The sequence below is a fragment of the Salvelinus sp. IW2-2015 genome, linkage group LG4q.1:29, assembly GCF_002910315.2.
Source record: "Salvelinus sp. IW2-2015 linkage group LG4q.1:29, ASM291031v2, whole genome shotgun sequence".
Taxonomy (NCBI): Eukaryota; Metazoa; Chordata; class Actinopteri; order Salmoniformes; family Salmonidae; genus Salvelinus; species Salvelinus sp. IW2-2015.
This window is the reverse complement of record NC_036842.1, coordinates 65,099,129-65,243,307: the sequence shown is the minus strand read 5'-3', so window position 1 is coordinate 65,243,307 and position 144,179 is coordinate 65,099,129. Positions and strand designations below refer to the sequence as shown.

The following is a 144,179-nucleotide window of genomic DNA, read 5'->3' as shown; positions in this document are numbered from 1 at the left end:
CATGCATCTACACCTACATTTAAATGCGTCTACAGGCGTTATATTCAAATAGCAGCATGCATTCTACAAACGGTGGAATAGGCGAAATTTGACAATACCACAACAACTGATGGCAGTAGCTAACCTCTGTAGCTAGCCAGCATGCAAGCAAGGCTAAAGGGATTGCAAACAGGTTAGCATAACTCTAGCCAAACAATCTTTTCCTAAATATTAGCTAGAAGGCTAGCATTTATGAGTCCAGCAAACACGTTCCTTACACGCTAGGAAAATATTTCCTCCAAAGTTATAATTAAAAGGTGCCTCTTGGTCCCAAAACACACGTTTGAGACATGTGGGAGTAGTGCTGATGATGTCGCCCACTGTACGAGCTTTCGGTAGCCTGATTGCGTCCGTACTAAGGAGAAATCCGCACAGCTCTGTACACAATCCGACCACAAATCGACTTGTGCGTCTAAACCAGTCTTTTCAATGCGATCTTCGTTTTCTGATTGAAGAAGTCACATGTAAGTGTCAAGTGTAAACATGACCTCCGGAACTCGAAGCCAGTTCCACTGCTTTTTTTTATTTATTCCCCTCTAACCAGGAACTGATTTAGTGGATGCAATTAATTATCAGGTAAAACCAGCAGGCTCCGGACGTTGTAGGGTAAGAGTTGAATAACCCTGGCCTAAAGTCTGCCAAGCCATGTGGGAACCTCCAGCCAGATAGAGTAGAGAAGCATGGCAGTGATAGTCCTGCCAAGTGCACGTTGTGTTATCGGTCTGTGGCCAATGAGTGACAATTCATTGAACAAACACCATAAAACAGAAAGATAAACTTGACTTACGTGTCATAAATGGCAATCACCGTAAAGAGAATGTGGCCTGAATATATCTCACAAACATGATTTGGCTTTGACCCAAATAATGACAAGACAAGGTGTTGTTAGGGAATGGTGAGTATGGACTAAGGACCTTGTATGTCACTCAAGATGTTTCAGAAGTTCCATAGTAGTAGCCAAGAGGCAGCCCTCAGTATTAGCTTCCTGGCATTGGTGTTCTAGTATGTAAACTACAGTAACATAGCTTACCATGTTCGACTACTTTGGTGGAAAAATTCAGTTTTACAGTGAGACTTGAGCAGTTGGAACTGTGGGTCTCATCAGGGTTGGAAGAGTAGATGAAGGATGCAGCCTCATCCCCTTCCTCTATCCCAACTAGAATGAACCTGCCACATAGCAGAATCACTAGTATGGAGAAACATATAGGCACCAGGGTCATGGTCCAAGCTTTCCTTTTCTGTTCACTAGAAATAGTCTGTATCCCTCCAAGCCCAGAGCCCAAAAAGCCCAAAAATATGGCTATGAAAATCATCAACAACATAGTTCATGTCCAGCGCTCATCGGTGCCCTTCTTGCACACGGCCTGAGCTTCTTTATTTTCTTTCTGCGTTTCCTCTCCATCTTTAAAGTCCAGTGTGTTGATCCTTCAGCCAGGCAACTAATCGGGGATCCATTTTCACACACAGAGGAGATCCACAGAGGCAGATGAGGACGGTGGTTGTGTAGTCTAGGGAGTTCCCCTGCAGATCTTTTCTTCAAATACCTGGAATGAAATGGAAGACACATTGTCATATTAACAGGACATAATAAAATCTAATGCACACATATGCTTCAGAAACTTCATGCTTTCCGTTCCCCAATCAAATCAATCTATACTGAACAAAAATATAAACGCAACATGTAAAGTGTTGGTTTCATGTTTCATGAGCTGAAATAAAAGATCCCAGCAATTGTCCGTACTCACAAAAAAAAGCTTATTTCTCTCAAATTTTGGGCATAAATTTGTTAACATCCCTCTTAGTGAGCATTTTTCCTTCGCCAAAATAATCCATCCACCTGACAGGTGTGGCAAGTCAAGAAGCTGATTAAACAGCATAAAAACGAAATAGAAATGTTTTTCTAAAACTTTAAATAAATACAAGTAAAATGGATCTGAAAACTAAACTGAAACTAATAGAAATAAAAACGAATATATAAAGGGAGTGGCTGCGGTTCCGTATTTTCTGGAAACTCAATTTGCCTGGCTAAAGATTTATGCGCATGTGCAGGATCTTTTTTTCCTTAGCTGCTGCGGACGTAGCTGTTGCTCAGTACTCAGCTGCTGCTTTGCACTCCTTGATCGGTGATGAATGCCTTTGTCTGGTGTAGCCTACAAATTTAATGTTATACACAAAAGGACATGGTCGACATGTTTGAACTATTGCATTCCATGCCTCAGTAGGCTATTAAGCAGAAGCGTGATTTCATGTTATTTTATCAGGTGGGGAGTTGAGGCGTTCGCATGCTTCCCAGCCGAAAAAGTTCGGTAGAGTTCGTGCATATATTATGACGATATTTTGTGGTGTTTTGGACTTCATTGTTTTTTATGGTAGTTCGGGCACACAACATTATCCCATCCCTAAAAATCTACTGTTTTTCTGCAAACTCACAGGTCCTGTGATTAGTGGTGGGTAGTTGACTCCAACAGAATTGATTCCTCTATTCCTTGCCCGTCGACTCCCATTCTGGATGTCAAGATAGCGGAATTTTTACAACGGCGGAAACTATTCTCCGTAGACTACTTGAAGAAAACAAACTCTTGCGTCTTTCACAGCAAAGAAAGAGCAAGCTAGCTAGCGAGCGAGGTACACAAAAAAAATTAGCAAACTAGAATGCTATTTGGCCCTAAACAGAGAGTACACGGTGGCAGAATAGCTGACCACTGTGATTGAACCAAAATTACTTTAACTATTTGCGCATCGTTACAACACTGTATACAGACATAATGTAACATTTGAAATGTCTCTATTCCTTTGGAACATTTGTGAGTGTAATGTTTACTGTTCATTTATATTGTTTATTTCACTTTTGTTTATTGTCCATTAAACTTGCTTTGGCAACATAAACATATGTTTCCCATGCCAATAAAGCCCCTTAAATTTAAATTGAGATGGGAGGGGCACAGCTAAGCATACTGTAGGTAGGCATGTCGGCAGACAGAACTGTGCATCGGTAATCAAAAGATGTAGGCTATCGCAATGCTGTATTTTGCAATTTCTTGGCTTGCAATGTCACTAAAGTAGGGGCTATCAATTAGTAGGCTGAGCTATTCTACACAACAGACCAAAGACCAAGACACACACTAGCGTTTTTTCACAGTGAAGAGAAAGAGGAGCAGGCGAGGGAGAAAATCGGGGCAGGCAGAGACAGAACCGGTACGCATAGGCTTTGTAATCTGTATCTAGCAATGACCCGTAAATTCACAAAAAGTATATATTAGTCTAACAATGAGTATGGCTGCTATTCTTCATAATGCCAGTAAATTGAAGTTGAACATAGCCAAAGAATAATTTTTATTAAGCCTAAATGTGCAATAAATAGTATTGCCTATATCTTATTTAATGAAACCCTGGCTGGCTGTTGACGAGCGGATAAGAGTGTAAAAGGTTGCGTCAATCAAATCTGGTATCAGGATAAAATGTGATTCAGAGTCACCGAATATACACTGCTCAAAAAAATAAAGGGAACACTTAAACAACACAATGTAACTCCAAGTCAATCACACTTCTGTGAAATCAAACTGTCCACTTAGGAAGCAACACTGATTGACAATAAATTTCACATGCTGTTGTGCAAATGGAATAGACAAAAGGTGGANATGCTCCTGAGCTCAATTTCAAGTCTCATAGCAAAGGTTCTGAAACCATATTTTCATAAGTAATCTGTTTTTTACTTTTCATACATTTGCAAACATTTCAACAAAAAAAAAACTGTTTCACTTTGTCATTATGGGGTATTGTGTGTAGAGTGATGAGGGAAATGTATTTAATCCATTTTAGAAAAAGGCTGTAACATAAAAAAGTCAAGGGGTCTGAAAACTTTCCAAATGCACTGTATGCTGCATGACACACACAGAGTTGAACAAAAAAAAGTGTCTACTTACAGAAACATGCACATAAATGACAACAATACAAATGTCATTAATAGGCACTTCATGTGACGAAGAGATGCTATTCAAATTGAGTTACCATTACGTCAACAGGTGACCAAGTGAACTATGTGGGGTGGGGGGACACACCACTGCACTTGACTGTGTGCAACAATTTACAAAACAAATAAACAGCAGTAGGACCGACAGTGTAGATGGAGCATAATGTAACATTATAGAAATACCAAAAGAGAGACTGAGGTCAGCTGATACGGCTGTTGAATTTCCAGTATCTTTAAAAAAAAATGTACCTCAAAATACCAGCGCTTCTCACCGCAAATTACTTAAAAGTACATATGACCACATCATACCAATTGCTTACAATGGTTGTTCTGGTTGGTGTACAAAAAGGTAAACACAAAAGTATCTAACAAGAGCAGTTTTAATGAAGACATAAAACCTACAGCCTGTCAACACAATAACTAAAAGAGGTATAATTATTTCTTTTTTTTAACACACAATTTCTTTTTGAAGCCCTTCAAAACACTTGAATGACCCCTCAAAATGAAGTGCTAGAAACTGGAAACAATCAGTTAAATGTGATCAGGTTCTTGATCCATCCCTTGAATATAATTAAAATAAGTGCATTCACAGGCTATAACAAGGTACGCTAAAAATAAAACTTTGAAGTATTGAAGATAATTATTTGAAAGAACAATGTAAAATACGTCATCACAACACTCCAAATTTGTTTTTAAGCATATTTTATGGCAATTATTCTTGACTTTTAAAAGACTTGACAATAGAGAACAAGTGCCAGATTTAATTTGGTCTCTCCCAATTGTCTGTGAGCTCTGACTGGCAAAGCATCCACAATATCACAAATGTTGTCAATCTACTAACTATACGGTTTGGTCAATGACAATTATGGAAAAAAATACAATAAAAACATGACATGCCTAAATTACTTTCCAACAAATTGGAAAGACATTTGATATAACAAACTAAATGAATAMTGAGCCATCAACCAGTTCTCTCCATCAGTTAGTGATCTATTGGATCGATTCTCCATCAGTTTGTTAAATTAMACATCCCTTGACGTGTATCCTTCATTACAACAGGGCCGTCCATCTCAGACTGTGTAGCAGGACCAGGAAAGTGCAGAGACAGGACAGGGCTCGATCCGAGTAAGTCCCCACAATGACAACTATGCAAAAGCACTGGCTCATCTTTCCTTATTTAGAGTTTCCAGTCAACCTCCCATAGTCTTTTAAGATCACAGTTAAAAAAGAATCCCAAAATGAATAGAAACAACTCCTACATTAACAGGTTATAAAAACTGAATCCTGGCAAGAAAAATACTTAATTTTCAAATCATGAAAGCAACTGGTCAGAATACAATAATATTGGATATACTAGACTTCTAAACCAAAATTAAATAAATAAATGTTTATTTTGGCATTCATTAAACAGGTTTCCATCCAACCTCCTATTTTTTTTATTTTTTTTTTAAGTCACGACGGGCCTGATGGAAACCGCACATTTTCCAGTAAACTTTCCAAATGTCGACAAAACAATATGCTACACAAGGTGGGATATTTTTGTGTCAGTAAAATTAATTATCAGAGAAATGTAGGTGGAAATGCTTTTATGCGCAAATAGTGATAGAATAACCATCATATCGAAGTAAACTTGGAGTCACGTGATGACATGTATGGTCCTCCCACTACAACTCGGGAAACCATGCAGTTTATTAGGCTACAGATGAAATAAATTATGATGAACTTCACAGGGTGGTGAAAGTGCAAGGTGATGAGCTTGAATCTCCTTTCCAATAAATATTGAGGGTCTTATTCTGGTGACATGATGACCATAATAATCTCATCATATAGGCTATACCTGCACTGTATCTGCGAGCTGTTGGCTAGAGCGCAAGGGTCAGTACCAGAATGGGCACATCCGCTATATAACGCAACATTTTTTGTGACAAAACAATCTGAGTTGAAAATGCGATGGAAACCCATTTAASTTATATTTTKTAATATGGGAATTTAACCGMCAAAGTTATTTTTATGTACACTACGTCATCAAGCAAAGCCTTTCATCCGCAACAAGTTAATTTCCCGGAAACACATCTCTGGTGGGAAAATGTGCATATTGTTTTTATTCWATTTTTTTGAATATTCACAAGAAAATCTGTAGTCAATTGGATGGAAACCTTGCTTCTGACATACTTGTGTTTTAGCACAAAGTATAAATTTTTTTCTTCCGTATCTCAGGATATATTCACTACATGACCAATAGTATGTGGACACCCCTTCAAATTAGTGGATTCGGCCATTTCAGCCACACCCATTGCTGACAGGTGTATAAAATCAAGCACACAGACATATAATCTGGGAGTAGAATGGCCCGTACTGAAGCGCTAAATTACTTACAATKKGGCACTGTCATAAGATGCCACCTTTCCAACAAGTCAGTACATCAAATTTCTGCTCTGCTAGAGCTKCCCCGGTCAAMTGTAAGTGCTGCTATTGTGATGTGAAAACTTCTAGGAGCAACAACGGCTCAGCTGCGAAGTGGTAAGCCACACAAKCTTATAGAACGGGACCGCATAGCGCGTAAAAATCGTCCGTCCTCAGTTGCAACACTCACTAGAGTTCCAAACTGCCTCTGGAAGCAACGTCAGCACAATAAYTGTTAGTCAGGAGCTTCATGAAATGGGTTTCCATGGCCAAGCAGCCACACCAGCCTAAGATCACCATGCACAATGCCAAGCGTTGGCTGGAGTGGTGTAAAGCTCGCCGCAATTGGACTCTGGAGCAGTGGAACCACATTCTCTGGAGTGATGAATCACGCTTCACCATCTCGCAGTCTAACGGACAAATCTGGGTTTGGTGGATGCCAGGAGAACACTAGCTGCCCCAATGCATAGTGCCAACTGTAAAGTTTGGTGGAGGAGAAATAATGGTCTGGGATGTTTTTCATGGTTCGGGCTAGGCCTCTTAGTTCTAGTGAAGGGAAATCTTAATGCTACAGCATACAATGATATTCTAGACGATTCGGTGCTTCCAACTTTGTGGCAACAGTTTGGGGAAGGTCCTTTCCTGTTGATTTTGATGATTTTGGAATGAGATGTTCGACGAGCAGGTGTCCACATTCTTTTGGTCATGTAGTGTATCTCCACCAAAGCACTGTTCTTGTAACATCAATTCACAGCAAATAATCAAGAACGAGTGCAGGAACAGCATTTTAACACCCCTTCCTAAAACTTAATTCCTAGAATTTTGTTCAACAGATCCGTTTAGATGGGCAGCTTCAAGTGACCATTTCTACGGAAACAATATAATCATGACAACAATAAATAAATGTGAGACACACAAGGACAGGAAAGAAACATTAGGGAATAGGAATCTAGGAAAAAAGGGTGAAATATGAGGATGTTTTTCTTGCTGCCTCAGTGGCACTATGGCCTAGGAGCTGAATTGCTGTTCCAGGCAGCTGCTGGTAAGTCCCTGCTTGTGGTCTCAATGAGACACACAACATTATGAGTTTCAACATTGCAACCCACATAACTATTACTCAGCCATTGTATTGTTGTTGGTAGCGGCGGTTGAGCTCACGCAGCTCTTTCTCCCGAGCACGACGAGCCTTGTTGGACTTAGTGGAGCGGCTGGAGCGTGTGGACTGGGCAGACTTGGTACTGTGACAGCGTGATGAGGCCCTCTTCAGGAGGTTTTGGGAGATAGAGCGCTGCAGGTTCTTCATGGAGGATGACGCGGCCATGCTGACGATCCAGGGGTGCTTCAGAGCCTGGCCTGCTGTTAACCTCTCACTGGGGTCAACAGTCAGCACACGGTCGATGAAGTCCTTTGCCAGGTTGGACACACTGGGCCATGGCTGAGCAGGAAGAAAGAAAGAGGTTTAAATGTTGAGAAACTGCACATTTCTATGCACTAGGGGGGGTGGTCGAATCAAAGTAATTAATTAGCAGAGAGAGTCAWTTTCTCTAGCACACTGGTTGTTACCAGTTCAATTTTGGGGCATGGCTATAATGAACAATACACACAAGAGGGCAGCAGAGTGTAAAGCAGCTACAGTTTAATATTGCTGTACTGTAAGGCTCTGTAAACCTACAGGCTACATGTTAATAGCACAGTAGTAACTTCACAATGTGAACTTAAAGGCCAATTCTTTTTTTGTAGTGTAACATACGGCAACGAGATATTGAGTACAATTTCTGAACCCTAGGATCCAAGGAAAAAGACATGGCCAAGCATGTCTTTCGCTCGTTCAAAGTGCTGTCCAATGATAAAGGACAGGGGGTGATTTGCCCTCAGACTACAGCATAAACATTAGGCCTTTATAAAGGAAGAATAGCTACACCCATGTATGTTACCCCCACTGAGAAGCTGAGCCAGTCTGATTCAGAGTATAAGAAAGGCCCCAAYGCACGCACACATTGAGCATACTGTGGTTGCTTCCAGGATCTCCCGCCTTAAGCTACGTCACAAAGTCACGTAGGGGGGTCGTGTTGAACATTCAGAGATGACATGAGTATTACGCCCAGTCGAGAAACACAGACACATGTTTTTTATTAAAATGAAACCTAACACATAATTAACTGTCTGCAATGCATCCAGAATGAATTTAACATTAAAAAAAAACAACTAAAAGAAATGTAACTTTCGTTTTGATTCTCTGCTGGGATTCAGGTGTTCAACTCTTTTGGCATTATTGGGTAGCTTTCTAACTGTGAGGAATCTTTCTTTACTACAGTGGAGTGACTAAGTGCACTCAAGTGCCCTACTGTACACTTGTTTCTACCTCAGTCAGATGTTACTAGGGCTGTTGCAGTGACCATATTACTGCTACACAAGTCACGACCGCAGTAAAATTCCAAGTGACCGTTGAGTCACGGTAATCTCACTTTATGCACTCTTAGACATGCGTTGGTAGTACTCAACTCACTAACAATCATCAGGACGCTAATGGCCTGGTACTCGGGACTCTATTGTCCCTCTAACCATTATGACGTCAATGCAAATTCAATCMAAAATCACATCAAACACTTATCATCAAAACAGTATGTGGTTTTAAAACTTACCTGTGACTGATCAATTTGAGGAAAGTTAAACAATCGGTTGAAACAGTAGAAAACATGATCTTTGTGGATGTTTCAAAGCCCAACAACACTTTTAAGGTGAGGATTAATTCAAAAACACCCATATGCATATTACAGCCTGTGCATATTAGAGCTTATGCATAGGTCTATATATGAGYCCAAGCACCCCCCAAAAAACTGAATTTAAAATAATGATTGTGCCTACACAATACATAGCCTAGCGCATATTATACATTGCAGAAAAACCACCAAAAAAACCCGAAGATGTCTTTGGTACATAATTACAAWTAGTGTCCAATTGGTGAATTTGTATTTGATTTTGAATAGGGATTGTTTTTACATTTTCATAATTAATAGGCTGACATTACCTGTAGCTACAGAATCTCTCACCACGGTGATTTTCCATCTCCTCCCCTCTCTCCTTCATTCCTTTCTCGAGCACGCAGTGAGAGGGGCTGTCGACAGTTAATTAAATGTTTCGTTGTGAAAACATGTTACTATTGATGTGCCCGAACAGGCTTCACTTGGTTTCCCAAATTAAGCATCGGGTAGCTGCAGGAACAGGATTGTAGAGCTCATGCTATAGAGAGTTTGGGAAGAATGTCACCTTTCACGTAGTGAGAGGCTGCATGCTCCTCAAATAGTGGTTAATGTGTGGARTGAAATAATCGGAGTAGCCTACCCCGGCATCAGTGAAAAACGAACCTGCGGGTAAGTGGCCTCCATTCGCTATTCGAGTGCATACAGACATCTTTTTTCCCATGCCCATTTGATAATGGACCATTATAAATCGAAACAAATTTGACATATTAGTAAAGACAGATTAAATTGAGAATAGTCTGATGGGTGAAAATATGATCGATCACTTGATGAGATTAGCGTGTGCAGCCTGAMGCAAGGAACAGAGTAMGTTTTTTTTTTACTTTCTCAAATCAATAGCCTATAGTCGCATCATGCAGCCCATATATTTTGATTTATAAGACATTGTAAGTTTTGTACCATTCACAACTAAAGTTGCCAAACAGATTTAGAGTTAACATATAGGACCTGTTTCAAATGATCACTTTTACACTCAACATAGTCACTTCATAAGTGCACTCGTTCCGGAATTGGGAAAAATATCCCTTCTATTTTATTTAGCTATAGTAAGAAGTATATAATGGTGTGGGATTTAGAGCATATATTGTTTGCAAAAAGAAGTAGCCTACAGCATGGTGCATAGCCAGATAACATACATTAGGGCAAATGTTCATCTGAAATACATTTTTGTCATWTCATGTTTCTTTAGACMGGACTAAAATAAATKGACTTATTGTGATGGTGTATATTCAATTGATATATTCTACTTTTTTAAATGTAGATGWTCCAAAGGCTCGCATCAGCAGCTTGTATGCGTGGGGGCCTGGAGATGCTAAACGTGTTTGTTAATTACCAGAAGACCGGCAGTCTTTTGCATGACAATAACCAGCTAAGAAAATGTCATGACCGCCACAGCCCWAGATGTTACACCTCCTGAACTGTAAACTGCTGCATTTCCAATCACCCAGCAGGCACACAATATACATATTTTTAGACCCACAGATAAATCTCATATGAGCTTAATATACATGACACATATAGCTCACAGATATTACATCCCCAAACCGACATGATGCTGAAGGCATTTCTGATAATTACCATAATGTCCAATACTCCAAAACAAACTACTCAAATATTTGTTTTAAAATCTACAGTGCCTTCAGAAAGTATTCATACTCCTTGACTTATTCCATTTTGTTGCGTTACAGCCTGAATTCAAATATATTTTATTCTTGCCCATCAACAAACAATACTCAATGGCAAATTGAAAACATGTTTTTAGAAATGTTTGTAAATCTACTGAAAATTAAATAGAGATCTAATTTAATATACAGTACCAGTCAAAAGTTGACACGCCTACTCATTATCAGGGTTTTTCTTTATTTTTACTATTTTCTACATTGTAGAATAATGAAGACATCAAAACTATGAAATAAAACATTTGGAATCATTTAGTAACCAAAAAAGTGTTAAACAAATGAAAATATATTTKAKATTTGAGATTCTTCAAAGTAGCCACCCTTTGCCTTGATGACAGCTTTGCACACTCTTGGCATTCTCTCAAACAGCTTCATAAGGTAGTCACCTGGAATGCATTTCAAGGTGTGCCTTGTTAAAAGTTCATTTGTGGAATTTCTTTCCTTCTTAATGCATTTGAGCCAATCAGTTCTGTTGWGACAAGGTAGGGGTGGTATACAGAAGATGGTCTTTTACCAAATAGGGCTAAGTCCATATTATGGCAAGAACAGCTCAAATAAGCAAAGAGAAACGACAGTCCATCGTTACTTTAAAACATGAAGGTCATTCAATGCGGAAAATCAAGAACTTTGAAAGTTTCTTCAAGTGCAGTCGCAAAAACCATCAAGCGCTATGATGAAACTGGCTCTCATGAGGACCGTGACAGGAAAGGAAGACCCAAAGTTACCTCTGCTGTAGAGGATAAGTTCATTAGAGTTAACTGCACCTCAGATTGCAGCCCAAATAAATGCTTCACAGAGTTCAAGTAACAAACACATCTCAACGTGAACTGTTCAGAGGAGACTGCGTCAATCAGGCCTTCATGGTCGAATTGCTGCAAAGAAACCACATTTGGTTTGATGAGTTCAAATTTGAGGTTTTTGGTTMCAACCGCCGTGTCTTTGTGAGACGCAGAGTAGGTGAACGGATGATCTCCGCATGTGTGGTTCCCACCGTGAAGCACGGAGGAGGTGTGATGGCGTGTAAGGGCTATTTGACCAATAACGAGAGGGATGGAGTGCTGCATCAGATGACCTGGCCTCCACAATCACCTGACCTCAACCCGATTGAGATGGTTTGGGATGAGTTGAACCGCAGTGAAGGAAAAGCAGCCAACAAGTCCTCAGCATATGTGGGAACTCCTTCAAGACTGTTGGAAAAGCATTCCTCATGAAACTGGTTGAGAGAATGCCAAGAGTGTTCAAAGCCGTCATCAAGGCAAAGGGTGGCTACTTCGAAGAATTTCAAGTATAAAATATATTTTAATTTGTTTAACACTTTTTTTGGTTACTACATGATTCCATATGTGTTATTTCATAGTTTATGTCTGCACTATTATTCTACAATGCAGAAAATAGTAAAAAGGAAAGAAAAACCCTTGAATGAGTAGGTGTGTCCAAACTTTTGACTTGTACTGTAAGTATTCACACCTCTGAGTCAATACAGTGATTATAGCTGTGTCTTTCTTTGCACACCTGGATTGTACATTTCYATTTGCACATTTATTTATTTTTTATGATTCAAGCTCTGTCAAGTTGGTTGTTGACGATTGCTAGACAGCCATTTTCAAGTTTTGCCATAGATTTCCAAGCCAAAACTTTAACTAGGCCCCCAGGAACAATCAATGTTGTCTTGGTAAGCAACTCCGGTGTACATTTGGCCTTGTGTTTTAGGTTATTGTCCTGCTGAAAGGTGAATTTGTCTCCCAGTGTCTGTTGGAAAGCAGACTAAACCAGGTTTTCCTCTAGGATTTTGCCTGTGCTTAGCTCTATTCTGTTTCTTCTTATCCTAAAAAAACTCCCCAGTCCTTGCAGATGACAAGCATACCCATAACATGATGCAGCCACCACCATGCTTGAAAATATGAAGAGTGGTACTCAGTGATGTGTTGTGTTCGCCCCAAACATAACGCTTTATACTCTGGACAAAGTTCATTTCTTTGCCACATTTTTTTCAGTTTTACTTTAGTGCCTTATTGCAAACAGGATGAATGTTTTGGAATATGTTCTATTTTGTACAGGCTTCCTTCTTTTCACTCAGTCAATTAAGTATGTATTGGGGAGTAACTACAATGTTGTTGATCCATCCTCAATTTTCTCCTATCACAGCCATTAAACTCTGCAACAGTTTTAAAGTCACCATTGGCCTCATGATGAAATCCCTGAGCGCTTTCCTTTCTCTTAGGCATCTGAGTTAGGAAGGACCCCTGTATCTTTGGGGTGAATGGGTGTAATGATACACCGTCCGAAGTGTAATTATTAACTTCATCGTGCTCAAAAGGATATTCAATGTCTGCTTTTTTTAAACCATCTACYAATAGGTGAMCTTTCTGAGGAATTGGAAAACCTTAGTATTTTGAATGAATTTGTAAACATTTCTAAAAACATAATTCCACTTTGACATTATGGGGTATTGTGTGTAGGCCAGTGACACAAAATCTCAATTTAATCCATTTTAAATTCAGTCTGTAACACAAAAAAAATATGGAAAAAGTCAAGGGGTGAGAATACCTTCTAATGGCCATGTATGTACCAGTACATCGACTGGTATTGGTACCCTCTTCATCACTCACTAATATGTGGTGTGTGTCAGTGTATGTACTGTCCAAGTAAAATTGTCCAAGTAAAATATCCCCATGAGTATATCATATAACGTTATCAACACGTCAAAGGAGGACTGTTCGATAGGGGATTGTAGAATTATTGAGAAGTAGAGAGGACAACAAATTAGTAAGAAACAGAAAAGAAATGGACGAAGGGGGTGTAACGTCATAGATGCTTACCTCCCCAGAAAAGCTGTACTTCCCCTTGAGGATCTGACGGTAGAGGCGCATGCGGTTGTCATCCTCAAAGGGCATGGTTCCACTCAGCAGAATGTAGGAGATGACCCCTAGAGCCCACATATCCACAGCATTGGTGTATGGCTTTCGTACCAGGATCTCTGGGGCAATGTACTCTGGTGTCCCACAAGTGGTCTTCATCAAGCACTCATCACCCTTCTTACGAGTGCTGGCCAGCCCAAAGTCAGTGACCATAATCTTAGAGTCCGCACCGGGGTGATAGTAGAGCAGGTTYTCAGGCTTGAGGTCACGGTGGGTGATGCCAAGTGTATGTAGATACTTGACCCCGTCCAGTACCATCTGTAGGACACGTGTAGCATCACGCTCTGTGAAAGAACCACGGGCGATGATACGGTCAAAAAGCTCTCCCCCTGTAGCCAGCTCCATCACCATGTATACTCTCTCAGCTGTCTCAAACACCTCCATCAGCTGGATAATGTTGGTGTGGCGTACACGCCGCAGGACACACAGCTCTGACTCACATACCTCACGTCCCTCTCTGTAGCGCGTCTCTATCATCTTGATGGCATAGGGCTGCCGCGTGCTCTTATGCTCCACTCGCACCACCCGGCTGAAGCTACCTCGGCCTATCAGCGCCTTAATGTCATATTTGGCTGTGACCCGTGGGTCAAACTTAGCTCTGTACTTGGCTACCTTGTTTCTGCGTGGGTCAGAGGCCTCTGGTTGGCCTGTATTTGTGGGTGCCTGGGCGGCTGAGAATGCTGCCTGGGGCGGGGRAGAGCCTGTTTTCTCCCCTCTCATTTTACTCCCACTGCCGTCGCCTCGGATGAAATGTTTGTAGATGTCGGTCTGGAGGGGATCCACCTTTTTGACCAAGTCTAGCTGGACATCTCCAGGTGGCTCAGGGAGGACCTTGCTCGTCCTGCACCCCATCACATCACAATCCTGTCCCACTGGGACCAGCAGGACATCCTCATCGCCCACGCAACATCCAAGCACTGAAAAGCATCAAGCCACAGGAGGCAGCCAATGTTCTTGAGGAAATGCTGCAGTGGCCCACTGAACCAATCACTGTGGCAGACCACTCAGAAAACAGACTTCACTACACTGTAGTAGACTGATGAAATGGGGCAATTCTGAAAGAAAGAATACAGAGTAAACAATTATACATTTGAAATAAATCTTTGTCCAATACCAAGTTCAACAGCAAAAAAATGTGCATCCTGAAAAATTAGAGCCATTGACTGATTTGACTAAACATTGCCCAGTAGCATTTAGGCCTATTTGCTGTGGCAATGTATCACGTTCTACCTAAACTGACAACCGTTGACTAAAACAAAATAAAATCAAGAATTATGTTCGTAGAATCAACACTGAGCTGTCTGGTAAAAGATCTAGAATCGGGCCTACCAAGATTGCCTATAAAAATAATCGGCATGTGTTGACATACCGCTAAATAACGGTTCACCCATCCCACCAACTACCCCCCAGATCCATATCCATTTACGCTTTAGGCCTGGATACATCGTATACTGACCTTGTAAACGAGGAAAATAGCGGTATTGGCAACAGCCGCCATGTATCAAATATATAATGTATGCACAATTGAGAAAATTATACAATGTTGTCATAAGCTGCACAATGTATCATTTGGTGGATGTAACCAGCAAAATGACTTTGTCGGCCATGATGATTGTAACAAACCTAAATGCCGATAGTAGCCTAGCATTCCTCTATATCATGAACTAAAAGTATAGGCCTAAAAGTTGTTTGAATGTTTATAGTTGGGATTTGAAACAATTTGCCAGATAAAGATAGTGAAGTTCCAAGCCATTATAAGTACATTTATCTTGATCGAGTAGATTTAAGATTTAAAAAATACATTTATACCTTGTATGAGTAGATTTAATCGTATTATATACCCTGAAGCATCAAAACAACATAAAATCTCACCTTATATCAAAGTGAGCTATTTAGCAAGTTAGCTAGCAACATACGACAGCGGGAGTTACAAGGCAGAAGTTCACAACTTGCCAAAGCCAACCTCCTCCTCACCCCACTCTCAGCTGTTGTCTCAGTTTTTTTGGTTCGGATTTTTCAAAGTTGAATCCAGATGATAAAACGGCACACTGCTCCCTTATGGCTCTGATAACGTTTCAAGTAAATTGCAACTAGTTGATGGCTTCATTTTGCGCGTAAAGCAACAACACCGTGGCAAAAAAAGCAGATAGAAGCGCTCGGTCGTTYGCTTCATAAAACGGTGTTCTTGAGTGGGACCACCTTTTTTCCTGCAAACTTCTTTGTTGGAACGACCTCCTCGTCGGCTTGTTTCTACCCCAGAAAATCCTCACGAGTACGTCGTGAGGTCACTTCCTGGATACAAAGAAAAGTACCGTACCAAAGCATATATTTTGTTCATCTAAAATATTACAAGAAAACTGTCAAAAGTGTGGAAAATACATGACACGTTGAAATCGCTCTTGAATTACAGTGTAGGGCAGACCTACCTGAAGTTATTGTCCTGCTAACAAACTCTGTCATAATATTTTTTCATTATTAGGCTAATCAATTAAGTGTTGATGTGGGTAATTCTATGTATTTCAGAATTTTGTTTTCTCTTGATGCTGCAAGGTCTATATCAAATGTAGGCTACTTGAAATGTGATCTGGTGTAAAGACCTAAAGCCTAAACCTCAGAATGTTGCTCAATAAAACCAGCATAGGTTAGCTACATTTTGATKTGGCATATAAATCGCAATTGTAAACTAATAAACGTTACTCTGCTTTTTAATTTTACCATACAGATCCACGGGATGGCGCTATATGCATGTGATATAGATTAGTCCAGTGGTTGCCAAACTGTGGGGCGCTCGGGGTGGGAGGGGGCGCATTTTTGTTTTTTTATTTATTTAACCTTTATTTAACCAGGTAGGCTAGTTGAGAACAAGTTCTCATTTGCAACTGCGACCTGGCCAATATAAAGCATAGCAATTCGACACATACAACAACACAGAGTTACACATGGAATAAACAAAACATACAGTCAATAATACAGTAAAAAAACAAGTCTATAAAGAGATGTAAAAAKATATATACAAGGGACACGACAGGACAAAGTTTGAAGGAACTCAGTCCGGCTTGAAACATACTTTTGAAAAGTTGTGTAAAATGTGTAGAAGTCCAGGAAATAAKCTTTAAACCTGCAAAACAAGAAGGGTGTGAACAGTTTGTGTTACGAACAGCGCTTGTGCCCATAGAAATAGACATGGGCACGCTCAGGGGTGCACAAGATGTTCCCCAATGCTGGAAGGGGGCCCGAGTTAAAATGTTTGGGAACTCCTGGATTAGACCACTATTTCTCACCGTTTTCCTTATGATTTTGGCAACTACCCCTTTATCTGTTGTATTCCTATTACATTTTGGGGCGGAAATTCAMATTTTTCATATTTTACGCTTCTTGCTGAGCTTGTGCTCAGCTGGCTACATGGGTGACTTTTGAATTACAGATAAACAATTCCACCAAACAGGGCAAGGCAATGAAAAGCCTATGGTTTTTATAGGGTCAATGAATGTTATGAATTGTGTTGGATTAGTTGTAAACGATTGCCACTGACATGCCTCCTGCCCCTGCAGCGAGGACCTCAATACGACAGCTGCACATATACACAGGCAATGAGCAGAGCAACAGGCCCAACCCCCGCTAATACACCCACCCAAGTCCCATCCTGCGACCTAAGAGGTCTGTATCAGATGCTCAACATGCTCTGCACACACCTACTGTAATGGTCTGAGCCTAAACCACACGAAAACAACACTATGGAACACAAATCCTTTCCTATCTCACCCTGGAATATACAAGGTCTGAGGTCATCTGCCTTTGGCCTAAAGAACAGGAACTTAGACTTCATCAAATAAATTGGAAATACAGACATTGTCAACCCACAAAAAAATATGGTATAGAGGAGACGGATCCACTGATTGCCCTCTAGGTTACAGAGTGCTGGTAGTCCCATCCACCAAACTACCAGGTGTGAAACAGGGAAGAGACTCAGGGGGTATGCTAATTTGATATAGAGCAGACCTAACCCAMTCTATTAAATTATTCAAAAAAGGAACATTTTACATCTGTTTAGAAATTAATAAGGACATTATCTCTATAGAGAGAAAAATGTCCTCAAGTGTGCTACCTACAGTGCATTCGGAAAGTATTCAGACCCCTTGACTTTTTCCACAATTTGTTACGTTACAGCCTTATTATAAAAGTGATTAAATACACATTTTCCCTCATCAATCTACACACGATATCCCATAATGACAAAGCGAAAACAGTTTTTTTTTTGCAAATCTATAAAAAAWWWAAAACAGAAATACCTTATTTACATAAGTATTCAGGCCCTTTGCTGTGAGACTTGAAATTGAGCTCAGGTGCATCCTGTTCTCATGGATCCTCCTTGATATGTTTCTACAACTTGATTGGAGTCCACCTGTGGTAAATTCAATTGATTGGACATCATTTGGAAAGGCACACACCTGTCTATATACGGTCCCACAGTTGACAGTGCATGTCAGAGCAAAAACCAAGCCATGAGCTCGAAGGAATTGTCCGTAGAGCTCAGAGACAGGATTGTGTTGAGGCACAGATCTGGGTAAGGGTACCAAAATTGTCTGCAGCATTGAAGGTCCAAGAACATACTGGTCTCCATCATTCTTAAATGGAAGAAGTTTGGAACCACCAAGACCCTTCTAGAGCTGGACGCACGGCCAAACTGAGCAATCTGGGGAGATGGGCCTTGTTCATGGAGGTGACCAAGAACCCGATGGTCACTCTGACAGAGTTCTTCTGTGGAGATGGGAAAACCTTCCAGAAGGACAACCATCTCTGCAGCACTTCACCAATCAGGCCTTTATGCCAGACGGAATCCACTCGTCAGTAAAAGGCACATGAAGGCCCGCTTGGAGTTTGCCAAAAGGCACCTAAAGACTCTCAGATCATGAGAAACAAGATTCTCTGGTTAGATGAAACCAAGATTTAACTTTTTGGCCTGAATGCCAAGCGGACTGGAGGACACCTGGCACCATCCCTATGGTGAAGCATGGTGGTGGCAGCATCATGCTGTGGGGATTTTTTTCAGCGGCAGGTACTAGGAGACAAGTCAGGGTCGAGGGAAAGATGAACRGAGCAAAGTTTCATCCCTGATGAAAACCTGCTCAGGCCCTTCAGAACAAGTCTCTGAATGTCCTTGAGTGGCCCAGCCAGAGCCCGGACTTGAACCTGATCGAACATCTCTGGAACGACCTGAAAATAGCTGTGCAGTGACGCTCCCCATCCAACCTGACAAAGCTTGAGAGGATCTGCAGAGAATAATGGGAGAAACTCCCCAAATACAGGAGCACCAAGCTTGTAGCGTCAACCTAAGGAGACTCGAGGCTGTAATTGCTGCCAAAGGTGCTTCAACAAAGTACTGAGTGAAGGGTCTGTATTCTTATGGAAACGTAATACTTATTTGTAATAATTTTGCAACAATTTCTAAAAACTTGTTTTTGCTTTGTCATTATTGGGTATTGTGTGTAGTTTGGTGAGGGGAAGAAAAACTAYCTAAAATGTATAAAAAAYAAAGGCTGTAACTTAACAAAATGTGAAAAAGTCAAGGGGTCTGAATACTTTCCGAATGCATTGTATATCCACCCCAATATAATCCCGTACTTTAACGATGACCACTTCTCCATCCTAGAGGGAGGGATCAACCATTTCCAGGCCCAGGGACATGTACTTGTCTGAGGTGACATAAATGCCAGAACTGGACAAGAACCTGACACTCTCAGCACACAGGGGGACAAACTCCTGGAGGTGACAGCATTCCATCCCAAATATGCCGCCCTAGACACAACTATGACAAAACAACCAACAAAAATGGGTCTCAACTCCTGCAGCACTGTACACAGTCAATGGTAGGCTTCAAGGGGACTCTTACGGTAGGTACACCTACAGCTCATCCCTTGGCAGTAGTACCATCGATTACTTTAGTCTCTCTGAGCGTTCAGTCAGCCCACTGACACCCCTATCAGATCACAGACTACTTGAACGGAGCAATACTCAATCAGGCATCAAAGCCAAAGGAAATGCATAATATTATGCTATGTTAAGGATGGAATGAAAGTAGTGTAGAAAACTTTAAACTTTAAACAATTGGGCAACAATTTCTAATCCCCTTTAGACAACTTCCTGGACTAAACATTTCACTGTAATAGTGAAGGTTTAAACTTGTCAGTAGAAAACYTTAACAGTATATTTGACCTCTCAGCTTCCCTATCAAATCTAAACATTTCAAGCAGACAACCTAAGAAAATTAACAACATTGACAAATGGTTTAAAGAATGCAAAAACCTAAGAAAGAAATTGAGAAACCTACCCATGTAACGTAGACGCTGGGAGTCGAGAAGCAGGTAAGTTTAATATAACTGTCACGATCGTGTGGAGGATTGACGGACCAAAACGCAGCATTAGGAAAATAAGCCATCTTCCTTTTTATTATGAAGAAGGAGAACCAAAAACAAAACACTATTACAAAACAAACGACCGTGAAGCTAATAAACGTTGTGCACATACATACAGGCTACAAACGTTCTACATAGACAATTACCCACATCAAACGAAAGCCTATGGCTACCTTAAATAGGGCTCCCAATCAGAGACAACAGAAATCAGCTGTCTCTAATTGGGAACCCATTCAGGCAACCATAGACTCTCCTAGACAACTTACACCCAACATAGACACAGCTAGACACATACACTCAACACAAACCCATACACTACACCCAACACCCCCTTTACCATATAACCACCCAAAACCGATAAAACACAAACATTCCCCATGTCACACCCTGACCTAACTAAAATAATAAAGAAAACAAAGAATACNGTAACGTAGACGCTGGGAGTCGAGAAGCAGGTAAGTTTAATATAACAACGAACATGGAATGATACAACGTAGGAGTAGCGTCTAGACATGAACAAACAGAAACAATACTGCCTGGGGAAGGAACCTAAGGAAGTGCCAGATAAAGGGAAGTAATGGAGAACAGATGTGCTTGATGAAGTGCAGGTGTGCATAATGATGAATGCCAGGTGTGCATAATGATGAATGCCAGGTGCGCGTAATGACGATTTCCAGGACCGGTGGTTAGGAAACTGGTGACGTTGAACGCCGGAGGTGAGGAGCGGGAGTAGACGTGACAATACACCCCCCCCCCCCGACAGATGCGCTGCTCCAGCTGCAAGACGACGCTGGCTAGAGGGATGGCCCCGAGAACGAGGAGTAGGTCGGTCTGGGCGGCGAAGATGGAAATCACAGATGATTTTGGGAGCCAGAATGTTGTCCACCGCAACACAACACCGCTCCTCTCGGCCGTACCCCTTCCAGTCCACCAGGTCCACCCACGACGTCGGGAGTCCAGTAGGGSTCTGACGGCATAGGCGSGAGTCCCATCTACGTCAAGGGGGGGCAGATGGGTGTCGTGGGGGACAGCATCAGCCAGGGGAACAGGAACCGCCGGCCTGAGAAGGGAGCCATGAAAAGAAGGTGAGATACGGTAATCACTGGGAAGCTGTAACCTATAAGTCACCTCATTGACCCACCGGAGAACCTTGAACGGCCCCACAAACGGAGTGAGAGGTTCCCGTTAGAGAGCCAGATGCGATCCCCAGGATAGAACACTGGAGTCTCACTGCGGTGGCAGTCTGCCTGCTCCTTCTGACGGTGGACAATGCGCTGGAGTCTGACCTGAGCCCCGCTCCACACTTCTGCGCGCTTGAACCACTCATAAACCGCAGGAGCATCGGTCTGGCCTGGGGACCACGGAGCCAGAGCCGGCGGAAACCCAGAACACACTTGTAGGGAGTCAGCCCGGTGGAGGAGTGGCATAACGAATTCTGGGCGTACTCTGCCCATGGAAGGAATCAGGCCCACTCTCCCTGCCGGTCCTAGCAGTGACTCCTCAGGAACCTCTCCAGCTCCTGGTTCATCCTCTCCACCTGCCCGTTGGACTGAGGCCTATACCCAGAAGTGAGGCTGACGTGACCCCAAGCTTTTCCATAAAGGCTCTCCATACCCGTGATGTGAATTGGTGCACACGGTCGGAGACGATGTTCTTCGGAAGGCCATAATGCCAGAAGACGTTTGACATGTTTCTACTGACTGTTATGGAACTTTTGGACATTKCGTCACGTTATAGTGGACGCGCTTTGTGACTTTGGAATTGTTTCCCAAACGCGCTAACCAAAGTAGCTAATTGGACATAAATAACGGACATTATCGAACAAATCAAGCATTTATTGTGGACCTGGGATTCCTAGGACTGCATTCTGATGAAGTTCATCAAAGGTAAGGAAACATTTATCATGTAATTTCTGGTTTCTGTTGACCCCAACATGGCGGCTAATTTGGCTATTGTTCTGAGCTCCGTCTCAGATTATTGCATGATTTGCTTTTTTAAAAAGTTTTTTTGAAATCTGACACAGCGGTTGCATTAAGGAGAGGTATATCTATAATTCCATGTGTATAACTTGTATTATCATCTACATTTATGATGAGTATTTCTGTTGAAACGATGTGGCTATGCAAAATCACTTGATGTTTTTGGAACTAGTGAATGTAACGCGCCAATGTAAACTCAGATGTTTTGATATAAATATGAACTTTATCAAACAAAACATGCATGTATTGTGTAACATGAAGTCCTATGAGTGTCATCTGATGAAGATAATCAAAGGTTAGTGATTAATTTTATCTCTATTTCTGCTTTTTCTGACTGCTATCTTTCGCTGGAAAATGGCTGTGCTTATTGTGGTTTGGTGGTGACCTAACATAATTGTTTGTAGTGCTTTCGCTGACAAGCATATTTGAAATCGGACACTTTGGTGGGATTAACAACAAGAWTACCTTTAAAATGATATAAGACACATGTACAGTATGTTTGAGGAATTTTAATTTCTGTTGTTTGAATTTGGCGCCCTGCACTTTCACTGGCTGTTGACATATCGATCCCGGTAGCGGGATTGCAGCCATAAGAAGTTATACAAATTGATGGAAATAGGTGTTGGGAGAAAAACATACGACATTATAAAATCCATGTACACAAACAAGTGTGCGGTTAAAATTGGCAACAGAAAATACACACATTTCTTTCYACAGGGCCCTGGGGTGAGACAGGGATGCAGCTTGAGCTCCACCCTCTTCAACATATATATCAACACATTGTTGATGGCACTAGAACAGTCTGCAGCACCCATCCTCAACCCTACTAGAATCTGAAATCCAATGTCTACTGTTTGCTGATGATCTGGTGCTTCTGTCCCCAACCAAGGAGGGYCTACAGCAGCACCTGCAGTGCCTTGCAAAAGTAGTCATCCCCTTTGCATTTCTCCTATTTCATTGCATTACAACCTGTCATTTAAATTGATTTTKATTTGGATTTCATGKAATGGATATACACAAAATAGTCCAAATTGGTGAAGTGAAATGAAAAAAATAACTTGTTTAAAAAAATTCWAARAATGACAAAYGGAAAAGTGGTGCGTGCATATGTATTCACCCCCTTTGCTAAGAAGCTCCTAAATAAGATCTGGTGCAACCAATTACCTTCAGAAGTCACATAATTAGTTAAATAAAGTCCTCCTGTGTGCAATCTAAGTGTCACATGATCTGYCACATGATCTCAGTGTATATATACACCTGTTCTGAAAGAACCCAGAGTCTGCAACACCACCAAGCAAGCGGCACCATGAAGACCTAGGAACTCGCCAAACAGGTCAGGGACAAAGTTGTGGAGAAGTACAGATCAGGGTTGGGTTATAAAAAAATATCCAAAACTGTGAACATCCCACTGAGCACCATTAAATCCATTATTAAAAAATGGAAAGAATATGGCATCACAACAAACCTGCCAAGAGAGGGCCGCCCACCAAAACTCACGGACCAGGCAAGGAGGGCATTAATCAGAGAGGCAACAAAGAGACCAATGATAACTCTGAAGGAGCTGCAAAGCTCTACAGCGTAGATTGGAGTATCTGTCCATAGGACCACTTTAAGCCGTACACTCCACAGAGCTGCGCTTTACAGAAGAGTGGCCAGAAAAAAGCCATTGTTTAAAGAAAAAAATAAGCAAACACGTTTGGTGTTCGCCAAAAGGCATATGGGAGACTCCCCAAACATATGGAAGAAGGTACTCTGGTCAGACGAGACTACAATTGAGCTTTTTGGCCATCAAGGAAAATGCTATGTCTGGCGCAAACCCAACACCTCTCATCACCCCAAGAACACTATCCACACAGTGAAGCATGKTGGTGGCAGCATCATGCTGTGGGGATGTTTTTCATTGGCAGGGACTGGGAAACTGGTCAGAATTGAAGGAATGATGRATGGTGCTAAATACAGGGACATTCTTGAGGGAAACCTGTTTCAGTCTTCAAGCGATTTCAGACTGGGACGAAGGTTCACCTTCCAGCAGGRCAATGACCCTAAGCATACTGCTAAWGCAACACTCAAGTGATTTAAGGGGAAACATTTAAATGTCTTGGAATGGCCTAGTCAAAGCCCAGACCTCAATCCAATTGAGAATTTCTGGTACGACTTACGTTTGGTGTACACCAGCGGAACCCATCCAACTTGAAGGAGCTGGAGCAGTTTTGCCTTGAAGAATGGGCAAAAATCCCAGTGGCTAGATGTGCCAAGCTTATAGAGATATACCCCAAGAGACTTGCAGCTGTAATTGCTGCAAAAGGTGGCTCTACAAAGTATTGACTTTGGGGGGGTGAATAGTTATGCACACTCAAGTTTCTTGTTTTTTTGTCTTATTTCTTGTTTGTTTCACAATCAAAAATATTTTGCATCTTCAAAGTGGTATGCATGTTGTGTAAATCAAATGATACAAACCCCCCAAAAATCMATTTTAATTCCAGGTTGTAAGGCAACAAAATAGGAAAAATGCACGCCACTGTAGATCTTCTGCACATATTCTGTCAGACCTGGGCCCTGAACGTAAATCTCAGTAAGACAAAAAATWATTGTGTTCCAAAAAAGGTCCAGTTGCCAGGACCACAATTACAAATTMCATCTAGACAACAGAACCTTAGASCACACAAAAAACAATACCTACACTACCGGTCGAAAGTTTTAGAACACTTACTCAAGGGTTTTTCTTTATTTGTACTATTTTCTACATTGTAGAATAATAGTGAAGACATCAAAACTATGAAATAACATATATGGAATCCTGTAGTAACCAAAAAAAGTGTTAAACAAATCCAAATATATTTTATATTTGAGATTCTTCAAAGTGGCCACCCTTTGCCTTGATGACAGCTTTGCACACTCTTGGCAWTCTCTCAACCAGCTTCATGAGGTAGTCACCTGGAACGCATTTAAATTAACAGGTGTGCCTTGTTAAAAGTTCATATAATTTGTGAACTTTCACAAAGCTGTGAATGATCTGAGAGACAAGGCAAGGAAGACCTTCTACTCCATCAAAAGGAACATAAAATCGACATACCAATTAGGTAAAAATTCTGGTTATGAGGTCTGGGGTCCGCTCACCAACCAAGAATTCACAAAATGGAACACCAAATTGAGACTCTGCATGCAGAATTCTGCAAAAATATCCTCTGTGTACAACGTAAAACACCAAATAATGCATGCAGAGGAGAATTAGGCCGATACCCGCTAATTATCAAAATCCAGAAAATAGCTGTTAAATTCTACAACCACCTAAAAGGAAGCGATTCCCAAACCTTCCATAACAAAGCTACAGAGAGATGAACCTGGAAAAGAGTCCCCTAAGCAAGCTGGTCCTGGGGTTCTGTTCACAAACACAAACAGACCCCACAGAGYCCCAGGACAGCAACACAATTAGACACAACCAAATCATGAGAAAACAAAACGATAATTACTTGACACATTGGAAAACACCCAGAGCAAACGAGAATGCTATTTGGCCCTAAACAGAGAGTACACAGTGGAAGAATACCTGACCACTGTGACTGACCCAAAATGAAGGAAACTTTGGCCATGTACAGACTCAGTGAGCACAGCCTTGCTATTGCCATAGGCAGACCTGGCTCTCAAGAGAAGACAGGCTATGTGTACCCTGCCCACAAAATGAGGTGGAWACTGAGCTGCCCTTCTTAACCTTTTGCCAAATGTATGACCATATTAGAGACACATATTTCCCTCAAACTCGCATATCTATTGGGTGAAATGTCACAGTGTGCCATCACAGCAGCAAGATTTGTGACCTGTTGCCACATGAAAAGGTCAACCAGTGAAGAMCAAACACCATTGTAAATACAACCCATATTTATGTTTATTTATTTTCCCTTTTGTACTTTAACTATTTGCACATCATTACAACACTGCACATAGCCATAATATGGCATTTGAAATGTCTCAATTCCTTTGGGACATTTGTGAGTGTAATGTTTATTGTTCATTTTTTATTGTTTATTTCACTTTTGTTTATTATCTATTTCACTTGCTTTGGCACTGTAAACATATGTTTCCCATGCCAATAAAGCCATTTGAATTGAAGAGAGAAGAGAGAGAGAWGATTTACCAGACCACACGTGTGCCTAATAGTTTACCCTGTTTTTACCCTGCTGTTCCTCAGGTTAACAGCTGTCTTTTTGGCCTGGTCCTGCAGTGCAGATGTGGTCAGAGACCTGAATAATAGATGGAAGGTTAACAGTTAAACATTTCTGATTGAGTACTCTTCTGTCTGCCTGATAAAGATTCTTTGCTCAATCCCTTCAAAAGTATTGACACTCATGTTCTCTCTCCTGCATATCAATGTCCACCACATTCTCCCCTGTCTTAGTCTGTCTATACCCTCCCTCTTCAAACTCCAAAAAGATAAATATCATCTGTTAAATCCGAATTTTCTGACTGCTGTGAATTATTTATCAACATGGAGAGAGAAGCAGCTCTATTAAAAGTTCTACTGACTGTTTCTCTCTCRCTCAATTATTCTCATGATGATCATTCTTACTCTGTGTATCTATCTGTCTCTTGGCAGATGGACAGCACTACAAACATAATGAATCAGAGTTGGTAGATTTGGTACACTGACTTTTGTTAGATCCCCTAAACTCATTGTGGTTTCTGTGGTTCTATTTCTGMTCGACAATCTAATTTCCTGTCCCGTCCAATAGCACTGGGGACTTCCCTAGCAAAGCAGGCTGAAGAACAGAGGAACATTATTTGGCTGATTGCTCTTCTGCCCTGATTTAAACTTCCATAACGATCAAGGACACAGAACTGAGATTGAATGGAAACCATTCTCTGTGAATGTTTTAGTTCATTCCTCTCTCAGCAATAGTGAGGGGTCCAAGGCAGAACACTAAAAAAACAGTAGTATATTTTAACATCATTTCAAGAAATAATGTTAAGAATTGAATGCCTGTTATGCATTTTATTGATTACCACTTCARGAGCTTATTCTCCACTACCCACTGCTCATTTTGTGTTCCAGCATAAACACTTAAAGATTGTTCTTAGCTTGCAAAGTGCTACTTGAACTGTTATGTAATATTGTGAACAATCCTTTTCTAAGCCATTCTCTGTAAGTACCTTATCTTTTGAGAAGTTCTCTTTATACAAATATTAAACCTATTAAAGCAGAACGAATGTCCCTGAAGACAGGCTGTTAAACATAAAAAATCTAGCATCCAAATTTGCCCAAGTACATGCATTCAACGTTGTATATCTCGTGGAAGGATGAATTAGTATGAATAAATGTAAAATATATCAATCATTATTTGAATATGTTGGTAACCCGTTGTATAAAAGTGATAATGCCTTCGAAGGCGGTGTTTGGAGGATATATTTGCATGGTTTCGTCTCAAGCCTAACAACACTCATGACAATATATCCTCCAAACACTAGCTTCTCAGGCATTATCACTTATGTGACCATGTTAAAAATGTATACTAGATATAAGTATGGTATAATGCTCTCTAACTGTTATTTTGTGTCCCACTGAGTGTATACGCTTTACAGAGTGTAAAAGGACATTTTCTCTGTAGAATTGTCAATATTAAAGTTTTAAGATGAACAACCGTAATCATTGTAATCGTTGCTAAAGAGCTGACCAATTTTGTTTATGTAGAGATCATAATACAGTGAGCCAAATAAACAAACACAATAACAGTAACACAATATTCGTCAGGTACAGATTTGAAGAAAAAATTGCCACAGAGGAAGAAATCTAATCAAATCAAATTGTATTGGTCGTATACACATATTTAACTGATGTTATTGCGGGTGTAGCGAAATCAGTGTGTACAGGCAATGGATTTTCCATGTCATAGACATTGTGTATATGACTCTGTGCATTCCTATCATCCCTCCTCAGCACCCTCCTCCACACACACCTCTCTCCCGCTGTTCGATCGATTATTAATCACTGTTTCTCCGAGTGCAGAGCAATTGCAAGCGCACTGCTGCCTCGCATGATTTCCACTGGGACTCTTTCAGGGACCATTCCCATCTCAGTTGGAAATTAGAATATGATTACAGAGAGAAATTAATCACAGCTATATACATGCTACACACACACACACACACACACACACAAACACAAGCATGCATGCACGAGCACCCACACACATAGCATCCTATAGGGCAGGCAGTGTAACCCCTCATGGGCTCTTGTGATTGGTGTTTTATGGCGATCATAAAAACACTGCTATAAATCCCTCTGGACAAATCTCTGGACATTATGCAGTGGGATAAGTTACATTGACTCATGCTAATCTATACTCAGATATCAAGAACAATTCAGAATCATTAAATAATAACTAAGACTCAAATGCTCTTTTACTGTCATGTTGTTTTTTATATTTCAATTTCCATTAAAGATAGATATATGGAGAGAACGTAAGATGGGAAAAACAAGAAAAGTCGAACTGCTCATCCAGTCACTGGATCCTCCAAGGAACCAATCTCATGTTGAAATGTCATGTTTCAAGTGCACCATGCCATGCAATGGTCTTATGACATTTTGAAAAGAGACAATATCATAACATGCAGAAACAGGGGGAGGGTGAGCAGAAAATGGGATGAACGGGACTTCCAGCCCCTACATACCCCTGTTTTTTGTGTGTCTGGATCCAACAGAGAAAGAAGTCCCTAGGGAGGAAGTGAGGCCATAGGGTTAGAGAATATTGATTTGAATAGAGTGGCACCCTACATGCAGACCAGAGGGAAGGAGAACGTAACAAACAACTCTTCTGCTTCAATTCAATGTAAGGGCAGTCAGTGTTTTGTTGGGGGGAAAGATATGGGCAGGGTCAAAACTCTCAATAACCAACTACATTATGTTTTCTGTGGCTGACAAAACAAGGATTTATGCTGCACATTGCCCTTTGCAGGTACAAACAGACAAGATAATTGTGCAGATTGCCTCTTGCAGACTGGAAATCTCTGGTGTTATTATTGGAGATTTTGAGAGTTTGATTGATTTGAAACAATTAGTTAAAGGTCAAACAATCACTCGACCAATACCCTTTCTATCAAATTTATATTCAACACAATTACTGGCAGAACAAAAACAAAAATCTCTTGACTTGTTCAYTGGATCAATTCACCACGGGTGACTGGGACATGTGAAAGCATAGCATCCAGACTGTTTACCAGCCCATCCAACCCTGTGTTTTAGTGTCGGATCAGGATGTATTCTAATATGGGAGAGAGGACAAAGACTGAATAGTGTTTGTGTGTTATGTATCATTGTGCGCAGTACTGTACAATGGCCCAGTAATCATCTCAAATACATCCCTATTGAGCACACAATATGAATCATTTCATCTCAATACTCCAAGGCTATGCCACTTGTATCAGCAATGCTTTTCCTGTMTTTTCAAGGTCAGTCCACACACTGAGCCACCCATCTCCTTCTCCTCCTCTTTTATTACTTAGTCATCTGTCCTCTTGACACGTACACAATATATACAAAACTATGTGGACACCCCTTCAAATTAGTGGATTCGGCTATTTCAGCCACAGCAGTTGCTGACAGGTGTATAAAATCGAGCACACAGCCATGCAATCTCCATAGACAAACTTTGACAGTAGAATGGCCTTACTGAAGAGCTCAGTGACTTTCAACATGGCACCGTCATAGTGTTKTTATTGTGAAGTGGAAACGTCTAGGAGCAACAACAGCTCAGCCATGAAGTGTTAGGCCACACAAGCTCACAGAAAGGGACCGCCGAGTGCTGAAGCGCGTAGTGCATAAAAATCGTCTGTCCTTGGTTGCAACACTCACTACCGAGTTCCAAACTGCCTCTGGAAGCAAAGTTCATCAGGAGCTTCATGAAATGGGTGAGCAGCCGCACACAAGCTTAAGATCACCATGCTCAATGCCAAGCGTCAGCTAGAGTGGGGTAAAGCTCACCGCCATTGGACTCTGGAGCAGTGGAAACGCAATCTCTGGAGTGATGAATCACGCTTCACCATCTGGCAGTCCGACGGATGAATATGAGTTTGGCGGATGCCGGGAGAACGCTACCTGCCCCAATGCATAGTGCCAAGTGTAAAGTTTGGTGGAGTAGAAATTATGGTCTGGGGCTGTTTTTCATGGGTTGGGCTAGGCCTCTTAGTTCCAGTGAAAGGAAATCGTAACACTACAGCATACAATGACATTCTAGACGATTCTGTGCTTCCAACTTTGTGGCAACAGTTTGGGGAAGGMCCTTTCCTGTTTCAGCATGACAATGCCCCCGTGCACAAAGCCAGGTCCATGCAGAAATGGTTTGTTGAGATCAGTGTGGAAGAACTTGACTGGCCTGCACAGAGCTGTCATGACTGTCCACGAGAATCCAAATATCACCCGCAGAGGGGTTGAGGAAAGAACTAGTGGATTAACAACTCACGTCCTGTTGTAAATGAAAGGAAAAAGCGATTCATGTCTCYCTCTCCAAGATTCACCAAAGGAATGTTCTTTGTTGCAATATACTTTTCCCGACAAAACTCTAACACGTTCAAAAGCACATACTGCAAAAATATTTCTATAGAATGTGGGGAATGGTTAGAGGCAATCTATAGAACACTAATGTMATTTTGTTTGTTATTTTGTGAAGTCATTAAAAATGTTACAAAGGAAATATTGTAACTTGAAAAGTATATCCACCATGCGTTGTGCAWGTAATATGACAAATGATAAAAGTGTTTTTGTTAAGAGAGGGATGTGATTTGAGAAGCAAAAAGAGATAGTTGTTTTACATAGCTTTGCACAGTGACAAGTCACGCCCCCGAGTGAGGTCAGAGAGCAGGTCAGCCTGACGGAACCACCCCTTTCGAACAAACTGTAAAAATGATGGGTTAAGAAATTAACATTCCAGACCAGAAAGACGTGAAGCTGCAGCTGCACGTTTAAAGTGGTTTGAACTTTGAATCTCAACACGAGGTAGATACGATAAACTCACCTCCCGGACAATCACTGGTACGGCTGATTAGCTTTCCAAAGTAAAGTATCTTCGAAAGCTAATTTAAATAGGACCATTTTGTTACTCTGCTCAAACCATCGTATTACGCTACTCTCATCACCCCACTGGGAACCATCGACACGGCTGGCTAGCCTATCTTCAAAGAAGCATCTTCAAGAGTGAATAGAAGGAAAGTCAACTCTGTAGTTCGGTTCAGGACTACACGGCAAGTCACCGGATACCGGACAACTACAGAGAAGGATAACAGTAGAAGACGTGTCGGAACCATTTYGGACAATCAGAGCCTTACAAGCGTGCTGCGAAAAGGCCCAACTCCCTTTCCTAGGTTGCCTTGTCCACCGAGAGAGGCATTTCACGTAAATACATTCATGATTTCTTACTCAGAACGGGCGGCGGTTTGTGTGCAAAGTATATGGTTACTGCAAGTAAGAGTAGTTTCTGAATGTACCAATGTTAAGTGTCTCCGTCCTTTTCTCCCTCCCTCTCCATCTCTTTTGTAACAAGCAGCCATGTTGTTGTCATTTCGCTAGGGACTGTTTTTAACATATTAAGTCTCCAGTCAATAACTGGTGCAGAGTGTGTATRTTTATCCTGTGTTCCCATTTAATTAGCTAGTAAATAAATAATTAACCCAATATGTGAAGTACTGATTCATAAGTAAGGCTCAGGTTTTTGCAGATGCAAGGTTACGACTGTTCAGAATGATGATATGATACGAGGTTGTAATTGATAAGYTGACTGTTTATAGATGTGATAGGTAAAGACCTTTTAGAGTTTTATTCGGGAGATGGTAACTCTTTAAAGAACCGCTCTCATGGTGCCCCAGATCCTAATGAGCTAATTGTTACATGATTAATTTAGTTAATTAGATAAATAACAGTCTTCAGATGAATGTTAAAGACAAGTCATGACAGAGCCCTGACCTCAAAACCCCATTGAACACCTTTTGGATGAATTGGAATGCCGACTGCGAGCAAGGCCTAATCGCCCAACATCAGTGCTCAACTTCACTAATGCTATTGTGGTTGAATGGAAGCAAGTCCCCTCAGCAATGTTCCAACATCTAGTGGAAAGCATTCCCAGAAGAGTGGAGGCTGTTATAGTAGCAAAGGGGGGACTTAATGTTAGATGAGCAGGTGTCCACACACTTTTGGTCATGTAGTGTACCTTCTGTTCTCTCTCTTTCTGCCCCCCCAATCTCTCTCTGCTTTGCATTCTCCATTCCTCTTCTCAATCTCCATCTGCATGATCTCTCCTTTCCTATCCCCTCTCCTTTCAGACAATGACTTGAGACCTTGTATACAAAAGGGAGAGGAAAGGAAAAATGTATCAAMATTCTCTCTGTGTTGCTCTCAGACTTATAGACTGCTGAAATGAGGGAAATGCTGAAAGTAAACTCGTCAGCCCCTTGGGCACAGTTTTAATAAGCAAGTGTGTGCTTGTTTTCTTTGGAGCTGGTAGGGGCAATATCAGGATTTCCTGAGWGATAAATCACCTATTGTCTTCCTGAATTTATTAAGTGAACATTGAGAGGGATTTTCAAGCAACAGTAATCCATCATAGGGGATTACCTCTTGGAGAATGCAATAGACGTGCTTTACATGGTGTGAAAACTACAGTTACTGTATAGCAAATCCTTGACAATGTGTGCAAAAGTGAGCTTTGTCGAGAGAACATACATCTCTCCTGTTTGGGTGGGTCCGTGTTACTCTGTCTGAATTGATTTGAAAAACAAAGACATCTTTTAACAACTGTTATTTCAATGCAATTTTCATAGAATGGATATATTTCAGGCAGACACAGCACCCACATGAGAGCTATACTGTACACCACATGAAATTAATATTGGTGGCACCACCGCTAGTTAATTTAGGCAGGGTTGCTACTTCTCCAGTTATACATTTGTAATGACCTGGTGGGTCTAATCAGTTGCTATGGATTCAAATGCAATTTTAACATAAGTGACATACAGTAAGAGAAAGTATTCACGCCCCTTTACTTTTTCCACATTTTGTTGTGTTACATCCTTAATTTWAAATKGATTAAATTGAGATTTTGTGTCACTGATCTACACACAATACCCCATAATGTCAAAGTGGAATTTTGTTTGTAGAAAATGTTTGACAATAATAACAAATAAAAGTTGAAATGTCTTGAGTCAATAAGTATCCAACCTCTTTGCTATGGCAAGCCTAAATACGTTAATGAGTAAAAATGTGGTTATCAAATCTCATAATAAGTTGCATGGACTCATTCCTTGTTAAATAATAGTGGTTAGCATGATTTTTGTATTACTACCCCATCTCTGTACACCACACATACAATTATCTGTCAGGTCCCTCAAACGAGTTGTAACRACTGTCCTCGCTGACAGACGGAGAGGACCAAAACGCAGAGTGGTTAGTGTTCATTATTTAATGAAAGTCAACAAAACACTTCAAAATACAAAACAACCAACAAACGTGACAAAACCGAAACAGTCCTGTGTGGCACAAACACTGACACAGGAACAAACACCCACAAAACACACGTSAAACCSCGGCTGCCTTAGTATGATTCTCAATCAGGGACAACGATTGACAGCTGCCTCTGATTGAGAATCATACCAGGCCGAACACAAAATCCCAACATAGAAAATCACACATAGACAAACCCACCCAACTCACGCCCTGACCAACTAAATAAATACAAGACAAACGAAAACAGGTCAGGAACGTGACACGAGTACTGAATTTCAAGCACAGATTCAACCACACGGACCAGGGAGGTATTTCAATGCCTCGCAAAGAAGGGCACCTATTGGTAGATGTGTAAAAAAATTAATTAAAAAAAAGCAGACACTGAATATCCCTTTCAGCATGGTGAAGTTATAAATTACACTTTGGATGATGTATCAAATGTTTTTATATATATATATTTGTTTACCTTTATGTAACTAGGCAAGTCAGTTAAGAACAAATTCTATTAACACAGACGGCCTACACCGACCAAACCCGGACGATGCTGGGCCAATTGTGCGCCGCCCCGTGGGACTTCCAATCAGTGCCGGTTGTGATACAGCCTGGATACGAACCAGGGTGTCTGTAGTGACGCCTCTTGCACTGAGATGCAGTGCCTTAGAACCGCTGCACCACTCGGGAGCCCCAAAATAAATTTGGAAGACCCATTTGCGACCAAGCTTTAACTTCCTGACTGATGTCTTGAGATGTTGCTTCAATATATCCACATCATTTTTCATCCTCATGATGCCATCTATTTTGTAAAGTGCACCAGTCCCTCCTGCAGCAAAGCACCCCCACAACATGATGCTGCCACCCCGTGCTTCACGAATGGGATGKTGTTCTTCGGCTTGCARGCATCCCCCTTTTTCCTCCAAACATAACGATGGTCATTACGGCCAAACAGTTCTATTTTTGTTTCATCAGACCAGAGAACATTTCTCCAAAAAGTACGATCTTTGTCCCCATGTGCAGTTGCTAACCGTAGTCTGGCTTTTTTATGCCGGTTTTGGAACAGTGGCTTCTTCCTTGCTGAGTGACCTTTCAGGTTATGTCGATATAGGACTCATTTTACTGTGATATAGATACTTTTGTACCTGTTTCCTCCAGCATCTTCACAGGTCTTGCTGTTGTTCTGGATGATTTGCACTTTTCGCACTAAAGTATGTTCATCTCTACCGCTCTTCCTGAGCGGTAGGACGGCTGCGTGGTCCAATGATGTTTATACTTGCATACTATTGTTTGTACAGATGAACGAGGTACCTTCAGGCGTTTGGAAATTGCTCCCAAGGATGAACCAGACTTGTGGAGGTCTACAATTCTTTTTCTGAGGTCTTGGCTGATTTCTTTTGATTTTCCCATGATGTCAAGCAAAGAGGCACTGAGTTTGAAGGTAGGCCTTGAAATACATCCACAGGTACACCGCCAATTGACTCAAATTATGTCAATTAGCCTATCAGAAGCTTCTAAAATCATCACATCATTTTCTGGAATTTTCCAAGCTGTTTAAAGGCACAGTCAACTTAATGTATGTAAACTTGTGACCCACCAGTCTGTCTGTAAACAATTGTTTTAAAATTCCTTGTGTCATGCACAAAGTAGATGTCCTAACCGACTGCCAAAACTATAGTTTATTAACAAGAAATTTGTGGAGTGTGAAAAACGGAGTTGTTAAGTGACTCCAACCTAAGTGTATGTAAACTTCCGACTTCAACTGTATGTAAATTAGATATTTCTGTATTTCATTTTCAATGAATTTGCACAAAAAAAWCACTTTGTAATTATGGGGTATTTTTGTAAATGGGTGGCAAAAAAAATATTTGTAATCCATTTTGAATTCAGGATGTAACACAACAAAATAATACTTTCTGAATGCACTGTAATTGTAAAATACCACTTGTTATGTAAAATAGTAGAAATKAGCAATTATTTGTTTTAGGGTATGGTTATCACGACTCAGGATATGACCCAGATGGCAGACACTGGAGGCGGATTGTACAGTTCTCAATAATTTATTATTCACCACGTGAAGGGAATCTTGGGAGAGGTGAGTGCTGAGGGGGGGAAGCCAGGAGGCTGTAACCCCAGAAATGAGCAAACCCCAGGAAAYGTTGCAGCTGCACTCTGGATGTGGCTTGAGGCCAATCCACAACTGCTCTCACCTTGTCTGGATCTATCTGCATAAGTCCTGCAGCGATGACGTATCCTAGGAAGGAGATGGTGGAGCAATGGAATTCACACTTCTCAGCTTTAACGAAAAACTGGTCTCGGACGTGGAGGACGTGTTCTTAAGCTGAAMGGGAAAAGACAAGGATGTCGTCGGGGTAGACAAACACGAACCGGTTCAGCATGTCCCGGAGCACATCGTTGACCAGGGCCTGGAACACCGCGGGAGTGTTGGTCAGTCCGAATGGTATAACTAAGTACTCATAGTGCCCGCTAGCCATGTTAATGGCTGTTTTCCACTCATTTCCCTCCCGKATACGAACCAGATGGTAGGCTTTTTTATATCATTAAGGCCCCTGTAGTCGATACACGGGTGTAGGGTTTTGTCCTTCTTCTCCACAAAGAATAACCCTGCACCAGCAAGAGAGGCCAATGGACAAATACTCCCTGCAGCGAGCGAGTTCTCAATGTACTCCTCCATAGTCTTGGTCCCCGGACCCGACAGGGAGTAAAGCAGCCCCCGAGGGCGTGTAGTGCCCGGAAGAAGATCAATGGCGCAGTAGTAGGGTCGATGCGGAGGGAGAGACATAGCGCGGGCCTTGTTGAAGACTTCCCAGAGGTACAGGTACTCTGCGGGAATGGCGAAGAGAGCCGAGGCTTCTCTCAAGCCTACAGGAATATGTCCCGGGGCAGGCTGGGCCGACTTAAGACAATGAGCATGGCAGAACAGGCTCCAACCCATGATAGAACCAGTAGCCCAGTCGATCAGGGGATTGTGCTTCTGGAGCCATGAATATCCCAAAACCACGGGTACATGGGAGATTCTATGAGCAGGAACTGCATACACTCACTGTGATTTCCTGATACTCGTAGGTCGATCGGAATTGTAGTGAGTGTGACTCTGCCAATAGAGCACCCWTCCAGTGCTCTGACGTCCATGGGAATGGAGAAGGTTTGAGTGGAGATGYCCAGCTCCGACACCAAKGTAGCATCAATGAGCACCCGGAGTGATTAGGCCTTCTCACCCCACAACAGGGTGGCATGGAGAGGGGTGCGAGTAATGGGAGATTGGAAAATCCCTGTACGGCTCACCAGAGTACTGTAGTCCCACAATGCAGACAGTTTCTGGTGTTCAGTCTGCGTAAACATTCATCCGGAGAAAATCAAGCCCTTCCMAGTAGCTTGTGCTCAAGAGGAGGCGAGTCGACCACCCTCGTGATTCCCGTAAGCACTTGGGTGACATTGGATTCTCTCTGAAATTACTTTGGGGTTTTCCGGGAATCCTCAGAGGTGAGGTGGGAATCGAGGGCGAGCGAGGTCAACAGGGAACAGATTTCCTCTCCATCCTACGTTCTCGTAGCCGCCCATCGATCCAGATGGTCAAGGCTATGATGGAGTCGAGGTCCATGGGCAGCTCCCGGGCTGCAAGCTCATCTTTGATCACCTTCRATAATCCGTGAAGGAACATGTCGAACAACGCTTCCGGGTTCCAGGCACTCTCGGCCACTAACGTGCGGAAATCCACAGCGTAGTCTGCCACACTATGGGAGTCTTGATGTAGCTGGAGCAGTTTACGAGCAGCCTCTCTCCCGGACAACAGCCTCTCTCCCGGACAACGGAACTTCCGTTCTTCCACCACAAACTCCTCCAGACTGAGGCAGACGGCGGACTGTTGCTCCCTCACCGCCGTAGCCAAGGAAGGTGCCCTCCCGGACATCAGCGTTATGAGGTACGCTATCCTCGAGTGGTCCGAGGGGAACGACAAAGGCTGCAGCTCAAAGATGAGGGTGTCACGTCTGCTCCCGCTCTTCCCCCCCTGGCGCTTGAGGGTGCCAGGCTGCCCTGCATCACGCACTCATTCCATCCATTACGCACACCTGCCTTCCCTCGTCCTGCACATCAGCAATACTGGACTCACTTGGACTCACTGATCACCTGTTTATTACCTCCCTTATATTTGTCTGTTCCCCTGCTGTGTTCCCTGCTGATGCATTAATTGTTTTTTGTCTTTGTTACCCTTGTGCTGATGCTTTTCCTGTCTCGCTCCATGTCCGTTCTTTATTAAATGTTTGACTCCYCGTACCTGCTTCGCCTCTCCAGCGTCAATTCATGTGACAGAGGGAGCACTGGGAGAGAAATGGCCCGGCAGGTTCCAGAATCTCCAGCGTAGCGCTTTGGAGGAGGTAAGCGRGGTTCTCGGGACACTGGGGTAGGCTGGGAAGAAGCGCCGCTGGTGGCGCGRTTGCTGAGAGTCTGGAGAATTACTGGTGTGGCTTGCTGCCTTGTAGGGAATCTGCGGAATTGCTCCAGCAATGTATTGAATGCATGGTCATGGCGTTCTTCCAGGGTATGGAGTCCCTCCATAAGGCATTGCAGTAACTCCTCGTGTCTTCCAATGGTGGTTCCTTACTGGGAGAYAGCATTGTGGAGCTAGTCTGAGTCTGCTGGGTCAGTCATGGCCAGTTCGTACTATCACTACTCAGGATATGACCCAGATGCAGACATAGGAGGCAGATAGTACAGTTCTCAATAATTTATTATAACACGGGGCAAAGGGCAGGTCGTGGACAGGCAGAGGTTCGTAATCAGGTCAGAGTCAGGCAGATACAGGACGGCAGGCAGGTACAGGATKGCAGGCAGGCTCGGGGTCAGGGCAGGCAGAGGTTCGTTATCAGGTCAGAGTCAGACAAGTACAGGACGGCAGACAGACTCGGGGTCAGGGCAGGCAGAAATGGTCAGAACCGGGAAAACTAGGGAAACAAACACTTGAGAAACAGGAAAACGGGAAAGCACGCTGGTAAGACCTGACAAGACAAGACGAACTGGCAACAGACAAACAGAGAACACAGATATGAATGCTCAGGRGATAATGGGGAAGATGGGCGACACCTGGAGAGGGGTGGAGACAAGCACAAAGACAGGTGAAACCGATCAGGGTATGACAATGGTTTCATTTTGTGGACGGAGTTGGCCATTCTACTTCAAACTTTCAGGCTTAAAGAGAATAAAACTCTCATTATTCAGTAGGTCAGCTTGCTCCCAAAGCCCAAATCCCAAGTTACACACTTGATGTTGTTCACTGGGGCTGAAGCCAAGGTTTCCAAAATACCCCTAGCTGAAAACGGAATCACTCTCATCATCAGCCAGTGGCTTCATAAAACATAACCTTAATTGAACCTCTTGTCAACGGGTGGGGTTTTCTGATAGATCAGAACAGCAAAGCCACAGAGAGGAGGGTAGCAAGAGCCAGAGTTATGATCAAACACCCTTGGTTGTCCACAATCAATCAGTCTGTGTTAGGATTACTGCATGCAATGGTTTTTGCAGGGGAGCACTGGCCGTGGGTGGGCAGGGTGTGTAAAGAACTACTGATCTACAGGGTTGATCTCTTACATTTCTTWACAGCATAATTTGATCCATAACTGCAATAAACAGATCAGAGAGATAGAGGTTCCAGATTTGAAGCCTGATATACATTTGAACCTTGAGGGAGGGATGTGGGGATGTTGCATTTTTTATGTGTCAAACATAACATCTCCTTTTCTAATATGATCTGCGCATGAACTACAATGCTCTATGTTTACATTCTGTACATGTCAGCATTTGTCACATGTCATGAATTAATAATCTGTCTGTACTTACAGTCTATGGTATAGGAATATGGTGCTTGCTGGGACATTCRTTTAACTGGATATGTTTTTCTGTTTACTGAGGCAGCTGGAAGGCATGAAATATTAATATATAAAGTATTCCAAATAACCAGGAGCAAGTTTGGCATACCTCCCATCTTTACACCAAATCTCAATCTGAAGTCCTGTAGTTGTGCAGGAAGGTACCGTATCTGTCCAAATCTCAGTCACTGAACACAAGACAACACTCAGTGCACTAAAGCCATCAACTAACTCGCAACACCAACATTTCCGTTTGATATTTCATCAAAACTAAAGGACATCTTTGAAGCCGTCATTAGTTGGCTGGCTTAAGTACACTGAGTAGAACATGTAAAACCCACTGAAAGTAAATGCAGATTCAGCATCAGTCATCACCATTTTATTGATTATTTATAAATGTAGCAAAACATACTTCATACAGACAGACACATAGTGAAAGTGAAAAGAATTTGAACCAATGTTGAAAACTCTGGAACACCCTGTGGATGGCTTTCTGTACAAAAGATAAGCTTCTACTGAAGATTGTCAATACACACTATTGAATTGAATGACATATATCGAGATGTTGTTCTCCGAAGCCCAGTATCTCTGAACTTGGTCCAGTGTGTGGTCTGTCCACAGTGGAAAAACCCCATAGATGAATGTCCCTCAGAGGCTTATTCATCCCCGGGGCTCTAAATAAGCATTCTGTTTGATGGACCGCCTTTAGGATGACAGTATCACATATTCAAAGGGAGGAATATATAATCTGTTGAATTTGCACCCTTCGTCTCATCTGCTTCTATCTTTGAGAGATGTATGGTCAATATAGTACAATGAGAATACAGACAGAATGGTTTCTTCCTTTTCAACATATCATAAAAAGAAAGAGTGCACAGTTGTACATGCCAATCATACAGAGTCCCAAGCATATAACACAACACTTTTGTTCTATTAAAACTGCTAGTTCAGAACTATACAATTCAGGTACATTAACATCATATCTATGCAAAGAATAATGATGCTTATGAGCTGATGTATACWGGAATTAAAAAGTATTTTGTAAAGCAAGATAACAGAGAGGCAGGCATTAAAGGCATAGCTTTTATTCACCAAGTGTTATTACACTGGCACAATGCACACAAGCAGATACATACACACACACACACACAAACATACGAGCACACACACACACAACACACACATACGCACAGACACACGCTCACACGCAAACACACACAATTTTGAAATAGAGAGTTTGCCAACAGCCTAAAATGTGTTATCCACTAACCTAAAATGTTGCAGTGTTAGCTGATGTTATAGACAGACAATATTCTTTAAATATTTAAATTTAGTTAATAATCAACTAAATCCACTTGATATATTTTACAATGCAGATGAAAATAGATTTTCTTCAGGTTTTCACTCCAGTTTACTACTGCTTCCCTGACCATCCCACATAACTTTGCTGCATTAGCAAACAAGATTAATTGCCAATAAAAAATGCAAATCCACTGCAAATCCAAATTGACCGCTAAAGCTGTTGAATAGGGCAAAGCAAGTAGAAAACATGACCTTTTTAAAAGGTACAGTAACATTTCCAACATGGTAGTTTAYCTCAGACGTACATTCAATTAGTACTAGGTTTTAAATGCAGCTAACTTTTCATGTCATGGAGTCAAACAGGGGTTATCCTCATGGTGTTTAGTATTATAAAACAAAAGTCCTTTAGAGTAAAACCTAGCTTAYTTCTATACCGTTCCTATTCCCCCAGGGTCTCTGCTTGATATGGACATAAATATGAATATTAATGAAATACATTATGTACACGTTCATCCATATTTCTTCAACACAAATAACTAAATATAATTAGGTTAGTCTAGACTTGAGCTAGACAACAGACAATAGGAAGTGATGTTGAATGTAAGTTAAGTGGTTTATCTGTTCATAAACACTGTATTAAACACACGGGATGACTGCACAGTTGAGCAGTGGCAGCGAACTGCCTAGACCTGGGTATACTTCATTATGCTTGCCTGCAGGTGAGCTCTATTGTTTTAGAGGTTTTACTCTAAGTAATCCTCTCAGTAATCTTCAGTGAGTCTCAAACTAAATTTWAAAAAATTGCCTTCAATGCTACAAAACATCCCACAGTACTCTCTGATTGAATAGCAACCTGACAAACTTAGGATGCAGTGTTTGAGACGTTGCTGTTAAGCCTTGCCTGGTAAGGCTTGAAGACTCTGTCTTGGGTTCCAGATGTTTGAGGTTTATGTGCTCATTTACATTCTAACCTCAGCTCTCCCAGACAGCATCCCCTGGAACCATACTATTCAACTGAACAGTTTCATTCCAAAACACTGTATATCCATTTTCAGAAATGTTTGTAAATTAGCTTTTTTCTTTTCAAGAACTTATGAAAGAGTGGTGTGTTTCTTCCTCATCTTATCATGACATGCGGTTGTTAAATTACAGAAATGTGTTTGTTTGAAACCTATCACTAGATGGTTTTATTTCAGAGAGACAAATAATACATTTTGGTTGCAAAACGAGATATACAGTGGGGTCCGAAATAATTGACACCCTTGATAAAGATGAGCAATGAGACATGCTAACCTCCCCTGTTATTACTAATGGTGAGAGGTTAGCATGTCTTGGAGGTATGATCTTTGATTCTCTGTAACTTTCTCAATCATCATTAATCACGATTCATTAAGGATTACCCGTAATCATGGTAAGTGTTTAGAAACATATTCTATTCTTATTTATAATAAAAGTGACTAAATAATCTAAAACACAACCAAAACTAACTGCAAATGCATCCAACAAGTTTGTAGTAACAAGCCTGATGTAGTCATTGCATGCTAGGAACATGGGAACAAATACTAAACTTTTGACTACTTTATTTATAAGAATCTTTAGGGATGTCAATCATTTTGACCCCCACCTTTTTGAGAAAAAAKGATTACTTATTAAACAAAATCTCTTTCTCTGAGAAATTGTGTTAGTATAAAATATAATTTYCAAATTTTTGGAGCATACAATATAGTTCATTATTTGAATTATTTATTTTATACATTCATTATTTACTTTATCAAGGCTCTCAATAATTTCAGACCCCATTGTATCCRCCTCCCTCTCAGAGAAAARAGTAGTACTGCAAGGTTTTACACAGTCAAATGTGACATATAATTWAATTTTTTATTAAAGAACTGTAGAAATGATACATTTGGCACATTAATATTTAAAATATATATATTAAAACATTTATCAATACCGTAATATGAGATCTAGGCTCTGGTTAAAATTAGTGCACTATATAAGGAATAGGGTGCCATTTGGGATGAGCCCTAACTCTAACCAAGTACTATAGCATGAGGTTTTTAATTATGTGTTGAATTTATATGTTAAATATACAGGATACGRACATTCCATTCCAGCTAAACAATGGATACAGTGGCTTGCGAAACTATTCACCCCCCTTGGCATTTTTCCTATTTTGTTGCCTTACAACCTGGAATTAAAATAGATTTTTGGGGGGTTTGTATCATTTGATTTACACAAYATGCCTACCMCTTTGAAGATRCAAAATATTTTTGATTGTGAAACAAACAAGAAATAAGACAAAAAAACAAGAAACTTGAGTGTGCATAACTATTCACCCCCCCAAAGTCAATACTTTGTAGAGCCACCTTTTGCAGAAATTAAAGCTGCAAGTCTCTTGGTGTATGCTTGGCACATCTAGCTCTTGGGGTAAGCTTGGCACATCTAGCCACTGGGATTTTTGCCCATTCTTCAAGGTTAAACTGCTCCAGCTCCTTCAAGTCGGATGGGTTCCGCTGGTGTRCAGCAATCTTTAAGTCATACCACAGATTCTCAATTGGATTGAGGTCTGGGCTTTGACTAGGCCATTCCAAGACATTTAAATGTTTCCCCTTAAATCACTCGAGTGTTGCTTTAGCAGTATGCTTAGGGTCATTGTCCTGCTGGAAGGTGAACCTTCGTCCCAGTCTGAAATCGCTTGAAGACTGAAACAGGTTTCCCTCAAGAATGTCCCTGTATTTAGCACCATCCATCATTCCTTCMATTCTGACCAGTTTCCCAGTCCCTGCCAATGAAAAACATCCCCACAGCATGATGCTGCCACCACCATGCTTCACTGTGGGGATAGTGTTCTCGGGGTGAAGAGAGGTTGGGTTTGCGCTAGACATAGCGTTTTCCTTGATGGCCAAAAAGCTCAATTTTAGTCTCATCTAACCAGAGTACCTTCTTCCATATGTTTGGGTAGTCTCCCATATGCCTTTTGGTGAACACCAGACATGTTTGCTTATTYTTTTCTTTAAGCAATGGCTTTTTTCTGGCCACTCTTCCGTAAAGCCCAGCTCTGTGGAGTGTACGGCTTAAAGTGGTCCTATGGACAGATACTCCAATCTMCKCTGTRGAGCTTTGCARCTCCTTCAGWRTTATCWTTGGTCTCTTTGTTGCCTCTCTGATTAATGCCCCCCTTGCCTGGTCCATGAGTTTTGGTGGGCGGCCCTCTCCTGGCAGGTTTGTTGTGGTGCCATATTCTTTCCATYTTCTTATAAGGGATTTAATGGTGCTCCGTGGGATGTTCAAAGTTTCAGATATTTTTTTTATAACCCAACCATGATCTGTACTTCTCCACACAACTTTGTCCTTGACATGTTTGGAGATCTCCTTGGTCTTCATGGTGCCGCTTATTTGGTGGTGCACCTTGCTTAGTGGTGTTGCAKACTCTGGGGCCTTTCAGAACAGGTGTATATATACACTGAGATCATGTGACAGATCATGTGACACTTAGATTGCACACAGGTGCACTTTACTTAACTAATTATGTAACTTCTGAAGGTAATTGGTTGCACCAGATCTTATTTAAGAGCTTCATAGCAAAGGGGGTGAATACATATGCACGCACCACTTTTCCATTTGTAATTTKTTTGAAACAAGTTATTTTTTCATTTCACTTCACCAATTTGCACTATTTTGTGTTTGTCCATTTCAAGAAATCCAAATAAAAATCAATTTCAATTACAGGTTGTAATGCAACAAAATGCCAAGGGGGTGAATACTTTTGCAAGGCACTGTATATAGCGTTTTGCAACAAAACCAATTGTAATAGACATCTAAAATCTATGAATAAAAAATCTGAGGACAGTAGTATTGAACAGACACGTAAAGTTATTCATAGAGATGATATGTGTGTACGAAATGAATACACTACAGATGAGGAGCTGTCAATCTGAACGTGCAGCTAGAAATATATGCAACTCCTTTTTAGTAAAGAAAAAAATATGAGTGACTTCATGATACTGTCTGTTTGTACATGTCCTCTATGAGTTCCTCCCTGCCCTTCACCCTGGTCGTGTCTATAGGCTAGGCAACAGCAGCAGAAAAGACAGACATGAGGGGAGCAAGAAGAAGGAGGCAGGACCTGGACAGTGGGCGTGTGCTTTAAGAGACTCCTGGTTAATCTCTTCCTGGTTGGACGGGCTCAGGGCATCAGCGTTGGTAGCTGGTTGGTTACGACTGGAGCACATGTAATACAGGTTTCCAGAAAAYTGCATCTTCTTGGACTCCTGTCGCAAAGACTCCCAGACAGCAGAAGCCTCATCCGGACACCAGGCCATCGCCACGTTTGCACAGTCATGAAACTCATCCCAGGACCTGTAGGGGGTGGAACAGAGATGGTCACATACAGTGCATTCGGAAATTATCCAGACCCCGTGACTTTTTTTACAGCCTTATTCTAAAATGTATTAAATAAACAATTTTCCTCATAAAAAAAATCAAAACAAACATCCTTACACTTATTTACATAAGTATTCAGACCCTTTGCTATGAGACTCGAAATTGAGCTCAGGTGCATCCTGTTTCCATTGATCATCCTTGAGATGTTTCTACAACTTGAWTAGGGAAAGGGAAAGTGGGATACCTAGTCAGTTGTACAACTGAATGCCTTCAACTGAAATGCGTCTTCCGCATTTAACCCAACCCCTCTGAATCAGAGAGGTGCGGGGGACTGCCTTAATCAACATCCAAGTCTTCGGCGCCCGGATTGAGTCCACCTGTGGTAAATTCAATTGATTGGACATGATTTGGAAGGTACACACCTGTCTATATAAGGTCCCACAGTTGACAGTGCATGTCAGAGCAAAAACCAAGCCCTGAGATTGATGGAATTGTTCGTATAGCTCTGAGAGTATTCTGTCGAGGCACAGTTCCTCTGTGGAGATGGGAGAACCTTCCAGAAGGACAAACTATCTCTACAGCACTCCACCAATCAGGCCTTTATGGTAGAGTGGCCCGAYGGAAGCCACTCCTCAGTAAAAGGCACATGACAGCCCTCTTGGAGTTTGCCAAAAGGCACCCAAAGACTTGCAGACTGTGAGGAACAAGATTCTCTGGTCTAGTGAAACCAAGATTGAACTCTTTGGCCTGAATGCCAAATGTCACTTCTAGAGGAAACCTGGAACCATCCCTACGGTGAAGCATGGTGGTGGCAGCATCATGCTGTGGGGATGTTTTTCATCGGCAGGGACTGAGAGACTAGTCAGGATCGAGGGAAAGATGAACGRAGCAAAGTACAGAAAGATCCTTGATGAAAACCTGCTCCAGTGCGCTCAGGACCTCAGACTGGGGCAAAAGTTCACCTTCCAACTGGACAACGACCCTAAGTACACAGCCAAGACAACRCAGGAGTGGCTTCGGGACAAGTCTCTCAATGTCCTTGAGTGCCCAGCCAGAGCCTGGACTTGAACCTGATCGAACATCTGTGAAGAGACCTGAAAATAGCTAACCTGACAGAACTTGAGAGGATCTGCAGAGAAGAATGGGAGAAACTCCCCAAATATAGGTGTGCCAAGCTTGTACACCCAAGGGCCTCGAGGCTGTAATCGCTGCCAAAGGTGCTTCAACAAGGTACTGAATAAAGGGTCTGAATACTTATGTAAATGTGATATTTCYGTTTTTTCTCATTTCTAAAAACCTGTTTCTTCTTTGTCATTATGGGGTATTGTGTGTGTAACACCACTCATAAACATCTTAGATTCACATTCCCTGTGTACAAGTGCAGAAAGGCTAAACTTGCACTGTATTTGGATATGGGCCCATGGTCTTAACTCAACCCTTAAACAGCACATCTGTTGGGGGCWTAGGGCATCTGTTTATCGTACACACAGGAGACCTTGAGGGGAATGGGTGAAACAAAGAGGAAGCAAAATGCAGCCTTGCAAAGTCCCAGAGTCACATGTGCAGTAGAAAACAGCAGAGTAACAGCAGGTGAAGGGCAGCTTGTTAGCAATATCTGCCTGCAGTCTATTTTCTGATWAAAATAATAAAGGATTGCTGAGGTGTTAGATTAAACACTTGATCTGAAACATACACTGCATGCTAATGCATAAACAAACCAAGCTCACGGCCTGGGAAACAAGGACATTACCTGTTCTATTAACGACAGATTTTCCTTAATTTTTATTCTCTACTCAAGGTAAATTCTCCTAGCATTCCATAGAGAATACTGACAGTGGTGCAGCCTTGGCCTAGATGCAAATCTGAGACTTTTATCCAGTAGGGAAAATACTGCCTTTCTACTAACTGCCTTTCCCTAACAGATTTGACCACATTCCTAGGAAGAGTGTGTGGTGTGTGTGTGTGTGGTGTGTTGTGTGTGTGTGTGTGTGTGTGTGTGTGTTTGTGTGTGTGTGGTGTGGTGTGTTGTGTGTGGTGTGGTGTGTGTGTGTGTGTGTGTGTGTGTGTGTGTGTGTGTGTGTGTGTGTGTGTGTGTGTGTGTGTGTGCGTGTGTGCAGACGTATGTATACACACGCACGTAAGACTAAGTTTACTGAATGGCAGGATTAGTACCTTAATTGGTACCTTAAGGAATATGACAAAAATAATAACATAATTGTAATGACCACTATATACCTGAAGATAACAAGTGTGTCTCCAGCTCCCCAATACTGAACAACAACTCCCGACAGGACCTTCCTACATTGATGCAATGTTTCTGGGAATGGATTGATCTTGATGGGGTGATGCTCTTCCAGGGGTGATATCTCTAGCTCACAGGTGTCAAACTCATTCCACGGGGGCCAAGTGTCTGCGGGTTTTCGCTCCTCCCTTGTACTTGATTGTTGATTAACATCACTAATTAGTTAGGAACTCCCCACAACTGGTTGTCTAGGGCTTTATTGAAAGGAAACAAAAACCTGCAGACACTTAGGCCCTCCGTGGAATGAGTTTGACACCCTGCGGTCTAGCTCAACAACAACCATTTAAAATGGCTACGACAATTATTCAAATCCAGATTAAAAGGCAAATGCAGTTTTGAACCCTCACGACTTTAGGACCATGCGGACGCCTGGGAGCGGGAGGGAAGGCTTGTTTATGGCTGGCTGGCTTTATGGAGAGCTTATCGATGCAACTGAAGGGAGCAGCGCGACTTTTTCTGGAAACAGTGCTGAGGTAAAGATGGCTGTACTTTGGCTAGGTAACTGCTGTTTGACTTGATATGAAACTGAACTAGAGTGTAACCCCGGTGCTGAACTAGTGCGTAGCAGCTAATGTGTTTGTAGAATGTTAAGTCCCTTATTGACTGAGGTGAATGAAGCTACAGCAACAAGTTGATCATGTCCTGAGTCAAATTTTGCTTGTTTTTGATGTTCTCCAAATTGTATTTTAGAGTGTTTTAATGTGTAGACATTGAGTAAATGAGATTCGATTTTATAAAAATTCCTTGACATAATGTTAAGATGGATTACAGACGCATGTATAAATAGAATGGAAGACAGAGATGGATAAAGAGAGACACTCAATATTTAATTAGGCACTCCAATATGCCTCCAGCAAATGGGAAGTGCTGTCAGGATGTTAGAGAGAGCTGGAGCATAACCATGGAGAAGAAAGAGTGAGCTGGGGCATAACCATGGAGAAGAAAGAGAGAGCTGGGGCATAACCATGGAGAAGAAAGCGAGAGCGATGGAGATATTGAAATAGAGGTAAAGATCTGGTGAAGCCCATCGTTCAATGGTAATTCAATTATGGGTCACAGTGTTATGTCAATTTCTAATTTCAGAGTGTGTGTGTGTGTCTATAAATAACATATAGATGAGGGGATTTGTATCTACTGTAAGTTCATAATCATTGGTCTTGGTTCATCTGTCAGTTACTGTAGTGCTATAATGTGTGTGTGTGGGGGGGGGTGCTTACTTGCAGATGGTGTGTATCTCCTGTGTGTCCTCATCTTTCTGGGCACTGTCGGTCAGGCTGTCTCCCAGAGCCATCAGACACTGAGCGAAGCCCTTATAGATGGAGTGACACCTCCTGGTGGAGGCAGCAGAGYTGGGACAGGGGCCGACGACTGGACGGAGACACAGAGACATACAGTATACCATCAGCACTCTCTGTATCCCTGGCTCACATTGGGGAGAAATGAGCATCAGGAGAGTTCAATATTGCCAAGCACAGGACATCTGAGGGGTTTTTGTAAATGTGTTTGGTTACTTTAAACAAGTGGCAACAAAGCTCTGTCTTGTACAAGGCTTGACAAACCTTGGATCCTCTATAGCTGAATCCTCAATATGTATACTACGTGACCAAAAGTWTGTGGACACCTGCTCGTCGAACATCTCATTACAAAATCATGGGCATTAATATGGAGTTGGTCCCCCCTTTGCTGCTATAAGTCTCCACTCTTCTGGGAAGGCTTTCCACTAGATGTTGGAACATTGCGGGGACTTGCTTCCATTCAACCACAAGAGTATTAGTGAGGTCAGGCACTGATTTTGGGTGATTAGGCCTGGCTCGCAGTCGGCGTTCCAATTCATCCCAAAGGTGTTCRATGGGGTTAAGGTCAGGGCTCTGTGCAGGCCAGTCAAATTTTCCACACCGATCTCGACAAACCATTTCTGTATGGACCTCGCTTTGTTCACGTGGGCATTGATATGCTGAAACAGGGAAGGGCCTTCCCAAAAACTGTTGCTACAAAGTTGGAAGCGCAGAATCGTCTAAAATGTAATTTTATGCTGTAGCGTTAAGATTTCCATTCAGTGGAACTAAGGGGCCTACCCCGAACCATGAAAAATAGCCCCAGACCATTATTCCTCCTCCACCAAACTTTACAGTTGGCACTATGCATTGGGGCAGGTAGYGTTCTCCTGACATCYGCCAAACCCAGATTCCTCTGTCGGATTGCCAGATGGTGAAGCGTGATTCATCACTCCAGAGAAGGCGTTTCCACTGCTCCAGAGTCCAGTCTTGCTTTACCCCACTCTAGCTGACGCTTGGCATTGCGCATGGTGATCTTAGGCTTGTGTGTGGCCGCTCGGCCATGGAAACCCCTTTCATTAAGCTCCCGACGAACAGTTATTGTGCTGACTTTGCTTCCAGAGGCAGTTTGGAACTCGGTAGTGTGTTGCRAACGAAGACAGATGATTTTTACACGCTACGCACGTCAGCACTCGGTGGTCCCGTTCTGTGAKCTTGTGGCCTACCACTTCACGGCTGAGCCGTTGTTGCTCCAAGACGTTTCCACTTCACAATTTTAGCACTTACAGTTGACCGGGGCAGCTCTAGCAGGGCAGGAATTTAACTAAACTGACTTGTTGCCACATTGGAAGTCACTGAGCTCTTCAGTGAGGCCATTCTACTGCCAATGTTTGTCTATGGAGATTGCATGGCTGTGTGCTCGATGTATACATCTGTCAGCAACAGGTGTGGCTGAAATAGCCAAATCCACTAATTTGAAGGAGTGTCCACATACTTTTGAATATATAGTGTATCTATAGCTGTACATCTTCAGCTCTCCTGACATTGAGAGACATGGTTGTTCCTTTGTCAGCCTATTTCAGATAGAGTACTTAAGTCCTTGAAATCAGCATGGTTTTACACAATCCAAACTAATTGAATCTGAACAGCATGATGCACTGTGCCAACAACCAACCTTGAAGGTGCACACTCCAGAAAGTCCATGTGTGAAAAATAAGTTTGGGAGGAAAGTGGCCCTGAAGGATGTTTTAGCTAAAGCATGTCAGAGGGGTACAGGCTGTAGTGTGAGTGACCCAGATACAACTTAATTTCAAGATTGCATTTAGGATACATATGAATCATTTTAATGTGAAGCAAATAGTGCCTGTAAGCCGTGTGAATATATATATTTKTTAAAGTGAGTCATGAACCCACTMAATAACCCCAAACTGCTCCTTTACAGACCTCTATCTCTTCATCCCCTCTCTCCTCCCCTGCTACTCCCTCCCACTGTAATCCAACAATTTTAAAGGCGAACCCTCAAAGAAGTTAACGGGACTAAGTGAGGTAAAACTGAGGATGGTAATTGGGTCAGACATCAGATCACCGGGGCCTGTATCCACAAAGCGTCTCAGAGTAGGAGTGCTGATCTAGGATCAAGTCTCAACCTGTCTATATAATATTATTCATTATGATCTAAAAGGTTAAACTGATCTTAGATCAGCACTCCTACTCTGAGAGGCTTTGTGGACACAGGCCCAGAATTMTCTTCTGGTCCCCTGGGAAGAACATGATTAATATTTAATAATTATGACTTTTCCCGCCTCCTTTTTTTCCTGTTGATTTCGGGCAATGTTTGGCAGTGGGGGTCTAAAGATTATTGGTTTCACTCATYCTTATCAGAATTTTATGAAGACCTAGAGAGAGCAGAGAGATAGACAAATGATTGCATCCCACTGCTGGCTTGCTTCTGAAGCTAAGCAGGGTTGGTCCTGGTCAGTCCCTGGATGGGAGACCAGATGCTGTTGGAAGTGGTGTTGGAGGGCCAGTAGGAGGCACTCTTTCCTCTGGTCTAAAAAATATCCCAATGCCCCAGGGCAGTGATTGGGGGCACTGCCCTGTGTAGGGTGCTGTCTTTCGTTAAATGGGTGTCCTGACTCTCTGAGGTCTTTAAAGATCCCATGGCACTTATTGTAAGAGTAGGGGTGTTAACCCTGGTGTCCTGGCTAAATTCTCAAGCTGTTGCTCATACCATCATGGTCACCTAATCATCCCCAGCTTACAATTGTCTCATTCATCCCTCTCCTCTCCCCTGTAACTATTCCCCAGGTCGTTGCTGTAAATGAGAATGTGTTCTCAGTCAACTTACCTGGTAAAATAACAGTTAAAATTAAATTGAGATAGGGATAGTATAAGGAACTAGAGGGAAGAGGAAATTAACAAATGCACTGTCTATTGAGGAAGTTAAAAAAAAGTCTATGTTGGTTGAAAAAGACCACGGTTGTCCAGCCCAGTGGTTCCTCATATAAGCACATTGCTACTTTCCCCAATAGAAATGTGTCTTAATTGAACTCCAGCAATATGCTATATCCCAGYGCCACACACCATCCTGTGTCCCAGCCAGGTCTGGTTCAATATGCATCCTATACAGGGCAGCAGATACTGTAGGCTGCTTTTGAGCCTAAATGTAAATATTTGATAGCATGACAGAGCCTGGGGGAAACCACAGAGCATTCMTATAAAAAAGCAGGCAGTCTCAAGTCATACAGACATGACTGATGAAGAAACCACAGACCTAACTGATGTAGTTGTTTCAGCCTAAAAGAACATTACATTACTTTTCTATCCATTCTGGTGTATTTTCATCACACTGGTTTTGCGTTGATAATTTACCAAACTCCCCCCTCTCCATCAATAAAGATTGACGAAGACGTGCACATCTAGCTACGCGTTCGTTGAAGGTTAGGAATCTAGTGATTTTTCTGTGCAGATCTTTTCTTTCAAGAGTATTGGCGTCATAAGAAAAAAACAGAATTAAAGTGCAGATATCGATATTAAAAGGATAGAGGGAAAAGTTCCTATAAGTTCTATATGTCAGGGATCACAGCCATACTGTCTCTAGCACTACGTACAGTATAGACAACTGGATGCCAAAGGCACTGTATAATTTAGTTTTCCTGTCATTACAGCAATGTTCCAGGGGGCTTGTTACTGGAGTGTCTTTGACTCACAGTGCTACTGCACATCAGAACTACCACAGTGGAGCCTTTGCTTCACTGTATTGACCTCCCTCTTCCACTTGAAGCCTCAGTAATGAACTGGCCTGTAAACCAGGGTAAATAGCTTCTTTTTTTTACCATTATTTAACTAGGCAACTCAGTTAAGAACAAATTGTTATTTCCAATGACGGCCTTCCCCAGTCATTGTAGCTGCGTGCTATGAGAGTGGAGCACAGAGATCAAGGGGAGCAGTTGGAAGGATTCAGTAAAAGACTCACCAGTCAGAGCTGCTTAAAACACTGCTGCTTATTCGTATTACTGCTCCTGATAATCCTCACATAATTGCTGGTCACTACCCAAATGAGAGAGCTTATGGTCCCGCGGGAGTTTGTAAGACTTTCTGGAAACACAATTTCTATAATCTGTCCTGCTATATAATACAGAGTCAAAACTGAAACAGAACAGCATAATGAGTTGAACTATACTGTACCAACATAATGTTTTGTATATGTTGTCTAACATGTGCTCCTTTAAAACATCAATGTAGCAGGAGATGTTTTGAAGTTTGGAGGAAATAYACACATGAAAAACAGAATAAAGTTKTATTTATAAAGGTCCATTCTGCATCACTCCATATATTATTAACCTCTGGAAGTATAAAAACAGAATAGACAAGAGAAAAATTAACAGTGCCCTGTAATAAGTAGGTCTAGACTAGGTACCCCAGCCGTCGGGGGAAAGCCAAATAAAAATCTGCTAGATTTTTTTTCTCACATTTTCAAACAATCCATTTATATTTTCCAACGCGGCTATACATTTGGGTGAGGTTTCTTTCTCTCCTGAGTAGCCTCGTTTCACTGCCAAAAATAAAGTTAAACCATCTAGTGTTCAGCGAAATAACAACACAATGTCAAATACAGGTAGCCTAGTCAAATAATTAACATCCAATCACATTAGATGGTTTAGTTAAGACGACWTTCGAGTAGTGACATGTATAAAAGCAACAGATACCATTAATAAGAAGGGGCTAATTATATGGTGAGCTACCGAATGGCTAGGACAGGCAAGCCCCATACTATTGTGCAGGACTTCATTCTTCCCGCTACCACGGATATGGCTGGAACAATGCTGGGGGAAAAGGCCAAAAAAACTATACAGACAATGCCTCCATCAAACAACACCGTTTCACGACGCATCAGTGACRTGGCAGGAGATGTTTTGAAACAATTACTGCTTCGCATACAAGCCAGAGAATTCTATGCGTTACAGCTGGATGAGTCAACAGACTTGGCAGGCCTGGCACAGCTCCTGGTATATGTCCGTTATGTTTATGGGGGGTCAATTAAGGAAGACATCCTCTTCTGCAATCCACTGGAAACCAGGACAACGGGAGAGGATATTTTTAAAGTACTGGACAGCTTTGTGACATTAAATGGACTTTGTGTTGTTATCTTTACTGATGGCGCAAAAGCCATGACAGGGAGACATAGTGGAGTGTTAACGTTCGTGCAAGCAGTTGCTCCCGACGCTACTTGGGTACACTGCAGCATCCACCGAGAGGCTCTTGCTGCCAAGGGAATGCCTGACAGCTTGAAAGACGTTTTAGACACTACAGTGAAAATGTTAAAGCATGGCCCCTGAACTCTCGTGTATTTTCTGCATTATGCAATGATATGGGCAGCGACCATGTAACGCTTTTACAACATACAGAAGTGGGCTGGTTATCAAGGGGCTAAGTATTGACATGTTTTTTTAAATTGAGAGACGAGCTTAAAGTTTTCTTTACTGACCATCATTTTCACAGTCTGACCGCTTGCATGATGACGAGTTTCTCACACGACTGGCCAGTATGGGTGATGTTTTCTCTTTCTCTCTCTGAATGATCTGAATCTAGGATTACAGGGACTCTCCGCAACTATATTCAATGTGCGTGACAAAATTGAGGCTATGATTAAGAAGTTGGAGCTCTTCGCTGTCTGCATTAACAAGGACAACACACAGGTCTTTCCATCATTGTATGATTTTTGTGTGCAAATGAACGCAAGCTTACGGACAATGTCAAATGTGATATAGCGAAGCACCTGAGTGAGTTGGGTGCACAATTACGCAGATACTTTCCCAAAAATACCAGCAACAGTGTGTGAAAACCTTGTGAAGACTTACAGAAAACATTTGACCTCTGTCATTGCCAACAAAGGGTATATAACAAAGTATTGAGATAAACTTTTGTTATTGACCAAATATTTATTTTCCACCATAATTTGCAAATAAATTCATTAAAAATCCTACAATGTGATTTTCAGGATTTTTTTCTCCCTCATTTTGTCTGTCATAGTTGAAGTGTACCTATGATGAAAATTACAGGCCTCTCTCATCTTTTTAAGTGGGAGAACTTGCACAATTGGTGGCTGACTAAATACTTTTTTGCCCCACTGTATATAAATATTGAAGGTGGAACTCCCSAGTAGCAGTGTCTGTTCCACCCAGAGTACAGGGAACAGTGCATATTCCCTCTCACAAAGGTTTGTCGAACTTTTGGTCAGCTTACTTTTGTTTATTTTTCTGTGAATACTTTACAACGCTGCTTACTCAAGTAAACGACAGCCCTCGAAACCAATGATTTGTGTTGAAGTAGCCTCTGACAAGTCCCCAACAACTGGATGTTCCGGTATTCAGGGGAAATGGAAAGAGCCTGTGAWGCCACTTCCGCTTTTGGACGTTAACAAGGCGACACTCCATTTTGCTAACTACTCCTCCACATTTACTGGATTGGTTGAACAGTGCAGAAGGGTTGTTTTCTTATCGCCAAGACCAGTATGTAGGGGATATAGTTTCAGGCGTTTCTTTTACACCTGCTACGTTAGGTTAGTGTTGCAGTGACATGCTCTATGCTGTATTCGAGGGAAGCGTTCAAGGCTGTTGCGAGAAGCGGCTTTGACGCCATGTTTGTTGTAGTGTGGGCAAGGGATAGGGTATGGCCTACCAAATTTAAAGGTATGTGTTTTTAACCTTTTTCTAAAATGTTTTATGAGATTGGAGAACATATTAGGAGGGATCTATCTTATTGAGGGTGCCAATAATTACGGACCTGACTATTTAATTCAGAGTGAGATGTACATTACACTGGCCCGGGTGTTTTCTAACGTTGGCTCCACACACATCCACTGGGAAGACAACTCCATCCAATACAAGGTGCTCTAGAGACAGGAACCRTTAGCCAAGTTATTAGACTGATATATCCACCACATCATTAGTACCACCCTCACAGGGACTAGAATTTGAACAGAAGTCCTCATTCTTCATCTGTGGGTGGCGCTCAGAGGTCTGTGGCGCACTGTCTAAACAGACTCCATTGTGTCTCTGATTAGTAGTAGCTCAGTGTTTTTTTGTCTGAGCAAATATTCAGCATGTCACTGTCTGAATAGCAAAGCCAAAGAGTTTTGTCAGACCAGGTAACTGCTGTTGCACTCTCTGACAMTGAGTAGGTGGAAGGCTGGGTAGGTTTACTATGGCACTATGGTAACTCCATCATTAAGGGCAACAGCCAGGCTAATGAACCTGCTGGTGACAGCATTGCGTGCGAGAGGAATAGAGGGACTGAATTCCAACTGCAACCTCCATGCTGGGCACAATAAGAAAGAGCGCGAGAAAGAAAGATGGAGAGAGAAATAGAGAGAGAGAGAKGTAGAGTAGGCTATGCAAAGGATCGGCATAAAAAACAACCCCTGATAATTAGCTCTACCGGACTAATTCCTGATTCCAAATGAATGATTAACCTCTCAGATTTTTCCATTTGGACCTCAGTTCCCATCACAGGGGAGAGGAGGGAAAATAATAAAAATCCTACATCTACAGAAATACATTTTTCCATAGAGGACAATAGTGACGCAGAAAGGAGCGAGACGGAAATGTGAAGAGAGAGAGATTACATAAATACTGTGCTCCAGAAAGACAAAGGTTTGGTAACATAATTTGTCTATTCTGAAGCATTATGAGAAAGGAGAGGTGGAGCAACTTGGTGTAGTCYTGGTTCAACTGTAATCTGTTCTAATGAGGGTTGAAGCCAAGCAGGTCACWCTGAAATGARTGGATTAGTGCTGCTACTGCCGACAATCATGTTCATTAGCACCACCAGCGCTGCTGTGCAAGTTGTCCTGTAGGTGTATGAAAATAATTGGACAAAATGCAGACCTAGGAAGACTGCATGAGGCAAATTATMTGCCTGTTGGTTAGCACAGATAGAGAGTGAAAGGGAGGGAGAGAGAGGGAGGGAGGAAGAGAGAGTATGAGAAATAGGCTTTACTCAGAGAGCAACCTTTCACATCAATGTAAGGAAAAAGCCTTCTCAGACATTAAATCCAGTCCAGCTCCTTAACCCTTTCTGTCTCTTGAACGCTCTTCCTGCCTTTCCCTCTCTCTCTAAAGATCTGATAAATCTGTAGGAAAAAAGACTTGCCAAGTAACTATTTCTTTGGCTCAGAAGAGCTAAAAGGATACACAAATTGCTTGAAGGGCACTGACGAAGAGAGATCTTTAATGTGCAAGCTTCTTTTATATTCCTTCTTTAGCACGTTGTTTAATAAACACAGACACACACACACACTTTAAGAAAATGAACACAACACATGGACACTATATCTCCTCCAAGTCCATGCCCCATGGGAGTGTTGTTGCCTGTGGAGGGTGGAGGGAGCTGTGGCTCGCTGTATCCCCCTCTTCTCCCATCCCTTCCTCTCAGCAGAGTCTGAGCGCTGAGCTGAGCGCTACCTTTGATAACAGGCAGATGAGACATAGCTGCTCTAATAACCCTCACTAAAACAGACAAGAAGAAGACATAGAAGCCAGTGAGATGGGACTGCCTTTTGAATACAATCAGTGTGGTGTCCAACGTGAGACGGTTAAGATATAAGGGCTCAATAATTCAGTCTGACAAAAAGAAAAACTACTCAGCTACACACAAAAAGGTCTTAAAATAGGCTGTGAAMGAGGCACGAGAATCCCATCTGTCATACAATGTGTCATAATTGAAGTTGATAGACCACAGAGTTGTATCAAACTAACAGATGTCATACAGTACATGGTCAGATTCAGATTCCTTTCCMTGTTACACCTTCTGCTCTACAAACACCAATATCTACTTTTTCTGAAAGTTAGTCAAATAATTGTAATATTAATATAGCATCACACGGCTGAGCCCTGACCCAGCAACCTGAGAACATTCCTATAACATCATTGGGACATTACTAAAAAACCCWTACAACTTTACCTCTGATGGTTGAGTGCCTATCTGTCTACTTTGACCAACTCTATCACTGACTTGTTTGGCCACGCAATGATGTAGTGTTGTTGAGTGCAGAAACAATCAGGCTACCTCAATTCAGCTGTGCCAAGAGCATTATTCCTTCCACAGCCCCATAATTTGCATCAGGCAAATTATGCATCAGAAAGAWATGTTGGTTGGTCCTCTGCATAACGATAAATATGTTGCAATAGAAGAGTTTCATCCCTATGGAGGAATCATGAGTAATTAAAAGCTATCTCTGTTTATCTCTGGATCTTGTGTGTGGTTGAAGGGGTGGGATGTAAGTAGGCTAAATGGGACACATTCTACACTCAGTATGGGACTTTTAAAGTGTGATATGTCCCCTACTATCCTCCTTAAAACCGAGCAATGGAATGAAATTCAGGATGATTCATCAGGCCAACTGCTTAATGCTTTAACATCAGATCTAATGGGCCATTATTTATATTAAATACATTTAATCAATGTTAGATACATTTAAGGAATTTAAGGACATCATGATGAGATATAACCAGGAATCCTACGTGTGACTAACATAAAAAAGCAAGATGGAAAAGTGGTGAAACTGCTTAAATCATTCACGACTGCCGCGCGCAGCTGCATTTTTCCTTGAGATGCAGCATTAAAAAACATGAAGAACCMAATATTTTTCCAAGTATCTCTGAAAGATCATGCTAATTTAGTATTTTTATGTCTGTTCTTTCAAATCTAGAAATAATTGGCTAGATTTTATATTTTTACAACTGCAGAATATGCAAATATCCTCCTCCAAAAATAATCATTTGAATTTATATGAAAACATTATGTGTGTAATGTATGTTTTCACCTAGGCCATATCTTATGGTTGGGGCACAACGGAATAATCAAGATTACTTATGGGACAGGTGCACTAATTAAAACTGTATGAAGAAGACATAAGTTGCTCTTATACCATTCAAAAGTTTGGGGTCACTTCAAAATGTCCTTGTTTTCCATGAAAACATACATAAAATGAGCTGCAAAATGAATAGGAAATATAGTCAAGACGTTGACAAGGTTATAAATAATGATTTTTTATTTAAATAATAATTTTGTCCTTCAAACTTTGCTTTCATCTAAGAATCCTCCATTTGCAGCAATTACAGCCTTGCAAACCTTTGGCATTCTAGTTGTCAATTCCTGAAGCACCTCCCACAAGTTGGATTGGCTTGATGGCCACTTCTTACGTACCATAATGTCAAGCTGCTCCCACAACAGCTCAATAGGGTTGAGATCCGGTGACTGTGCTGGCCACTCCATTATACACAGAATACCAGCTGATTGCTTCTTCCCTAAATAGTTMTTGCATAGTYTGRAGCTGTGCTTTSGGTCATTGTCCTGTTGTAGGAGKGAATTGGCTCCAATTAAGCGCCGTCCAYAGGGTATGGCATGGCRTTYCAAAATGGAGTGATAGCCTTCCTTCTTCAAGATCCCTTTTACCCTGTATAAATCTCCCACTTTACCACCACCAAAGCACCCCCAGACCATCACATTGCCTCCACCATGCTTGACAGATGGCGTCAAGCACTCCTCCAGCATCTTTTCTGCATTTCACGAATGTTCTTCTTTTTGATCCGAACACCTCAAACTTAGATTCATCTGTCCATAACACTTTTTTCCAGTCTTCCTCTGTCTAGTGTCTGTTTTGCTCATCTTTTATTTTTTATTGGCCAGTCTGAGATATGGCTTTTTCTTTCCAACTCTGCCTAGAAGGCCAGCAGCCCGGAGTCGCCTCTTCACAGTTGACGTTGAGACTGGTGTTTTGCGAGTACTATTTAATGAAGCTGCCAGTTGAGAACTTGTGAGGCGTCTGTTTCTCAAACTAGACACTAATGTACTTGTCCTCTTGCTCAGTTGTGCACCGGGGCCTCCCACTCCTCTTTCTATTCTGGTTAGAGCCAGTTTGYGCTGTTCTKTGAAGGGAATAGTACACAGTGTTGTACGAGATCTTCAGTTTCTTAGCAATTTCTCACATGGAATAGCCTTAATTTCTCAGAACAAGAATAGACTGACGAGTTTCAGAAGAAAGGTCTTTGTTTCTGGCCATTTTGAGCCTGTAATCGAACCCACAAATGCTGATGCTCTTGATACTCAACTTGTCTAAAGAAGGCCAGTTTTATTGCTTCTTTAATCAGAACAACAGTTTTCAGCTGTGCTAACATAATTGCAAAAGAGTTTTCTAATGATCAAGTAGCCTTTTAAAATKATAAACTTCGATTAGCTAACACAATATGCATTGGAACACAGGAGTGATGGTTGCTGATAATGGGCCTCTGTACGCATATGTAGATATTCCATAAAACATCTGTAGTTTCATTTACAACATTAACAATGTCTACACTGTATTTCTGATCAATTTGATGTTATTTTAATGGACAAAAAATGTGCTTTTCTTTCAAAAACATGGACATTTCTAAGTGACCCCAAACTTTTGAACGGTAGTGTAGGCATATTAAAAGTACCTATTCTACTTCTGTAATTACAAATCTGCTCTCAAATATATTGTTTTGCAATTGCTAAAGTACTGTAACAACATTTTAATATTAGTGTTGTTGCATGCAGTGTTACTACACAGATAAGAGAGTTCCATGGCGGACTCCCTATTCACCCAAGGGGCCCAAGAGGTTTAAGTAAGTACACAGATAAGAGCAACKTGCTGTAAAAGATTACCTAGGATAAATATTGGAAACAAGAAGATGAGTGGATGGATCCACAAAAAGAAAAAACACATGAAGCTTCAACTAGSTCTCACAGTCTCACGTCAGAATTAGATGTTCATCCATGTTTCTCACAGTGTACCCAATTGTTATACTTGAGTAAACGTAAAGATACCTTAATAGAAAATGACTCAAGCAAAATTGAAAGTCACCCAGTCAAATACTACTTGAGTAAAAGTCTAAAAGTATTTGGTTTAAAATTTACTTAAGTATCAAAAGTAAATGTAATCACTAAAATATACTTAAGTATCAAAAGTACAAGTATAAATCATTTAATATTCATTAAATTAAGCAAACCAGACGGCATGATTTTCTTTTCTTTTTTATTTCCGTATAGCCAGGGGCACACTTCAACACTCAGACATMATTTACAAACTAAGCATTTGTGTTTAGTGAGTCTGCCAAATCAGAGGCATTGGGGATGACCAGGGATGTTCTCTTGATAAGTGTGTGAATTAGACAATTTTCCTGTCCTGCTATGCATTCAAAATGTAACTAGTACTTTTGGGTGTCAGGGAAAATGTAAGGAGAAAAAAGTACATTATTTTCTTTAGGAATGTGGTGAAGTAAAAGTTGCCAACAATATAAGTAGTAAAGTAAAGTACAGATACCCCAAAAACTACTTAAGTAGTACTTTAAAGTATTTTTTACTTAAGTAATTTACACCACTGGTTTCTCAAACATTCATTTTCGAAGTTGTTGCAAACGTCAAATTTTGAAGTGTTTAAGGTTAAGTTTAGGCATTAACTCAGAAACTTTGAGGTTAGGCATTAAGGGTTAAGGTTTGGGATAGGCTTAAAACAAAAATCTAAAAAATAATATTGCTGGATTCAAACTTGCAACCAATGGAATCAGAGGCAAATTCCTCCTCGAAGGTAACAGCGCTCACTGTTGCCCCTAGTGGACGGTTACCACATCGTCTTCCGACATCCTCAGACATGGGTGGATGTCGATTAAAGACTTGTATCACGGGTGACCTGGCTGGAATCAAAGGCTGACCTGGCTGGAATCAAAGGCTGCAGGCACATTGCTTTGATCCACATGGCTAAAGAGATGGTTACAAACAGTTACATATCCTCTGTGAGTACACTGCCAGCATTCCTTGTTTCCTGTATCCCATACTGTTGAAACTGAGACAACTGAGACAAACGAAGAGGCCAGAGAGATTATCTCTGAACAAGAGTGATGAGTTGATTCTACATGGAGTTAGCCAGCTGCCCCTCATCTTTACATTATTTAACTTAAAAGCTTGTTAAGAGAATTCACAACGGAGCTTGAATTAAAGATGAATATCGAAAAACTGTTTACTTAGCGACTGTTATGTAAAGCGATAAAAAAGTGAGTGAGAACACTCAGATCTATGCCTTTAATGAACTTCACCTGAGCAGCTAACATGTCTAGTGCCCCTAAGACTGAAAGTTCTGGCTGCGTTTGCCAAGGCCTCCCGACCACCGTGTACCAGGCTAGCCAGCCCAGCTCAGAGGCACTGTGACAAGTGGAGGCTCCAAAGCACACAGAGGTAATGCCAACAACCTGGCTGATTATGCCAGCCCAGTTCTATGGGGCAGGGAATCCCTGCAACAGTTTTCATCTCCTTTCTCCCTGTGCTGTGTTCAGGAAGCACTGTTTAGAGTAGTCTTGAACTGCAGAAGATTGTATGGGGAAATCTAATACATTTCAATAAAAATGCGATTTGCAGATGGAGTTTTCATGCAGATATTTAGAGTAAAAATTAACTGACTTCCTGGAAGTTGTTAAGCACATGTTGACAGAATGGAAGTTTTGACACAAAGCAAAGCACACAGTGAGACAGTGACAGAACACTCTGACACTASGATAAGAGCCTTTCCCCATGCGGTTCATTCTATGACTACTGAGCATCAGCATCCCTCTCTCCCTCTCTGTGTTTCTGTGTTCTTAGTACTGGTCCAGGACCATGGTAGGCCATTCTCCATCTGACTAATAAATGAGCTTCCTGTGCACATTGATCCCTCTCCCCCTCATATGGAGAGTAAGTGAGAGGCTCATTGTAATGGACACAAGCGCACTGACCCACTCTGGGAGTTAATTTGTTTCTATTGACTAGAACACCTGAGTTTCCAGTTGTAACTTATCAGGGTTAGCATAGGCTTCTACAGAGCTGAAGCTCCATGCTCACTCCACTCAACAACAGATGGGAATAGGGGGACGATTACATCACTGTCTAGCCCTAGTGTCCATTGCACACACTCTATCTGACCTTTTGATAGGAGGGTTATGTTCTCCAGGTATATAACCCAATTTAATTATATTACTCAGTCTGCAAACCAGAATTTGTAAGATCCTGGTCGAATGAAACAGACGGAGGCCCAGCTAAAATAGTTAMAAATGTTTATTCGCGGGAACGTTCTAAAGTCAAGAATACAAAACAATACATTTTATACTGACTTCTCACGCCCACACATTCACACAACGATACGCACACACATACACACAAACAGACACACACACATATCCTGCTACGCACACACTGTCTTACTACCCAGCCAACAGAGATTAGTGACCTTGTCCTTGACACGTACTCCCTGTTCTCTCCCAAATCTCTAGTCAGGTCGGCACCAAGCTCAGACAGTCTGTGTTTAAAATACCATAAAGACATATTGTCTTTACCCTAATTCTGACTAGACTACACATTTATTGATTATGATTTTATACATTCTAATCAATTCCATACAATTATATGTTTCAGGGAGGAATATTCTAATCATTCAATTAACAGATAATTTTCACCTAACACCTTTGCTCGGCCTTTACTCCTTCTCTTCTCTATGACATGACCTCTGAAGCTACCCTATAACTGTTCATCTCAGCCAAACGTATAGCATTGTTATGAAAACAGATGGGAAGAGATACCTGACTATCTATGCCCATACCTCAGAGTTACGGTACGCAACCCCCTGCCCATGAGAGCATCTGCTGCCTACACAGAACAAAGCACCAGGGACATAAGTTGCAGCAACCTTGGGCACATTGGGAGCCAATTGAGTTCTCTTCTTCCTCAATATCTCTCCAAGCACACAACACATCAAGTCACTGACACAAAATCACAGCTGAATCACACACGACTCATTAGTGCTAGAGGAAACAAGTTCCTGTAACTCCTCAAAACAGAAGTATAAAAGTCAGTCTACCTATGAATATTAACTCTCAGCCTTGGCTGAAGGTGGAGTGTCACGGGGTGTCATGCACGGCTGCTGTTTCATTTCACAGCGTTTGTTTAGGGACTCCACGCCACTCTTAAGTCTGTGCTGGAGAGAGGAGACAGGGAGAGGGTGAGGGGAGGAGGTAATTATTGGGACAGGGCTGATGTGAAGTTGTGGAAAGCTTAGAGGGGCTGTGTCTGATTAATCATATGCACAATTCAGGTGGAGAAATTAAATTCCTCTCCATGCCTCCCCGTATGCTCCTTAATTACTAAACTCTTCAGTAACCGAATCAGAAGCTTAATTTACAAACAAAGGATTCAGGAGAGGCACTTTATATTGCCTTAATTGTGAGGTGTTGGAGCTATGTTGATGAGATGACTACAAAGTTGCAGATTATCCATTGAAGTACAGCGAGGACGGGGGATGGTAGATGTACCAGACTGGTGATCTGATAGATATTACATGCAAAGGCTGAATAAAAATGAGGAGGACATGGTTGGTGTGAGAATGTGTGATATGGGTGTGAACCATGAATTATCATGGGGAAATGAAGATCAGTAATGAATAGTCACGAAGAGAGAGGAAAGTGAATGCAATTCTACTAGAGAGCATGAACCTGATTTAATGAGGAAGTAATGTCTGCTTCATATGCTTGTGTACTGCAGTAAAATTCCTTTAGAACACTCTCAAACCACAGATGCATAAATTGAGAGAATCCTGTTATATCATACATTTTTCTCTCAATGGCTGGTCTAACATAGCCTACAGCAAGGTTCCCAAAATCTGTTAGAAAGTATTCCCATGCATAATAGAGAGACATCATTACAAATAATTTGTAGACTGGAAACGTGACCATTAAAAGCCCCAACAGATATATTATTTGACAAAAAAATGATTTCAAACCTTGCTTACGTTTGTATATGATCACATCTGTTTAGGCTTCTTGTGTTCTGGACCCCTGACCATCCACTCAACTAAAATGTGTCCTGCGCCTGAATCTAGTCGATCCCTGGTCTATAGTATGTATGGGCGATGCACATTCGACGCTGTATGACTATAAAAGTCAACCACTCACGGGACAGATAATACTTTCCCTCTAATATTATGCAGAATGAAGGCTGCCAATACTGAGCGCCAGGGAAAAGTAACATAACATGATAACCTCTTGGGATAATCCTTCCAAAGGTTGTGTGGTGTGTGTGCTTTGTTTTTTTACCAATAGGTTTCGCACGAAAATAAGTTAAGGTTGAGGGATGGCTATGATCCGCACTGGCCGAAAGGAGGACTATTCTGCTTGTGAGCCACACAGGTTCAGATGAGATACCTGTGCTACTTTATGGAGTCTATCAGGGGAAGGCAAATGCGATTCATTCATTATTCATTTCCATTGGCATCTTTTCGCATTCAATTCCCCAATGGATAGTAGGCTATTACATCAGCYCCTCCTTTGTGAGGAATAAGCTGAGGGAATCGAGGTGACGGGTTCAGGTGTCCCGGGAGAGCATACAACTATTTCAGAATGCAGACAATATAATGCGTAGACTATTATAATAACGAGACAGTGCAAATTTGTTCTTCTAGATGTTGTATTCACTGACGCCACACACGCTGACGCTTCGACTGCGCTTGGGAATGTAGTGTAATAGGCTACCCAAGAACAAAGCGCATGTGAATTCAAATCTATTACAATGGTAGACGACTAATATAATAGGACCTACTATACACACACTATACAATACGACCAAATATGGTAAAACGACTAAAAAAAGACAGTCAATTGTTTACTTGCCTCATCTCTTTGCAATCATTTAACTCATTTTAATCTGTAACCTAGCTTTACGTCTGCAAATCTGTTAATTATCCATTCAAACATTTATATAATAAAACATTTTGAACTCACGAATTTTGTACCTAGGCACCGATAAAATGTGAAATATTTTCTGGTTTCCACTTTAGCGCGACTCGTTCCCCTATAATTTAGAGGTGTATTTAATAAATCCCACCCAAGAACCCCCACATAGTACGAACAAATTAAACATTACTGTTATTTCTATATAAAAAATATATTTCTAAGTGAACACTTACTCAGATGGAGAGCAAGAGGCAAGAAAATACACGCGTAATTCACGAGGGATACCATTCTGCTCAGGCCACTCAATTCAGAAAAAAGACGCGTCTGAAACAAGTAAATATCCGCGTCAAAGTGTTACAATCCGTTTGCTGAGCACAGCTACTTTGCTACATAGGTGAGAGCGTTGCTCAGTATCATGTTCATGAGAAGAGCGCCTACTCTTATGTATGCATCTCTATGGTGTATCTAGTGTGCGTGAGGGAGGGCGCATTTACGCGGAGTAGGGCAGACTCAAAATCTCGTCTCCACCTATCATGACCCATTAGATGGATACCGATATGTAGGGGAGAAAAGTGCTATTTTAACCTCAATGTGGCAATTAACCCATGTTCATCCTCATGGGAAAAAACATACTTATGTCAAAAAGTTACCATCTTTAGTTTTACGCGCGCGTTTATGCACCCGCTTCAAACAACTCCTATGTGGAAGGGGGATTCGGCTATTATCTTTACCACAAAATGTAAAAACGTAAATGTGGTGTCGAATAGGCTACATGTGAAATAAAGGGCCCTATGCAATGCATTAACCATTTTTTTTATTTGTTTTATTCCAAAACGTTTAGGGTAAAAGAAACAAGTAAAATATACAACAATCCAAGCACAGGGAACAAAGCACGATGGAAATTACAAACGATCAAAATGAGTAATACACAAAACATGATTTCACTTTCTGAAAATTAGAAAAAAATATTTAGATTGTATAGCGTTTATGTACAAGCTTACTATTATCAACATTCGTGTCTGATTCTTGTTGCTTAACCTTGATCAATATGAAACATAAGTAAAACTAAGAGCTTCGAAACCATCCTGCTTTTACACTTCAGGTCAAACAACTGCTATTCCAGTTACCAGACATGTAACTTAATACAATAAAAGATGGATCATCAACGTCCTCCACCACGGACAGATTAGTCCTCACTCTCAACCTTGGAGAAAAAGACATTACTGCCTGCTTTACACAGCTTTGTGGCTTGGTAATACAGATGGCTTATAACCTTGAATGTAGTAGTTTGCCTTTTTATGCATGGTTCTCCTGAACATACAGGCATACCTAGCGTATTGTCAATCAATCAGCAGCTGAAGATGACCTAGCAACTATATAGTGTTCACTGATGAAACTCAAATAATTGAAGCAAAGAAAAACTGGGAGTTGAGAATCAACTTTCAACAAGTCATGTTAAATAAATTGGAACACCAAAAGGTGCTTATCAAACAAACCACTACTATGGCCAAACATAATTCTGACCTGGTAAAATAAGCATGTCTCAGGACTAGTGTGCAGGACTGGCAAGAAACACCTCCAAGCTTAGCTCACACTGCCCTATGTCCCCCTCATTCTGCTTTAGGTCTAAGAAAGGAATGTTAAACGATGAYACCAGAACGTTCATAACAAATAACTGTCCTTGAAATTAGATGACAAGACATCAATAGCAGAGATTGACATTTTGGAATTTGTAAGACAAGATGAGCATAGGTTTAAACATTTCCCATCTCTCCTACAGTAAAGTGTAATTACATAACCAATAATTGATAAGACCTATTCTAGCCAGCCTGTCTATTGTCAAATCATGTTTGTATTCTTAATGCAAAGATGCTCTTCCTGTGCCATTTGAACCCTTGTTTGCAAAATAAGTCATTGATAAGTGTGTGTAAAAACCCAGTAACGCACTCTTTTACAGTCAGGCAAATACGGTTCATTTACACAATTGTTTCAAATGGCATAACAACATCTAAAGGTAGTGGAGAACAAATCCCCATCAGTGAAGTACAATAAGGCACTTACTATAAATGTTTTGTTCCTGCACATKAAAGGTTTGAGAGGGAAAACCAACATCTTATTTGCATGACAATCAACTGACCAGTGGCATAGTAGGCATTGTGCTGTTGACATTCATAATGCAACCCAACATTGCGGAGTTTCACGGGTCTGTACCAAGATAATTAGACAATTTTAACTTGTTTAGAAGACAAATACTTTTTAATACATTAAGCCATGCTCCCAGTTAGTTGAACTTTCCAACTAGACTTTGCAAGTTGCCTAAAAGAAACCATGCTAAAACATATTAATGTGATTGCATTCAAACAAAGGGCTGCCCTCTAAAGAACAGGAGAAGTACATCAGGTTTACGAACATAACTTGGATATCCTGATGCAAAAACGAGGCCAGTATAAGTAACAATTTGTTAGAAGCATTTTCTATGGATTATAAATACTTCAATAAGTCTTGAAGCAAGTTCATAAAATCATACAAGTCTAACAAATGTTAAGGATTGTTGGTATAAAAAAGAAAACGAAGGCAAAAAAAAAAAAACATTTTTCAGGGACATGAGTGAATTTCGTCGAGGTGCCATCAAAAGAGTTGACCTTATAAAGCTATACATGTGGACGGCTCTTTTAGTTTCTAAGACTCCACAAGCATACTCCTGTCCTATGTACATAGTAACACGGAAATATCAGAGAAAGGAAATACTAACAGTGTAGATTGAAAGCCTACTGTAGAAGTCCCTCAAAGCGAAATACACTGGATTTAACAGAATGGTTGAATATACAGAAAACATAATACAACATAAAAGGCTCATCCATCTGTAACGACTGTCTACATTTAGGATAGGTATTTCTCAAACAGCCTCTTGTGGATATGACAAGGAAAAGACAAATAGATGGTAATGGCAAGGTTCGTAGTACTCATGAACAGCGGGTTTCACACTGAAAAAAATCCTTCAATCTACACAAGTCCAAAAAGGGCAAACCCAGTCTGTTCTTGCCATTTCTACACGTAAAAATTAAAGATAAAACAAAATGTTCCATTTCGATGAACAATGCATCAAAATGTGTTGAGGGTACAGAGAGTGCAGAGCCATTGGAAAGTATTCAGACCCCTTGACTTTTCCCACATTTTATTACGTTACAGTTTGATTCTAAAGTGGATTTAATAAAAGTCCTCAGCAATCTACACACAATAACCAATAATGACAAGGCAAAAACAGGTTTTTAGAAATTTTTCAAATGTATTAAAAATAAAAAACAGAAATACCTTATTTACATAGGTATTCAGACCCTTTGCTATGAGACTCAAAATTGAGCTCAGGCGAATCCTGTTTCCATTTATCATCCTTGAGATGTTTCTACAACTTGGAGTCCACCTGTGGTAAATTCAATTTATTGGACATGATTTGGAAAGGGGCACACCTGTCTATATAAGGTCCCACAGTTGACAGTGCATGTCAGAGCAAAAACCAAGCCATAAGGTTGAAGTAATTGTCCATAGAGCTCAGAGACAGGATTGTATCGAGACAAAGATYTGGGGAAGGGTACCAAAAACATGTCTGCAGCATTGAAGGGTCCCAAGAACACCTTAAATGGAATAAATTTGGTACCCCAATACTCTTCCTAGAGCTGGCCACCCAACCAAACTGAGCAATCAGGGGAGAAGGGCCCTCGTCAGGGAGGTGACCAAGAACCCGATGGTCACTGACAGAGCCCTAGAGTTYCTCTGTGGAGATGGGAGAACCTTCCAGATGGACAACCGTCCAGATGGACAACCAACTCKGCAGCACTCCACCAATCAGGCCTTTATGGTAGACTGGCCAGACGGAAGCCACTCCTCAGTAAAAGGCACACGATAGCCTGCTTGGAGTTTGCCAAAAGGCACCTTAAGGACTCTCAGACCATGAGAAACAAGATTCTCTGGTCTGATGAAACCAAGATTGAACTCTTTGTCCTGAATGCCAAGCATCACGTCTGGAGGAGACTTGGCACCATCCCTACGGCGAGGCATGGTGGTGGCGGCAGCATGCTGTGGGATGTTTTTCAGCRGCAGTGACTAGTATACTAGTCAGGATCGAGGCAAAGATGAAATAGAGCAAAGTACAGAGATCCTTGATGAAAACCTGCTCCAGAGCGATCAGGACCTAAGACTGAGGCGAAGGTTCCCCTTCCAACAGAACAACGACCCTAAGCACACAGCCAAGACAACGCAGGAGTGGCTTCGGGAAAAGTCTCTGAATGTCCTTGAGTGGCCCAGCCAGAGCCCGGACTTGAACCTGATCAAACATCTCTGGAGAGACCTGAAAATAGCTGTGCAGCGACGCTCCCCATCCAACCTGACAGAACTTGAGGATCTGCAGAGAAGAATGGGAGAAACTCCCTAAATATAAGTGTGCCAAGCTTGTAGCATCATACCCAAGAAGAAGGTCTGAATACTTTGTAAATGTAATATTACATTTTTTCATTTTTTATTATTTTATTTTTATTTTTTAACATTTTTGCTTTGTCATTATGGGGTAATCTGTGTAGATTGAGGAGGGGAAAAAACGATGTAATAAATTTTAGAATAAGGCTGTAACCTAACAAAATGTGGAAAAGGTCAAGGGGTCTGAATACTTTCCGATGGCTCTGTACATCATGCTCACATCTCTTGAACAACAGCTCTGCTCCCCTCAGCACATCAACGAAACTCACTGCACTTTGTTCTAACTGTGTGGGAGCAGAACAGGGAAGTGAAGGGGCTCCATCATTGGGCGCCAAGCACAGAACTAGTGATTGACCAGGCCCTGAAGCATCATCACCAGGCGCCGGGCTCTCTTGCTGAGAGGACTGTGTGGGTCTGACTGCAGGAACTGGAACAGCTTCTGTCGGACCTGGGACAGCACCGCACTCATGTGGTCCCTCGTCACCGGATCACCATGGTCCAGGTTCATCACAGCGTCCTCCAAGTAACTGATACAGACAGAGAGAAGGTTAGCAAACATAAATTAGATATTAGATATATATATACACACACCGTGGGCTTTTAAAAGACTCGAATTGTACCATTTTAGCCAATAGTGTTATTGGCTTGCATGTCCCGACAAAGTTGCCCTAATTACCTTGCAGCCGATGGCAAAGATTTGAATGGCTTGATTAAAACAGTAAACGCAGTAGAGTGACTCTGATCGCCCAGCAGCACTGTCCTGTTACCCAATCCAGTGGCTCAACCCAAATGCATCGCATCAGATTGTTCCAATTTTACATCTGCAGACCTAATCCAAAGCATTTAAAACCTCTAAGCACACTTCTCTCAATGGTAATCTTGGGGCTTAAGAGCCATTAACCCTCCCAACGCTCAAAGGGACCAATTTCCCTCTAATTTCAGCAAAGCCCTACATTTATATATATCACATACCTTRGACAACAGCCCAATCAGGTCTCTTCTCTACTGAGACTGATATGCCCTTAAAAGCCCTTGCAAAGTTACACTGACAGTCCTTAAATTTTGAGGTCAAAATAAGTTTATACAACAGATATTTCGTACCATGCATTAAAAAAGGCATGGAATGTTTGAAAAAGGCCCTTCATATGTACAGCCTCAGCTCCAGATTCAGTCCCACAGATGGTGTAGAACTCTCAACAGCTGGCCAGTATCAGGCTGATAGTTTAGGGTGCCATTCAAACTGGATTAAGACTGATCATTTGAGCTCTTAAAGAGCAGTAAAGGGACTTGGCAGTGCATTGTCTGGGCATGTTTTCATATTCATAGGCCTGTCATGTTCCTATTACACACATTTTTTACGTGGTCTAAATGCATAAAAAGCAGTAGAGCTGCAGTTTGATACAGCTCAACATGGAGGAAATGTGACTAAGGTTGGTCAATCAGTATATTCCTTGAGGGAGGCTTGTAAAAGAGAGCACAAACCTGATTAAGAGCAAACGCRTTCTTAAACACATCCACGGTGTGTTTAAGAATTAAAATGGATGTGTTTTGATATTAAGAACACCTGCTCTTTCCATGACAGACTGACCAGGTGAAAGCTATGATCCCGTATTGATGTAATTTGTTAAATCCACTTCAATCAGTGTAGATGAAGGGGAGACAGGTTAAAGGATATTTAAGCCTTGAGACAATTGAGACATGGATTGTGTATGTGTGCCATTCAGAGGGTAAATGGGCAAGACAAAAAATGTAAGTGCCTTTGAACAGGGTATGGTAGTAGGTGCCAGGTGCACCAGTTTGCGTCTAGAACGCTGCTGGGTTTTTCACGATCAACAGTTTCCTATGTTTCCAGCCTACTTATGACATGCTCCTGTGGGTGCGCATGCGTACCTGATCTTGAGCTCAGAGCGTGTGGCCAGGTTAGTGGACAGCTGCTGTATGAGGGACAGCAGCACTGGCTGGATGAGGGGGCAGGGATGCTGGCCAAACACCTGCTGGGAGTCGATGGTCTCGCACACATACAGAACCAGGTTCAGGTCAGAGGCTGACAGGGCCTATAGAGGAGGGGGGTTGGAGGAGAAGAGAGATCAGACGCCACAGGTATCTTTAAATGATGCCCTCTGACATCCACCACGCATTGGACAGGACAGGCTGTGAGCCTGGGATGGGTGGAGGTGTATCAGGGAGGCAGAGGGGAGCAGGACTCACCTGTTGGAAGGCCTGGTTGAGCTGTCCCTGCTGCAGCAGCTGCAGGATGCTGGCTTGCTGGGCCTGGTAGTCCAGGTGTGCGGTGGGGACAGGCGTGCCTGCAGCAGAGCGCATGGCCTGCATGATGCTGGAGTTCACAGCTGCCTGCTGCTCCTTCATGGCCATACTCACCTCACCCTTCACAATGCGCTGCACCTGGGTCAGGATCGAGTCCTGCAAGCTGGACACAGGACCGAACCGGCACCGTTATATACCCAAGGTACACTATCAAAACATTGAAATGGTCGAAAATGTGTAAATTCCTAAACATACATTTTTTTWAACACTTTTAAAAAGTTATTCAGTCCAACCTAAAAATCTATAAACTCAAGTGCCATGAAATTAATTGCATCGCAAACTGTGGTTCAATCTAATTTATGTACTGAAATTAAGCCAGGATTAAGGTGTTTGTTCCTGCTCAACCAATCCATTACACAGCCACTCAATATGGCAACCCAAACTGCTTGCTAAGGCATCTGTTTGTGATGTCTGATCAATCTCTAGTTGCTTTACCAATCACTAATTCAAAAAGAAAAGAAATTGAGCTTTCTGTTGGGCGTTGGTTGGACTTACTTTCCCACCGTCATGTGGAGCTGATGCTGGACCTCAGAGCGGACACTTGCTGTGATGGTGGTGGCCAGCTGATCCGTTGAGTTCTGGAACGTGTCAATCATCTGTTGCAGCTGGCCAATCATAGGATCCCGTGCTTCCTGCTCATGCTGCTTCTTGTTCTTCACATGGGTCTCCAGTTGCTGGATATCTACAGAGGAAAACAAACATACTCAGTACAACACAAAGATCTGTCAGGCATATTCAGATGTGCTGTTAGCATAATATAAAATCAGCTGAATTAAACAAATATTTACAACGCATACAAAGCCCACTGCTCTTCTTGAAATAAACATATGATAAATGCAAAAAGCTAAAAATGAGGCTAAGTTCTTGACCTTGCTCTCGTGGTACTGCATAAAGCTAAGAAACAGCCTGGAGTAGAWATGCTGAGGGTTAACAGTTGGTAATAGGATTGTCTTACACTCATGGGTGCCCTGCTTGAAGCTCTCATTGATCTGCTGGAACATAGACTGGCAGCCCCTCTCAAACACAGGCAGCACAATGCCCTGGAAAGCATCCTTGTAGGCAGCCTGGATAGGCCCCTGCATTGCCTCGGCAGCTGCACGGCCAATAGCATCTGTGGTGTTCTGCACAGGAAGGGATAGAGGGATAAAGATGAATGCTTCAGGTCATTTTTATGTGTGCATTTTGACTGAAGACTGAATAAGAGAGTACTGAATAAGTGAGCTATAACAACTTTACATTCCCAGATCCAATGACCAACCTAGGCTCTAGAGCAGAGGTTACCAAACTTTGTCCTACGACCCCATTTTAATATGTGAGAGCCGTGGAAGGAAAGACATGTGTTCCTGAGAGTCTTAGCTTTCAGAAAATTGGGTCATTACAGCTTATAGCATCAACCGTTCAAAAGTTAACCAAATTTATATGGAAAAAAACAGAACCCCTAATAGCAGATATCCAAGGTTACTCACGTGACCGCTGTTCTATGAACTAAGCGGCGTATTATAATTTATTTTCAATCCCAAGCTTGGGAAATGCTGCTCTAGAGACCATGATGATCTGAAAGTTGCCACTAACCTTTGACTTCACAACTTTGCTAACGTTCTCCTTCAGTGCTGCCTCCACAGCAGTCAGCTTAGCAGCAATGGTGTTACTCATCTGGGCAGTGACAGGCTCCAGGCTCTTGGTGATAGCTGTGAAGTAAGTCCAAACAGTTACCTCTCAGTGATTTTACACAGTGAAACACATATTTGATAAAAAAACAGAATATGTTATAGGAAAAATGAAGGAAGTGTACTAACTGGGAGGAACAGTCTTCTTCATCTCCTCTCGGAGAGTCTTGTCCAGACGATTACAAAGGGTGTTACTGAGAGTTTGACCCAGCTGCTGCGAGAGATGCTCCTGGAGCTGCTGGTTACGGCTGTGTCCCTCTGCTAGGATTCTCTCCATTCTCCTCTCTGAGAATCAACGCCGGGTCAAGGATCAGACACAGAGGAACTTGTGTGGTGGGTTGATGCAACAAAATAATGGTAAGCACCTTTTTAGAAGACAAAAGGTTCTTGGTTCATTTGAAATTAAATCCATTTAAACCACAATATTTGCATTCATAACACTGCCCTATATATTGCAGTGATCATGGTTGGACAGTGTCCCGATTTTAATACCTTCCTACCGTTCCTGTGCGAATTCCTATAGCGGACGCTAGATAAATGCTAACAAGCGAGATCAAAAATAAAAACAGATTACAAGAACAGACCCTCCAGCTCAAAGTCGCACAACTATCTCAAAAGGTTTGCTGCAAAGCAAAAAACAAATATTAGACAGCAAGGATCTTGATCCTGGAGGGGATTGAGTGTCTCTGCTGTAACCAAGAAAGCTTGATCTTACAAGCTAGCAAGTTAGCCAACCAAATGCATAGCTGGAGCCTTGAGCTGGAAAGAATGTATTAGATAGTTACACTTATAGTTATAAAATATTTAGCTGGCAGTAATGAATTTCAAGTGTGACTTGATCACCCCTCTTGAGCTGCACAACATTAGATCGTCATGAAAGCTTCCGTTTGCTCCTTGTCGTGTGCTCTTTGTAAACAAAGCAGCTGCTTTGGGGAACGGCTTCTCATTTACAATTTTCTATGTTACCAGAAAAAAATGAGGTCTAGGAGTTATTGTAATTTGTAACATCCCAGTTGTTAGGATACGTTCGTGCTCCTGCTGGCTGACCATGACGTGCTCTACGTGGGCTATGACAGAGCTCTGCACGGCATCCATGTGGCCCGTCACTCTCTGAAGCAGCTCCAGCTGACTCTGATGGAGCTCCGCTATCTCCCTCTGCTGGTTACGGAGCAAAATCAGGAGCTCTTCCAGCACCTCTGGATTCATCTGCTACAGGTCACATCAGATGACAGAGAGGAAAGTTTATTTATTTCMCCTTTATTTAACCAGGTGGGCCAGTTGAGAACAAGTTCTCATTTACAACTGAGACCTGGCCAAGATAAAGCAAAGCAGTGCGACACAAACACAGAGTTACACATGGGATAAACAAACRTACAGTCAATAACACAATAGAAAAATCTATATACAGTGTGTGCAAATGAGGTAAGATTAAGGAGGTAAGGCAATAAATAGGCCATAGAGGCRAAAGAATTACAATTTAGCAATTAAACACTGGAGTGATAGATGTGTAGAAGATGAATGTGCAAGTAGAGATACTGGGGTGCAAAGGAGCAAAAAAATATATAATATGGGGATGAGGTAGTTGGGTGGGCTATTTACAGATGGGCTATGTACAGGTGCAATGATCGGTAAGCTGCTCTGACAGCTGATTCTTAAAGTTTGTGAGGGAAATATAAGTCTCCAGCTTCAGTGATTTTTGCAGTTTGTTCCAGTCATTGGCAGCAGAGAACTTCAAAAGTCCATGACGTCTAAGCAAACCAGGTATACTGTATAATCTACTTATCCCATGTGGATCAGTTGGTAGAGCATAGCGCTTGCAATGCCAGAGTTGTGGGTTCGACTCCCACGGGGAAACAGTGCGAAAAATAATGAAAATGTATGCACTCACTACTGTAAGTCGCTCTGGATAAGCGCGTCTGCTAAATGACAAATGTAAACAAATGGTATTGCTGAAAATACACATAATGGGTGTACATCCTGGTGCCAGCGTCATAATCACAACTCAAACAACTATGATCACTTACCTGATGATGCTGCTCAGGCTGCCTGGACTGAGAGGCATGAGATGCATCCCTGAAAAGAGAGAAGGCAGAGGGGCCATTAGACATTGAAGTAAAATAACAGAAAAAGTTTACCATGACTGCTATCACCCACCCGTCATCTTTTTTACTCTTCCTCTTTAGTTTAGGGGAGCCTCTGGGAGAACTCTTCCACTCCTTCACTGGCAGTCTTTGAGACGACCTGGCTCCACAGTTCCCTGAAGACGACTCTAGACTGGCCACCTCATCGTCATGGTCACTGTTACAGGAAATCAAAACAAGAGGTACAGGATAAGTGCCCACAGTTGGTAATAAGCAAGACTAAGGCATGGGTACAAAAAACCCTACAGGTTTAGGATGAACATTGAAGGTGCTACACATAGGATTTTTTTGTTGTAGAAATTTTGCATTGTAATTGCAAACAAAACCCATAATATATCTGCCACTAATAGTGGAATGATGGTGTTTCACAGTATTACTGACTCGCCAGTGTTGTGATTGGATGTGATATTCGCCTATTGATTTCTCCTGCCGGAGTGGCATCTGTTGTCAAAATGGGAAAGCTGTTCTGACTTTGTGGCTGTGTTATCTAGTGGAAATTGCTAATTTCCTGGTTGCAAAAATTCTACACTATTCGCTCAATTTCAGTTTGTGAGAAAACAAGCAGTTTAGTCAATCATTGTACCATCTAAATCGCTGTGAAATATAGTTTCAATAAGAAAAAAATAGTGTTTTTACAACTTCTTGAAGCTGATCAAAACTTCAAACAGTGGTTTTGGTCCACCAGCTTCAAATTAGGGCTGACGCCATTCAGTCGACTGGTCGATTGTTTGGTCGATCGAGATTTAGTTGAGCAGTAGCAAATTAAAAAATCATGGTGTACAAGACACCTGTCTGACTCGTGCCTGTCTGAGTGGAATGATCCATTGTTGAGGCCATGGGCCTGGCACAGTCCATCAGTCTAAGACATTTGCTACAGAAATTGTATATAGTTATATTATGTAAGAACAATGGTGCAGAACAAAAATAATATTATTTTATAACAAATGTGCTTTCTCCCACATTAGATAGTGCTCGTTGTCCACGGTTCTGAAACTCATTAGTGCGCTGTTGAATGGGCACCTTTCCCAAGACCATGTTACTATGGGCATAATAGCAACGTTGACCAGCATATTGGTGTTGAGAACAATGCGGCGGAATTAGGAGATGAGAAAACAACACTTTCCTTAATTGTCTAAGAAAAGTGAGGAAACCCAACTTAATTAGGTCTATAATCAATAGCCTGTTAAATGTGCCTGGCTATATAAGTCATCCATATAGATAGATCTATCTGTGTTCTTTATTTCTTGTTATATATATATTTTTTTTAGGTATTTACATTATTATTTTTAAACTGCATTGTTGGTTAGGGCTTGCAAGTAAGCATTTCATTGAACGGTCTTACACCTGTTGTATTCGGTGCATGTGACAAATAAAATTTGATATCTACAGAAATAAGACAGATCCTGCTTCTGTTGAATGTTTGTTTAGTAGCCTACTGATTCCGTGAGCACCAAGCCTCAGGCAACCACAACATGTCGGACAAACAATTACACAAATTSGTCTGTTTTTAATCTTCGCTATGCTGTAATACAGGCTTTACACTTTTTTCTCTCGTTAGACCAGCCTTTTTCCCCCCCAGAAATAATACCAGTGTATTAACACGTTTACAAATTGTCCGAAATATTCCATTTATAATAAGAGCAACCCTCCTTTTAATTAATCTCCTTAGTGTTATTATTACTATTATGATGATCATCATAATAATAACAACAAGTAATGTCATTATCATTAGCAGGCTTAGTAAAGCCACCATCGAGCTTTAGGCTTAAGAGCGCATCCTGTTTAATCTTAAAACCGCAACTTAGGCCTATATTTCAATACTTATATTAGGCTACTGTATCAATCAATAATTATTTTTCTTGATCTCCAGTATTTTCAACAACTAGTCAAATTTATTCCACACGTGACTTCTTTACCTCCTGAGCAACAAGTAAACATTCCCATGTTTCGAGTTTGTCACTTCCTCTGCATCCATTTTGCGGTCAGATGAGTTACGGTGTTTAGAGCCTGTTAAAACCAATTTATTGATGTGACTATGATATGCTATAGAGCAGGCCCTATTGGTCTCATGCATGTGTCACGTAAAGACAGCAAGGGTTGAGGGAATAGGGAATGTTATTCCTAAACAAATGAGGGATTTCGGTAACATAACATTTCAGTCAGAAATGGCTGCCATTATGTTGCAGTTTCAGCAACACAGACAGCGCAATACACACTGTTGATGTTCTATGGTGGTCATTGCAGCTGGGAGAAGAGACAACGKGTGCTAGTCACAAAGTCACTCGCTGTTTTTTTAACACAGCAAGTATGAGTCACGCCCAGCACAATCAAATAAATTGCAGTCGGACTCCCTCCAGTCATTTGTGTGTCTTAATTATTTCCTCAAACAGTTTATTTAAAGCATCAAACAAGTTCAGCATATAGTGGATTTGATTAAAACACTTACAGTGCAGTCAAAGTATTCAGACCCCTTCTCCACATTCTGTGAATTAAATAAAATGTTCCTCAATCAATCTACACACAACACCCCATAATGACAAAGTGAAAGCATGCATATATTTTTTTATATATTTGCACATGTATTAATAAGTAGCTGACTAGCTATTTATTTATGAACTGAAGTTCAATTTCAATAGGCAAACAACAAGTGGCTACCTAGCTAATACTTACAAGGATTCCTAAATCATTGCTAWGAATAGTAAAAATGACTGCAGTTTCTACTGGTCATTGTTTTCAGGCTGGTTGTATTGGTGCCATCTAGGTACCAAGCTAAAGCTAGCTAGCTACCCCAGAAGTTGCGGTCAAACAAATAATGCTTTATTACCAACGCGGTATAGTAAACACATCATTCGTGGCCGGTGTTTGCAGACTTTTTTGTACAGCTTTGACAGTGCTACTGATAGTAGGTGCGTGGCGCTTGGCTTGCACGTGCAAATTCAGAACCCACAACATTCTATAATAAAACTGTGTTGGGTGGAGGTGTGACATGTCTTTTTTGACACGCAAAGACCCAAACGGTGTTCCATAGTATATGTCGTGAAGCTAATAGCAGTGACACTATTACTGTAACTCCGATAGGGCAACATGTGTACCGGTGCTCGACCAGTCGGCGAAAGACAACATCACCCACAACAGAGAACGGTTGATTGTCAAGGGGAATGAATTACATTATCTTGGCATTAATGGATTAAGCCTTTGAGTTGTCTCGCTGAAGTTCTTACTCTTTTAAATGACTGCTAGACTTGTTGACTGCTCGGTCCACACAGCAGACATTGTGGGCTAGGTTAGGAAAGCGGTGTTAGATAAAAATGTATGTCATGTACCTACATTATATAGGTATGCACATCAGCTTTGAAATCGGTTTTGCACATCGGCATTAAACTAGACAGACATCGGGCCGATACCGATGTTGGCATTTTTAGCTAACGTCGKCCGATTCCGATATATTGCGCATACCAAATATTTGCTGTGGTTTGAGTGTCTTATTGCCTAAGACAGTGGTCTGCCACTGCAAGGACGATCAGCTGTCCGTCCTGTCTCCCTGTAGCGCTGTCTCAGGCTTCTCACAGTACGGATATGGCAATTTATTGCCCTCGCCACATCTGCAGCCCTCATGCCTCCTTGCAGCATGCCTAATGCACGTTCACGCAGAGGAGCAGGGACCCTGGGCATCTTTCTTTTGGTGTTTTTCAGAGTCAGTAGAAAGGCCTCTTTAGTGTCCTAAGTTTTCATAACTGTGACCTTAATTGCCTACCGTCTGTAAGCTGTTAGTGTCTTAACGACCGTTCCACAGGTGCGTGTTCATTAATTGTTTATGGTTCATTGAACAAGCATGGGAAACAGTGTTTAAACCCTTTACAATGAAGATCTGTGAAGTTATTTGGATTTTTACAAATTATCTTTGAAAGACAGGGTCCTGAAAAAGACGTTTCTTTTTTTGCTGAGTTTATTTAATTATAGCGATTGTGTTCTATACACGTTTATAGACATGTGTTGTGTATTTGATGAAGGGCTCATCTGTAAAAGTATTGATGCAGGGTTCACCCCCTGCTAAAATTAAGGTTAAATAACATATGTAAGCCTGAGTTCCAACTGTACAAAAAAAAAAAAAAATCCTCAATAGTGGTTGAGATGACCTCTGGGAGCCAACTCCAAAGAGACCACATTCAAGTCCCCCATCCCCCACTCATACAAATGTAGGAAATGGTTACCCCTGCTGCTGTCTCTGACTCCACACCCACCCGGCCATCTAGAGGTGTGAAGAGGCCAGCCCAGAAGCAGAGGAGGGCCAATGCACCAGCGGGAACTAACAGAGGGAGAGGACCGTTGGAACACTGTGCTATAGGATGATGTGGAGCCACTCCCACCAACATTTCAACCTAAAAAGGCAGCCAGGATCTCAACTGGATGTGACTGGAAAGTACAGCCCCTTCATCTTTGTGTGTAAASGTACATTTTTAATTACCATAGAATTTCTGTATGCTCTCTATAGTTATGTATCAATTAACCAATTCGGCCACATTTGTGCAAACTCGTGAGGGACACCTGGGAGACTTCATACTAAATATTATGTAGCTCACACACGGTTGCCCTGTTGTGGACAACATCTAAATTACCCCCAGCTTCCTCTCTCAATGTATGGCCTTTCTTTTGCATTTCAAAGACAACACATCAAAAAACATATCCATATATATTTTTAATTTTACCAGATCTGTGGTGTTATATTCTCCTACATTGATTTCACATCTCCACAAACTTCAAAGTATTTCCTTTCAAATAGTATCAAGAATATGCATATCCTTGCTTCAGGTCCTGAGTAACAGGTAGTTATTTGGGTATGTCATTTTAGGCAGAAATTGAGATTAAGGGTCCTATCCAGAAGAGGCTTTAACCCTAAAAACAATAGAAATACCTTAATTACATAAGTATTCAGACCATTTGCTATGAGAATCAAATGTTATTTGTCACATACACATGGTTAGCAGATGTTAATGCGAGTGTAGCGAAATGCTTGTGCTTCTAGTTCCGACCGTGCAGTAATAGCTAACAAGCAAGCTAACAATTTAACAACAACTACCTTAAACACAAGTGTAAAGGAATGAAAAAGAATATGTACATATAAATACATTGATGAGCGATGGCCGTGCGGCATAGGCAAGATGCAGTAGATGGTACAGAGTACAGTATATACATATGAGATGAGTAATGTAGGGTATGTAAACATTATATAAAGCGGCAATGCTTAAAGTGACTAGTGATCCATTTATTACATCCAATTTTACATTGTCTCTCGGGTCCCAGCTTTGATGCACCTGTACTGACCTCGCCTTCTGGATGATAGCGGGGTGAACAGGCATGGCTCGGGTGGTTGTTGTCCTTGATGATCTTTTTTGGCTTTCCTGTGACATCGGGTAGTGTAGGTGTCCTGGAGGGCAGGTAGTTTGCCCCCGGTGATGCGTTGTGCAGACCTCACTACCCTCTGGAGAGCCTTACGGTTGCGGGCGGAGCAGTTGTCGTGCCAGCCCAACAGGATGCTCTCGATTGTGCATCTGTAAAGGTTTGTGRGTGTTTTTGGTGACAAGCCAAATTTCTCCAGCCTCCAGAGGTTGAAGAGGCGCTGTTGCACCTTCTTCACCACACGGTCTGTGTGGGACGACCATTTCAGTATGTCCRTGATGTGTACGCCAAGGAACTTACAACTTTCCACCTTCACTACTGACTCGRTGTGGAYAGGGGGGTGCTCCCTCTGCTGTTTCCTGAAGTACACCATCTCCTTTGTTTGTTTTTTTACATTGAGTGTGAGGKTATTTTCCTGACCCCAGACTCCAAGGGCCCTCACCTCCTCCCTGTAGGCAGTCTCATCATTGTTGGTAATCATGCCCACTACTGTTGTGTCGTCTGCAAACTTGATGATTGAGTTGGAGGCGTGCATTGCCACGCAGTCATGGGTGAACAGGGAGTACAGTAGAGGGCTGAGAACGCACCCTTGTGTGGCCCCAGTGTTGAGGAGCAGCGGGATGGATGGAGATGTTTCCTACCCTCACCACCTGGGGGCAGCCCGTCAAGAAGTCCAGGACCCAGTTGCACAGAGCGGGGTTGAGACCCAGGGTCTCGAGCTAAATGATGAGTTGAGGGTACTATGGTGTTACATGCTGAGCTGTAGTCGATGAACAGCATTCTTATATAGGTATTCCTCTTGTCCAGATGGGTTAGGGCAGTGTGCAGTGTGGTTGCGTCGTCTGCAGACCTATTGGGGCGGTAAGCAAATTGAAGTGGGTCTAGGGTGTCGGCGATGTGATCCTTGACTAGTCTCTCAAAGCACTTCGTGATGACGGAAGTGAGTGCTACGGGACAATAGTCGTTTAGCTCAGTTACCTTTGCTTTCTTGGGTACAGGAACAATGGTAGACATCTTGAAGCATGTGGGAACAGCAGACTGGGATAGTGATTGATTGAATATGTCYGTAAACACACCAGCCAGCTGGTCTGCGCATGCTCTGAGGACAGGGCTAGGGGTGCCGTCTGGGCCGGCASCCTTCCGAGGGTTAACACGTTTAAATGTTTTACTTACGTTGGCTGCGGTGAAGGAGAGCCCGCAGGTTTTGGTAGCAGGCCGTGTCAGTGGCACTGTATTGTCCTCAAAGTGAGAAAATAAATTGTTTAGTTTGTCTGGGAGCAAGACGATGTCAGCGACGGGGCGGGTTTTCTATTTGGAATCCGTGATTGACTGTAGACCCTGCCACATACGTCTCGTGTCTGAACCATTGAATTGCGACTTTACTTTGTCTCCATACTGACGCTTAGCTTGTTTGATTGCCTTGCGGATGGAACAACACCGATGCACTTGCTAATAAACTCGCTCACAAAAGTCAGCATAAACATCAATGTTGTTGTCTAAGGCTATCCGGAACATATCCCAGTCCACGTGATAGAAGAAATCTTGAAGCGTGGGGTCAGATTGGTCAGACCAGCTTTGAACAGACCTGAGCACGGGCGTTTCCTGTTTTAGTTTCTGTCTATAGGCTGGGAGCAAYAMAATGGRGYCGTGGTCAGATTTGCYGAAAGGAGGGCGAGGGAGGACTTTGTATGCGTCGCAGAAGTTAGAGTAGCAATGATCCAGAATGCTGCCAGCCTGCGTCGCGCATTCGATAAGCGGATAAAATTTAGGGAGCCTTGTTCTCAGATTAGCTTTGTTAAAAACCCCAGCTACAATAAATGCAGCCTCAGGATATGTGGTTTCCAGTTTACATAGAGTCCAATGAAGTTCTTTCAGGGCCGTCGAGGTGTCTGCTGGGGGGGACATACACGGCTGTGATTGTAATTGAAGAGAATTCTCTTGGTAGATAATGCGGTTGGCATTTGATTGTAAGGAATTCTAGGTCAGGTGAACAAAAGGACTTGAGTTCCTGTATGTTGTTATGATCACACCACGACTCGTAAATCATAAGACCTCCGCCCTTCTTCTTACCAGAGAGATGTTTGTTGCTGTCGGCGCGATGCGTGAAGAAACCGGGAGGCTGTACCGACTAACGCATCCCAGGTGAGCCATGTTTCCGTGAAACAGAGAATGTTACAATCTCTGATGTCTCTCTGGAAGGCAAACCTTGCTCGAATTTCGTCTACCTTATTGTCAAAAGACTGGACATTGGCGAGTAGTATACTCGGGAGCAGTGAGCGATGTGACCGTCTGCAGATCCTGACCAGAAGACCGCTCCGTCTGCCCCTTGTGCAGCACCGTTGTTTTGGGTTGCCTRCTGGGATCTGACCCATTGTCCTCGGTGGTGTTCCAAACACAGGATCCGCTTCGGGAAAGTTGTATTCCTGGTCGTAATGTTGGTAAGTTGACGTTGCTCTTATATCCAATAGTTCTTCCCGGCTGTATGCAATAAGACTTAAGATTTCCTGGGGTAACAGTGTAAGAAATAATACATAAAAATCAAAATACTGCATAGTTTCCTAAGAACGCGAAGCGACCATCTCTGTCGGCGCCATGTTGAACCCCGAAATTCATCTCCGGTGCATCCGGTTACCATTGATCATCTTTGAGATGTTTCTACAACTTGGAGTCCACCKGTGGTAAAATCAATTGATTGGACATAATTTGGAAAGGCACACCCGTCTATATAAAGGTCCCACAATTGACAGTGCATGTCAGAGCAGAAACCAAGCCATGAGGTCRAATGAATTGTCCATAGAGCTCTGAGACAGGATTGTATCAAGGCACAGATCTGGGGAAGGGTACCAAACAATTTCTTCAGCATTGAAGGTTCCCAAGAACACAGTGGCCTCCATCATTCTTAAATGGAAGAAGTTTGGAATCATCAATACTCTTCCTAGAGCTGGTCACCCGGCCAAACTGAGCAATCGGGGGAGAAGGGCCTTGGTCMGGGAGGTGACCAAGAACCCGATGGTCACTCTGACAGAGCTCCAGAGTCCCTCTGTGTAGATGGGAGAACCTTCCAGAAGGACAACCATCTCTGCAGCACTCCACCAATCAGGCCTTTATGGTAGAGTGGCCACTCCTCATGATGGAAGCCACTCCTCAGTAAAAAGCACATGACAGCCCGCTTGGAGTTTGCCAAAAGGCACCTTAAGGACTTAGACCTTGAGAAACAAGATTCCGTTGTCTGTTGAAACCAAGGTTGAACTCTTCGCCCTGAATGCCAAGCGTCACATCTGGAGGAAATCTGGCACCATCCCTACGGTACAGCATGCTGTGGGGTTGTTTTTCAGCAGCAGGGACTGGGAGACTAGTCAGGATCGAGGGAAAGATGAACGGAGCAAAGCACAGAAACATCCTCAAAACCATGCTCCAGAGGGCTCCGGACCTCAGACTGGGGCGAGGGTTAACCTCTCTAGGGTATGTGGGATGCTAACGTTCCACCTGGCCAACATCCGGTAAAATTGCAGAGCGCCAAATTCAAAATACAGAAATACAAATAATAAGCATTCATAAAATATACAAGTGTTATACATCGGCTTAAAAATTAACTTCTTGTTAATCCAGCCGCTGTGTCAGATTTCAAAAAGGCTTTACGGCGAAAGCATACCATGCATTATCTGAGGACAGCGCCCCGTGTAAAAAAGCATACAAACATTTACCAACCAAGTAGAGGAGACACTAAAGTCAAAAATAGCGATAAAATTAAATCACTTACCTTTGATGATCTTCATATGGTTGCACTCACAAWACTCTCAGTTACACAGTAAATGTTTGTTTTGTTGAATAAAGTCCCTCTATGTCCCAAAAACTCAGTTTTGTTGGCGCGTTTTGTTCAGTAATCCAATGGCTCCAAGGCAGTCACAACAGGCAGACGAATACATACTAAAAGTACCGGTAAAGTTCGTCGAAACATGTCAAAATATGTTTATAAATAATCCTCAGGTTGTTTATTGTCTTTATAATCAATAATATTTCACCGGACAATACCGTTTTCAATAGAAAGGAAAAATAACAAATGCTTAAATCAGGTCTGCATACTTCCTCTGTCCTCTGACCAAAATGGCTTTTTACTCGTCGTTTTTCAAATTAAAAGCCTGAAACCATGTCTAAAGACTGTTGACATTAGTGGAAGCCATAGGAACTGCAATCTGATTCCTAACCCATTGGATTCTCTATAGGCATTGAGTTGAAAAACAGCCACATGAAAATAATTCCACTTCCTGGATGGATTTTTCTCAGGTTTTCACCTGCCATATCAGTTCTGTTATACTCACATTATTTTAACAGTTTTGGAAACTTTAGAGTGTTTTCTATCCAAATCTACCAATTATATGCATATCCTAGCTTCTGGGCCTGAGTAACAGGCAGTTTACTTTGGGCAAGCTTTTCATCTGGGGGTGAAAATACTGCCCCCTACCCAAGAGAGGTTAACCTTCTAACAGGACAATGACCCTAAGCACACAGCCAAGACAATRCAGGAGTGGCTTCGGGAAAAGTCTCTGAATGTCCTTGAGTGGCCCAGCCAGAGCACGGACTTGAACCTGATCAAACACATCTGTAGAGAACTGAAAATAGCTCTGCAGAGACTCCCCATCCAACCAGACAGAACTTGAGAGGATCTGCAGAGAATAATGGGGGGAAAAACTCTCCAAATACAGGTGTGCCAAGCTTGTAGCGTCATACCCAGGAAGACTCAAGGTACCTCTGTTTAGGCTTTGTCATGATGGGGTAGTGTGTGTAGATTGATGAGATTTATAAAAATAAAAATAAATTTAAATACATTTTTGAATTAAGCTGTAACTTAACAAAATGTTGTAAAAGTCAAGGGGTCTGAATACTTTCCAAATGCACTGTTGGATGTGTCTATATGAAACGATTGGTCAAAAGTACAGACGAATCTTTGTKGACCAAGATTTTTTTTAGCCGGGGACAGCCCTACTTCAAATACAGCAGTAAGAACAATATTTTAGGTTTTATTGAAAACATTTTTCACAGGGATTTAGATGGTAAAATGACTCCCTACGCTATTCAGTGCTAGTTCTCTCACATAAACTGAAATTGAGCAAACAGTTTGAATTTTAGCAACCAAGAAACTTGTGATTTCCACTAGATAACACATCCACAGTCAGAACAGCTTTCMCAGTTTGACAACAGATGCCGCTCCGGCAGGCAAAATCAATAGTCGAATATCACAGCCAATCACAACACTGGTGGCTAAGTAATACTGCGAAACACCATCATTGCACTATTAGCGCCAAATATTATGGACATTTTCTGAAATTACAATGCAAAAACATCCTATGTGTAGCAGCTTTAAATCAGAATCAAGTTTACCTTTACAAGCAAACTTCAAATCAAGCACTGACCTCCAAAAAACACAGCAAATACCGCAGCCTTCCAGGGTAATTGAGAACTGAAGGGGAGTTCCACAGATGTCTATCTTACCTCTGTTCTGCACTGGCGTCCTGACTGTCATTCTGGGTTAAGTGGTAGGTGCGTCTGTGGTATGGAGAGGACATGTGTCTGTCCTTAATTTCCTCCCTCGAGCTAAGAGAAACAAAGAGACCCGTGTATGCTCTGGGGTTTCTTGCATAGGTAAAGGCATTGTGCTTATGTCAGTGTGTGTGACCTTACCAGTCTCCCAGGCCATTGTCTCGCAGGCTGTTGCGTGTTTCCCGTGTGATGTCAGGCGCTGCAGGCCACGGGTGGCTCACATTGTTGTCTGAGCAGGAGGCAGCGGCGGCTGCAGCAGCATTCTCCTGTGACAGGGCGTTCTCCAGTAGTGAGGGGGTGTTACTGAGCCTCTGTTCAGCCTCCACTACAGCACCCAGCTCCAGGGGCAGGTGGCCATGGTCAGAGCTGTTCCGGTTTCGTGGAGAGAGGAGGTGAAGAGCTGAGGCTGCAGAAGCCATGCTGTCTGTGTGGAGGGCTGGGAGAGTTTCTCGAGATTCAGCTCCAGACACCCCTCCTAGGCCTCGCTGCAGCGTCTCAGAGGCGATCTCAGGAATGTCCTGAGACATGGCCGTGGAGGCAGATGAGATGACGTCGGGAGAGCGGGCCCGGGTAGGAGAGGCCTGCTGAATCAGCATAGGCTCAATGACCTGCGGGTCCAGCGAGAGGGGCGGGTTTGGAGAGGGAAGCCCCTGTAGAGGGCGGAGGGGGTAGGTGAAGGGGAACATGAGCGTATGAGGAGTGGTCTCTTGTGGAAGATGGTACATCTTTATGAGACAGCCGGGAAGACCAAAATGGAACAAGGAGTAAGGATAATGTCACATACGATGGAGAGGGACGAAAGGTCTTGTAAGTTGACATGAACACGTTACTTTAGCCCCTCAGACTTTACAATTGTGTGGCACACATCCTGCTTTCTAACTGTGTGTAATGACGGCATCATGCTGTAAGTGTGTATGTGTTTGCGCGTGCATGTATGGCCTACCGGCATGTTGTCCCCTAAGCCTGAGATGAGGATGGAGTTGCTCTCCACAGACATCTTAGGGCTCTGGGTCAGCTCCTCTCCTCCCCTGCAGACATTACCATCACTGGAGTCAGGGACGTCAAACCACAATCGTTTTGCCTGCTCATTCTAGTCAATTATGAATTCCTCCCCTCTTATGCACTCTTCGAGTAGACCTACCTGGCGCCACTGTCAGAGTTGCTGCTCATGGCTGTCACTATGGTCAGGCTGCTGGCACTGCTGCCTGGGGAGGCTGGGACCTGGGGGAAAAGGGCAGAAACAAAATGAAAAGCAGGATCAAGATGCAAGAGTAATCTTCCATCCTTGGATATTCACTGTAATTTTGATAGAATAGAGAGAATTTGGAACAGGACATACCGAAGCACTGGGGGTCATGAAGGCGTCAGGGGTCATGAGCTTGGGCATAGCAGCAGTGCCGGAGGGGGACAGGAAGTCAGCAAGAGCGGGAATCTTGCAGAGATCATTTTCGGAGCCGCATCCAGACTCCTTATCAGAGCTCAAAACTTCCACACTCATGTCTGTCAAGTGATCTGAAAAACCTATGAAAGTACAAAGATGGATTTTTATCCATGAAAAATTGGGATAACATTTCTAAAATCTCACTTAAAATGCGAAGAGGATCGTTTTGGTTTATGAAGACTAACAGTTTTCCTAACTCACCAAAGCCATTATTTGAGTTCGAGTGAGGCAGGAACAAGGATGAGCCAGAGCCAAGGTTTGGCTGGAACCAGATCTGCACATCTTGAAGGGACCTGTGGGCAGAAGAATACATCAACACCCATATGGGTGTATGAAATGGGATACTACATAATTTAAATGCAGACCTCTTAGTAAATATGGTAATAATGACCCTGAATGAGGACACTCACTTTGTGTGAACACAATATAGCTTGATTTGGATCCCAGCTTTGGATTCCATTGGTCCCTGGTTGCCATCTAGAGATAAAGGGAAGAACAAGTCTTAATAAAACATAAGCAAAAATTTGACCCATGATAATTCAGAGTTAGACCAGCCCATCGTTAGATCAGGTAATCGTGGTAGCTGGTATAACAGGTGAAGCCCACCTGCAGTCATACTCTCGCTCTCCTCGTCTGGTGGGAGGACCTCCGTGTGGCACAGGCGGCTGTGGCTGACATCCTGAACACCGAAGCTAAGCACAGGGTGTGTGAGCAGGAACTCTGACACGGCTGTGAAGCTGGCTCTGCCTTTTTCCTGGTCCTGCAACAACTCCATCACATACAACACCTAGAGGGACAACAAAAACCAGGATCAATTACTCTTTATACTAATATCCAACAGGATTACAGTTGATAGATCACAGTGACACAGCAGAACATAAAAAGTTATTCTGACCTTTCTCTGTACGTCACTGAGGATGAGGCATTCTGCAGACAGGTCCAGACTGGCCTTCAGACAGGGCAGGACTGAGGAGTTGAACGGGTCTGGAGAGAACCTAGAGGACATGTACATAGGCTCTTGTTAAAACGGGTCCAGTAACAGACAACTTGCAAGCATGAAAACACAGCGAAACACACAGGTAAAACAGTCAGACCTGATGGTCTGCAGGCAGGTCCATGACACTGTGCACCACATCTTCAACTCCTGGTTCTGATCAGCTCCAGTAATCAGAAAGCGCCAGAATGGAACACTAGAAAGGCAAAAGGGGAAGAACATATATTAATCTCTCATGGGCGCTTAAGAGAAAATGAATGATTGCAATGGGTAATGCTGAAAAAGATGGCACCTACACATGTGTCTACCTAACCCTGTGGAACTCAAAATGAACATGTATTTTTTTAAATTATTATTATTTTTTAATCAGACTACATTTTAAAATCGGTAATAAATACAACCCCCTCCCCACCCAAAACAAAGTCTCATACCCTAAATCCTCCCAACGCCTGTTAAGATAAAGAGTAAAGCAGCAGTAGGGAACAGTAGTTACTTACTCTGGGTCCTGTTTCTTGTGGTTGTCACAGAACAGCAGGCAGGAAAGGGGGTTCCCGTTGTGGGGCTGCCACTCGTGTAGACATCTGTGGAAGAAGCCGGGGAGAGGACTTCACAAAGGAAAGTCAAAGTAACCATAGAGAAACAGATGGAAAGTAATGGCAAGAAACAGCTGGAATGTTCAAGAATATAATTGAATAGTTTAAAATTTTGTAAGTGAGTAAAAAGGTCTACCTTGGCTGGTCCTGTCCTTCAATGTAGATTTGCCAGAACTTTACATATCCATCATGACTGGCTGTGGCCAAGACTGTGCCATCCGGAGACAGGGCACCTTCACTGATACGCTGGAGAAAAACAGAAACACCCCAAACTCAATTTCTACACTAAAAACCAGCCTGTAAATAAGTGCTTTCCATACTGGAAACAGACCATGTGATTACWAAATTATTTAAATGCCCTACATCTGTATGTCCTTTTATGGTTATAACTCCGTCCTTCAGGTCAGTGGCATCTACTGGCCAGGTGCTATTGTTGCTGCGGAGGATCTCTAGATCCCACACTTCAGCCTGGGGAGAAAAGACAGGACAATCAGCTGAAGGGAGGGAGTAAAGAAAATAGTACAAATGGAGGAGGCGGCGGCATTTGTAAATAGTCCGGTTATGTGTAAGCAGGGCATACAGTGCCTTCAGGAAGTACTTTTTTCAAATTTTGTTGTTACAAAGTTGGATTAAAATGGTTATAGTTTACATTTTTTTGTCAATGACCTACACAAAATACTCTGTCAAATTGGAAGAACATTTTGACCATTTGTAAAACAAAATAAGACACTAATATAGMTTGATTAGATAAGTATTCAACCCCGAGTCAATACATGTTAAAATCACCTTTGGCAGCGATTACAGCTGAACGTCTTTCTGGGTAAGACAAAGAGCTTTGCACACCTAGATTGTGCAACATTTGCCCATCATTTTTTTTCAAAATTCTACCTCAAAATTGGTTGTTGATCATTGCTAGGCAACCATTTTCAGGTCTTGCCATAGATTTTCAAGCAGATTTTGGTCAAAACTGTAACTCGGCCAATCAGGAACATTCACTGTCTTCTAGGTAAGCAACTTCAGTGTACATTTGGCCTTGTGTTTTAGGTTATTGTCCTGCTGAAAGGTGATTCTCTCCCAAAGTCTGGTGGAAAGTAGACTGAACCAGGTTTTCGTCTAGGATTTTGCCAGTGTGTAGCTCTATTCCGTTTTTTTTACCTGAAAAACTCCCCAGACATTAACAATTACAAGCACAACCGTAACATGATGCAGCAACCACTATATGCTTGAAAATACGGAGAGTGGTACTCCGTAATGTGTTGTATTGGATTTGCCCCAAACATAACGCTTTGTATTCAGGACAAAGTTAATTTMTTTTCCACATTTTTTGCAGTACTTTAGTGCCTTGTTGCAAACAGGATGCATGTTTTAGAATATTTGCTATTCTGTACAGGCTTCCTTCTTTTCACTCTGTCAATTASGTTAGTATTGTAGAGTAACTGCACTGTTGTTTATCCATCCTCATGTTTCTCCTATCACAGCCATTAAACTCTGCAACTGTTTTAAAGTCACCATTGGCCTCATGATGAAATCCCTGAGGGGTTTCCTTCCTCTCCGGGCAGGAGAAGGACGCTTGTATCTTTATAGTGACGGTGTATTTATACACCATTCAAAGTGTAATTAATAACTTCACCATGTTCAAATGGACATTCCATTTTATTACCCATGTAACAATAGGTGCCCTTCTTTGCGAGGCATTGGAAAACCTCCCTGGTCTTTGTGGTTGAATCTGTGTTCGAAATTCACTGCTTGACTGAGGGACCTTACAGATAATTGTATGTGTGGGGTACAGAGATGAGACAGTCATTCAAAAATCATGTTAAACACTATTACTGCATGCAACTTAAGCAAATTTTTACTGCTGAACTTATTTAGGCTTGCCATAACAAAAGTGCTGAATACTTATTGACGAAAGACATTTCAGCTTCTATATATTTTCTTATTGTGTATAAAAAWAAAWWTWWWTTTAAAMMWWARKYCMAWWAMMWTWWKGGGKWWTKKKKKKKGGSCMRKKRMMWTTYCMWTTYMATCCTTTTTAAATTCAGGMTGTAACAACAAAATGTGGAAAAAGTCAATGGGTGTGAATACTTTCTGAAGGCACTGTACATACTCTGTCTTCATGCAGTAAGGCCAGGGTCTGGCTGGCATCCTCAGGGTTCTCTTCATTGTCCTCTAGGATGAAGGGACACCAGATCAACCTCCTATTGGAGTTCAGAGGTGTGTCCTCAGGCCTCCGGACGTGGACAATGACTTGATCCCTGGGAAGCATGTGGGTTAAGGCGCATAACACACAGCTGTACACACGTCACACTATCATATACAATGTGCTTTTAAATGTTCAAAACCAGGTAAATGTATATTGTTACATGAAACAGTAGGAAAGAACCAAGGGAAGTGCTATTATTGAGTAGAATGAGGAGGATACTGGATCTTGCTGCTATGGCAGGTGAGCTGCCAGATGACCAGGTTACCGGCCTCGTCAACACATCCCAGCAGGGTGGAGTCCAGGTGTGCGAAGGCCAGGTCTGTGACTGCACCAGTGAAGCCCTTCAACAGGGTGCGCTCTGCCGAGCCCAAGCTCAACACACGGATCATGGCCTGGTTGTTTGCTCCTGCACACAAGTACAAAACATGAGTTTGCCAACTTCTGTCACATTCAGAATCAATCCATACCTTTTGGTTTTACATGGATAGCTAAAGCAGAGTTAAATGCCAAGGGTCCAAGGCATAGTGCAGTACTTGGGTAAAACACAATATTGGTTCAGTGTATGTTTTACCACCGATTTCTCAATACCCTCCAGTCGTTTGTAATTCTGTCATCACTATAAAGTTAAGTGATTTGATGACAGGCAGAGGGAGATCAAGATTCCAGCCAAAGAGATAGAACACAGGGGTCTTGGCAGTCACACAGCCAAAAGCAAATACGTTTTTTATCCACTGTTTTAATCAAACAAATAGACCTTCCTTTAACCTTTGCAACACCAAGAGCAGGTTTCTAAAGTGCAATTTTTGGGGCTGACAGAAAACAACAAAAATAAATCTAAAAAAAGGTGTTTGTGGTTTCCAAGGAATACAAATCTGAATGGGTACGTACGGTCAGAGTAAGCAACGTGTATTTCCAGAACATGAAATGCAAAGAAAATCCAATGAAAGGGGTACAAAATGGTCAGATCAATGCTGACATCAAGGAAATTCTAAACAAATTGAGACGTGATCTCTTTAAAAGGACAGTCTCACAAGAATAATCATTATTCCATTCTCACTACGCGCTACTCAAAATGCTTGGAACAAATAAAAAGGGAATCGTTCACAAGCACATTTTCAGATCCGATGACAGTCTTGGTAATGTGTGTTTTCGGCAGGAACGGGCATTTAAAATGATTTTACTATTTGAATAATATAATTAATTGTAAGTGCATTCGTTAAGTATTCAGACCCCTTGACTTTTCCCACTTTRTTACGTTACAGCCTTATTCTAAAATTGATTAAATAAAAGTCATTGATTTACACCTCAACACAATCCTTTCTTGGAGCTCTACAGGCAATTCCTTTGACYTCATGGCTTGGTCTTTGCTCTGACATGCACTGTCAACTGTGGGACCTTATATAGATAGRTGTGCCCCTTTCCAAATCATGTCCAATCAATTGAATTTACCACAGGTGGACTCCAATCAAGTTGTAGAAACATCTCAAGGATGATCAATGGAAACAGGACACACCTGCGCTCAATTTCGAGTCTCATAGCAAAGGGTTGGAATACTTATGTAAATAAGGTATTCCTGTTTTAGAATTTTTATACATTTGAAAACATTTCAAAAAACCTGTTTTTGCACTGTCACTATGGACTACTGTGTGTAGATTGATGTTTTTTTAAATTAAAAAAATCTATTTTAGAATAAGGCTGTAACGTAACAAAATGTGGAAAAAGTCAAGGGGTCTGAAACCTTTCCGAATGCACTGTATTTGGATTTCTGGACTCATTTTATACATAGAAATTGACATATCATTAACCAATCAGAGCCCTCCTTTAGGACTGCACATTCAGTAAATCACCAGCAGAGGGAGTTCCCTTTGAATCTATTTTCCCATACACTGTTTGTTGGTGGTGCCCATAAAATGTATCATAACTTCAGAATTAGCAGAGAGCCCACTGGAAATCTGATGTACTTGTAGCGTATACTGTTCCAAACAAAGTCAAATTGAACAAAATCATAAATAAGTTGAATAAATGGTATGTGAACAATTTTATTTCAGAATCTAGACATACTCCATGTTAGAGCACACCTAGGAGTATAACGACACCAAGATGTCTGTATCATGTACAGTTCACAGGCGGCATGTATAGGTCAAAAAAGGCCTAAAATCGCCAGTTTCATCATGATCTTCGCAAAAATGGTTTGTGATACAAATGTGAAAAGTATGTTAAACACTCCTATGTAAGAATTGCCAGAACAATCAGAGATGACAAAAATATTTTCTGCTCCCGCTGGAATTTCCCCCATTGTTAAAATGACAGGCCACAGATCTTTAGTTTAAAGACCCTCGCTGCCTTTCGTCTGAATGTTGAGTTTGATCTGAAACCATTCCTGTGATTATGCTATCCATTTTAAATAAAACTGTATAGGCTTATTATGTAGGCAATTTGTGATATTGCCATCTATTGTAAATTAAAAAAGGACATTTACTGAAGTAAATGTGGTTTGCCARCTAATCTTTATAGTGGTAGTGACGGGAGTAGTAATGGTAGTAAGGAAAGGAAGATACCTAGTTGGCTGTACAACTGAATGCATTCAACTGAAATGTCTTCCGCATTTAACCCAACCCCTCTGAATCAGAGGTGAGGGGAGGCTGCCATAATCAACATCGACGTCTTCAGCGCTCGGGGAACAGTGCCTTGCTCTGGGGCAGAAAGACAGATTTGACCTTGTCAGCACAGGGATTCGATCCAGCAACATTTTGGTTACTGGCCCAATGCTCTAACAACTAGGCTACCTGTGGTAATAGGGTTTTCATAGGCTGTGTTAGTTATAGTGACCTATTTTGGGGTGGTTTGTAGGTGTGGAGTTATTATAGTAGGCTAGAGTGCACTATATCATCATAAGCAAAATGTTTCAGTGGCAGTGATTTCAGTTTACAATGTTGAAGCCTGGTGCCCAACGAATGGCGCAGCGGTCTAAGGCACTGCATGCATATTAATGCATATGTGTGTAATATATATACACTGCTCAAAAAAATAAAGGGGAACAGCATCCTAGACCTGAATGAATGAAATATTCTTATTAAATACTTTTTTCTTTTACATAGTTGAATGTGCTGACAACAAAATACACAAAATTATCAATGGAAATCAAATTATCAACCCATGGAGCTCTGTATTTGTGAGTCACACTCACAAATTAAAGTGGAAAACCACACTACAGGCTATCCAACTTTGATGTAATGTCCTTAAAAACAAGTCAAATAAGGCTCAGTATGTTGTGTGGCCTCCACGGCCTGATGACCTCCCTACAACGCCTGGGCATGCTCCTGATGAGGTGGCGGATGGTCTCCTGAGGGATCTCCTCCCAGACCTGGACTAAAGCATCCGCCAACTCCTGGACAGTCTGTGGTGCAACGTGGCGTTGGTGGATGGAGCGAGATATGATGTCCCAGATGTTGCTCAATTGGATTCAGGTCTGTGGGAACGGGCGGCCAGTCCATAGCATCAATGTCTTCCTCTTGCAGGAACTGCTACACACTCTAGCCACATGAGGTCTAGCATTGTCTTGCATTAGGAGGAACCCAGGGCAACCGCACCAGCATATGGTCTCACAAGGGGTCTGAGGATCTCATCTCGGTACCTAATGGCAGTCAGCTACCTCTGGCGAGCACATGGAGGGCTGTGCGGCCCCCCAAAGAAATGCACCCCACACCATGACTGACCCACCGCCAAACCGGTCATCTGGGAGAGTGTTGCAGGCAGCAGAACATTCTCCACGGCGTCTCCAGACTCTGTCACATCTGTCACATGTGCTCAGTGTGAACTGCTCTTCATCTGTGAAGAGCACAGGCGCCAGTGGCGAATTTGCCAATCTCTGGTGTTCTCTGGCAAATGCCAAACGTCCTGCACGGTGTTGGGCTGTAAGCACAACCCCCACCTGGGACGTCGGAACCTCATACCACCCTCATGGAGTCTGTTTCTGACCGTTTGAGCAGACACATGCACATTTGTGGCCTGCTGGAGGTCATTTTGCAGGGCTCTGGCAGTGCTCCTCCTGCGCCTCCTTGCACAAAGGCAGAGGTAGCGGTCCTGCTGCTGGGTGTTGCCTCCTCCACGTCTGACTGTACTGCCCTGTCTCCTGGTAGCGCCTCCATGCTCTGGACACTACGCTGACAGACACAGCAATCCTCTCTGCCACAGCTCGCATTGATGTGCCATCCTGGATGAGCTGCACTACCTGAGCCACTTGTGTGGGTTGTAGACTCCGTCTCATGCTACCACTAGAGTGAAAGCACCGCCAGCATTCAAAGTGACCAAAACATCAGCCAGGAAGCATAGGAACTGAGAAGTGGTCTGTGGTCACACCTGCAGAACACTCCTTTATTGGGGGTGTCTTGCTAATTACCTATAATTTCCACCTGTTGTCTATTCCATATTGCACAACAGCATGTGAACTGTATTGTCAATCAGTGTTGCTTCCTAAGTGGCAGTTTGATTTCACAGAAAGTGTGATTGACTTGGAGTTACATTGTGTTGGTTTAAGTGCTCAGCCTTTATTTTTTTAGCTAGTGTTTATATTAGTGTTTATAATGTTATGATATTATATTATATATATATATAAATTATATATATATATATATACATATATTACAATATATCATATATATATATATACACATACTTTGTGAATGACACAAGTAATTTTTACAACAATTGTTTACAAGCAGATTATTTCACTGTATCACAATTCAAGTGGGTCTGAAGTTTACATACACTAAGTTGACTGGCCTTTAAACAGCTTGGAAAATTCCAGAAAAAGTCATGGCTTAGAAGCTTCTGATTGACTCAAATGATGTCAATTTAGCCTTTGGAGGTGTACCTGTGGATGTATTTCAAGGCCTACCTTCAAACGCAGTGCCTCTTCGCTTGACATCATGGGAAAATACAAAAGAAAATCAGCCAAACCCAGAAAAAAATAAAAATAAAAATGGGAGACCTCCACAAGTCTGGTTCATCCTTGGGAGCAATTTCCAAACGCCTGAAGGTACCACGTTCATCGTACAAACAATAGTACGCAAGTATAAACACCATGAACCACGCAGCCGTCATACCGCTCAGAAAGGAGACGCGTTCTCTCTCCTAGAGATGAACGTACTTTGGTGCGAAAAGTGCAAATCAATCCCAGAACAACAGCAAAGGACCTTGTGAAGATGCTGGAGGAACCGGTACAAAAGTATCTATATCCACAGTAAAATGAGTCCTATATCGACATATCCCGAAAGGCGCCTCAGCAAGGAAGAAGCCACTGCTCCAAAACCACCATAAAAAAGCCAGACTAACGGTTAGCAACTGCACATGGGAACAACAGATCTTACTTTTTGGGAAACATGTCCTTGGTCTGATGAAAAAAAATAGAACTGTTTGGCCATATTGAACATCGTTATGTTTGGAGGAAAAAGGGGTAGGTTTGCAAGCCGAAGAAACACCATCCCAACCGTGATGCACAGGGGTGGCAGCATCATGTTTCTGGGGGTGCTTTGCTTGCAGGAGGGCTGGTGCACACTCAGAAAGATAGATGGCATCATGAGGATGGAAAATTATGGTAGATATATTGAAGCAACATCTCAAGACATCAGTCAGGAAGTTAAAGCTTGGTCGCAAATAGGTCTTCCAAATGGACAATGACCCCAAGCATACTTCCAAAGTTGTGGCAAATTGGCTTAAGGACAACAAAGTCAAGGTAATGGAGTGGCCATCACAAAGCCCTGACGTCAATCCTATAGAAAATTTGTGGGCAGAACTGAAAAAGCGTGTGCGAGCAAGGAGGCCTACAAACCTGACTCAGTTACAGAATCTCTGTCAGGAGGAATGGGCCAAAATTCACCCAACTTATTGTGGCTAAGGTGTATTTAAACTTCCGACTTCAACTGTATATGTGTATATAGCCGTAATGATCGGATCATACCAAGCAACAAGGGATGGTAATGCATGGTTCCACACCAGAGGCTGGTGAGGGGAGGATGGCTCATAATAATGAATGAAATGGAGTACATGGAAACCAGGTGTTTGAGACCATTCCATATTTTACTATTCCTTTCCTAAACATTTAAAACTTCCACCAGCCACCGTTCCAAACTCACCTCGGATGGCATATGCCAGGTATGCGTTAGAGACTGCAATGAGGTTGCCGTAGTAATACTTGTGCTCCCAGTCGTACTTGGCGACAGGYTGGATTTTTACCTGCATGGAACAGGAAAGAGTCTAAATTAAAGGACCCATATACTTACAACAGAGCAGCACTAAGTCAAGAACATTGTATATTGTGTTAACATGAGGACAGATATTCAAACAATGGTAGTAAGCTCAAAACAGTGCTCGGTAATATATTGCTTAGCTATCTAGAGATATCTACACTTGAGACAACCACCCTTGCCTAAAATAATTGTCTTTACATTGTTTGTCTGAGAACGTTGGTGTAATCACCCCGGTGACCTTTTTCATGTTCTCAAGGACAGTTGAGGGCCCAGTGCAGCGGTTTTGATCTCAATATTAAGTCATTACTCTGTAACATTTAAGAAATGTACTGTAATCGTTACCCATACATTTTCTTTCCCCAAATGGTAAAAAAGCAACAAAAATAGTTTAACAAAAAAAATGTATCAAGCAAGAATTTTGCTAGGACTGTATGGGAGTGGTCTAAGTGCATTAACCCACAGTTAGGAATGTGGTGAGGGGTATGCAACCTGAAAACTAGCTATTATTGGCAGAGCGGTTTGGAACTATTAACAGACGGGATTCTATTAAAGTGTAAAAGTATTTGGTTTTAAATATACGTAAGTATCAAAAGTACAAGTATTAAATATTTAAAATTCCTTAAATTAAAAGGCACCATTTGCTTGTTTTTATTTATTTATGTATAGCCAGGGGCACACTCCAACACTAACAACATAATTAACAAACAAAGCATTCGTGTTTAGTGAGTCTGCCAGATAAGAGGCAGAAGAGACGTTCTCTTGATAAGTGCGTGAATTGGACCATTTTCCTGCCCTGCTAAGCATTCAAAATGTAACGAGTACATTTTGGTGTCAGGGAAAATGTATGGAGTAAAAAGAAGATAATTTTCTTTAGGAAGGTAGTGAAGTAAAAAATATATATAAATAGTCAAGGAAAAGTACAGATTAGCCCCCAAAAACTACTTGAGTAGTACTTTAAAGTATTTTTACACCACTGTCGAACAGTAATCTATGCCGCTCGGTCATGTTGTCAACAAGGCAGCATGATGCATTTTTCAGAAACACACATCTCTTTTCCATAAAATATATGTTTGATAATTCTAACTAGTTTTCATTGAGAAGACAGATAAAGGGCAAGAGCACTAGCCTCGTGTCATACTGTTGCAAGCCGGAGAGGAACCTCTGGCTGGAATGGATCTTGTTAGCTACCCACTCATGCTGCATATAGTCAAGTTTTTTTAAGCAGACTTGAATAATGCCACAAGGCATATAGACATATTGAAAGCATTCAATGATTTACTGTTCGCCAAAGTCCCTATACAGCTACAGTACTTTACAAAAAAAGATACCGGTTGCTTGCGTGCGTATCGGCCATGAAAAGCCAACTGACATTTACTCCTGAGGTGCTGACTTGTTGCACCCTCGACAACCACTGTGATTATTATTATTATTATTATTATTTGACCCTGCTGGTCATCTATGAACATTTGAACATCTTGGCCGTGTTCTGTTATAATCCCCACCCAGCACAGCCAGAAGAGGACAGGCCACCCCTTATAGCCTGGTTCCTCTAGGTTTCATCCTAGGCTCCGGCCTTTCTAGGTAGTTTTTCCTAGCCACCGTGCTTCTACACCTGCATTGCTTGCTGTTTGGGGTTTTAAGCTGGGTTTCTGTACAGCACTTTGTGACATCAGCTGATGTAAGAAGGGTTTTATAAATAAATTTGATTGACACACTAGCTGCCGCATTTTCCTGATTTATTTATTTTATTTATTTATTAAATCAGTACTTGTCCCTGCTTTCTTTTTTTGCCGTGGTTAGGGCTGTTGAGGTCATGAAATTGCCACACCTCCAGGCTATGTAAGGGATATTTGACCAAGGAGGAGCGTGATGGAATGGCTACATCAGATGACCTGGCCCCCATAATCACCTGACCTCAACCCAATTGAGATGGTTTAGGAGGAGTTGGACCGCAGAGTGAAGGAAAAGTAGCCAACATGTGCTCAGGATATGTGGGAACACCTTCAAGACTGGAAAAGCATTCCAGGTGAAGCTGGTTGAGAGAATGTCAAGAGTGTGCAAAGCAATCAAGGCAAAGGGTGGCTACTTTGAAGAATCTAAAATATATTTTGATTTCTTTAACACTTYTTTGGTTACTACATGAATCCATACGTGTTATTTCATAGTGAATGTCTTCACTATTATTCTTCCATTTAGAAAATAKCACAAATAAAGAAAAACCCTTGAATGAGTTGGAGTCCCCAAACTTTTGACTGGTACTATATGCAGAGGGAATGATAAAAAAATAAAAACACTTCCTCATATGCCATTGAAACCTGCATTTCTCTACTGTTCTATTKGTTTTCAAATCAACTTTCTTTAGTTGTCCAGCAGCCAAAKGCACAATCCTAGTCATATTTGCAACCCATGCTAGTTGTTGAATCTTTAGATATCCCCTCCTAAAATTCGAATGACTATTTCCATCTTTGTCATATGATGCCACTTGCATGTGCAGTGCGCTTTTTACAAGTGTTTTCCCGCTAATCGCATTTGTTACCTTTGGGTGTACAAYCATGTGCACATCGCTGCACTAATCAAATGTTTCCTGCGAAAAAAAACCCAGTAAAATGGAACATATCTATTGAACAGTTTGGGGTAGAAACACGGTTTTTAGTATAATAATTGTGAAACCATGACATTAACAAAGCTGTATTCAGTGTGTATATATGGCACTCAGGATGCACTAGGCAGGCACACATATTTTAAAAGAGTTATTGACTTCGGAAAAAAAGTGGCCAGCTGGAAATGAGTATAACTGGCTATTTGGCCAACGGCCGGCACTTAGTGAAAACACAGGAAAAAAATCCATAATCGGTCGTTCTCTATCAGGAAATAACACTTTTACACTGTTCCGTTATATCAGCTATTGTACAAATATGATACAAAACACTAGAAAATAAAATTGACTGCACTGGGCCTTTAATCCTCAAAGTCTTACCTTGTTGCTGCCACGTGCCTTACTGTCAATGCTTGAGTCTCGACTGGCCACAATTTCAACATTGTTGGATGTGATGGGAATGCAAGTGGAACCATCATCCCCAGAGAGGCAGCTGGTGAAGAAACCAAATACAATGTTAACAAACTGGACACTTGATCTCCTAAAGAGATCTAGATTGAACATGGGTTTCAACAACCAATCAACCCAACTGGTTCACACAATACTGAATGTGCATTTCTGTACATGAGAAATCTCTGTTAAGGCAGAGAAAAATACTGTACAACATAATAAAGAAGAGGTAACTTTTACTTACATGATCTGACACTCTTGAGTGTTCATGTTCTCTGAATTAGGGCCTGTGGATTCAGCCATGGTTGACCTGTCGCCTGCTCCTATAAGGTCTGCTCCCAGAAGTCCATTCAATTCACCATTGAAAGATGTTTTGCTTTGGTTCTCACTTGGAGAAGCATCTACGGAAACAAACACCTGTGAGTAACTCAGTCCCCCTAACTTTGGATATCACCAAAAATTATGATAAGTAGCGAACCCTATTGCCAAGCAACATTTTCAGGGGTAAAGCCGAAAGGGGATGATAATGTCCCTCGTGTAATTTTACATGCTACCAGAAAACCCTTACTCATCAAGGACTGATGTTTCATCGCCTCCAAAGAACCCAGGCAACCTCATGCCTTATGATTTGGTTCTGGTGCTTAGACCTTGATGACCCTCAGTTCCATTACATTACACATAAGTCATTGAACGAAGGCGTCTTCTGGACAGGAGAGTTTTGTGAAGAGCCCCGGCGCCCTGTCTGAACATTAACGCACTTCACTTGCGGTATTGTTTTGGAAGCATAAGGGCTTTCATATCACAGAGAAAACATTGTCAAAAAACAAAAACAAAAAGTTAAATTGATACATACCTTTATAGGGTTATGGTTCGCAAACGGCCATATTTTCATGTTACAGTGCTTGTTTAAGTAAAACCAGATGGAAGACAGAGTGGACTACCTGTTCTAATTAGCTGTGAGTCTCCAAAAACCTGTGTGTTAACTTTAGACTGATACCACAAACGTGCTGTCACTGAAAAATAATGTCAGCTGCAACTATGTTAAATCCGGTGAACCCAGTAAATAGGTATTTTGCATTTGTGAAATTATTTTGTGAAATGAAAGTAAAGGGATTTATGTTTCTAGAACAGTGCTGCAATTGAGAATCGATTCACGTTTAGATGGAGTATTTGGCTGTTTTGGCTTCCAAAGCCAATTCGCCTTTAAACAGAACATGTAAAGTCCTTGGACTATAAGGAGTAATGTTAGGCAGGGTGTTAGGGGACAAAGTGAAACTTTGGTCCTCGAGTTATACTTCGTATTACATGTTAGAAGCTTCTCAGGAACACAGAACACTATTTCACGAGGATAGGATTTACCATTATTTTCAAGTTATCGTAAAAGGTTGGGGCAGGTCAATGTTAATCCCTAGTCAATAATGGCACTAAGTGGCCTGTCAGGATTCTTAAATTCAACACATTGTCCAATATGGCATGATAGGAAATAAAAACAAAAAACTATATTTCATAGTATATTATGCAAATTAGGCCGTATGGAATACATAATTACAGTAATTTAGACCGATAAGTTTAGGTAGGGTGGTCATATTAACTATTTATGAAAGCATACCTCTTTTTATACTACTTTATGCAAATTAGATACACACAAAAACATCCCTACACAAGCACCCACACCCTAAACATAGAAACACTTCTCAGCATTCTCAAACACTCACACAGCACCCCCACCAACACTTCTCACCAAGTCTGACCTGTAGCACCGAGTGCTACTAGACGAATAACATAAAAGGTAAGCCTGCACCCAAGTTGGGTTTCATTGTCATGTTATTTTTCATGATGAGTTACTCTGTTGATGGGCGGATAAACTGCAGTTAAACTGAACTAATTCGTTTAAGCACAGAAGAGAATGAGCCGCCTGCTAGCCAGCTGCACAGAAAGATAGATGGTACACATTTTCAATTCACTGATATTTAGYCTGTTTTTAWCGATTGTAGGGCTGTAGCCACTGAATTCTGGTCGTTTTTACTTGAAAGAATAAARCCGTCACAAAATTTGCCGCCGACAATACAGCCAATGCAGCGCTGCCTCTCGCCCAGCTCGATGCCTCAGCAAAATGCGTCAGGCACTCCCACACAGCTAGAAATCTAGCCCTCAACATTGAAATGGAGGTGGCGAAAGGTGAATTGGACCAATCCACACATCAAAACGTGGCTACAAGGCTCTACTTTGTAACCTGCTGTTTCTTTTTCTTCGTGTCTCTAGCTAGGTTTCCATCCAATTGGGCAACAGATGTGACTATTGAAAAACTGCATAAAAACAATATGCACATACTCCCACACAATTACCTTGTTACCATTTTGCGGTTAAATCCCCTCCCCAAAAAATACAAGTTAAATGGGTTTCCATCACATTTTCAATTCTAGTTCTCTCACCAAACATTTGCGTTATATAGCGACTGTGACCACTCTGGTATTGCGTATAGCTTACATGGAGATAATTATTATGAACAAAAGCGCGATAACATTTTTGTTTGTCAAACGGCAGCCAAGCATCGATTATCATGTCACCAGAATAAGACCCTCGCGATATTTATTGGAAAGGAGCATCAAGCTCATCACCTTGCACTTTCAACACCCTGTGAAGTTCATCATAACTTTCATCTGTAGCCTAATAAACTGCTTGCTTTCCCGACGAGTCGTAGTGGGAGRACGACACGTCATCTCGTGACTCCCAAGGTTATTCGATATGGTTATGATATCAATATTTGTGCATAAAAGCGTTTACATCGACAATCCTCGTATAATTCATTTTACCGACAAGATCCCACCTTGTCTAGGGTATTTTGTTTACATTTGGAAAGTTGAGCGAACATTCCCCCCCCCATCAGGCCCGTCATGACAATATCTGACGTACTTTACACGCATAAAAAGGTTGGACGGATGAATAACAGAAGCGAAGGAAAAATGTTTTACCTTATATTTCATAAGACGCCCGATAACAGTGAAACACCCTCATTATTAGCAACACAACGTCACATCGATCTTACTCTGATAGGTTGAGGAAAACCCATTGCAAAGAGCAAATATGAACAAACCGATTTTACGGGTTTCACAAAAAGGTCTGTCCCACATATTTGAACGTTCTAACATGACTAAACCGTCCGCATTACGTGCGCGAGTTTTGTAAAATACATTTACACACGTTATTAAATAATTTCATCCAAACTGCTCGCCAGCGTCGACATAACCGGGCACCTTGATGCTCTGCAAGTCCCGCGTCTCCCATGGTTTTTACAAGCATATTAACCCACGACAGTGTTTGAAAGATGAAATTGGTCCACACTCCAATCCAGTTGGTGGCGGTAATGCACCTTAAAATAAGTTGCCAACCACCATATAAAATCCACAGAAGGATGAACAAGGAGATTAATCAAAATTAAAAAAAACTATATAGGTTTCCCATTTTATCTGTGGATTAATTGTCGGAATAGAGAGCACATGATTTTGGGTGAATAAAAATGAAAAAAAAAAAAAAAAAAAGGACCATATGCATTTCAGGTAAAATAACCCAATTTTTATCTCCCAGGACAAATTAGCTAGCAATGTCCATGAATGTTTTTTGTGTGTTTCAACCTGTGCGCAAATTAATATAGTTGGTTTTGAACACSCCTGGTGGGGATAGACAAAATCAACTAGTGCCGTCACCGACAAAAAATAATCTTGGTCGACCAAGAGTCATCGGTACTTTCGACCAATCGATTGTTGGATATTTTAAAACATATTTTTCTATAYGCTTTTCCATGCATTTGAATAAAATCAACTACATGTATCTTGTCTGATACTTTAAGCGCACTGTCTGATTCAATAATTAAGACAGACAAATGACTCAAGGAGCCCAACGGACACGCTGTATTAAAACAAATGACAGTGAGTGGCTGTGTTACTGGCGCATGTCGTCTCTCCTCCCTGCTGCAGCGACCATAGCACAGCAAGTGTTGATCGCACTGTCCATTCTGAAGCTGCAACATAATTACAGCCATTTAGTTKAATTGTTTCTCTGACATCAAAATCCCCGATTTGTTTAAGAAAAACCTTCCCTATTCCCTCAAACCTTGATCTTTTACGTAACACATGTATGCATCACATGCACTTGACCAATAGGGTCGGACCTATAGTCTATCATAATTATAAGAAGAAATTGATTATTAAAAAAACTCTGAACACGTGACAGCAAAATRGGTGCAGAGGACGTGAAAAAGAAACTTGAAACGGGGAATGTTTACTGGTTGCGCAGAAGGGAAATGGATAGTTAGATGTGCGGAAGACATTTGACTTRGTTGTGGTAACTACTGGAGATCAAGAAAAAGGAGGGTATTGGAGCAAGCGCTGCGTGAATATTAGGCCTGTGTGTGACAAACAGGTGCTTAAGATATTTTTTTCTGACCATTTGGAAGTGTAAATTTTAAGTCTACCAGAGAGTCTGTTCTAACRAAATATATATACTGTATATGAAGCCTTTATTACAGCAAAGACTAAAAAGAGTTGCATGCATTCGTGAATTGTGGTTCATTTATTGTTTAATTATTCAAAGCGCCCTTTATTTCATTTAAAACTAAAATGCTTGTTTGCATTTCAAAGCACGAATGACTCATATGCTGTGTCATGACATGACCGAATGATTGATACAGTAGATATCTATATATATATATATATATATAGATATCTACAAGTAACAAGGCCCGAGGGGGTGTGGATATGCCAATATACCACGGCTAAGGGCTGTTCTTTAGCACAATGCAACGCGGAGCGCCTGGATACAGCCCTTAGCCGTGGTATATTGGTCATATGCAACAAACCCGAGGTGCCATATTGCTATTATAAAGTGGTTACCAACATAATTAGAACAGTAAAAATAAATGTTTTGTCATACCTGTGGTATAGGGTCTGATATACCACAGCTGTCAGCCAATCAGCATTCAGGGCTCCAACCACTCAGTTTATGAATTGATATGTAGGCCTAAGTAGGTTATGGCATTAAGTCTAAACAGGATGCGCTCTTAGGACTACAGATCAATGGTGCTTAAACAATGCTACTACTATACGAAGCCTACCAATGAKAATGACATTACTTAATATAATGATAATATAACAATAAGGTGGTCAAGAAAAAGGAGGGTATAGGAGCGAGAGCTGCATGCATACTATGTGACAAACAGGTGCTGTTGATTACAATATTATTTTTCTACCCGTTTAGAACAGTGTAAACACTAAATACATTAGTAATACCAGAGTCTGTTCTAAGAAATAAAAAATTGGAAAGCATTTACTACAGCATAGCAAAGATTAAAAACAGATGAATTTGTGAAATTGATTTATCCAACATTATGCAGTTGCGTGAGGCTTGGTGCTCACGGAATCAGTACGCTATTAAACAAACACTCAAACAGGCAACAGAAGCAGGATCTGTCTTATTTCTGTAGATATACAGTGCCAGTCAAAAGTTTACAACTACTCATTCAAGGGTGATTTAAAAAAAAAATTGCATTGTAGAATAGTGAAAACATCAAAACTATGAAATAAAAAGTATAAGCAAAAGTGTTAAAAAATATATTTATATTTTAGATTCTTCAAATAGCCACCCTTTGACTTGACAGCTTTGCACACTCCTTGCATTCTTTCAACCTGCTTCATGAGGTAGTCACCTGGAATGCATTTCAATTAACAGGTGCCTTGTTAAAAGTTAATTTGTGGAATTTCTTTCCTTCTTAATGCATTTGAGCCAATCAGTTGTGTTGTGACATGGTAGGGGGGTATACAGAAGATAGCCCTATTTGGTAAAAAACCAAGTCCATGTCATGGCAAGACCAGCTCAAATAAGCAAAGCGTAACGACAGTCCATCATTACTTCTAGTCATGGTCAGTCAATCCAGAACATTAAGAACTGTGAAAKTTTCTTCAATTGCAGTTGCAAAAATYAAGCGCTATGATGAAACTGGCTCCCATGAGGACTGCCACAGGAAAGGAAGACCCAGAGTAACCTCTGCTGCTGAGGATCATTTCATTGGAGTTACCAGCCTCAGAAACTGTAGCCCAAAAAAATGCTTCACAAAGTTCAAGTAACAGAAATCAAAACATCAACTGTTCAGAGGAGACTGCATGAAATCTGGCCTTCATGGTCGAATTGCTGCAAAAAAAACACTACTAAAGAACACCAATAATAAGAAGAGACTTGCTTGGACCAAGAAAAACAAGCAATGGACATTAGATCGGTGGAAATCTGTTCTTTGGTCTGATGAGTCCAAATTGGAGATTTTTGGTTCTAACCGCCGTATCTTTGTGAGACGCAGAGTAGGTGAACGGATGATCTCCACATGTGTGGTTCCCACCGTGAAGCATGGAGGCGGTGAGATGGTGCTTTGCTGGTGACACTGTCTGTGATTTATTTAGAATTCAAGGCACACTTAACCAGCATGGCTACCACAGCATTCTGCAGCGATATGCTATCCTATCTGGTTTGGGCTGAGTGGGACTATCATTTGTTTTTCAACAGGACAATGACCCAACACACCTCCAGGCTGTGTAAGGGCTATTTGACCAAGAAGGAGAGTGATGGAGTGCTGCATCAGATGACCTGGCCTCCACAATACCCCAAGCGCAACCAAATTGAGATGGTCCGACTCATCTCAAACCGCAGAGTGAAGGAAAAGTAGCCATTTCATGAAATTAGTTGCAAAATGAATAGGAAATATAGTCAAGATGTTGACATGGTTATAAATAATGATTTATAATTTAAATGTGACCTTCAAACTTTACTTTCGTCAAATCCTCCTCCATTTGCAGCAATTACAGCCTTGCAGACCTTTGGCATACTACTTGTCAATTTGTTGAGGTAATCTGAAGAGATTTCACCCCATACATCCAGAAGCACCTTCCCACAAGCTGGATTGGCTTGATAGGCACTTCTTACGTACCATACGGTCAAGCTGCCCCCACAACAGCTCAAATCGGGTTGAGATCCGGTGACTGTGCTGGCCACTCTTTTATAGACAGAATACCAGCTGATTGCTTCTTCCCTAAATAGTTCTTGCATAGTCTGGAGCTGTGCTTTCGGTCATTGTCCTGTTATAGGAAGAAATTGGCTCCAATTAAGCGACGTCCACAGGGTATGGCATGGCATTGCAAAATGGAGTGATAGCCTTCCTTCTTCAAGATCCCTTTTACCCTGTACAAATCTCCCACTTTACCACCACCAAAAGCACCTTCAGACCATCACAATGCCTCCACCATGCTTGACAGATGGCGTCAAGCACTCCTCCAGCATCTTTTCTGCATCTCACGAACGTTGTTCTTTGTGATCCGAACACCTTAAAAACTTAGATTCGTCTGTCCATAACACCTTTTTCCAATCTTCCTCTGTCTAGTGTCTGTTTTGCCCATCTTATTTTTTATTGGCCAGTCTGAGATATGGCTTTTTCTTTGCAACTCTGCCTAGAAGGCCAGCATCCCGGAGTAGCCTCTTCACTGTTGAGACTGGTGTTTTGCGGGTACTATTTAATGAAGCTGCCAGTTGAGGACTTGTGAGGCGTATGTTTCTCAAACTAAACACTAATGTACTTGTCCTCTTACTCAGTTGTGCACCGGGGCCTCCCACTCCTTTTTCTATTCTGGTTAGAGACAGTTTGTGCTGTTCTGTGAAGGGAGTAGGACACAGCGTTGCACGAGATCTTCAGTTTCTTAGCAATTTCTCATATGGAATARCCTTMATTTCTCAGAACAAGAATAGACTGATGAGTTTCAGAAGAAAGTTMTTTGTTTCTGGCCCTTTTGAGCCTGTAATCGAACCCACAAATGCCGATGCGCCAGATACTCAACATGTCTAAAGAAGGCCAGTTTTATTGCTTCTTTAATCAGAACAACAGTTTTTAGCTGTGCTAACATAATTGCAAAAGGGTTTTCTAATGATCAATTAGCCTTTTAAAATGATAAACTTAGATTAGCTAACACAACGTGCCATTGGAACACCGGAGTGATGGTTGCTGATAATGGGCCGTTTCCAGCTACAATAGTCATTTACAACATTAACAATGTCTACACTGCATCTGATCATTTCAATGTTATTTTAATGGACATTGTTTTTTGCTTGTCTTTCAAAAACAAGGACATTTCTAAGTGACCCTAATCTTTTAAACGGTAGTGTATATGTGGAAACTCCTTCAAGACTGTTGGAAAAGCATTCCAGGTGAAGCTGGTTGAGAGAATGCCAAGAGTGTGCAAAGCTGTCAAGGCAAAGAGTGGCTATTGGAAGAATCTCRAATATATTTAGATTTGTTTAACACTTTTTTGGTTACTACATGGTTCCATATGTATTATTTCCTAGATTTKATGTCTTCACTATTATTCTACAATGTAGAAAATAGTTCAAATAAAGAAAAACTCTTGAATGAGTAGGTGTCCAAACTTTTGACTGGTACTGTATGTGTTGATCACGTGTCAAACTCATTCCACAGAGGGCCGAGTGTGTGTGGGTTTTCGCTCCACCCTTGTACTTGAGTGATGAATGAAGGTCACTAATTAGTAATTAACTCCCCACACCTGGTTGACAATTAATTGAAAGGGGAAAAAAACAGTACCCCTGTTTATAGCCTCGTTATTGTTACTTTTATAACTGTAGTTTATTTAGTAAGTATTTTCTTAACTTTTTCTTGAACTGCATTGTTGGTTAAGGGCTTGTAAGTAAGCATTTCACAGTAAGGTCTACACTTGTTGTATTCAGCGCATGTGTCAAATAAAACGTGATTTGATTAATTAACTAAGGTCACTAATTAGTAAGGAAGTGAGTTTGATACCCCTGGTGTAGATAGTTTGATATATTGAAAACCTAAAATGTACTGTTTCTGTAAATTGGTTATTGAGTTGGACAAAACTGTTGACATTGGGCTATACATCAAMATTTATTTTCTACAGGAAGCAATAGCATCATTTAAAACTTACATTTCAGGAATATAAATGCAACTTAACATTATTTTCCAATGGATTTGTACTTAACCAGGGGGGGGGAAATTGCCAAATTATCCCAAAACGTGCTGCGATTTATTTATTTTTATGATATACAAGAAATCACCTAAAAAAGGGTTTCACCTGCCTACCTTCAGTCAGTTTTTGGGCAACCTGCTGCCTAGTTATTTAGCTAGCTAGCTAGATACTCATTTGTATTAAATAAAACCAAAAATGTGTTAGGTAGCCGTTGCGCACTTTAAAATTGTAACGTTAGCCAACTTACCTAACAAGCGCCGTCTATAGCTACCTTTCCACGTAAATGTACTGCTAGTTTGATAACCCTGCAAACTACCAAGAAAGCAAGCAAACATCTAACCTGTAGCTAGTCTAGTAATGTTAGTTAGCCAAGTTAGCTAGCCAACATCAATTAATTAATGTTTTACTAGCTAGCTAACGTTAACATTAATTAGCTGAAGTTAACTTGCATGATAGGGATGGCGCATTCTGCTAAAGTTATGCTTTGATCAGACCGACAGTCATTGCATCAATGCTGCATGGTAAATTCTGCATTGACACTTTATTCATCATGTAATCCAACATTTGTACTGAATATGTGTGCATTCCTTTTTGCTACTATTTGTCAAGTCTACACATACAATGATGCATATGTTGGATTTATCCAACGTATGCAGCACACAGAACGTTGGGTAATGAATGTAATCGTATTCCTCTGAGCAGAGTAACGGCTCAGGTTACATCCATAACCCAATGTTCTCTTTCGTTTTCGTAATGGGTTGCCAAACGACCTAGAGGTTGTTCAGACAAAAGAGTGGGATAACACCATTTAAATTAGTCCAGATGAGTCCCTGGGACATCACTGTATCCACCACAGGATGCAACAGAATATAATTACCCAACAAGGTAACAGAATTTCCACTGTGGTATACAACCACACACACAAGCAAGCTGAAAGCTATATGATTCTTCATTTGGGTGCAACAGCACCAAGAGTGGAAGGCCTCTGTATAAAACAGCCATCTCATGGATGGTTGAAAAGTATGTACGTACTAGGTTGACGGTACGCTCACTTATCTGGGTTGAGAGAGCATGCCATGTCCAGAACCACAGACCCCAGTGATGGTGTGGACATAACATTGAGTCTGCAGTACCTCAAGAAAGTCATGGGTGTTTCCCAACTTGCAGCAGCACAGAGTCTAGGGAGATCTCACTGAACAAGACCCATGAAGTGGCCATACCCGTGAACAACTGTGCTACCACGCTATCTGGAGTTGGTCTACCTGCTACAGCGTATGATTTTGACACGGCATTGGTAATCCAATGTGCCAGTCTCTGTTCCATAACACACAAAAAGCTGTTCTGTTTGACAAACAGTTCTTGTTGCAGCAAGATATTCACTGTGTGCATGCAGGCAAAGTGTATGCAACTCATAACTCTCCTGTGAGTAGTGGGGAGGCAGAGCACATGTCAAACTCATTCCACGGAGGGCCGAGTGTCTGCAGGTTTTCGCTCCTCCCTTGTACTTGATTGATGAATATAGGCCACTAATTAGTAAGAAACTTCCCACACCTGGTTATCTAGGACTAAATTGAAATGGAAAAACAATCCTGCAGACACTACGCCCTACATGGAATGAGTGACACCCCTGCTGCTATTAGCCCATAGAAACATGGGCTACTATCTCAAAGAAATCAAAGACATTTGTTGTGAAGTGTCTGTCCTATATCTGAGAGAAAACTTCTTACATTTGGCACTAAACAACTTCCATTAATTCGTTTTTTTACTTCTACCGGAATACCTTCAAATGAGTCTGAGAGGCTTGTGTTCGTCCTAGAGTAAAACAACCAACATGTACGTACGCGTTCCGGAGAGACTCACCTTTCCATAGATGGGTCATAGTGTGTAGCCCAAACTGTTCTGACTCTACAGAGGGAAGCTGGCAGATCTGCAGTAACGACTTCAGACGAGTCCCGTGACGCTTGTGGGGGTCGTAGAGCAAAACTGAGAACACCATGGTGTTCGTGAGAGTCTCATATTTTGAAGGCCAAACCGTTTGGGTGCTACAGACGTTTGTGAGAGAATGTCTCATGGTCTGACAAACGCCGCTGTAGCCCTGCCACCGCAGATGCGGAAGGGCAACGTCAGCGGATGTGGTGATTGAGATGCAGCCAAAGCAAAAAACATCCAGCTTAAACAGACGGATTTTGATGGGTATTTGTTTATTATGCTAATTAGAATGATGTGAGAACCGATGCGCACTCCAGGCTGATCTTCCTCAAGACCTGAGGGAACAAGTGAATTGCTGGAAAAGCATACAGCAGCTCCCATGGCCATCTGTGCGATAGAGCATTGACCCTGAGTGGTCCTGCTGTACCCGTTACAAAAAAACACATAGGACAACGCAAAGCGAACAGTTCAGCGATGCCCCTTCCAAATTGATACCTGATCATCTCCACTACAGTGGGATGTATCCTCCAGCCTGAAAGAAGAGGGCCTCCTCTGGGGAGGTCTGCTGCCTGATTCTCCACCCCCGGCAGGTGTATCGCTCTGAGGGATGTACAGTGTGTTTGCACAAAGCAATAGCTCCCTCGTGCAGTGACACTGACCTCAGTCCACCCCGGCAGTTGGCGCACAACCACGCTTGTGTCATCTGTCCGTTTCAGTAGTTGTCCTCTCAGTACTGGGAGGAAGTGCCGGAATGCAAGGTGAAAGGCCTTTAGCTCCAGTAGGTTGACATGAGCTGGTTTCCATGGCGCTGACCATACACCACGGAACCCTGACTGGTTCAAGACCGCTCCCACCAATACTCTGCGTGCTGTGGTACAGAGGGGACTCGGCTTGCATATAGTGGTGTGATCAAGGCGTTAGCTAGCCGTGGTTCAACTTACTAGCTAGCGTAATCGTACATTTGGCAAGCGTAACGTCGTTGGGATAATTTAGCTTACTAGCTACGTTTGTTAACTAATTGGCTGGCAACCTTAGTCAGTTAACGTTAGCTTAACTAGCCTAACTAGCAGTCTGCTAACTTAGCTAGCTAATATGTTCGCGAATGTAAAGTAGCTAGCTAACGTTAACTAATGACTTGTGAAAAAGTTTAAGTAAACTAATTAGGTACGAATGTGAACATACGGAGCTAGCTCGCATTTTGCAGCGTCCGTCCATAACTTTTGATAGCAAGGTTACGTTAGCTAACTAGAACTTTGTCCAAAGCTAGGTAGCTAAGTTAGTAGAATTAGCTTGCAATGCGGCCTAAAAGCGCATTTTCATTCCAGTTAAACTTACCAACGCTGTTCCCGGGTCGGTCCAGCTTTAATATATCACGAAGATGCTGGGTTGCACCCTCTATATCTATGTTTGAATTTGAAGCCATATGTAAGGGATGGGGGGGGAACTGGGTCGTCAGAGGGGAGCAAAATTATTTATATTTTCGTTCTTTGCTGTCAGTGTTCAATTCGTTTGACCGAACGCCACTAACCGTCTAAACTTCCGCTGGGTGTTCATGCATTTCTCTCCCCAGCAAAAGCTAGTGCGCTGTATTGTTCCGAGGATACTGTCTGCTCCACATTCCACCCCAAATTGTTGCAGCATAGGTGGCATTGCAGCCTGGCTACCCTTCTGTCTGTTTAGCGAAAACGTTCCACTCCTAGTACTTCGTGATATATGCCAAAGATAGTTTAGCAAATAGCATGACAGGAGTGAAACGATAGCTGAACAGTCCGGAACCAAGACTAGTGGCATGGCATCTACAATATTTATCCAACCATAGCTTGGTTTCCATCCAATTTGCGACAGATTTTCATGCGAATATTTAAAAAATCTGCATAAAACAATATGCGCATTTTCCCGCAGGAGATGTTTCTATCAAACGGACTTTATGCGAATAAAAAGGTTGTTCGTGATGACTTAGTGCACATAAAAATAACTTTTGCCGTTAAATTCCCATATACCAAATGAAAAATACAAGTTAAATGTTTTCCACTGCATTTTCAACTCTACCGTTGGTTTTGTCACAAAAACRGTTGCGTTATATAGCAAATGTGCCCACTCTGATTTTGGCACATGCACTATATCCAACAGCTCGCTGACCTACATTATGAGATTATTATGGATAAGAGCGATATTGTTAGTATTTGTCAAACGGTAGTCAAGCATCAATCATCATGTCACCAGAATAAGACCATCGATATTTAWTCGAATGGAGCATCACCTTGCACATTCACCACCCCATTATAACTTTTATTTTCTGTAGCCTAGCTTTCCCGAGTCATAGTTGGAGGTCCACACAACATATTGTCGTGTTTACTTCAAAATAATGGTTATTATATCAATAATTGCGGATAAAGGCGTTTCCAACGCAATTCCTCGCTTAATTAATTTTACCTACACAAAAATGTCCCATAATGTCTAACTATGTTCGGCATTTATAAAATTGTACCGCATTTCATGTTTTCATCAGCCCAAACACTGAATTGACAAGTGTGTAATTAAAGGGAAAGGGAGATACCAAGTCAGTTTAACTGCATGCATTCAACTGAAATGTGTCTAAATGACACTAATAAAATATTGCCATTTCATATGGAATTACATTCCATACACAGAGAACCGAATGAAATACTATTGGTAGTGTACACACAGTATTTTGCAGATGTTATCACGGGTGTAACGATATGCTTATGTTTCTAGCTCCAACAGTGCAGTAGTGCCTAACAATACAAAACAATACATGCAAATCTAAAAAAAAAATAAGAAAGGAATTAAGAAATATAGAAATGAATATAGAAATGACTGCCAAGAGTGTGCAAAGCTGTCATCAAGGCAAAGGGTGGCTACTTTGAAGAATCTCAAATATAAAATCTATTTCGATATGTTTAACACTTTTTTGGTTACTACATGATTCCATATGTGCTATTTAGAACTATGTAGAACTAAGAACAGATATAGCCCTTGGTTCACCCCAGACTTGACTGCCCTTGACCAGCCCAAAAACCTCCTGTGGCGTTCTGCATTAGCATCGAAAAGCCCTCGTGATATGCAACTTTTCAGGGAAGTCAGGAACAAATATACTCAGTCAGTTAGGAAAGCTAAGGCTAGCTTTTTCAAACAGAAATTTGCTTCCTGTAGCACTAATTCCAAAAAGTTTTGGGACACTGTAAAGTCCATGGAGAATAAGAGCACCTCCTCTCAGCTGCCCACTGCACTGAGGATAGGAAACACTGTCACCACCGATAAATCCACGATAATCGATCATTTCAATAAGCATCTTTCTAGGGCTGGCCATGCTTTCCACCTGGCTACCGCTACCCCGGCCAACATCTCAGCCCCCTCTGCAGCAACTTGCCCAAGCCCCACCTGCTTCTCCTTCACCCAAATCCAGACAGCTGATGTTCTGAAAGAGCTGCAAACTCTGGATCCCTACAAATCAGCTGGGCTAGACAATCTGGACCCTCTCTAAAATGATCAGCCGAAATTGTTGCAACCCCTATTACAAGCCTATTCAACCTCTCTTTCGTATCGTCTGAGATCCCCAAAGATTGGAACGCTGCTGTGGTCATCCCCCTCTTCAAAGGGGGAGACACTCTAGACCCAAACTGTTATAGACTTATATCCATCCTGCCCTGCCTTTCTAAAATCTTCGAAAGCCAAAATAACAAACAGGTCACTGACCATTTCGAATCCCACCGTACCTTCTCCACTATGCAATCTGGTTTCCGAGCTGGTCATGGGTGCACCTCAGCCACGCTCAAGGTCCTAAACGATATCATAACCGCCATTGAAAAGACAGTACTGTGCAGCCGTCTTCATCGACCTGGCCAAGGCTTTATACTCTGTCAATCACCGTATTCTTATCGGCAGACTCAATAGCCTTGGCTTCTCAAATGACTGCCTCGCCTGGTTCACCAACTACTTCTCAGATGTCAGTGTGTCAAATCGGAGGTCCTGTTGTCCGGACCTCTGGCAGTCTCTATGGGGGTTCAATTCTCAGGCCGACTCTTTTCTCTTTTCTATATATCAATGATTCTCTGATCCACCTCTACGCAGACGACACCATTCTGTATACATCTAGCCCTTCTTTGGACACTGTGCTAACAAACCTCCAAACGAGCTTCAACGCCATACAACAATCTTTCCATGGCCTCCAACTGCTTTTAAATGCTAGTTAAACTAAGTGCATGCTCTTCAACCGATTTCTGCCCGCACCCTCCCGCCCGACTAGCATCACTACTCTGGCCGGTTCTGACCTAGAATATGTGGACAACTACAAATACCTAGGTGTCTGGTTAGACTGTAAACTCTCCTTCCAGACTCACATTAAGCATCTCCAATCCAAAATTAAATCTAGAATCGGCTTCCTATTTCGCAACAAAGCCTCTTTCACTCATGCTGCCAAACATTCCCTCGTAAAACTGACTATCTTACCGATCCTTGACTTCGGTGATGTCATTTACAAAATAGCCCCCAACACTCTACTCAGCAAACTGGATGCAGTCTATCACAGTGCCATCCGTTTTGTCACCAAAGCCCCATATACTACCCACCACTGCGACCTGTATGCTCTCGTTGGCTGGCCCTCACTACATATTCGTCGCCAAACCCACTGGCTCCAGGTCATCTACAAGTCTCTGCTAGGTAAAGCCCCACCTTATCTCAGCTCACTGGTCACCATAGCAACACCTACCCGTAGCACGCTCTCCAGCAGGTATATTTCACTGGTCATCCCCAAAGCCAACACTTACTTTGGCTGCCTTACCTTCCAATTCTCTGCTGCCAATGACTGGAACSAATTGCAAAAATCACTGAAGCTGGAATCTTATATCGCCCTCTCTAACTTTAAGCATCAGCTGTTAGAGCAGCTTACTGATCACTGTACCTGTACACAGCCCATCTGTAAATAGCACACCCAACTACCTCATCCCCATATTATTACTTACCCTCTTGCTCTTTTGCACCCCAGTATCTCTACTTGCACATCATCATCTGCACATCTATCACTCCAGTGTTATTGCTAAATTGTAATTATTGTAAATACTATGGCCTATTTATTACTTACCTCCCTACTCTTCTACATTTGCACACACCGTACATAGATTTTTCTATTTTTTTTCTATTGTATTATTGATTGTACGTTTGTTTATGTGTAACTCTGTGTTGTTGTTTTTGTCGCACTGCTTTGCTTTATCTTGGCCAGGTCGCAGTTGTAAATGAGAACTTGTTCTCAACTGGCCTACCTGGTTAAATAAAGGTGAAATAAAAAATAAATATATATTTTTTTATAGTTTTGTAGAAAATAGTAAAAAATAAAGAAAAACCCTTGAATGAGTATGTGTGTCCAGACTTTTGACTGGTACTGTATAAAATTTACCACAACTGGACTCCAATGCATTCGGAAAGTATTCAGACCCCTTCCCCTTTTCCACATTTTGTTACGTTACAGCCTTATTCTAAAATAGATTAAATAAACGATTTCTTCATCAATCTACACACAATACCCCATAACAACAAAACCAAAACTGTTTTTTCTAAATGTTTGCTAATTTATAACAAATAAAAATACCTTATTACATAAGTATTCAGACCCTTTGCTATGAGACTCGAAATTGAGATCAGGTGCAACCTGTTTCCATTGATCATCCCTAAGATGTTTCTACTTGATTGGAGTCCACTTGTGGTAAATTCAATTGATTGGACATGATTTGGAAAGGAACAGACCTGTCAAAATACGGTCCCACAGTTGACAGTGCATGTCACAGCAAAAACCAAGCCATGAGGTCAAAGGAATTGTCCGTAGAGCTCCGAGACAGGATTGTGTSAAGGCACAGATCTGGGGAAGGTCCCCAAGAACAAAGTGGCCTTTTTCTCCCCAATTTTGTTATATCCAATTGATAGTTAGTCTTGTCCCATCAATGCAACTCCCCTACCRTCTCTGGAGAAGCAAAGGTTGAGAGCCATGCGTCCTACAAAACACGACCCTGCCAAGCTGCACTGCTTCTTARCACACTGCTCGCTTAACCCTGGGAGCCAGCCGCAACAATGTGTCGGAGGAAACACCATCCAACTGGCAACTGAAGTCAGCTTGCAGGCCCCCGACAATGAGTCGCTAGAGTGCGATGGGACAAGAAAATCCTGGCCGGTGCACCGCCTCATGGGTCTCCCGGTCACGGCCAGCTGTTACACAGCCTGTGATTGAACCCTGGGCGGTAGTGAAGCCTCGAGCACTACGATGCAGTGCCTTAGACTGCTACGCCACTAGGGAACCTCGGCCTCCATCATTCTGAAATAGATTAAGTTTGGAACCTCCAAGACTCTTCCTAGAGTTGGCAGCCCGGCCATACTGAGCAATCGGGGGAGAAGGGCCTTGGTCAGGGAGGTGATCAAAAACCTGACGGTCACTCAGAGAGCTCTAGAGTTCAGAARGATTGCTGTTACTTACACTGGCCCTTCTGGCAACGAGACTGCAGTAAAGCTTTGACTCCCCTCCATATGTATTTGGACAGTGAAGCTAAAATAACCAAATTTGGCTCTATACTCCATCTAGGATTTGAGATCAAATGTTTCATATGAGGAGACAGTACAGAATGTAACMTTTTATTAGCTTTATTAGAGGGCATTTTCATTCATATCTGTTTTACCATTTTAAATTAAAGGRCTTTATGTATCTAGTCACCCACATGTAAAGTATTTTGACTATTAAAGCAGTCAAAAGTTTAGTATTTGGTCCCATATTTCTTGCACTCAATGACTACATCAAGCTTGTGACTCTACGAACTCTTTGGATGCATTTTGTTTTCATTGTGTTGTTTTGCCCAACTTAATGGTGAATGATAACTGGAGTAATTTTCTTTCTAAGTGGGTAAATAAGATGTTTCTGAAAACTTTAAATTAATCCTGATAATACCATGTTTAAGAAAAAACATGAATGAATCGTGGAACAATGATGAGCGAGATGCCGTTCAGAGGCTACATCAAAACATGCTAAACTCTCACCATTACCAATAACAAGGGAGCTAAGCATTTTTTKGGGGGTATGACTTTTGTGCCTCTGTAACCTTATTACTCATCATTATCATGATTCATTCATGATTATCCATAATCATGGTAGCATCTACATGAATGTAGAAGTGTTCAGAAACATCTTCCATTCTTACTTACTATAAAAGGGACTCCAAAATGGCACAAGACATTATTCACCATTCAAAATGCATCCAACAAGTCTGTAGTCACACTCTTGATTTAGTGATTGCGTGCAAGGAATATGGAACAAAATACTAATCTTTTGACTACTTTAATATAAGTTATTTTGTCCAAATACTTGACTTCTTCAAATGTGGGGACTATATACACATAATGTTTTAATTTTTAAATGGTAAAACAGATACAGCATGTATGAAAATATCTTAAAATAAAAGCTGACATTCTGTACTGTCGCCTAATATGAAACATTCTATTTCAAATCTAAAATGCTGGAGTATAGAGCCAAAATATATATATAAACTCAGCAAAAAAAGAAACGTCCTCTCACTGTCAACTGCATTTATTTTCAGCAAACTTAACATTTGTAAATATTTGTATGAACATAACAACATTCAACAACTGAGACATAAACTGAACATGTTCCACAGACATGTGACTAACAGAAATGGAATAATGTCTCTGTGAACAAAGGGGGGGGTCAAAATCAAAAGTAACAGTCAGTCTCTGGTGTGGCCACCAGCTGCATTAAGTACTGCAGTGCATCACCTCCTCATGGACAGCACCAGATTTGCCAGTTCTTGCTGTGAGATGTTACCCCACTCTTCCACCAAGGCACCTGCAAGTTCCCAGACATTTCTGGGGGGTATGGCCCTAGCCCTCACCCTCCGATCCAACAGGTCCCAGATGTGCTCAATGGGATTGAGATCCGGGCTCTTCGCTGGCCATGGCAGAACACTGACATTCCTGTCTTGCAGGAAATCACGCACAGAATGAGCAGTATGGCTGGTGGCATTGTCATGCTGTAGGGTCATGTCAGGATGAGCCTGCAGGAAGGGTACCACATGAGGGAGGAGGATGTCTTCCCTGTAACGCACAGTGTTGAGATTGCCTGCAATGACAGCAAGCTCAGTCCGATGATGCTGTGACACACTGCCCCAGACTATGACGGAACCTCCACCTCCAAATCGATCCCGCTCCAGAACACAGGCCTCGGTGTAACGCTCATTCCTTCGACAATAAACGCGAATCCAACGATCACCCCTGGTGAGACAAAACCGCGACTCGTCAGTGAAAAGCACTTTTTGCCAATCCTGTCTGGTCCAGCGACCATGGGTTTGTGCCCATAGGCGACGTTGTTGCCGGTGATGTCTGGTGAGGACCTGCCTTACAACAGGCCTACAAGCCCTCAGTCCAGCCTCTCTCAGCCTATTACAGACAGTCTGAGCACTGATGGAGGGATTGTGCCTTCCTGGTGTAACTCGGGAAGTTGCTGTTGCCATCCTGTACCTGTCCCRCAGGTGTGATGTTCGGATGTACCGATCCTGTGTAGGTGTTGTTACACGTGGTCTGCCACTGCGAGGACGGTCAGCTGTCCGTCCTGTCTCCCTGTAGCGCTGTCTCAGGCGTCTCACAGCACGGACATTGCAATTTATTGCCCTGGCCACATCTGCAGCCCTCATGCCTCCTTGCAGCATGCCTAAGGCAYGTTCACGCAGATGAGCAGGGACCCTGGACATCTTTCTTTTGGTGTTTTTCAGAGTCAGTAGAAATGTCTCTTTAGTGTCCTAAGGTTTCATAACTGTTATCTTAATTGCCTACCTGCATGTACATTAATTGTTTATTGTTCATTGAACAAGCATGGGAAACAGTGTTTAAACCCTTTGCAATGAAGATCTGTGAAATTATTTGGATTTTTATGAATTATCTTTGAAAGACATGGTCCTGAAAAAGGAATGTTTCTTTTTTTGCTGAGTTTATATATACACAAACAGGACCAGTCAAATGTTTGGACACACCAACTCATTCAAGGGTTTTTCTTTATTTTTTACTATTTTCTACATTTTAGAATAATAGTGAAGATGTCAAAACTATGAAATAMCACATGGAATCATGTAGTAAACAAATCAAAATATATTTTACATTTGAGATTCTTCAAAGTAGCCACACTTCACATTGATGACAGCTTTTCACAATCTTTGCATTCTCTCAACCAGCTTCACCTGGAATGCTTTTTAAACAGTCTTGAAGGTGTTCCCACATATTCTGAGATACAGAGAGACACAGCCTAGGTGAACGGATGATCTTCACATGTGTGATTCCCACCGTGAAGCATGGAGGACGTGTGATGGTGTGGGGCTGCTTTTCCTTCACTTTGCGGTCCAACTCATCCCAAACCGTCTCAATTGGGTTGAGGTTGAGTGATTGGGGAGGCCACGTCATCTGTTGTCTAAAAGCAATGATGGTCTGTGGTTTCTCTTTCCTTATTTCAGCTGTTCTTCCCATAAATTGGACTTGGTCTTTTACCAAATAGGGCTGTCTTCTGTATACCACCCCTACCTTGTCACAACACAATTGATTGGCTCAAACTCATTAAGAAGAAAAGAAATTCCACAAATTAACTTTTAACAAGGCACACCTGTTAATTGAATTGCATTCCAGGTGACTACCTCATGATGCTGGTTGAGAGAATGCCAAGTGTGTGCAAAGTTGTTATCAAGGCAAAGGTTGGCTAATTTGAAGAATCTCAAATATTAAATATTTTGATTTGTTTAACACTTTTTTGGTTACTACATGATTCCATATGTGATATTTCATAGTTTTGATGTCTTCGAAAAACCCTGTAATGAGATGTCCAAACTTTTGATTTGTTATATATATATATACACACACACACACTGTATAAGGTCAGTCAATCAAGAACTTTGCAAGTTTCTTCAAGTGCAGTCGCAAAAACAATCAAGCACTATGATGAAACTGGCTCTCATGAGGACCGCCACAGGAAAGGAAGACCCAGAGTTACCTCTGCTGCAGAGGATAAGTTCATTAGAGTTAACTGCACCTCAGATTGAAGCCCAATAAATGCTTCACAGAGTTCAAGTACCAGACACATCTCAACATCAACTGTTCAGAGGAGACTGCATGAATCCGGCCTTTATGGTTGAATTGTTGCAAAGAAACCACTACCACTACTCCAATAAGAAGAAGAGACTTGCTTGGGCCAACAAACACAAGCAATGGACATTAGACCGGTGGAAATCTGTTCTTTGGTACCACAGCATTCTGCAGCGGTACGCCATCCCATCAGGTTGGCGCTTAGTGGGACTATCATTTGCTTTTCAACAGGACAATGACCCAAAACACACCTCCAGGCTGTGTAAGGGCTATTTGACCAAGGAGAGTGATGGTGCTGCATCAGATGACCTGGCCTCCACAACCACCTGACCTCAACCCAAATGAGATGGTTAGGGATGAGTTGAACAGAGTGAAGGAAAAGCAGCCAACAAGTGCTTAGCACATGTGGGAACTCCTTCAAGACTGTTGGAAAAGCCTTCCTCATGAAGCTGGATGAGAGAATGCCAAGAGTGTGCAAAGCTGTCATCTAGGCAAAGTGTGGCTACTTTGAAGAATCTCAAAAAAACAATTAGATTTGTTTAACACTTTTTTGATTACATGATTCCATGTTATTTCATAGTTCTACAATGTAGAAAATAGTAAAAATAAAGAAAAATCCTTGAATGAGTAGGTGTCCAAACTTTTGACTTGTAATATATATATAGGCTTCACTGTCCAAATACATATGGAGGGCAGAGTATACAACCATAATTGCTGTAAAAAATACAAAAATAAAAGGCATAATTTGATCTATGCCTGTCCCTCTTGCAAAGCTTCTCCAAAAGTACTCTGATGGCACAAAGTGCTCCCAATTGTCAAGAGCATCCTTCAATTCATTATTGGCTATTTATGCGGTATTGTCCAAAAAAAGACAGTTTAGGGGGGAAAAAATGGGAACCTTATGTCCATATACACTGATGATACAAAACATTAGGAACACCTGCTCTTTCCATGACAGACTGACCAGGTAAAAGCTATGATTCCTTATTGATGTCACTTGTTAAATTCTCTTGTGGATGAAGGGTTGGAGACAGGTTAAATATGTTTAGTTTTTTTTGCATTTTGTCTGCATCTTGCTTGAGAAAATCAGTGATAGAGCAGATCATATAAAACACTGTGCTATAGAACTACTGACTAGAACCTAAATTGTTGTCCATAAAATGCCAAGACAATTAAAATAAGAGTGAGGAGGTAGGTGTAAGGAGAGAAAGGCAGAGGAACAATGAGCTGAAATCATTAAGAAAAAGTCAACTTTTATTGTGTATCGTGGCTTTAGTATTCATTGTCACAGAGAGCAGTGAGCAGGAAATGGAAAACTTGCTGGTCTGAGGGGAGGGTGTCTTATTGACCATATTTTCTATGATTCTTTGGATCGCTGTAGCAACCTGATATGACAATGAATGTTAATATAAAATTAACAAAATAAGCTAAATGTAGTTGTATACACCAAGGCAAGCCACAACACAAAGGGGAGTAAGAGAAAACAACAGGATCTAAGAAACGTTGAGTCCAAACAAAACTAAAATGGAAGAGAAAATGGTGCAGGTAGGTTGGTATTTTTTTCTCCTTTTCTGGCATCTTCAGATATTCAAGCTCCCCAGCATCATGCAGGTCAGCGTAGGGCAGTGTTTCCCAACTCTGGTCCTCACATACCCCCAACAGCACACATTTTAGTTGTAGGCCCAGACAAAAACACCTAATTCAACTTATCAAGGGCATGATGATTAGTTGACAAGTAGAATCAGGTGTGCTTGTCCGGGGCAAGAACAAAAATATGTAATGTTGGGGGTACTCAAGTACTGGAGTTAGGAAACACTGGCGTAGGGAACGAGACTGATGGTTCTGCGAGCTCTCAGCAAAGGAACACATCTCAATTCAGTTGGAGGCATGTAGCCTATGTGCCTGTAGGTCTCTGTGATTGACATCTGGAATCCGGTGTAATTTCTCTAACAGGTATGGAAGATACAGAGGGAACGTTGGGCATTTAGGTGTCGTCAGCCTTCCCTCATATCCTTCCTGCACACCTCTGGTGTCCTTAGCCGAAATTGTGCAGCGCGAGCCGGAACATGTCATTGGTGCATACCCAAGCATCATTAATGTTTTTAAGGATGAAACTCTGATGAAATCCCATGACGGGGTCCTCATCGGCCTGTAACACAAAGACAGAGCTTAGTCAAGTCACATTTCTATGGCTTTGTATCCAATCCACAGTTGGGTGCATCTCTGACAAGGGTTGATTTTGGCTGGGTCGAAGCAACACAAACTGCTTGCACACAACAAACACATTCCTGTTACTCTACTATCCATTAACTTATCCGGAGTGGCCGCGTTGCTAAATTCTCTGGATGCCTCTTCCCGATTAGCTAAACAACCGAAGCTTCTGCACATGTGTGGGATTCTCTACTTTACGCACAGTCTGTACTCGTTCGGGCTGCCCGGAGAACAGGCTACTCTGGCGAATGTCAGTTATGATGGAGAATGGTGCTTGTTTAATCATGTTAGATCAAACCTGAATAAATGTTAGCAAGAGCACATAATGATAGTATTCTACATAACAGAACAGAATAGCATTGTATAACGTTACTGTGAGACAAAAAACACCACCTAATTTGTTATGGATTTCTGGATGATTGTGCGAATGGTTGCATTTTTGCGCGGCCAAAACACAACAGCACCCGCCATAGGCAAAATATGTGCTTCGATTTGTAAACACAATCTGCAAAATAAAATTATCATTGTACATCATTTAAAACACTGTACATAATTAAAGAAGATCTATACTGAACAAAAATATAAACGCAACATGTAAAAAGTGTTGGTCCCATGTTTCATGAGCTAAAAGAAAGATCCCAGAAATGTTCCATATGTACAAAAAGCTTCTCTCGCTCAAGGTTTGTGCACAAATTTGTTTTGAAGGAGTGTGCAAATGGCATGCTGACTGCAGCAATGTCCACCAGAGATGTTGCCAGAGAATTGAATGTTAATTTCTCTACCATAAGTCGCCTCCAACACAGTTTACGTCCAACCGGCCTCACAACCGCAGACCATGTGTTATCACGCCAGCCCAGGACCTCCACATCTGGCTTCTTCCCCTACGGGGTCGTCTGAGACCAGCCACCCGGACAGCTGATGAAACTGTGGGTTTGCAAAACCTAAGAATTTTTGCACAAACTGTCAGAAACCCTCTCAGGGAAGCTTATCTGCATGCTCATCATCCTCACCAGGGTCTTGAGCTGACTGCAGTTCAGCGCCGTAACCGACTTCAGTGTGCAAATGCTCACCTTCGATGGCCACTTGCACACATCACCTCATGTTTCAGCATGATAATGCACGGCCCCATGTCGCAAGGATCTGTACAGAATTCCTGCAAGCTGAAAATGTCCCAGTTCTTCCATGGCCTGCATACTCACCAGACATGTCACCCATTGAGCACGTTTGGGATGCTCTGGATTGATATGCATGACAGCGTGTTCCAGTTCCCACCAATATCCAGCAACTTCACACAGCCATTGAAGAGGAGTGGGACAATATTCCACAGGCCACAATCAACAGCCTGATCAACTCTATGCATAGGAGACATGTAGCGCAGCATGAGGCAAATAGTAGTCACACCAGAAACTGACTGGTTTTCTGATCCACAACCTTACTTTTTTTCTTTTTAAGGTATATGTGACCAACAGATGCATATCTTTATCCCCAGTTATGTGAAATCCATAGATTAGGGCCTAATGAATTTATTTCAATTGACTGATTTTCTTATATGAACGGTAACTCAGTAAAATTGTTGAAATTGTTGCATTTATATATTTATTCAGTGTAAATGCATATTACCATGAAATTAATTTGAGGTAAAATGGTTGGCATGGACGTTTCACCAGTAAAATGTTAAGAATTATCATTCACAATCTACAGTGAGAAATGTGAAGGCAGGGTGAGCACAACAATGTGTTTGTAAAGTAGAGGTAAAGAAACACACGCGCAGAATGAGATACACATTTCTTCTCTGGGGGAAGAGGCTTCCAGGGGGAAGGGATGTGGGAGGAACGGGGCGGTTACAGTCAGTCTTGCAGTTAGCCTCAGCCTAATTTATACAATCACACTGCTTGTGACAAACCCCAATTCCTGATCAGGCTATTCCAGTCAAACAGAGCACAAGCAGGTGTGAACAAGCACTAATGGAGATAGAGCCACAGACAAAAAGCAAGTAATCCCTTTAGGTGTCAGTGGAGACAAGGCATACATAACTCTGTAAGGTTTACTACTCAGTGATCATGATGGCATTGGCTCCTTCAAATGACATGTTGGTGTTCTAAAAATCTTCTACCAATCAGCAGCTTGCAAGTTGAAGGTCCACAGTGAAGGTCAGAGCTAGCATATAATGCCATTATCGCGGCTGAGACTAGTTGCGATAATTGGTCAATACTGAATGACTACCAGTCAAACAAGCCAGCCTTCACTATGGTCTAGGTTCAGATTCAATAAACAAACCACATGGTTGTCCCAGTTCATAGGACATTTCCCCCCACTTTAACCAGAGTGTAAAAATATTATTTGGTGAGTAAATAGATTTTTTAACTCCCTGAACACACTGTGGTCTCTCATAATCAAACTCCAGTATGAATAAATCCCTCTATGGCATGAGATTAGTAAAAGCCCAACTGAACCATGGTCAGTCAGAACACAGATCCTTACTGACAGTAAGTAGGGAGAAGATGGGACATTAGACCACAGACAGGTCAAGGGTTGTGCTGGGCAAGCCTGAAGAACTCATTGGTGCAAACCCAGGCATTGCTGTAATTGTTCAGCAAAAAGGTATTCTAAAAGCCCAGGACCTGGTCATCATCTGCCTGAGAGACAGACACATACAATAATATACAATAACCCTGACTTGTAATGTACTTATCTACCTCACACACAAACATACCCTTATTTTTTATAACACAGGAAGGCATGGTCCATGGCCTCTTCTATTTGCTTAGGCAGATTAATAACAGCATAGCTATTTATCAACTTGGTGAACAAATGGCTTGAAACTGTGGTGAAGCTAAAAACAGATGTACCTAGCTGTGCTTTAACAATGAAGTTTGATCAAACAGACAGAACCGATACTCTTCATTTAAAGCAGGTGGGGATGTCTAGCATGCAAACTATTCAGTTGTTGGTTTAAGAAACTGGCAATATTGATTTTTACAGTGATAGAATGAGAAATACTTACTTTTAGTTGTCCTACTACCATACTCATTATGCAGCTGTCAGGGGTGGGCTGGTGGTCTTGTGCTGTTATACTGTGAGCAATTTTTAAGAAGGGGAGAGTCTGAAAATAAGAAATAAGAAACATGACAGATGTATCAGAGACAAGCACATTCCACCAGGATGTCTACTGGATATCCTGTTAAATCAGTATACTCCTGACATACTATTGAGGTATTCCATTCTGTCATGCTCAGGTCAAATATTAAAAAATGTCACTCACAGAAAGTTTCTCAACAATCGCTGCCTTTCCCTGGAATTGCTGTCCTTCCCACGTAAGGCATGATGCATCAATCTGTTAAAAGGAAAAGCAGAGGATTGAGTTCATCAGCAGAAGGCACATTGGTGGTATATTTAGGGTGGAAGGATGTGAGGTGTCCCGACTGCCAAATATTTTAAAAGCATGACTAACTTTTCTACGCATACTCAAGGGTGTGAGGGAATATGTAATAAATTAGGCAAGTGCAATGTGGAAGAATAGAAGAACGGGCTCTGCTGCTCTTATCTTATTCTTTGATGAAAATCAAATTGTTTGAGGCCAAATAATATAGCAACCAGAAACCTTCCAGTAATACATTTTCATTATGATGTAAATGAGTCAGCTTGTGCAGTTCTCCTTCCATCTAAAAATGTAAATTGTGGGTGATTCTCATGAAACCAGTTTTAACCATGGCAGCAATAAATTGACTTCGAACACCATAATGCATCTGCAACAGTCAACTATCATTCTGAAGACTAARATACCTAGTWAATGGCAGATTGTATTATTTTAAATACATATCACATTTGTCTGAATTTAGTTAATTTTCACTCCAAATTCTCATTACCGAAATGCTTCTGGATTAAATTCTCAAGGTACTAAACGATATCATAACCGCCATCGATAAAAGACATTATGTTGCAGCCGTCTTCATCGACCTGGCCAAGGCTTTCGATCTCTGTCAATCACCATATTCTTATCGGCAGACTCAGTAGCCTCGGTTTTTCTAATGACTGCCTTGCCTGGTTCACCAACTACTTTGCAGACAGAGTTCAGTGTGTCAAATCGGAGGGCATGTTGTCCGGTCCTCTGGCAGTCTCTATGGGGTACCACAGGGTTCAATTCTGGGGCCGACTCTTTTCTCTGTATACATCAATGATGTTGCTCTTGCTGCGGGCGATTCCCTGATCCACCTCTACGCAGACGACACCATTCTATATACTTCCGGCCCTTCCTTGGACACTGTGCTATCTAACCTCCAAAGAGCTTCAATGCCATACAAACTCCTTCCGTGCCTCCAACTGCTCTTAAACGCTAGTAAAACCAAATGCATGCTTTTCAACCGTTCGCTGCCTGCCCCCGCACGCCCGACTAGCATCACCACCTGGACGGTTCGACCTAGAATATGTGGACATCTATAAGTACCTAGGGTCTGGCTAGACTGCAAACTCTCCTTCCAGACTCATATCAAACATCTCCAATCCAAAATCAAACAAGAATCGGCTTTCTATTCCGCAACAAAGCCTCCTTCACTCACGCCGCCAAACTTACCCTAGTAAAACTGACTATCCTACCGATCCTCGACTTCGGCGATGTCATCTACAAAATAGCTTCCAATACTCTACTCAGCAAACTGGATGCAGTTTATCACAGTGCCATTCGTTTTGTTACTAAAGCACCTTATACGACCCACCACTGCGACCTGTATGCCCTAGTCGGCTGGCCCTCGCTACATGTTCGTCGTCAGACCCACTGGCTCCAGGTCATCTACAAGGCTATGCTAGGTAAAGTGCCGCCTTATCTCAGTTCACTGGTCACGATGGCTACACCCACCCGCCAGCACGCGCTCCAGCAGTGTATCTCACTGATCATCCCTAAAGCTAAACCTCATTTGGACGCCTTTCTTCCAGTTCTCTGCTGCCTGCGACTGGAACGAATTGCAAAAATCTCTGAAGTTGGAGACTTTTATCTCCCTCAACAACTTTAAAAATCTGCTATCCGAGCAGCTAACCGATCGCTGCAGCTGTACATAGTCCATCTGTAAACTACCCACCCAATTTACCTACCTCACCCCCATACTGCTTTTATTTATTTACTTTTCTTGCTCTTTTGCACACCAGTATCTCTTCTTGCACATGATCATCTGATGATTTATCACTCCAGTGTTAATCTGCTAAATTCTAATCTATTCAAGATTTATTGCTACTCATGCCTTTTGCACACATTGTATATAGATTCTCTTTTATTTCTACCATGTTATTGACTTGTTTATTGTTTACTCCATGTGTAACTCTGTGTTGTCTGTTCACACTGCTATGCTTTATCTTGGCCAGGTCGCAGTTGCAAATGAGAACTTGTTCTCAACTAGCCTACCTGGTTAAATAAAGGTGAAAAAAAAAATATATATATATATTTTTTATAAAATTTGACTTGCAAAAAACCTAACTTATTTGAATAAAACATTGTGCTGTAGTTTGTCCATAAATAATAAAAATGTTATACCATGTGAAGTTTACATTAATCTTTTATATGTATTACGTAAAAACACAGTCTGTGGACATCTTTCTCATTATCATAACAGAGTTTTTGTTAAAAAAATATATATATATTTTTTWAAATGTAATAAAGTTGTATTCACCCCATGATGCATCATCTAGAGTAGTCAGACGAGCACAAGTTCATTTAATTTCTTCACTTATATGCGGGAACGAGGATTTTATTCTCAAACACCCCCTTTACGACACTTGACCTTCACATTACCAAAATGACTAAAAACTTAAAATTGGGAAAAACTTAAGATAACCATTACCTTACCAACATGGAGGCATGAATGGGCTTTGAAGATGTGGTCTATTGTTTGCGGACTCACAATGGCAGTCTCCTATTACTTGCAAATTGAACTAAGGGCCTCTCATTACCAAACATCTCACTACCATATCATTTTTAGGTCCGTTTCGGTAATGAGAACCTTCATTTCGGTAATGACAATAAGCTATTTCTAATGGGTGCGCTGTGCTGGTAACTTTTATTATTTACTAGGACCACAGCTTAAAGCTATTGTATAGATTATTTTGTAAAACATCTATTATTTGACTAAGGTTGTCAAGAAACCTGGGTGTATAAAAAGCATTTAATTTACTTAAAGCCACAATCTGTTGTTTGTGCTTCAGTGAAGACCAACCCCTCCACTTAAAGGAGGATATCCCCGGTTTTGCCATGTGTACATGTTTTAGCATTTGCTCCATATCCCACATATTTCAATATTTTATAGCAGGTATGGTCCTGCTTTAGRTGCACGCACATTTTTTTAATGGGCCTAATCATAGAATTAAATATAGGAATCCCTATCAATTCAATAGGATCTCTGTGGGCCTAGTTGTAAATATTTGTCATTTAACTTATAAAATAAATTACCTTTAATTGTGGCATAAACACAACCAGTCATGATGTTTTCATCTGATTGTCATACAATCACTTCAAAGGGCTCCTTTACTAGGCTACCTGCGCACATTCACCCACTCACATTTAACCATGGAAAGAAGTCTGGGAATATGACTGAATATAAACAGTATAGTTATTCCCTCGCAAGGCAATCAAACAAGCAAAATGCCAGAACAGGGATAAGGTGGAGTCACAATTCAACGGCTCAGACACGAGACGCATGTGGCAGGGTCTACAGAAAATCACAGACTACAAAAAGAAAACCAGCCACGTCACGGACACCGACGTCTTGCTTCCAGACAAACTAAACACCTTCTTTGCCAGCTTTGAGGATAATACAGTGCCACCGTCGCGGCCCGCTAACAAGGACTGCGCCCCCCCCCCTCTCCGTGGCTGAGGTGAATAAAACATTTAAACGTGTTAACCCTTGCAAGGCTGCTGGCCCAGACGGCATCCCTAGCCGCGTCCGCAGTGCATGTGCAGACCAGTTTATGGACATATTCAATCGCTCCCTATCCCAGTCTGTTGTCCCCACATGCTTCAAGATGGCTACCATTGTTCCTGTACCCAAGAAGGCAAAGGTAACTGAGCTAAATGACTATCGCCCCGTAGCACTCACCTCTGTCATCATGAAGTGCTTTGAGAGACTAGTCAAGGATCATATCACCTCCACCCTACCTGACACCCTAGACCCACTTCAGGTAGCATACGCAATCGCCATCACACTGCACACTGCCCTATCCCACCTGGACAAGAGGAATACCTATGTAAGAATGCTGTTCATTGGCTACAGCTCAGCATTCAACACCATAGWACCATCCAAGCTCATCATTAAGCTGGAGGCCCTGGGTCTCAACCCCGCCCTGTGCAATTGGGTCCTGGACTTTGACAGGCTGCTCCCAGGTGGTGAAGGTAGGAAACAACATCTCCACTTCGCTGACCCTCAACACTGGGGCCCCACAAGGGTGAGTGCTCAGCCCCCTCCTTTACACCCTGTTCAACCATGACTGCGTGGCCACGTACGCCTCCAACTCAATCATCAAGTTTGCAGACGACACAACAGTAGTGGGCATGATTACCAGCAATGATGAGACTGCCTACAGGGAAGAGGTGAGGGGACTCGGAGTGTGGTGTCAGGAAAATAACCATCAACAAAACAAWGGAGATTATTGTGGACTTCAGGAAACAGCAGAGGGAGCACCCCCCTATCCACATCGAAGGGACAGCAGTGGAGAAGGTGGAAAGTTAAGTTCCTCGGCGTACACATCACAAACAAACTGAAAATGGTCCATCCACACAGACAGTGTGGTGAAGAAGGCGCAACCTCAGGAGGCTGAAGAAATTTGGCTTCACCCAAAATTCTGAAACTTTTACAGATGCACAATCGAGAGCATCCTGTCTAGCTGTATCACAGCCTGGTATGGCAACTTCTCTGCCCACAACAGCAGGGCTCTCCAGAGGGTGGTGCTGTCTGCACAACGCATCACCGGGGGCAAACTACCTGCCCTCCATGACACCAACAGTACCCGATGTCACAAGAAGGCCAAAAAGATCATCAACCACCCTAGCTACTGCCTGTTCACACCGCTACAGTCCAGAAGGTGCGGTCAGTACAGGTGCATCAAAGCTGAGACTGAAAACCAGCTTCTATCTCAAGGCCATCAGACTGCTAAACAGCAATCACTAACTCAGAGAGGCTGCTGCCTACATTGAGACCCAATCACTGGCCACTTTAATAAATGGATCACTAGTCACTTTAAATAATGCCACTTCAATAATGTTTACATAACTCATAGCACATGTATATACTGTATTTTATACCATCTATTGCACCTTGCCTTTGCCGCTCGGCCATCGCTCATCCATATACTAACATATTGTCATTCATCCCTTTAGATTTGTGTATATTAGGTAGTTGGGGAATTGTTAGATTACTTGTTAGATATTACTGCACTGTCGGAACTAGAAGCACAAACATTTCGCTACACTTGCATTAACATCTGCTAACCATGTGTATGTGATAAATAAAATTWGATTTGGATTGTATATATTTCCAGCATCCAAACAGTGGTGAATGGATACACAAAACACAAAAAAGTGTCATGACATTAGCGATTGTCATTAGAACAGAATTTACGCGTCAACTGCTGTCCACGTATGTTTGTTTCGGCCACTCATCTCTGCCTTGGCATTATATCCATTCACAAACTTTTCATGCCTGACATGCAGCCTATTTTTCTTGATATTTTGTTTTAAATATTGTAATAGGCTCATGTTTTACCGGTACGGCATACCCTCACTATTTATTTTGCCGGGATGCCGTACCTGACCGTCTTACTTTCTCCCCTGCTTTACAGGCATATTATGTTATTCCATTTGCCCATGGGATGACATTCAATTTAGAAATTGTATTTTTATTTTACCTTTACTTAACTAGGCAAGTCAGTTATTATTTTCAATGACGGCCTAGGTTAACTGCCTTGTTCAGGGGCAGAACGACAGATTTTTACCTTGTCAGCTCGGGGATTCGATCTTGCAACCTTCTGGTTACTAGTCCAACGCTCTAACCACTAGGCTACCTGCCGCCCCAATATTCTAAATACCTTMGAAAATAAAGGGTTATTTTTGTCAATTGCATTAAGATCAGTGATTTTAGTATTATGCAAGTCATTTGGGCTTAACAAATGACACCGTTTGATGATGTATTGTGTTACTGAATATCTAATAGAGCTCAGTACAGTTTTTCAATGGCAAACTATGCAACACTCATTACCGAAACATGCATTCTCATCTCTGAAACCTTATCATTACCGTAATGCACCAATATTTAGGGAAATATATTTTTAAAAACATATTTCAGTAATTTTGCCTTAATCTGATAATGTGCCCTTTGATCTTTATCCAAATATCTGTACATAAAAATAACATGTATACACAAGCAATTATGACAAAAAACAATATTCAGAAAAGGTTGTGTTGCGGTAATGAGAAATCACAAAATAATTGTTTATAATTACATATTTCAATGTTTAACACTGGCCTTTTCATTAGGAGAGCAATGTAAAAAAAAAGATTAGAAATGTATTCGTTTAAGCCTTTTTGGAACTTCGGAAGCTATATTTTGCGTTGGTAATTGTGGAATTTGTGGTAAAATCAGAGGTGAAAGTAAAACAGTACAGTCCAAAATAAGTACTGGGCATATGCAGTACCAGTAAAACATATGCCTATTACAATAATACATTTTTTTTAAATTAATTTTTGGGGGGACTATTACACCACTATTTATCATTATCAGAGGCAGGAAACATTTGTGAAGGAAAACAGGTGGTATAGCCTACGTTCCAAAATGCGATGTGGTTTGACGAGAACACTGAAATTATGCCAAGGCAGAGACGAGTGGCCGACTAAGAGGCGAGCACGGACAGCAGTGGACACATCAATTCTAGCCTAATGACAATCGCCAAATGTCATTAGACTTTTTGGTGCTTTGTGTAACAGAGGTCTCTTTCTATTCACCACTGTTTGGAGGCTGGAAATATGTTGCGAGTGGATGAAGGTGCGCAGGTAGCCTAGTAAAGGAGCCCTTTGAAGTGATTGGTTGACAAATCAGATGAAAACATCATGACTGGTTGTGTTTATGCCACAATAAAAAGGTAATACATTTTAAAAGTTAAATGACAAATCTTTACGACCAGGCTAACAGAGATCCTATTGAATTAATAGGAATTCTATATGTACACTACCGTTAGTTAGTTTGGGGTCACTTAGAAATGTCGTTGTTTTTGAAAGAAAAGTTTTTAAAAAATTGTCCATTAAAATAACATCAAATTGATCTGAAATACAGTATAGACATTGTTAATGTTGTAAATGACTATTGTAGCTGGAAACAGCTCTTCAGTTTCTTGGCAATTTCTCACATGGAATAACCTTAATTTCTCAGAACAAGAATAGACTGACGAGTTTCAGAAGAAAGTTMTTTGTTTCTGGCCATTTTGAGCCTGTAATCAAACCCACAAATGCTGATGCTCCAGATACTCAACTAGTCAGAACAACAGTTTTCAGCTGTGCTAACATAATTGCAAAAGGGTTTTCTAATGATCAATTAGCCTTTTAAAATGATAAACTTGGATTAGCTAACACAACGTGCCATTGGAACACAGGAGTGATGGTTGCTGATAATGGGCCTCTGTACGCCTATGTAGATATTCCATAAAAAATGTGCAGTTTCCAGCTACAATAGTAATTTACAACATTAACAATGTCTACACTGTATTTCTGATCAATTTGATGTTATTTTAATGGACTTTTTTTTTTATTTGCTTTCCTTTCAAAAACAAGGACATTTCTAAGTGACCCCAAACTTTTGAACGGTAGTGTATGTTGCTAGTTAGCTAGCTTGGTTAAAATTTTGGTACTGAAGTCCCATACCGGGAAGAAATAAAATATACATACACCCCTGGGTAAAATGCATAATATCTGATCAAATACAAAACAATAATTATGAAATGGATACCTACAGATCCAATTCTTAGTGATCCAAGAAGAATAATAGAGAAAGATGTGTTTATGTGCCAGTCTCATGAGAATCACCCTGATACCAATAGGGGGCACACAAACAATACACTGAATCAAGAATGCTCACTAAGCAGAATGTAAAGAAAAGGGTACAATCAACAACTTGCTTGTTCTCACGATTGATAAATGGACATTACAATTATTTGAGCAGCTTAAAATATGTTACTATATGCTGTATATTACACATCTTATTGAAATATATTATGCTTTAGCTTGTAAGTGTCCAAGAAGTATGCATATTTGCATGTCCTCCACAGTCTAACTTGATGCTTCCGACCCTGTTTCTTTGGCCCAAAAAGTTCCTCAGATGAATGCTTGTCAAAACTTGTTTGATCTAGCATCAGTCTCTGAAAGACATAAACCAAGTAAAGGTTTGAACAGTTACATTGAAATAAGGAAAGACTACGGTACATGTATTGATTGAACAATCTTTACTTTGGTTAGCGTTTTGGATAGAATTATCAGCGAGCATTCGCTCACAGGAATGGAGATATGATACACTACTTTTCTATTTGAATAACAACTGAACCTTACATTAACAAATATTTAATTAATTGTTGAAAATCATTACTGAATGAGTTATTACAGATGCAGAGGAGGTGGATAGACGGTTGAAGGTGGAATAATGGGGCATTCATGTGCTCGTAGGAACTGGGAAGTCGTAAGTCCGAAATGATTGTGTTCTGGAACTGTTAAAGTCGGACCAATTCTTCAACCAACAATATTTTAGCTAGCTTGATAAGATAGCTAATGTTGCTAATAATAAAGTTAGCTAGCTTGGTTAACATTGACAATATGGTCAAACTAGCAACATTATTCACATTGATAATTGTGTAACGGTCAAAAACGTTACACAATCTTGGTTGAAAGGTGAAAAGTTATTGGTGAAAAGTTGCAACTTGGGTAACAACATTTTCTCAGTTTCCCATTTGTAATGCCCACTTGGGAGGGTCATTCAAGTGAAACTTCCCATTTCTAACTCCAAACTTCCGACAGCACGTGAACGGTCCATAAATACAAGGGGCTGACAACAGGACAGAGTAACTATGATAAATATTCATTGGTACAGATTTACATTCTGAGACTCACATATATTGCTCCAAGCTGGGTCCTGTCAGTGTCAAAGAGTTGGTAGTAATGTTGCACAAAGCTGGATCCTATCTGTTCCCAAATTGGCTTTTCCCCCATTCTGARTCACCTGGCAACAAGCACTAGTGGAAGAGAYAATCTTATGAGTATAGACAATTCAATGATATAAACCAAACTCAAGAAATCTGGTCAAGATAGACCAGGTAGAGCAGGGGTTGGCAACAGGTGATTTTTAAAGTTATTTATTGGTAAAAAAAAAATTTAATAAAGAGACTAAAATCACCAGGAATTCAGCCCAAAATTAGTTTAATTTTGGACGTATATTCCCAAGTATCCCCCCAGGTATGAAATTACTGTTATTTTCAAATACAATCTATTTTTAGGCTTAGTTGTAGTCAAATTGCAGTATACATATTATTATATTAAGAGTGCACGTACAATTATCCATGATCTGCCCTACCCTACAAACATATGCAGGTTATGCAAAGAGTATGTAGGAAATATATTTTKGAATTCAGTGCTTCAACAAAACATATACAGCACAAAAAAATAGCACTGTACATGCGCTCCTAAAAAAATAGCACTGTAGATAGTTTATTATTCTTTGGGTATTTTTCCAGTTACACCCAGATGGTGTTCATACCTATCCTGACCATACTAGTTAGACGTTAGTTGGTCTTGTTTTGATAAGTGCGACATCAATGACACAGCGCGTGTCATGTGTCTCCCCCACGCACGATAACTTTATACGAGGCTTGCATACCAAAGTTATTCACATGAACCTAGTAAATACTTTTCCATTATAGTCATACTTCTCGGACTATAATTACAAAAATGTTATATCCAATCGTTTGACATTCCAGAGATAAATCTAGTTATCTAGCTCAGTTAACTACAAAGGTTTTTATTTTAGTTAGCTACCAAGTTATACCAACTAGCTAACGTTACTAGTAACTAACTTTCCCTGTGATCGTAAACTGACTTCTAAATGGACAGCAGACTATTTCACACAGTCCGCTCAATACGTTAGTTGAGTTAGAATGTCATCATGAACAATTTTGTCGGGATCTTTTGGCTGAACTCGCCAACCAAACTGGGTAACTCACGGTTTATAGCTCCTCTGCTAAACGCAACGATTTACGATAGAGTTGAGCAGCGACGACTACGGGCAGACTGGGGCTCCAACGTCACAAAACGATTGATTCCAGCACCCAAACAGCCTGTAGTTACACAGAACAATGGTGTGTAATTGCGGGATATTCTTCGGGGGTTGAAATTAGTCGTTTTTTATTTAAACTTCACTGTATGTGACGTTGGAGCGCGAGTTCGCCCACACTAGTCAACGATTGAGTTGAGCGGCGAGTTTAATAGGATAGGTTCATAGATAGCTAGCATAGGCAAGGCTAATAGCAAAGATCAAACGTTGGTTGTCTGGCTAGCTAGCAGTCCTGTATTGCTTATCTAATCAAATATAAATCACGGCTCTAAAAAATAAAAACACAGTGAAGCTTGATATACAAATTGAATGGCACGTGGTTTCTGCTGCAAAAATTACATTTTGAAGCCTTTTTATTGACCGGGCCCAGACAGAACATAGGCGTGTCTTAGTTAGCACTTTTGGCGAGCCAGCGCCTGTCAAGAAAAGGTATATCAACTAATTCAGTCTAAAACATAATACGATACTGTTGTTGCCAGAAGACCATTTTTTCCCCCATTCAATATATCATGAAATGCTTTATACAAACAAACAACTTACCGCGGACCCAAAACCCGTGCCCCGGCTCCCAGTTATGGCGATTACACCAGTTTATGGCGCATGCTCAGGACAATAATCTGTCCTAATACTTTGTGGGAAAGGGAAATTAAGTTATTCAATCTATACAGCTGGTAGGTTTTAGATTTTCCACAAACACACACATTTGAAAAAAAACACACTTCCCTCTTCAGACAAAAATATGGTACCTCTTATTCAGCCCACTTTGATGAAGGTGAATTACATTTGCTTTGTAAATTACATGAATGGGTAGAAAGGGCATGGATCAACATTACACAGGGTTTTACATGGGGACATCCACAAGATGGCACAGTTCTATAATGGTATACTGCACCAGTGATCAATTTAATAGACTGGCGAACATCACCTGAGAAGTATGTGATAGCTTAACTTTGGAATGCTGATGTGGTTACATAAACTCTACACTATTGACACTGATTGTGGGAAACACATTTTATTTACAGATCATTTCAGTATAAACAATTACTTTGCAATGAGAGCAGAGAAAAAAATACAGTAAGATGCCTGACAGCTGACACTTTCTAAAAGTGCATGAGTCCTGTTGTGGTGCAGGCCCAGCCCTGGTCACATCCGCTACCAGGAGGTGCTGCAGGGCCAGCTCTGTGTCCATGTTTTGTTGTCTGCTGCTCTAGCTCCTCCTGGGGTATCTAGAAATGCCATAGTTAGGTTCCAGTCCAGTGTGGTAGAGTCCAGAGAGGGGTCAATGTTCTTGAAGGCAGCCACAGTCACCTCTGTGAATCACAAACACAATGCCCCTGATGATCCTTTCAAAACTAATCATTTATAATGCAATTGTCTGTGATCAAGGGGTATAACACGTCTTTGCCACAGGTAACAGTCAGTAATGGCAGTCTAAGTCTGTTTCTTGTAAAGGTTGTGTTTCAGTGTGGTAGTACAGTATGTGACTATTGCAATAATAGCATGGATTGGTGCTATTGTACACATACTTCTATCAAAAAGGGAGCGCGGAATTATGTGGACTGAGGTGTGAAACTATGGACTGAGAACCAAAAACTATTGGTTATTACCTCTGTACCTCTTGTGGGGTGGCAGGTAGCCTAGTGGTTAGAGCGTTGGTCCAGTAACCCAAAGGTTGCTGGATTRAATCCCGAACTGACGTGGTAAAATCTGTCATTCTGCCCCTGAACAAGGCAGTTAACCCACTGTTCACCGGTAGGCTGTCATTGGAAATAATAATTTGTTCTTAACTGACTTGCCTAGTTAAATAAATGTTGTAGTTTTTTAAGTATAGTATATTTTTGGTGTTGACGAATGCCCTCTAATAATCTATAAACCCAGGCTTTTCCCCATCTTGGCTCTCCACATGCTGGTGTAGAAATTCTGGAAGATTGCTGCTCTCATCTCTCTGAAGATAAAAACATTTAGAATAAATATTACAGAGTCAAAGAGTGTGTGAAATATTAACTGATTATGTTGAAAGCAAAAAGGTAACAGTTTACCTTCTCGTCCTCAATGACCGTCTCCTTCCAAACCTCCTTGATGTTTCTCATACCAGCCTTCTTTAGCCTATGGTTCCTCAACTGTCCCTCATAGCACAGGTATATGGGCACATCATCAGAAGTACCCTGAGTGGACACAGGCTGAAGACATTTTGACTATGCCATTCTTTTCAGAAATGTGTTGTTCATGTTCAGGTAGTTAGAAAGTTCAGCAGGGAGGGAGGTTTACCAGTCCAGTGTAAGACTGAGATATTCTACAAGCAGTATATCCAGACGCCGCTTGCTGGAATGGTCCTGGGAGAGCTCTGCCCAACACTCACTACCTCCCAGCACGTCTGTAATCACACAGTTGTGTAAATGTTCTGATCTAAAACTGTTGATAGTGATTCCGTCACAAAGCAAAACTCTACAGTGGCTTGCTAAATTATTCACCCCGCTTGGCATTTTTCCTATTTTGTTGCCTTACAACCTGGAATTAAAATAGATTTTTTGGGGGGGTTGTATCATTTGAATTACACAACATGCCTACCACTTTGAAGATGCAAAATATTTTTTAATTGTGAAACAAAAAATAAATAATACCAAAAAACTGAAAACTTGGGCGTGCATAACTATTCACCCCCTCAAAGTCAATACTTTGTATAGCCACCTTTTGCAGCAATTACAGCTGCAAGTCTCTTGGGATATGTCTCTATAGGCTTGGCACATCCATCATTCTTCATGGCAAAACTGCTCCAGCTCCTTCAAGTTGGATGGGTTCTGCTGGTGTACAGCAATATTTAAGTCATACCACAGATTCTCAATTGGATTGAGGTTTGGGCTTTGATTAGGCCATTCCAAGACATTTAAATGATTCCTCATTAATTCACTTGAGTGTTACTTTAGCAGTATGCATAGGGTCATTGTCCTGCTGGAAGGTGAACCTCTGTCCCAGTCTCAAATCTCTGGAAGACTGAAGCAGGTTTCCCTCAAGAATATCCTTGTATTTAGCACCATCCATCATTCCTTCAATTCTGACCAGTGTACCAGTCCCTGCTGATGAAAAACATCGCCACAGCATGATGCTGCCACCACCATGCTTCACTGTGGGGATGGTGTTCTCAGGGTGATGAGAGGTGTTGGATTTGCACCAGACATAGCGTTTTCCTTGATGGCCAAAAAGCTCAATTTTAGTCTCATCTGACCAGAATACCTATTCCATATGTTTTGGGAGTCTCCCACATGCTTTTTGGCAAACACCAAACGTGTTTGCTTATTTTTTTCTTTAAAAACCTCTCTGGGATATGTAGGACGGTAACGTCTCACTTGGCCAATAGGCAGGGAAAATGTAGAGCGCCAAATAAAAAAAAAAGATATAAAATCAAACTTTCATTAAATCACACATGTAAGATACCAAATTAAAGCTACACTTGTTGTGAATTCAGCCAACATGTCAGATTTCAAAAAGGCTTTTCGGCGAAAGCATAAGATGCTATTATCTGATGATAGCACAATGTCAACAAAGAGAGAGTAGCATATTTCAACCCTGCCGGCGCTACTCAAAACGCAGATATAAAATATAAAACATGCATTACCTTTGACGAGATTCTTTTGTTGGCACTCCAATATGTCCTATAAACATCACAAATAGTCCTTTTGTTCGATTAATTCTGTCCATATATGTCCAAATTGTCCATTTATTTGGAGCGTTTGATCCAGAAAAAAACAGCTCAATTTTTGAACAACGTCACTACAAAATATCTAAAAAATTACCTCTAAACTTTGCCAAAACATTTCAAACTACTTTTGTAATACAACTTAAGGTATTTGTAAACGTTAATAATYGATCAAATTGAAGACGGGTCTATCTCTTTTCAATACAGGAGAGCAACAAACTAACGCTACTTTTTTTAGTCTTGCGCAACTCTCAAACAGTACACATGACGTTACACTGCTTCCTGATGGCCTTCTTCTTCATTGCACAAATGAATAACCTCAACCTATTTCCTAAGACTGGTGACATCAAGTGGAAGCAGTAGGAACTGAGAACAGGGTGATTAGAAATCTGCCTTCCCAATGAAACCTCATTGAACAGACAGTGACATAAAAAAGAAAAAAAATCTGAATGGTTTGTCCTCAGGGTTTTGCCTGCTACATAAGTTCTGTTATACTTACAGACATGATTCAAATAGTTTTAGAAACTTCAGAGTGTTTTCTATCCAAATGTACTAATAATATGCATATCTTATATTCTGGGGATGAGTAGAAGGAAGTTGAAATTGGGCACGCTATTTATCCAAAAGTGAAAATGCTGCCCCCTATCCTAGAGAAGTTTTAAGCAATGGCTTTTTTCTGGCCACTCTTCCATAAAGCCCAGCTCCATGGAGTGTACGGCTTAAAGTGGTCCTATGGACAGATACTCCAATTTCCACTGTGGAGCTTTGCAGCTCCTTCAGGGTTATCTTTGGTCTCTTTGTTGCCTCTCTGATTAATGCTCTTCTTGCCTGGTCCGTGAGTTTTGGTGGGCGGCCCTCTCTTGGCAGGTTTGTTGTGGTGCCATATTCTTTCCATTTCTTAATAACGGATTTAATGGTGCTCTGTGGGATGTTCAAAATKTCAGATATTTTTTTATAACCCAACCATGATCTGTACTTCTCCACAACTTTGTCCCTGAGCTCCTTGGTCTTCATGGTACCGCTTGCTTAGTGGTGTTGCAGACTCTGGGGCCTTTCAGAACAGGTATATATATACTGAGATCATGTGACAGATCACGTGACACTTAGATTGCACACAGGTGCACTTTATGTAAATAATTATGTGACTTCTGAAGGTAATTGGTTGCACCAGATCTTATTTAGGGGCTTCATAGCAAAGGGAGTGAATACATATGTACACACCACTTTTCTGTTTTTAATTATATATATATATTTTTAAACAAGTTATTTTTTTCATCTCACTTCACCAATTTGGACTATTTTGTGTATGTCCATTACATTAAATCCAAATAAAAATCAATTTATATTACAGGTTGTAATGCAACAAAATAGGAAAAACGCTAAGGGGGATGAATACTTTTGCAAGGCACTGTAAATGCTTTAGGCATTACTACCAACAACAGCATAGTACAAATGGGAAGGGGAAAAACACTGAAAACCTAGAGCAGTTTTTCTTATGTGATACCTGCTCCCATTCAGGCCTCTCTGAAGCCATCCAGTTCTCCCTGGAGGCTGTGACCTGCTTGTGCACCTCAAGCAGTGTGTCATATTCAGTTTTTCTGCAGGGTCTCCATATGGGAAAGGTACAAATAGAGATTCCAAAGAGATTGAAGTGAGTCTGCTGTGGTTGAATAAAACATTTTACTGTAATGTACTGTACCTTGAGCAAGTTCTCTTTGTGGGTATGGTCCAGCGTCTCCCAGTCACTGCGGGGCATTACATCTCCATACTCAGCATGCGATCGATTTAGCTCCACCTCGGCTTTAGTCAGGTCCTCTCGACACACCTTCAGAGCTAATTTCTCTTTAACTGGGTCCTATATTTCCACTTCTGATGGAAAGGAAAGGGTGTTAAGAGTTGACATAACCCTACAAACTTCTCTTCCATCAAGACAGTTGATGAATCATTATTTTTTCACCACCTTCCAGCTCTTCCTCTGGTTCCTCGTCTGGTCCATAGCTTATGCTGCTGATGTTGGTGATGAGCAGCGTGCGAGCATCACATTCCTCTCTGTACATTAGATACTGAGCGGCCAGGTCTTCCTGCAGACAACACACCTGGGAAGAACAAGACAAAGAGCGATGAAGGAGGGTTCAGCCCATGCGTGGATGACATGAAACAGTGCTGCTCGGAGGTATTTTCAGAGCAGCAATGGTGTGATTGAGACTGACCCTAGTTGGTAA

The 144,179-nt window shown here is 41.6% G+C and overlaps 4 protein-coding genes across 9 annotated transcripts; all 4 read right to left on the bottom strand.

Moving 5' to 3' along the window:
* Positions 1–3,780: 3,780 nt before the first annotated feature.
* LOC111962376 (serine/threonine-protein kinase H1 homolog) lies at positions 3,781–16,021 on the bottom strand. 2 transcript variants are annotated; one of them, XM_023985423.2, is made up of 3 exons: positions 15,641–16,021; positions 13,670–14,823; positions 3,781–7,847 (listed from the first exon to the last, which is right to left on the bottom strand). In XM_023985423.2, exons 2-3 carry the CDS (start codon positions 14,618–14,620, stop codon positions 7,530–7,532), a joined length of 1,269 nt encoding a protein of 422 aa, XP_023841191.1. In that variant the 5' UTR covers positions 14,621–14,823; positions 15,641–16,021; the 3' UTR covers positions 3,781–7,529. The 2 variants fall into 2 exon arrangements, with proteins under 2 accessions (XP_023841191.1, XP_023841192.1); XM_023985424.2 differs by having other exon boundaries at positions 15,743–16,021.
* Positions 16,022–39,875: 23,854 nt separating this feature from the next.
* Positions 39,876–65,972, bottom strand: LOC111961166 (neuritin-like). The gene is made up of 3 exons (XM_023983262.2): positions 65,788–65,972; positions 48,726–48,876; positions 39,876–45,182 (listed from the first exon to the last, which is right to left on the bottom strand). The coding sequence occupies exons 1-3, from the start codon at positions 65,840–65,842 to the stop codon at positions 44,885–44,887; spliced, it is 504 nt and encodes a 167-aa protein (XP_023839030.1). The 5' UTR covers positions 65,843–65,972; the 3' UTR covers positions 39,876–44,884.
* Positions 65,973–67,788: 1,816 nt separating this feature from the next.
* On the bottom strand, positions 67,789–114,158 carry LOC111962375 (enhancer of mRNA-decapping protein 4-like). Of its 4 annotated transcripts, none has more exons than XM_023985419.2 (29): positions 113,914–114,157; positions 101,862–102,018; positions 101,549–101,660; positions 98,458–98,557; positions 92,543–92,729; positions 92,228–92,375; positions 90,484–90,588; positions 90,257–90,366; positions 90,025–90,108; positions 89,628–89,723; positions 89,429–89,528; positions 89,140–89,320; positions 88,944–89,010; positions 88,735–88,826; positions 88,432–88,613; positions 88,234–88,313; positions 88,036–88,120; positions 87,234–87,817; positions 87,045–87,146; positions 76,171–76,314; positions 76,041–76,089; positions 75,042–75,225; positions 74,146–74,301; positions 73,922–74,037; positions 73,305–73,470; positions 72,845–73,031; positions 72,233–72,452; positions 71,915–72,078; positions 67,789–70,551 (listed from the first exon to the last, which is right to left on the bottom strand). In XM_023985419.2, exons 1-29 carry the CDS (start codon positions 113,999–114,001, stop codon positions 70,368–70,370), a joined length of 4,230 nt encoding a protein of 1,409 aa, XP_023841187.1. In that variant the 5' UTR covers positions 114,002–114,157; the 3' UTR covers positions 67,789–70,367. The 4 variants fall into 4 exon arrangements, with proteins under 4 accessions (XP_023841187.1, XP_023841186.1, XP_023841189.1 ...); XM_023985418.2 differs by having other exon boundaries at positions 90,025–90,132; positions 113,914–114,156; XM_023985421.2 differs by having other exon boundaries at positions 87,234–87,742; positions 90,025–90,132; positions 113,914–114,155.
* Positions 114,159–123,940: 9,782 nt separating this feature from the next.
* Positions 123,941–138,890, bottom strand: LOC111962374 (nuclear transport factor 2). 2 transcript variants are annotated; one of them, XM_023985416.1, is made up of 5 exons: positions 138,804–138,890; positions 137,048–137,169; positions 128,186–128,257; positions 127,928–128,026; positions 123,941–124,861 (listed from the first exon to the last, which is right to left on the bottom strand). In XM_023985416.1, exons 2-5 carry the CDS (start codon positions 137,144–137,146, stop codon positions 124,748–124,750), a joined length of 384 nt encoding a protein of 127 aa, XP_023841184.1. In that variant the 5' UTR covers positions 137,147–137,169; positions 138,804–138,890; the 3' UTR covers positions 123,941–124,747. The 2 variants fall into 2 exon arrangements, with proteins under 2 accessions (XP_023841184.1, XP_023841185.1); XM_023985417.1 differs by lacking the exon at positions 138,804–138,890 and adding an exon at positions 138,154–138,260.
* Between the last annotated feature and the right edge of the window lie 5,289 nt (positions 138,891–144,179).

Excerpts from the sequence above, each read along its gene's own strand:
- LOC111962374 (XM_023985416.1), bottom strand. The coding sequence starts at position 137,146 with ATGGGGGAAAAGCCAATTTGGGAACAGATAGGATCCAGCTTTGTGCAA. Across the intron at positions 128,258-137,047 it reads CCCAGCTTGGAGCAATATAT|ATTGATGCATCATGCCTTAC; the intron begins GTGAGTCTCAGA and ends TCCTTTTAACAG. Across the intron at positions 124,862-127,927 it reads TGGTAGTAGGACAACTAAAA|GCCGATGAGGACCCCGTCAT; the intron begins GTAAGTATTTCT and ends TTTGTGTTACAG.